The sequence below is a fragment of the Cibotium barometz genome, chromosome 11 (genome assembly GCF_041138505.1).
Source record: "Cibotium barometz isolate CiBa-2024 chromosome 11, ASM4113850v1, whole genome shotgun sequence".
NCBI classification, from domain to species: domain Eukaryota; kingdom Viridiplantae; phylum Streptophyta; class Polypodiopsida; order Cyatheales; family Cibotiaceae; genus Cibotium; species Cibotium barometz.
This window is the reverse complement of record NC_141056.1, coordinates 21,205,259-21,349,437: the sequence shown is the minus strand read 5'-3', so window position 1 is coordinate 21,349,437 and position 144,179 is coordinate 21,205,259. Positions and strand designations below refer to the sequence as shown.

The 144,179-nt window shown below is 43.1% G+C and overlaps 2 protein-coding genes and 1 long non-coding RNA gene across 11 annotated transcripts in view; 2 read left to right on the top strand and 1 right to left on the bottom strand.

Moving 5' to 3' along the window:
- Window positions 1–769, top strand: part of LOC147633895 (chlorophyll a-b binding protein CP26, chloroplastic-like) — a 1,857-nt gene extending 1,088 nt beyond the window's left edge. The window contains exons 5-6 of the mRNA XM_086804960.1: window positions 123–257; window positions 378–769. Of these exons, the coding sequence (XP_086661086.1) occupies window positions 123–257; window positions 378–635 (393 nt within the window). The 3' untranslated portion in view covers window positions 636–769. The remainder of the gene's footprint in view (window positions 1–122; window positions 258–377) is intronic.
- Window positions 770–34,216: 33,447 nt separating this feature from the next.
- Window positions 34,217–93,961, top strand: LOC147633893 (GRF-interacting factor 1-like). Of its 9 annotated transcripts, none has more exons than XM_086804509.1 (5): window positions 34,217–34,651; window positions 77,769–77,845; window positions 92,879–92,963; window positions 93,062–93,248; window positions 93,375–93,961. In XM_086804509.1, exons 1-5 carry the CDS (start codon window positions 34,571–34,573, stop codon window positions 93,515–93,517), a joined length of 573 nt encoding a protein of 190 aa, XP_086660635.1. In that variant the 5' UTR covers window positions 34,217–34,570; the 3' UTR covers window positions 93,518–93,961. The 9 variants fall into 9 exon arrangements, with proteins under 9 accessions (XP_086660635.1, XP_086660634.1, XP_086660633.1 ...); XM_086804512.1 differs by adding an exon at window positions 92,031–92,086 and having other exon boundaries at window positions 34,636–34,651; window positions 93,062–93,961; XM_086804514.1 differs by lacking the exon at window positions 34,217–34,651 and adding exons at window positions 77,227–77,589; window positions 92,031–92,086 and having other exon boundaries at window positions 93,068–93,961.
- On the bottom strand, window positions 82,909–84,373 carry LOC147633894 (uncharacterized). The gene is made up of 2 exons (XR_015266865.1): window positions 83,795–84,373; window positions 82,909–83,680 (listed from the first exon to the last, which is right to left on the bottom strand). It is a non-coding gene; the product is annotated as an uncharacterized LOC147633894 (long non-coding RNA).
- Window positions 93,962–144,179: the final 50,218 nt, after the last annotated feature.

Here is a 144,179-nt window from a genome sequence, read left to right as displayed (position 1 = left end):
TGATATTTCACCAACTCGCCCACGAAGCCGCCGACTAGTATCTTTGACTGTGTGTGGTAGTGACTGCTCTTTGATACTGTCACTCGTAGCCAACTCTCACAGTCGCTCCGTGATGTGATCAGACTGGCGCCCTCCTCCTCGATGGCGGATCGATTGAGTATTTCGGTGCAACTGTGCCCATCAACCTGGCTGTTGCAGTGATTGCAGAGGTGATCCTTGTCGGTGGAGCTGAGTACTACCGAGCCTCCAATCTGCAGGTATGCCTGGCAACCCCCTAAAGATGCGTGTTCATGCAGTTGTATGCCTGGAAAACCATAGAAGGCTTTCTGTTGATGCAGTGAGCATAGTGCAGTTAAGGCAGCGTGTTGCTTGTGTAGGGTTTCGACCGTCTCCACCCTGGTGGGCCATTCGACCCACTGGGCCTGGCCAAGGATCCTGACCAGTTTGCCCTCCTCAAAGTGAAGGAGATCAAGAACGGCAGGCTGGCTATGTTCTCCATGCTCGGCTTCTTCTTGCAGGCATATGTGACCGGTGAAGGCCCCGTTGAGAACCTTGCTGCCCACCTGAGCGACCCTTTTGGCAACAATCTTCTCACCGTCCTTCAGGGCTCTGCTGAAAGAGTCCCTACCTTGTAACTCAATTGTGAAAGAGTCCGCCACAAGGCTTGTCAGTTTCTTGCGAACTGTAAATGCCTTGTCCTTGTGTAACGCCATACTTGAGTCCTTTTAAGTTCTTTCTTTACAACGAGAGTTCTGTTTCCATCTACAAAGCGCCCTTTCTTCTAAGGTCTCTCTCTCTCTCTCTCTCTCTCTCTCTCACACACACACACACACACTCTCTCTCACTGTCTCTCAAGTTGTGAATGGCAATTTTTTTTTCTTTTCCCTTCTCGAGAGAAACAACGTAAAGGTTACCCAATTTAATCTTTTTACCTAAGAAGTTTTATTTCTCAAATTTTTCTCTCGTTCATCCCCATGGTTCTAGCCCTTTTTAATCCCTTTGCTTGTGAAATTTGTTTTTCTTAGTCGCCATGGTTTTACTGTAATGTCTTCAAAAATAGAACCAATCAATATGCAATGTGTAGTTACAAGAACTCACTTCTAGTTGAGAACTTCATTTTGAAAAGATTTCAAATAAACTTGAACATGATTGATTAAGCTAATTTATTATTGTGCGAAGCTTAAACATCATATTTGGTTAAATCTTTATTGTTGGTACCTCAGTGTTTTCAAATACAAAAGTTTCAAAATTGTAACATTGACAATGTGTCTAAAGAAGTAACAAATTAATACTCACATGCCTTTATGCGTAGGTTCTTTTTTTTTTTCACGTAAAGAGCAAATTTTTTATATAGTTATGAAGCAAATTAATGGACACACGATTGCTAAGATACATCTAAATTAACTTGGACACATAGAGAAAGTTGAGATAAGTGTAAGTGATATGATTTCATTGCTTGAAATGGCTCCCTTTTATATAAGGAGGTACATGTGAGGCTTGGGATTTCTATCCGGTCTCACATGATGTTCTTGAGGTATGCTTGGGTGTCCCGAATTCTTTGCTTTTATATGTGCACCTAGAGGTGGAGTAATGTGGCCTAGCTCGACCTTTCCTACCTACGTTTAGATACAAGATGGCTTGTGGGCAAGGGATCCCGTGCCTCGGACAGCCATAAGTCTTATCTCTCATCACATTTGTGATCCCCGTGCTATTGTAATTTCGTCGCTTGTCGCATTGAATCAATCTAGTACTCAAAACGGTCGGTTCGTCGCCCTCTTCGAGATGAGCTATAGGTCTTTGTGTGTAGCATTCTGCAAGTACATTCTATTTTCAGTTTTGTCTTGGATTTTCTAGTCCCGTGCGGGAACTTAGAACCGGAACACGTCCCAAGATCACCAATCCGTGACACTTGGTATTAGAGCAGGACGCACCGCATTCACGACGGTGAGTTGAATCAATATATATGCCAAAGGAAAAAACCACAGAAGTTAAGATGGTCACCTTAACGCGGAAGAAGCTACGAGAGGATGGAGGAAGAAGCCAAACAAGAAAGGGAAACAGAAATTGACGTCGAGGTAGCGGCATGGATTCAGTAAGAACGACATAACAGACGCTTTGAGTCAAGAACATGTGCTACTCAACAAGATCAAATGGATGATCCAAGGGATCCAGGGCCAAGTTGGTAGGATTACCAAGATGATAGATTGAACCGACTCGAAGGCATGTTGGCCTCATTAGTCGGCGAACAATTGCATAAGAAGCATAGTAGCCGACCTTGATCACGGTCGAGGGCTCCTCCCTGGCGTCACCACAGAAGACAGGATGAAAGAGGAGACTCAGACTCATTAGACGAGGGATACGAGAAGTACAACCGTTACCTCCGGAGAAATACACTGGGCACTTGTTGTGACAAGGTGGATCCAAGAGACGGAGGATAAACTCACCATGAATAAAGTGGCTCACAAACACTGGATCTGAGTGGCGTCTCGACTATTATCAGGGAATGCATACACTTGGTTTTTGGTAGGTGATGCGAAGAGGACGTGGACAAGATGGGGTGACTTCACTAAGGACTTGTTGGATTATTTTGTGCCACAGAATAAAGTATTCAGGGTACACGATGATTGGCATAACCTTAAACACATAGATGGAAAACTGTGTGAGTACATCAATAAGTATAGGCAACTTATGCTGCAGATCATGGATATGCATGCTACAGATAGATTGCATGGGTTCTTGTTTGGATTGCGTGACTGGACCTGCAGAGAGATTGAAAAGTAAGAGCTTGAAAACTATGAGGCGGCACTTACAATGGTAGAAAGGTTATCAGATATACTGAGAGCAAGAAATGGCAAAACAAAACAAACACCGCAGGGATAGGAGGATGGAATGGTGCCAAGCCTCAGAATAGGAATGACAATCCCTCTAGTGAAACCCGAGGATAAACTCTTGGGACAAGTTCAAGCGGGTCAAGGTCGAGTGGACCTCTTGTACCCCGTACCTGTTTAGAAGCAACTAAGTTAATAGAAGCTTTGTGCTGGGGAGGGGGACATCCCAATCAACTAATACAGGGGGATTCTCCAATGTTGCAAGGCACGCTCTCCCGCTCCCTACATGGCCATGCAGACATTGCACAAGCAATCATTTTGACAGGCGAATGCCCTCATCGACCCGCTCAAAGTCAAGTTACCACCGTTCAAGCCCAAGGGCAAGATGATAACTATGAGCAAATGGACCGATTGAGGATCATGGAGATCGAGGATGCAGAAACCTCATCTCGCTGAGGAGACAGTCCACCACCAAGGGTAGGAGCCGTGCTGTAGGTAGTACCGAAATGCATGGTAGCACAGCTATCAGCAGTGCAGAATGTGTACTTGGAAGCCAGAGTGAATGTTCATGAACAGAACATTATGTTGGATATGGGAGCCACACATAACTTGATCACCCCCAGACTATGCCAAGAAACTAGAAGTGAGGGTGTGTGATTCCAACAAGCTGTCAGTGTCTTTTGCACAAGGGCAGGATAACAATGTAAAAATGGCATATAATGTATTGGTGCAGGCGGGCGCATGGAAAGCCCGATTGGATTTTATAGTCATGCCCATGGATGCCTTCGAAGTGATTGTAGAGCTTGCTTGAGTAGATAGATACCTCATTGCCTTTATGGGAAAAGGCGTGAACACAATGATATTGGATATGCAGGGAGCAGGAGTCAGTGTGCCACGCATTCATCCTCAAATGGGAGGCAAGTCAATGAAGGCCAACAATGGAAGCAAAATCCAGAACACCCCGATGTATGCAGCAGGGTCTAGTAAGGCCCATGAAGCAACAGCTCTAAGTCGCGAAAAAATGCCACAATGGTGTAGTGCTAAGCAAGTAGAAAGGGCAACCAAGCAAGGTTGTCAAATACACTTATCCGTGATGAAAGTCAGTGATGCATAGCAAACAAAATGCAAGATTGGGGAAGCAGAGATACAAAAAGTTTTACATGAATCCTAGGATGTATTGCCTAAGAAGCTGCCCCATCAGGGTTACTGCCTCCTAAACGTTCGGTGGTGGACCATAAGATTGAACTCATGCCAGGGCACAGCCCTTCGGCTAAAGCTCCTTACAGGATGGATGCTACAAAGCTCAAGGAGCTCAAGGTGCAATTGAGTGAACTGGGCGAGAATGGAATGATCCGATCCAGCAAGTCGCCCTATGGTGCACCCGTGTTGTTTGTCACAAAGAAGGATGGGTCAGCTAGGTTATGCGCTGATTATAGGGCTCTCAACAAGATCACCACATCAAAAATCGCTACCCAGTACCAGTTATGGAAGAACTATTGGACCAACTGGTGGGAGCGAAATACTTCAGTCGGATCGACTTACGATTTGGGCATCATCAAATAAGAATTGCCGAAGAAACACTATATTCGTGAGTTTGGGAATTTCCCAACTCCCATTTTTTGAATACTAAAAAGGTGGGACAGGGATAACATGCCTATAAGTTTTCCAAAACCATATCATGTGACCTATTGTTGGAAAGTGCTTAGAAAATGGAATCTAGTGAGCTATAGAGCGCTCAATTTGGAGTAACGGTGTTCAAGTGATTAATCCAAAGATTTGACCACATGTCCCAAACTTATGGAAAATTCCCATATTCCCCAATATGGTGTTAAGAGCACATTGAGAAAACAACATTTCACACGAGATATGGAAGCTACGAATGGCTAATGTTGCCGTTTAGGTTAACTAATGCCTCGGCAACCTTTTGCACTATGATGAATGACATATTTAAGGACTACTTAGATGAGTTTCTAATCATATACATTGATGACTTGCTCATATATAGCAAGACTTTGTGAGTGATCATAAGGAGCACTTAAGAAAGGTATTTCAGTTATTTTATGTCAGCACAAATTGTATGCCAAACCAGAGAAGTGTGAGTTCGCAGTAACAGAAGTAGACTTCTTTGGATTTGTGGTCAACCAGAAAGCAGTGCAGGTAGACCCTAAGAAGATTGAGGCAATGGTGAAATGGAGTGCACCACCCTGAACTGTGCAAGAAGTTCGTGAGTTTGTGGGATTCACGCAATTCTGTCGCAAATTTGTCAAAGATTTTAGTAAAATTGTCGCCCCACTCACTGACATAACTAAAGGAATCAAGCCCTTCCGATGGACAGATATAGAAAGCAGTGCATTTGAAAAGATGAAAGTGGCAATGTGTTGTTCACCGGTGCTTAAGCTTCTAGAGTTCAACAAGGAGTTTGAAATTCACACACGGATGCATCAGACAGGGCCCTTGGAGAAGAGTATTATTACAAGACAGGCACCCCGTCTTGCATATGAGTCATGCAAATTTAGTGACGCCGATGGACCACGCATGAAAAGGAAATGCAAGCGGTGGTTCACTGCCTTAGGAAAGTGGCGTCACTATGTGCGGGACAAGCTTTTCCTACAGAAAGATGCGCTGCTTCTATAGTAGACAGACTACACTCACAGTTCCTTCACCTATGCTTATTGTCATTTTAATCACCATGTATTTTTGTGATGCTGAGCTGCCTCTCTTTAACACAGGTTGAGCTCTTGTTTGTTTGCTGCCTAAACTTGTCATAGGCCTTTTTGATGTGCTAGCTGCATACTCTTTCCACTTCTCTCTCTCATGTCTATTTGAACACTTAAACAATCTAATGGCTATGCTACTTAAACCTCTATTTCTCTCTATGCCCTCACGAACCTCTCTTTCTCTCTCTCAAAGGCTTATATGCTAATCCCAAAATAAAAGACACTAAGCTAGCAAAAAAGATATGATCTAGCTAAATAACCTTTAATCTAATACTTAAACACTCTCTAATCTCAAGATAATCACTTCTTAAAAAAATGTAACTAAGCTAAGCTAGGAGAGTTAGACTTAGGCTTTGATACTATGTTAAAACTATGGATCAAACTTTACTAATGACAAGACATCTACCTAGTCATAAGTTAATTTTACTCTAACAACAACATAATTAAAATAGCTAACCTAAGGTGGATGATGCCTAAGTGAACTCATGATGATAAGTGTGTGCTAATTAAGTTGTACTCAAGTTAATTAGATTCTAATATAGATTAACTTAGACACATAGAGAAACCTGAGAGATAAGTGCAAATGATATGATTTCATTGCTTGAAATGGTTATATGAGGAGGTACACCCTTTGGCTTGTACATCAATGTAGGATAATCCCCTTTGTTGATGTGGCTTCATGCCAAGCTTTGTACTTTCTTAGCTACTCATTCTCACTCCCTTCCTCTTCCATATGCTCCTTGGCACCACATTTCTCAACAATTATGGCCATGTGAGATCTTTTCTTTAATAGCTAACACAGCTTAACCATGCTTAGAAGTGGGCTTAAAGGTTGCTTTTTGATGAGCATCAAGACCGATTTTGGGTATTTGTTTACATGTTTATATCCATTTTTTAAATTCAATTGTCAACCTTGAAAGACAAACAAAAATGAGATACTGTCACTATAATGTGCAAAGAAAACAAACAACTGTCAATAGAATTGAGCTCTATAATTTTGTTATTTTATAATTTTTAAACCTCAATAAATTATACATACTTGTCTCAAGTGAATTCATAAGCATTGTCTTAAGTGAATTCAATGCTTATGATGAGTAAAAATCATTTTTTCTAAATCCTTTAAATTTTTAGCTAAATCTCCTTTTAATTTCATGTAGGCTAGGCTAGTTTATGGGCAAGTGCCAACGCGCACTAGACATTAGATAGTAAAGCCTAAACTCAAAACTTTAGAAGTTAGACTCTAGAGACGAGGTTAAAACTCAAGAGTCAAAGTATTAATTTTACTTTTTAAATCAATCTTGATGGCTTGTGTAGTTGCTCTGCCATTACAAGCCTGCAGGCTGCAACTTACAAGCGTTCACTCACTCCTAAAGGCTAGAAGTTCCAAGCCTACAGGTTGCAACTTACAAGCAGTCATTCCTAGAGGCTAGAAGTTCCAAGTGATTTCGACTCTCGAGTAGAGGATGGTGGACCAAATCACAGGCCTAGTGCCCATAGATGTTGGAATTAGGGTTGCAGGAATGCACACACAACTTCAAGAAGATGAGGAAGCTTGAGCACAACACAGTAGTGTATTATGAGTGCCAAAAATGAAAGATAACCAGCCCTAGAAGATAATGGGCGTATATACAATGCACGGGGGAAAAAACCTCCTAGTGAGGGAAAAAGTGCCCCGGCGGTCCTAAGTGTGTTCACACACATCACTACTATAATATGGTAACAAATCCCCCCTGGAGTGATGCGGTGAACAAGAGCTAGCACTCATGTATAGGGAAGTGTCTAGCTATGTGGACGAATCCACAAAAGGGAGTAAGCCCAAAGCTTTGCGAAAAGCTTCGAACTTCTCACGAGGCAGAGCCTTTGTGAAAAGGTCTGCAAGGTTATCCTGTGTTGGCACATAAGCCAAACTGATCTCTCCTGCAGAGAGTCTCTCCCTGACATAATGGTAGTGCACCTCAATGTGCTTCGTACGAGCATGGAACACTGGGTTCCGCGCAACTGCCAATGCGCTCTGACTGTCAGTGAAGATGGTGGTGGCAGATGGCTGCCCAACACCCAAATCAGCCATAAGGCGTCTGAGCCACACACACTCAACCGTAGCTGTGAAAGCTGCCCTGTACTCAGCTTCACAACTAGAAGTGGCCACAGTAGGCTGCTTCTTGCTCAACCATGATATGCATGAGCTTCCAAGCATGAAGCAAAAACCACTCGTGGACACGCGTGTGTCATAACAACCAGCCCAGTCAGAATCTGAAAAAGCATGTAAATCTGGCGGCAATGATCCCCCCTTGGGATAAAACAACCCAAGATGCCGAGTACCACTCAAATAGCGAAAGATACGCTTCACTGCCTGCCAATGCTTAATGCCTGGGCTATGCATAAATCTGCTCACCTGTGAGACTGCAAACTGAATGTCTGGCCTCGTAATGCATACATAAATGAGGCAACCAACAGCTGTCTGATAGAGTGTGACATCAAAGTGATCTCCAGCATCATGAAGACTCAACTTCAAACCTGTCTCCATTGGAGTAGCAATAGGCTTGTAGTCTTCAAGGCCAAATCTCCGCAACAATGTTTCAATATACTTTGTCTGACACAAAGCAATACCTCCATCACACTGCTTAAATTGTATCCCCAAATAATGATGCAAATGCCCCAAATCTGACATTTCAAAAGAGGCATTCAAATCAGCCTTAAAATCAGCAATATGACTCTCATTTGGTCCTGTGAGCAGCATGTCATCGACATAGAGAGCAATGATTAGATGTACACCATCCACACGTTTAACATACAAAGTGCTTTCTGTTGGACTATTCTGAAACCCATGTGCAGTCAAATATGCATGTATTTTTTCATACCAAGCTCGTGGAGCTTGCTTTAAACCATATAAAGCCTTTTTTAACCTGCACACTTTGTTTTCCTGCCCTCTTTGAACAAAACCACGAGGCTGCGATACATACACCTCCTCATGCAAATCTCCATTTAAGAACGCAGTCTTTATGTCCAACTGATGTACATTCCAACCATTATGAGCTGCTAATGCACAGATGCTACGAACAGTGGTCATACGACATGTGGGAGCAAAAGTCTCATCAAAATCAATGCCCTTCTCTTGAGCATAACCTTTTGCAACAAGCCTAGCCTTATGGCGATCTACTGTGCCATCAGGCTTACGCTTCAATTTGTATACCCACTTAGTGCCAATGGCCTTCTTGCCAGGGGGCAAGTCACATAAAGACCATGTACCATTCTTCATAATAGCATCGTATTCTGCTTGCATAGTAGCCATCCAATTTTCTGAACTTTGTGCCTCATCAAATGAAACAGGCTCACTTTCATCGCACATACTAGAAACAGCCAATGCATAACAATCTGACGCATAAGAGGCACCATGAGAGCTAGAACGAGTGCGACTAGACAAAGGGGCATCCAACTTGCTGTCACGCAAAGTCTGCACCAGCCATCTAGGCATATTCCTAGAGCCCTCAATCTCTTGTCTCTCATCCTCAAGTGCATCATGCACATCTGCATCAGATATAGGCTGATCTGTGCCATCATTTAAAACCTGCATAGGCTGAAAAACTGCCTCATGAGGTATTGCACTTGACTGTGCACCACTGAAAAGAGGCAACAATGTATCATAGACATCACGTGAGCTGATATCTGTCTCCTTAGTACATGAAACCAAGGGCTGAACTGCATCTTCCACAAATACAACATCACGGCTAACCAAAATGCGCTTTGTCTGTGGATGATACAAACGATAGCCTTTGCTCTCAGCACTATATCCAACAAAAATACATTTGACAGCTTTGTCATCCAATTTTCTGCGATGTTGCACAGGCACTAATGCATATGCCAGGCAACCAAAAACACGTAAATGGCCAACAGATGGCTTGCGGCTATGCCAAGCCTCATATGGAGTGACAACCTGTAATGCTTTGGTGGGACACCTGTTTAGTACATAAGTGGCACACATGACAGCCTCAAGCCAAAAACTATGTGGTAGACTTTGACTCTTAACCATACATCTTGCCATTTCCATGAGAGACCTGTTTTTTCTCTCAGCCACACCATTTTGCTGTGGTGTATACGGCACTGTACATTGGTGTTTTATCCCACGCTCAGCCAGAAATGCATTAAATTCTGAAGACATATACTCCCCCTCTCGATCTGAACGGAGGGTGCCCATCTTACTTTCTGACACATTTTCAGCCATAACCAAAAACTGTTTGAAGCACAAAAACACTTCGGACTTTGCCTTCAAAGGATATACCCATGCATGCCTGGTAAAATCATCAATGAAAGTCACGAAGTAAAGGTAGTTTCCAAATGATGGAGTTTGCATGGGACCACAAACATCACTGTGAACAAGCTGCAATCTGCGTTCAGCTCTCACTGATCCATCTTTGGGAAAGGAAGCACGCTGCATTTTACCCAATATGCAGCCCTCACAAACATGCTTGACAGGTGCCTCAAGCTTAGGCAAAGAAGACACCATTTCAGATTTCTGCAGGCGCAGCAAACTTGCAAAATTCAGATGACCAAAACGTGCATGCCACAGTTTTGCATCTGAAATAGCCTGCGTATCCATAATAGCACATGCTGAATCCTCTACATATTTGCCATCCATATTGAGCTTATACAGCCCTCGACATAGTGAACCAGATGCTACAATGATGTCAGCACAAGAGAGATCATGAACAGTACATCTGTCATCCACAAATTTTACAACCAAACCTGTTTTGGCAAATGCGGAGACTGACAGCAGATTCTTTTTGATCCCTGGCACATACAATGCCTCAAAGAGTGTAAAGGTGTTGCCATTTGCAACATTCAGCACAATCTGTCCAACTCCTGCAACGGGATAAGAGGAGTTATTGGCACAAGTGACAGTATTCCCTGTGGGAGCAGACTCAAGGAAAGTGAATAAACTGCGCTGCGAGGTGATATGCTTAGTGGCACCACTGTCAAAGTACCATACATCTGAATCTACTGCAGACATACATGTGTCATGCAAAGATGGGTCATAACTGCACTGCGCATTGAATGCCCATTCTGTATCTAGCACAACATTAGCAGATTCATTGTTAGAAGGAGAGGCATCTGCACAACAGCCATACCAGCCTCTTTCTTCTTAGCCTCTTTCGCAGCCAGCTTAGGACACGCTTTGATGACATGATCATTTCCCTTACAGTACTTGCAAAATGTCTTCTGTTTGTCACCCTTCTTCTCATCTTTGTCTTCCTTCTTTGGTTGCGCAGCATTTGCAGATTTCTGCTTACTAGAAGAAAAGCCAGCTTTACCTTTCCCGCTTCTCTGACTAGCAACGAAAGCTTGATCTGCGACACGCATAATATTCCTGTTTTGCCTTGACTGGTCTTCTTGCAGCAAAACAGAAACTAACTCCTCAAATGATAAGGCATTGGGATTGCCTTTCATCATCAAGCGAAGAGTGGAAGCAAAACCCTGATAAGAATCTGGTAGACCATTCAAAACAGTCTGCACAAGTGAACTGTCTGACAGGATTTCATCTGCAGAAATGAGCTGCTCTTTGAAATCCTTGATCTTTGTCAAAAAGCTATCCATAGAATCACCTTCGTTCATATGCTCACTCTCCAACTGTTTTCGGAGATAAGCAACACGAGCCTCATTTCTTGCCTGATACAATGTGGCAAGTACATCCCAAGCATCCTTAGAAGTCCTGCAGGAGCGAATATGTGGGATAATGGTACGTTTGACAGACAGCGCAATCAAGGCATGAGCCTGCGCATCTCTACCATCCCAACGAATCTGCTCTGCTGAAAGTGGTGGTTCTCGAACAGCTGCTATAGCACTTGTGCCTGCACCATCATCAACAGTACCTGTTTCTGATGTGTTTGCAGCATTCCCAGCCACAATAGGACGTGCATCAATACCCTGCACAATGTTCCATAACCCCTTTGCTACCAATACATGTCGCATCATATATGCCCACAATGGATAGTTGGTGCCATCCAACTTATCCTCAGCAGCCAACATGCGGAATACATCATTGTTGTCAGCCATGGCCAATGACTGTACTACTAGATGTAAATGCTGTCTGTAAGAGGTAAACCTGTATAAAATCGACCTGTGCTATGTAGCACAGCCCAAAACAGACGAATGGGCACCTGTCCTGCAGATTTTAATCTTGACAGAAAATCTGCACAGTAGGACGATTTTGCCTGCGCAGTACTTGGAATGCAAAAACGGAGGGCGAAATGACTTCAGATCAAAATTCTGAAACGAACAAGCCCTACGGGCTGACCCACGGCATATACTAACCTGCAGACGCTCGTGAAACCTCGTTGCAATCGGAGGAGATGAAGCGGCAGGTGCCGGTGATGCTGCCCGGGAGGAGGAAGCCTGCTCTGATACCAATTGTTGGAATTAGGGTTGCAGGAATGCACACACAACTTCAAGAAGATGAGGAAGCTTGAGCACAACACAGTAGTGTATTATGAGTGCCAAAAATGCAAGATAACCAGCCCTAGAAGATAATGGGCGTATATACAATGCACGGGGGAAAAAACCTCCTAGTGAGGGAAAAAGTGCCCCGGCGGTCCTAAGTGTGTTCACACACATCACTACTATAATATGGTAACAATAGACTGTAGGTGCTACTTGCATTCCAAGAGTTTGGTTTAATAATCTTGGACAACGCTAAGAGAGGTGGGTCTTAAACCTTAGGCAATAGCCTAAGGAAGGTTGTTAATCTTGCTTAAAGGCTTCAAGTCTCAACCTTGCTTTTCTCGAAGTAAAGGTGTAGTTGGCTAATTTTCCCTTTAAGGTTTGGAGTTTGGACACCATTTATTTTTGTTATGCCTTTATCCTCCTACCTTGAAAGTTGGAGGTTTGAGAAAAATTTCAAGGTAATAAAAATAAAAAATTTAGAAGCTATTAACGTTTCAAACTCTATCTTTGTGAACGAAAGAGAAACCATATTTTATTGAAACTTTATTCAAATTTTGTATTTCTTAGATATTCTTCATCATTATGATACAATGGAGTTTTCAATAATATTACACTAGGAAACTCCAAGGTTCAACAAGTTGTCGTCAACAAGTTGCTTGTTTTTCTAACTAAGCTCGATGCATATGAATCATGATAGATTTTCTTCCTTTTTCTCTTAAACAATCAATGAGTAAAATCAAAATCTTTCTCATAAGTTTAATGTACCAATGAAAAATATCTTATAATTAGTGATTAGATACATAAAAGAAAATTTTACAAATGTACCTTAATAAAAACAAGTCACTAGTGCTTTAAAGTTGAAGGAAACTAAGGAATGGCTCCTAGAAAAAGGAAGCAACACACAATTTCTGCTATGTTTAATTGGAATGCGCTTACAAACAATGCTTTGCATTTTGATTTGAATGAGGATACCAACATGTTTAGGGTTGATTTGAATAACCCAAAATCACATAGAGAGGATAGCTCTCAAAACCCTCAAAAAGAGGGATCTAAATGAAAGTTTAAAGACTAATGGAAATACAAGTTTTCTTGGTTGAGATGCATTGTGCAAGGTGATAGAACTATTATGAAATGGTCATATTGTGAAAAGTACCAATCTCATTGTTTAAGCCAAGAGCTTATCTTGAAGCATATGTCATTGGGTCTTGCCTTTGAGCTGCAAATGCAACTTCTCATTGTAGTTACGCTAGCTCGTCCATTGCATCCTCACTCCATTGTCACACCGGAATGCTTCTTTTGTGAAAGGGGTGAAGGGAGAGCTCTCAATGCCTAGATGGAGGCAAGAAGGGATGGTCCTTCGTGATGGTTCTCTCTCACAAAAGGCAGTGGATGTCGTACTTTCCTTAGCGAGCTAGGGTACTTTAGTTTGTACCCATTTTGGCCTCTCTGAAGGGTTGTCGACGTTCAGGTACTGAGGGTGGCCTCATCTTCACTGGTGAGGTTTAGGATCTCCATAATGTTTTGAGGGGGCAGCCAATGTGGCAAGGAATGTTGTGTAGTGTTGGAGATTTATCTAAGGGGGTGCTAGCTTGTAAGTGGAGGATGAGGCTTGGGATGTCAATAAGTTCGCGATGTGCCCTTATCCACTAGGGGTATGGTAACCATTACAAAGGGGAGATTGAGCATTGACATCCTTTTTTGCCAACTAACAATGCAATTCGTTGGTCGTAATCCATCCCCTTTTGAAGATGTTGATCTCTTTCAATGTACTTGTGGGAATCACATATAAAACTTGCATGATGTAGGTTTAGATCCATAAAAAACTCCACTTCAAAACAATCAATGGCCATAGATTAGAAATTATTTACCATGGTAATGGTTTTTTTGGCTCTTGATGGCTTCTCACCTGTGAACACTTCTTCATATCCACGTATAGACATAGGTATGAGTTGATCAACAAATGGACTCCAACCCTTACAAAGGCCTTTTGATCCTTGGTGGGGGCACCAAAACAATGTGTGGACTCCGGGTGACGGCCTCTATACACCACTAGCAGGTACACAAGGAAGAAAAGTAATGGGATCAAAACTGGGAACACTAGGAACCCTACCCCAAGGGCTCCAACTAGACTTGCTATTGTCCTTAGTAGCTCCTGTTAACTCACTTGACCCTTCAAAACCCTCCTAACCTCCCTTTCTAGTCCAGTCAGCAGTTCTAATTGTCCTCTTCAGTTTTAGCACACACCTCCAACACCTTTGGTTATTCTCCTCATAGCCCCTCACTCTCCCCCCTCTCTCTTTTTCTCTCTCCTATATCTTTCTCTTTTCTCACTTTCTATATCTACCCCATCCCTATCTGTATCCTCCCTCTCCCTCTCTCTATCCTTCTCTTTTCCCTTATCCTCCTCCTCCTCTCTCTCTCTATCCATCTCTTTTCTCGCTCTCTATATCCCCCCCCTCTCTATCCTTCTCTTCGCTCACTCACTCTATCCTCTCTCCCTCTCCCTCTCTCTCTCTCTCTCTCTCTCTCTCTCTCTCTCTCTCTCTCTCTCTCTCTCTCTCTATCCTTCTCTTTGCTCTCTCTCTCTCTCTCTCTCTCTCTCTCTCTCTCTCTCTCTCTCTCTCTCTCTCTCTCTCTCTCTTGTCTCTCTCTCTCTCTCTCTCTCTCTCTCTCTCTCTCTCTCTCTCTCTCTCTCTCTCTCTCTCTATCCTTCTCTCTCTCTCTCTCTCTCTCTCTCTCTCTCTCTCTCTCTCTCTCTCTCTCTCTCTCTCTCTATATATATATATATATATATATAGCCTCATCTCTCTTTCTGTCCTTTTTTCCTCTCTCTCTTTCTATCCAAATGCCTCTGGATTGTACACCGCACATTCACAAGGGTGTCTAAGGAGAAGCCACATTGCTCTCGACCTGCGCTATAATGGTTGTCACTTTATTCATAGTACCAATGAAAATAAGAGAGCCATTGTCATCTAGGATGGTCTCACAAATCTGAACCTCCATCTATGTGGCATAGACATAAAACATGAGAATTTGCACCCCAAAGTATAAACAATAACACTTAAGGTCTATAAAGTCCGTATTAGATAATTCGGGAAAATCCCAATTCCTAGAATGGCAGTGTTTAGGGATTTTATGATCAATTTTCCTCAAAACATAGGTTTTATGGCATAAATAACTACATGTTTGGACATTAAAGCATGCAAATTAGTTAATTTATGATGTAAAATCTAATCAAATTTTCCCAATATAAAGAAAGAAAGCTACATGCACACACATAACCGTACTCCTCTCATGGGGAATGAAGATATTATACTTGAGTCATTGAGATTTATAGTCCCAAAATGACACCATTGGCATTTATCAAGGGACTAAAAAAATAAAATGGTTTTTTACACCTGTTTTTTGAATTAAGGGAGAATGGCAGTGGTGCCATTCTTCCTCAATTTTGGTAAAGGACTTAGAAAATACAAAATGGTTTCTAGCAATTGTTCTTGAAACTATGTACAATCCTTATTAGAAAATTGGTTTAGGTACACCCACTATGAAATGCAATTTTCAGCAGCATGAGCCGTCATCATCTTAAGAGTCTTTATGGTGTTCATAAACACCATCAAAATATTAGATCTAAGAAGTGTTGTTCTACAATTGTCACATTCAAATAGTTTAATAAATGGTCATGGTGCAATTTTCAGTAGCATGAGCAGTCATCATCTTAAGAGTCTTTGTGGTGTTCATAAACACCATCAAAATATTAGATCTAAGAAGTGTTGTTCTACAATTGTCACATTCAAATAGTTTAATAAATGGTCATGGTGCTGTTCACCTCATTGGATGACCTTATTGTTGTTAAGGGTTGGATAACATTATATAAAACATACAAATTTAAAATGTATAGACTTGTATGTCCAGTGTCATACTAGGGAAGACTGGTAGGGTGTTGTTCTCCCATCCTTAACTTAGTTTGGAGAGATATTGTCATTCTCCACTTTTTCCCACTAGAATGGAAGGACCCTCTATCATTGACGTGGTGCTATTCTCCAATGTGCTTAGAAAATTTGATTTTGGTGGTCGAAGATGGATTTGGTACCATTCTCACCTCAATAGGGAGGTGGTAGCCCCATTACTTAGGGAAAACAAGGCATTGTGTCATTCTCTCCTTGAAAATTTTGGTTTGAGATGAGAAAATTAAAGGGAGAATGGCAGTGCTCCTATTATCCCCTCCTCCCTAATTTGATAGGAGGATTGCACCACTGCAATGATGGAGGATTGCACCACTGCAATTCTCCCTCTTGTATAAAATGGAGAAAGAATGGCAATGATGCCATCCTTCTTTAATAATTAAACGTTCCAAGGGAGAATGAAAGTTCCGCCATTCTCCTTACTTTGATTATAATGAAAGCGTGGTTTTGTTTGGTTTAGTGCATTATCATTTTGGCGAGAATAGTAGTGTTGACATTCTACCCCCAATCACAATGTCATCTTAGCTAGACTTTTCCAAACTCGTGCCTCATTGAATATTTGGTTTGAGAAGAGAAAGGCAATGGTGCCATCCTCCCTCTTATTAGATTTTGGCTTGGTTTGGTGCATTATCATTGGGGAGAATGGCAGTGGTACCATTCTCCTCCGAAACAAAATGCCAAAACACTACCATCCCCTTCTTGGAAAATTAGATGTAGAAGATGGTAATGGAGGAGGAAAGAGTGGTGCTATTTAAGAATGAAAATGGGGAGGAATGATTCATTATCACATTCATATAGATTTTCCTATCCATTGGTAAAACGTTGGTAAAATAATCATGTCTTTTGTAATACACAAATAAAAAGGACACAAAGTAGAAACAAACTAGATATTTATTGGAATATTACTTACATATCTCAAATTTAAAAAGACATTTATGAATGGAGTCTTATTATACTTCACTGTCTCAAATTAAACATAACAAAGATTCACATGTCTTCAATTGTAACATTAAAAGACATCAAAGGATTTATATAGAGATATGAATTTGCAAAAGTCAAAGTTGTCATTAGGGCCAAAAACGTCTCAAAATGGGCTGTGTAAGGAATTTCGCTAACTTGCTAATTAGTAGAATGTTGACGGTCAAAACGGCTCCAAATTTAGCCGTTTTGGATATTTAAAGCGTATCTATCTGATTGAACACGTATCTAAGTACATATTTTAAAATCTAAAAAAATATATCGTTTTCATGCTACTCTTTAATGGCTCGTCTCGAAATTTGTCCTCTTTTAGTGACTTCGCGGCAAAATGACCATTCCCTCCAAACGCGCTCTCATCCATTCTCCAAAAAAATTTCACTCCTCTGCTTCTCTAAGAATTTCACAAGCTACATCTCATTCTCATTCTTCTGTGTCTCTCATGTTCTAATAGCTCTGCTTATATTTTTAGCTCTGTTAGTAATGAGTGATACATCTAACCGTAAGTTTCATTTGAATATCAAGCTCAACCAAGAGTATGCAACTACACGGAGTGTTCAACATCTTCGCAACGAAGGAAAGAAGCATATTGACCTATGGATAGATGGAAGTCTATATCCACCGGATCCCAAAACAGGAAGGTATCCTTCTTTTCATACACCACATGATTTGATTAGATTTGTTGGTGATGGGGTGGATGGCTTACTTGGTTATAGTTCAAGACTATCTCAATCACATATTAATTATGCAATCAATAAAATGTGGCAAAAGGAGTTTGCTAACAGCTTCCTTTTGGTCTACACTACCATCCCACAGCCAGCAAGGCCTGTTGATTCTAGAACCAAAAAAGCTTTGCCGCTCCAGCGTGTAGAGCACACAATAAAAAGTTGGCACTTGTAGAAAAAGAAGCCAAAAGGCTAGTCGATGAAGAAAGTGCTAAAGCCGAAGAGACCAGATGGATGCCTAAACATTTCAAGATCTTCCAGATGGCCGACCGATTTGTCGAATATGATTTGGCCCAAAGGTCTGACAGTAGGAAACCAAGGACCTCTTATATGATGGTCCACCAACCAGCCAAGGTCAAGGAGATAAATCTCGCAAGCCCGAGTGAAGACCTGAGGTTGGTATATATTGGAGAAGACCTCTCTATAAAGGAAGAGACCGAGCTCACCGCTCAGAATTCTAGGATTGCTTCACCTGGAAGTACACGAACATGAAAGGTGTACCACCTCGAGAAGTAGTCCATCACACCATCCCAATGGTTGATGGAGCTAGGCCAGTCAAACAGCGGGCTTATTCGATGAACCCTAAATACTCCAAGATGGTCCAAGAAGAGATCAACAGACTCATTGATACCGGATTCATCTATGAAATCAAGCATACAGAATGGGTATCACCCACCATTGTGATAGTGCCCAAGAAGAATGGAAAAGTCAGAGTGTTCCTAGACCTCAAAAAGATCAAGGGATCATTATCCCTTACCTTTCAGAGAACATGTGCTAGAACGAGTAGCAAAGTGTCAACTCATCTTGGAAAACCTTGCATGTTTGCGCAGTGTTAGAAGGTCTAGAATCTAGAGGCTTCCAGCGTCAGTTTGATCCAATTTGGACAAGTTTTGGACCAATTAGGCCCACTTTTCTGATCTAGTTTGAAAGAGGTGAGAGGAGAGATGAAATATCTCATTTTTTTAATTAAAAAATTGGTGGAATCAGGCGCCTCCTTCATGAGCTCCGCTCACCCTCCTAAGGTGTCAAAATTCTATTTTTTTACTAATAAATCTCCATTTTTTTACTATAAAGTTCTGTACTAGTCAACTCTTCATCTTATGTGAGAATTTACTCCTTTTTGGGGGATTTTCTTTTATTCTTGCATTTTTCTCATTCCAAAACTTGGATTAACCCTATTGGCCCTTTAGAACACTCTTTGGACCTTAATCCATAATTTTTTGAAAATGTGGATCCTTAGGCTAAGGTGTCTAATGCACATATTCAATTAATTTCTAATGCATATTAGAAAACTCTTTTTGAACTTCTGTTTCAGGGGAATTCATCTTAAATAAAAGGGATAACTTTATATCTCAAAATTGTATTGCCTCTCTCTAGACCAAAAACAAGGAAAAAAATGTTTTCTTGCATTTTGAAATAGGGGATGATTATAGGGGACTGAGAGGAGAACTTATACATATTTTTGGGGCTGAGAAGGAACGTCAAATCCATTTAGAAGGGAAAAATGATTACAAGAGACTGAAGGGAATGTTCTTATATCTTTACATCTCAAAAGTTGGGAGAGAGGAATCTTACATCAAATGTGCCCAAAACCAACCCTCCCAGTGGATCCCCAAACATCTCCTACAAGCCTAACACTTCTACAAGGGCAATAATCAACCCCAACTTCCACCCCGTGTCGCTTAGCAGTCCCCTATCTTTCAATGGAAACCCAAGGTGGCCTCCGCCACACAAAGAATGCCCAAGAAAAAGGGAAGCAGAAGCTTCACAATGACACTCTAACCCCCATTCTATCGCCAACAAAGCTGACTAATAATATACCCTCAATGTTAGAAACTCCTCCACCCGTCATTGTAAGGCTGTAATGGAGTACTACAATGCCATTATCAACTCCTTCAGTCTCAGGTACTTCCTCACTAGGCTTTGAACTCCTCAAGGAAGTAACAATCCCCACCTTGCAATCACCAAATTGGAATCGATTTCTAACCTTGGTGAGATGGGCACACGGTCCATATAAAACCCGCAATTGGGTGTTGGCATCATAGCCCATGGGTACAAAACCTGATTTTGGGTGCCCAACAAAATAAATAAATAAATGCCATAGCCGTGTCACAACTGCCACGATTGTACCAGCCTACTTTTGCCAACGGCTGCACTCTTTAGAAGTTTAGATTTTCCACAGCCTCACCACGATTGTTCCAAGCCCTGGCCATTCCTTCCTCAACCATCTACGAGCGTTCAGAATTTACCGCAGCCACACCAACTGTTAATCAAAAGGCCATGCCCGTTCCCTTCTCAACCCGTTCGGTATGCATGTTCCAACCAATGCCACACCCATACCAAAACCAAAACAGGATGCCACGGTTGTTCTCACTAGAAATGTTGTGCCCATTCACTTTACTTTTCCACATGCCACAGCTATTCATTCTAACTGTCATGCCTGTTTGATCTCGATGTCACGCCCGTTCATTTTAGTTACCACGTCCATTCACTGGTGATGCCACGACCGTACCCTTCTGAAAAAATATAAATATGGGCCCCACCCCCTCATTTCCTCACTTTCAACTCTCCTTGTAGCCAGACTCTTGCAAAATTTTCTCTTGAGCTTTCATATCCTCTCACCATTTATGCGCCATGAGTGACACCTCGGACTGCTCTAGGGAGGTCCTCCACCATACCTCTATCAGGAGAAAGCACTCGTGATGGCAGGGGGCAGATTTGAGGAGTATGCTCGCCCCACAAAGTTGTCTCATTTGGGGGAGGCCCTGATGAAGCAGGTGAATGGCCACACCATGTACTCCTTAATGAAGAATAACCACAAGGTGGAGCACAAGCTCCTCTATTTCACAAGACCATGCTACACAGGGTAGTAGCACCAACCCCGCTGTTGTATCAAAGCTAGAGCACCTGGGCTTGGGGAGATTACCCACTCTGGAGCCATGGGGGGCCGATCTCTATAACAGTTTATACTTCACAGAAACCTATGACGCCAACCTGTACACAAGGGAGGTTTTGGACAATGACAACCAAGACACAGGGTACAGCTCAGCATCATAGAGCTCATCAAAGACACATTTGCAGCTCCCCAACATGGGCCAGCCCTATGTTAGGCTCACCAATGCCCCCAAGCTAACAAGGGGCATATACAGAGGAAACCCAAACAAAGATGAGGTGGAGTGGACGAACATCACCCAAGAGGATTTGATCATGCCAGCCCGTGCCCTGTAGTTTTTACTCACCACACGCTAGATGGACAGGTTTAGCAGGTGCAGCATGACTACATTAGCCCCTGTGCACCAAGTGTTAAACGATCCTAAAATGGGATTGATCATGGTGAGAGACATAGATTAAGCAACATAATTAAGGTGGATTAAACCACATGACAAACTCCATAAGAGAGAGAGAGAGAGAGAGAGAGAGAGAGAGAGAGAGATTGCACACTCAACACTCAATTCTATTACATATCCAAAGTGAACCATACAATGATAGGACCCCCACCACACCCAGTCTAGGCCCTACATAGGAGCAGCTGGCAGCTACATAAGTAAGCAGAAAGGCCACATAGGAGGAGAAGCATAAGGAAGATTTCTTCCAACAAAACCTCTATGAGACACCACCCCCAAACCACTTTACAAAGTTTCCATCTTTTAAGAGGCTAGACCATCCTCCCCCAATGCTTCCCAGCAAAATATGATACACACCCTCCGCTGGGGGCACGATCAGGTAGCTTCCGATCTAGCTAGGCCTACGTTGAGAGCGTCCATGCAGCCCATGGCAACATGCCCCTCCCTCTCCACCACCCGGTTCCTCTCCCCCAAATACCACAACCCCCACGATCCCCACCCCCCTCTAGCACATCCACCCTTCCACTCTTCCATTCCCAAACTTCTTCTCCCCCCATTTATTTTCCCACACCACCTTCCTCACCAACCCCACCCACACCACCCTTTTTATCATTATAGCTAGGCATGCACACTGCCTTCCATGACATCTTGTCCATTTCAACAAAAACCCCACCCCTCTTTGACGCAAACCTCACCACGAGAGCCTCAACCTCCACCACCCCTCCACCCCCACTGACACCACAACCCTCCCAACATCACCTCGAAGAGGAAGAGATTTTACCGCCACCATCACTGGAGCGTGAGGAGGTCAACCCTCCAATAAACCCACTTAACTGGTGGGACCTCGTCGATCGCATGGAGTTTGAGCCATCCTACTTGGGTGACAGCTCGAGGCAGCACCCATCACCCGCTTAACGGACCGCATGGACATACATGTCCTGCATCCTTTACTTGAAGCTAAGCATCGCTGGTTGCAGGGAACACCCACCAAGGGAGCACGGAGGATACCACTAGCCACCCGCCACACTGTTGCTCACCCCATCTTGTTCGAACTCATGGGCAAGTAGCCAGCCTAGAGGCCCCCATTCCTCCTCAAACCATTCATTTGGGAAACCTATTGCAACATGCCCCACACGCTCTGCATTAGCCTGAACTAGCTTCCTATACAAAGACGGTGGGTGTGGAATGTTTTCTAAACGAGGATCAGAAGAAGAACCCAAAGCTATAGTTCAACTTTCCTTGGTTTGCTCCTCCGCCGATGATGCAACAGCCACCATGTACCAAAGATATAATGATTCGGCACTTCAACAAATTCATCCGCCACGATCAAGTCTCAGACCCAGCCGTGATCACAACAATCAGATTTTTCCACTTGATCATCACGTTGCTGGAGTCATTTCTAGATTGGGACCACTAATGTTAACTAGAGTGGATAACCTACCTCCTCCTTAATGCAGGTTCGTCCTTGTAAAAGCTGGCCGGATCTATATGTAGTAGATCTAGTAGGTGCAAATGAAGTCGCGATGCGAGGTTGGGGTAGGGGGGCTCGATGTGGAAGACTTTGTATCTGGTCCATAAGGTCATCTCCATCATGTCTTTTAATCTCTCTAGGTGCCAGGTGGGCATCCACATGATTCGCTTGTAAATAGCCAAAAATCTACTTGAGGGTTGGGCCTTTATTGATGTCAAAGGCCAAACCCTACATGCCTTCATAGTACCTTTAGCGTGCCTTCATAGTACCTTTATTGATGTCAAAGGCCAAACCCTACATGCCTTCATAGTACCTTTAGCGTGGCTACACTCTTTGTAATCTATCTTTTATACCTACTCAGTACGCTTATTATATAAGAGACTTGGGATGACCGAGCTTACAGCTTATGTAATGCTAGTCATGTGAGGAATAGTTGTATATAGAGCTAGAAAGACTAGGAAGACTAGTTTTGGACCCCCCAATTGTAAATGGGCGGTCAGCCATTGTAACTATGAGCTCTTGTATATAAGTTATTTTATTGAATATGAATAGGGACGATCCCATTAGTCTCATTTGAGCTTGCCTCTTCTCTCTCTCTCTCTCTCTCTCTCTCTCTCTCTCTCTCTCTCTCTCTCTCTCTCATTTGAGCTTGTGGATGTATGTTAGCTTGTGTTTTTGCTTCGTGCGACCTGCCACCATGTATGGGAGTCCTTTCTGGGCCTGCGACCTCGGATTGGACGACTAGAGAGCTATCGAGAGGGTACAGGTTCTATTGTTTTCCAGGCTCATCAGAGTCAAGCCTTCGGTACCCCACCACATTTTACTGGTAGAGTTTGGAGCCTCACCATTAGTCCTCGATGCAGCCTTCGAGACTATCATATACCTCCAGCGGATCCTCAGATTTGGAGACACAGTACAGGGTCGCACCCAACTTCCATGGCTTACTTTGACTTCATCCTAGGCTCTGGCAGATGCAGGTACTCAGAGATGCTGGTTCCATAGACTTCGTACATGGTTTCACTCGCTTGGCCTAGACCTAGATAGGTTTCCGCCATTTAGATACAGTCTCAACGCTCCTCACTTATACTTATCACGACACCAAATCAGTCAGGTCATTCGTGCAAACCTGCTCCAGCTCTACACATTCCGTACATGGATCCTCCCCACACGTTTGCGTATGAAGATGGTTGCATACCGCAGTCATTTTCTCAGGATCTCGGACGAGGGTTTCATTGAGCCTCTAGGGTACATGGGGATACATCTCTCGCGTGCACTCAGGATCTCTTTGGACAGCTTAGAGTTTCATCCCACAGATTGGAGATTGAGGCAAGTAGGATGAGATGGACGAGGATAGGTAGGAGAGGCAGCAGACAGAACCGGACATGCTCCATATGTGACATGGGCGAGGTTGAGACAGAGGAACACTTCTTATGCAGATGCCCAGTGTACTATGAGATCCGAGGGAGGTTTCACTGTCTCTTTAGAGATGGCTTTGGCGCTATTTCCAGGGTCATTGACTATGAGGATCAGAGATGCCTAGCTGTATTCGCCAGAGAGGCTTTCACTTTCAGAGACAGCAGACTTAGACAGATGTAGGGCCACCAGACTCACGATGCGCGAGAGACCCAGGAGCCAGATAGCCCACTAGACCACACTGAGACTCACAAGGAGGATCTGAAGATTCCGGACCCGACATGGCTGCAGAGACCATTGTTGTACCCACGAGGATGCACATATGAGATGATTGAGCAGAGACGCATAGAGAACCTACATAGAGGCCACTACAGGAGACTCATCTCACGACGCCAGACGATAGTACGGGCATTCAGACAGAGACACCTCGGGGGGGCCCTCCATTGTCGTCTACAGATCGCGGGCTCTCGAGGGACCAGATTATCCACTTGATCCAAGGAGGAGAGGTGGAGGGGCACGACTTCTTCTACTATTATGGTGCACCTGACGAGGGGGCCCAGCCCTCATGAGTACCTATATGGCATGACATGCTTCTCATGATGTACACTTATAGCATGCTGCATAGCTTTTTGATTTTCATTTTAGTTTTAGTTCTAGTTTCACACATTTCAGTTTCATTATGCTTTCCGATGAGGCTCCCGAGCGCATCGACTTATGTATTCATGTATGTTCGACATGTGTCTCATGGACCCGTTATGGTTCTTCGAAGACAATAATAAAATCTCAAAATTTCTCTCTCTCTCTCTCTCTCTCTCTCTCTCTCTCTCTCTCTCTCTCTCTCTCTCTCTCTCTCTCTCTCTCTCTCTCTCTCTCTCTCTCTCTCTCTCTCTCTGTGTGCTCGCCTCTGCCCGCCTCACTGTGCTCGCCTCTGCCCGCCTCTCTGCTTGCCTCTTCCCGCCTCTCTGCTTTGTGCGCACCCACCTGTGCACCTCTACTCGGCTCTCTATGCTTTATGCACACCCACTTGCGCCCGTAGCGTGCTTGCCTACTCTGTGTGTAGGCAGTTGCCTGTCTGTTCTGTTCTATGCACGCCTCTTTGCATAGGAAGTCGCCCCCCCTTTTTCTCACCCACCCTTACTCAGGCCCCCAAGGCAACAACTAGGGGAAAACATGTCTCAATCCCAGGATGGAGCACAGGATGGTGAAACAATCTTTCACACCCCCACGAAGGCACCAAATGCCTACCGCATAAGACTGAGGGAAGGGATCATGTCCCCTAGCTCACGAAGGCTTGCAAAGATGGCACGACGAGATGAGGCCCTTTATGAGGAGATACAACTGCACATAAGGACAACGATAAGCACCATGCGACAGGAGCTTAAAAAAGAATGGACTGAGCAGATGTATGCCCAAAAGAAAGTGATATACAAAACACTGAAGGAAGAGATATATGCCTAATTGAAGGGAGAAATGCAAGCCCAAGTATGGGTTGAGATGGAATTAGCCCAAGCCTTGATACACACAGAAATGAAAAAAGAGATGCAGAAATGGAAAGATGACATGCTCTTGGGAGTTGGCACAATGGTTGCATTCTACGAAGGCACCTTGAAGACATGTATGGCTGACTACAAAAAAGACATCACAGAAATGCAAAACACTTTGGAATCATGTAAGGCAAAAGTGGTGCGGGTGCCATAAAGAAACAAATTGAGGAAGTCAGCCCATGGATTAAAGTAGTAAAAAAGCATAAGGATACACCAGTCAATAAAGTAGAGGTGATGAATGCTACATTGGAAGAGGAAGAGCCAAGAGATGGGCACGTACCTTACATGTACGCGTACTTGGTTGGGAAGATAAGGGAAATCCCCAAGAGGATGCAAAAGCTCTTGCAACAAAAATTGGAGCCACTAATAAACCCATTATTGGAGCATGGCGAGTCGGTAGAAATGAAACTCGGGCGAAGATATTGATCATCAGGTTTGGTGACTTGGAGAAGAAGAAGGCCTTCCTCTCCAAAAGGATGGCCCTTAAGGGGGAAAAGATTTATTTGGATGAGGACCTTACACCGGCACAAATAGCACACCGGAAGGAACACATGCCACATGTGCTTCAGGCAAGGAAAGAGGGAAAATGGGCGGTATACAAAGATGGCCGAGTCATCATTACGGAGAGGAGGCCCACTTGATGGTGCACGGCCTATGAGACCTTGTCATTCACGGTGTGGAATTGCAATGGAGCCCTTAGAACAGATGCAGGATACTTTGAGGATACTTTTTGACACAATATGTATACGGAGACCCATCAGTGCACAAACAAGAGGCTTCTTGACATCGTGCGGGGTTATAGATGGGAATCAATGTTCCGCCCTCAGCCATTCACAGTGGGAGGTACCATAGGATCTGAACGAGTGGAAATACTTTTTAGGGAGGAGATTCATGACACAATACGTGGTACATAGAGATGCAGGTGCAAGGTACATGTGGTCCAAGTATGCAGAGAAGGGCTCCATGAGCTATATGTGGTGGTATGCCACTTTCCCCTATAGGTTTGCACCATCAGGAGAGTCACCCTATACACTACTATATGATGATATCTATCATTGAGGTTTGCCACCAGCATGGGAGACATATTACTATTGGGAGTCTTTAATGCACGTACATGCATAGAGTAGACAGAGCCATATGATACTCAAGAGGCTATGTACCGGGAGATCATGATAGAGGATGTAGGGTTGCAGAGATCAGCACAGGATGAGGGAGAGAGTACAGATTATGGCAAGCATTTTCTCACAAACTTGAGAGTGCACATGGGTTGGTTATATATAATGTTCTATCGAGATAGCAGGGATCAGATGCTCTCACAAACTGGAACTCTAAAGGGGGAGCGAGCACAGCGGACTACTTGATGGGATCTCCTTCATTGATACCTGATGTGTGGGGTTTCATGATTTCCAATCGGCCCATTAGCATAGTAGTCCATACCTGAGTTTCACACTAGTAGGTAGACCCCCAAGAGCCCCGAGAGATGGGCCAACCACTCATCTACCTAGGTACCCGAGATACCACTCATCTACCTAGGTACCCGAGATATCAGTTTACACTTGAGACAGGTGGGGTTTACTGAGATGCAGTATCTGATGGCTTGTTTGCTTTAGACCCGCATAGCCCTCTAGACGAGGTTACGAGAGGATTGTCAAGTGTACTACATCCGCCTGAGATGCGTTTCGCTGCACTATGATCCCTTCCACCTCCTCTTGCAACACTGCCCCACAAAATAGTTGGTATGATGATAAGTGTCATGAGACATGGGCACAACTACAACATGAGATTGCCATTGGGACTCGCATGCATAGACAGGCCAGGATGATATTTCGGCACTTTGTGCAGAGGAAGCAACGAGCCTACCTGGCTAGGTTAGAGAAGGAGATCTACCAACTCTTCCTGGGGAAGGACATCAAGAGGGCATGGAAGATGTTATAGGAGAGACAGCCTGGTACTCCGATTATTGCACCTGAGGCATTGCATACTTATGCTAGAGAGCTATATGATCACCAGGACATCCCCCAACCGCCCCTCCACTAGGAGCTAGACTGACTAGCAGCACCTTTTTTACTATACGGATGGTGTTAAATGCGATAGATAGGTTACAAAATGGAAAGGTACAGGATCATGATGGGCTAGTTGGAGAGCACTTCACATATGTGTGCGATACTTTGGCTTCGTTGATCATACATGTATTTAATCGTGCCATTTGTGTGAGGGTTTCCCGGCAAGCTAGACAAAGCATATCATTGTACCACTCTGTAAGAGTGGGGGCCCCATGGTACTAGGCAACTATAGGACGATCATGATTGGTCATTACTTGGCCAAACTATATGGCTCTATATTGGAGTCAGAGTTGAGCCGCTGGGCCCAGAGAGGCATGGTCATCGAGCACAGGGACAGGCTAGCTTCAGGAGAGGATTTACTACCTTGGATCACATACTCACACTTTGGGCACTTATTGAAGAGGGCAGGGCATAGAAGGGAAGGATATACTGCTACTTTGTGGACTTTCGCAAAGCCTTCGATACCGTACCACGTGCCAGGCTTATGCACATATTGCACGACGTTGAGGTACCCGAGGATATGTAGTGGGGAATATATGCTTTGTATGGGTCTGTGCAGGCAGAGTCCGAGCTCCAGGAAGACTATCCGATATGGTTTCCAGCACGATAGGGGTGAAGCAGGGATGTCCACTATCACCCACCCTCTTTGGACTGTACAATGTAGACAAATTGGGAGGCCCATGGGGGCATGCCTCGGAGGGGTGTTGATACCCATCTTGTTATATGCTCATGATATTGTTCTAATCTCAGACTCTCCGAAGGGATTACAGAGACATCTGGATGCATTACAGGCATTCTGTGCGGATAGAGATTTGACAGTGAACCTTGGGAAAACCAAGGTTATGGTGTTTAACACCACATAGGCATGGGTGACGAGATTAGAGCCTCAGTTCACTTTCCGAGGGGATCCGGTTGAGTACGTTAAGTCATATGTCTACTTGGGGTTTACTTTACTTTCACAGGACCACCTTGAAGGAGGCAACATCAGTTAGATTAGCTAGAGGGCATGCAACCTTGGGGGCACTTGAGAGGCAGTCTGCACACATACAATTTCAGGAGCTGCATACCAAATTGTGGCTATTTGATACACTTGTCACATTGGCCCTCCTGTACAGAGCTCCAATTTGGCGGCCTAGCATACATCACAGATCTCAGAGACGGACGGGTGAGGGATGGAGGCAAATGGAGAGACCATTGATTATGATGATTGCCCGCATGATTTGGAGTAAATCATCAGTACCACACATGAGATTGTTCGGGCTGAGCTGGGTGTCGCACCACTAGTGACCGAGGCCCTATTCCAGGCAGTTACCTTTTTACAGTGGCTACTGGGAGCTCCCTCAGCAAAGGTACTCCCGATTGGCATTGACCTCATCCATACAGTTGGCAGAGGATGGAGATACTCATTGCTGGTATGCTCATATGAGATCATGGTTTGACCTACATGGTTTGCGAATGGAGGCACTACCACCCTTTCAGTACAACCTGGATTGTCCATTTTTGGATCTCACCCGCTCAGAGTAGAACCGTGTGATTAGGATGGATATCATCAGAGTGGACATAGAGAGGACATGGACTAGTCCCCTTGAGCCCTTAGGCATGAAAATGGCTCATTACAAGAGCCATTTTCTACACCTCTCACTAGATGATTTTATCACCTGCTCGGCGTACGTGGATGTACACCTATCACATGGGATACATTGTGCCATCGGATAGATCCAAACCTCATCACACCAGCCTGCAGATTGAGACAGGGCGATATGTGCATCAGATCTCGGATGACCGCATTTGTAAGCTATGCTACCAGGAGGCAAAGATAGAGGAGCACTACAATTGCAGATGTATAGTATATTATGAGATCCGAGGGAGAGATCACTGCCTCTTCCGAGAGGGTTTTTGGCCATTACATAGGGTCATGGAGTTTGAGGATCTGAGATGCCTGGGATTGTTCCTACTTGAGCTCAGGAGACACAGAGAGACCCTCTTAGTAGTCAGGAGACTGAGCCATGATGTACCTAAGCAGAGGATCATGACAAATTTCTTCGGCACCAGCACCAGTAGCCCCACCCACACACCTCCTGATACCTCCTCCCTCAGGGCACCAGCCATGCTCCCAGGGAGTCACCATTGATAGAGCAGTCGTCTCATATCGTGCTCGTCAACCACGTCCACCAGGACCCTGATCATGACATCCTCACCATTGCCAGATGAGAGCCATTATTGCTTGGCATCAGAGGTGCCTACCTCGCTTATACGACCTCTCCACTCTAGATAGCCCTATGGTGGATATATTTGATCTGAGGATAGGGAAACACTTCAACTTCCAGTATTTTCTACTCAGTATCATCTAGGAGTCTTACTTATAGTTCTTATAATTGTAAGACAATCAGTTTATTGTACTTTTCAATTTCATTTGGTTATTCTCTTTGATGGGACACAAACTTCAGATGTACTCTCAGTTTTGGTCTCATAGGCCATTATGGCCTCTTAGAGACGTTAATATATCATTTCATTTCATTTCTCTTCCTCTAACCCTTGTACTTCATTACCATGGTTTAACGTCCGTCTCTACTTCCTCTTAAGCCTCATCTCTCTCTCATACTTAAGCTATTCTATTGCTTCTCTCTCTCTCTCTCTAACCTTTATACTTCATTACCATGGTTTGAGGTCCATCTCCTCTTCCCCTCAAGCCTTATCTCTTGCTTACACACATCTTAAGCCTCATCTCTTGCTTACACACATCTTAAGCCTCATCTCTTGCTTACACACATCTTTGTCAACATAAAGATTTTCCATCCTCCATAGCTTTTTCATAGCCCTGGGATGCCCTAATTCCAACATGGTATGAGAGCATGGGGAACTCCCTATCCATTCAGCCTTGCATTTTTTTCTGATATGATCGAACCAATACCCGTGGTATGATGAAGCCACCCAGGAGATGCGAAGTCCCCTTGTAGAACGCCAGTGGAGAAGATGTGCCACCTCTTTCAAAGTAGAAAACAGAGAGGTAGCCTTAGAAGATATAACACCTTGATGAAGACACAATCACCTCGTGGAGAACCATCAAGTCACCTAGCGTTCTCTCTCTCTCTTTTTGTTCCTTGTGTTATCACTTATGTGAATGAGGGCATCATCATCTTAGCGTTAGCTGCTGCTTACTGGCGTGTAAACTTTTTTGTGATTTTGCCTAGTCATAACCAGCATAAGTCACTGAGTGCTTTTAGCATATCCGCCACCCAACAAAAAGGGTCTGCTTTTGCTTTTTCCACCACTGTTCTTTGATTTGAGCCGCCATTATCATCATCTGCGTTTTTTGGCATGTGAAGGTTGCCCATCGCTCCTACATTATGTGCATCTCCTTGGTAACCCCTTATAGCCTAGTCCTTCCTATGTTGGTGGTGTTGCATTTTGGCCTCTCCTTCACGAGCGTCCAGACGTAGCTTCTCATCTTCATAGATTGCTACATCCCTTGCACAACTCAAGTGTAGGTTGTACCTCTTGTTTAGTACCCCACAACCGTTCCTTTCCTATTCTATTTGGTGGATTTCTCCAACATCAACCATCATGTTTATTTGAAGCATCATCCAAACGCAAAAACTAATTACATTATCATCATCATCATAGTGTGCATTATCATCATAGTGTGCATTCACCTTCATGTGATCTTCTGCCAAGAATCTTAAATGGATCTATATCTTTTTATAGAATTTTGTTTCCTTCAAGGGGAGACATAGTCTACACCAATGGGTGTTTAGTTAGTATTGTAGGACCATTGATCATATCTATTAGCTATATGGTACCACATGGTCTACATCCTCCTATGCTCTATCCATGGAGTGATGGGATCTTTCTACATTTATGTCTCTCTCAAGGCATGTGTGTTCGATATCAATATTCACATCTTCATTGAGCACATCCACTTCTAGGTACTTTGCCTTGGCCCATGTGCCTAAAATGATGGCCCAATCATTGATAGCTTAGAAACAACATTGAGCAAGGGTCTTCATTGGCATCGAAGGGGATTCTTCCTCAAATCTTAGTTTCTATTTTATGATGAGTCATGGGTTCTCTGTCTTGGTAGTCCCCCAAAATCTAAGTTATGTATTTTGGATCCTTTTGGATTTTGTAATGCCTTGTTTCTATAAAAGGCTCCTCTTCATTACTCCCTTCTTTACCCTGCTTAGAGTTGGGGGGGAGGAGGTTGCTTTGGTATGTTGATGTAGGCTATTCGAGGCAAGACTTCACCTTTAAGTCTTTCACAAAGACCATACTTGTTAAGCCTCTGGGCCATGCTTGTTGAGCCTTTGAGCCTTTTGAGCCATGGTCACTGGCCTCTGAGCCATGATTACTAGCCTTTGAGTTTAAATTGGGGACCATATCTTGTTTCTTTACTTGTGTTAGTGTACAAGACTATTGAAGGTTATGCATGCAACTCCACCATCACTCTAAAGGGGGGTTTGTTGGGTATTTTCAGAGTCTAGAGTCTAGTTAAGTGTCCTTAGTGGTGTGAATACCCTCTTATTTAGGGTTGGAGCGCATGTACTTGGGTCCTTCATTTGTATATTATAAGTACCGTTCAAGTTGTACAATCTTTCTCTCATACTTGAGTTCTACTAAATCTCTCTCTCTCTCTCTAACCCTTGTACTTCATTACCATGGCTTAAGGTTCATCTCCTTTTCCCCTCAAGCCTCATCTCCTACTCACACACATCTTCAACATCATGAAGATCTTCCATAGCCTTGGGATGTCATGATTCCAACAACCTAATGGACCTTAATACTTATGTTTTCACAGTGCATTCCACTTTCCACTTTTGATCACAATTATGAATCTATTCCTTGGCTTAATACCCTATGGACTTCAAAATCATGTAAAGGAACAAGGAAATAATGATTTTTTCCTTCCAAGAAAGATATGAAACTAGAAGGCCCTAATTTAAATAAACTTCAAAACAAAATAAAAAATAACAACCTAAAGCATATTCTTTTCATAGTATGACCTTCTAATCAACACCGATAAATAATGGGTGATCTTGATAGCTTAGAATGAATGGATGAATAGAGTTGATAAGCCCTAGGCTAGTCCCTAACATCAGCAGTGCCAAATATGTTCAAGTCAAAAGCTTACCTTAGTCTTGTTGAATCATGTGTCATTGGGCCTTGCCTTTAAGCCAAAATTTAACTCCCCGATGTGGGTGCGCTACTTGTTTATTATGTCCTTACTGCCTTATCACATCGAAATAATCATTTTGCTAAGCGGGGTGAAGAAAGAGCTCTCGTTGCCAATATGGAGGCAGATATAGATTCATCTTCTCGTGGTGGTTCTCTCTCATAAAACGACAAGTGAAGAAGAAGAAGCCAATGCAAGAGAAACCTACAAATAAACCTATCTAGCATGTATCCATTAAACAAGCAAGATTCCATAGCATACATGCAAGCAATAATAGAGAAGAGAAGACCTCACAAGTATTCTATTGCAAGGAAATGGATGTGTATTGCTTACTGTCAAAAATGACTTATATACAAGTGACTAGTTTCTACACTAGGGTGGTCAAACTTTAAAATGGTATGTCCACTATTACTAGTCTTAAACAAGTATATACATGAAGTCCTTAGACTTGCTATATGTGATATTAAGCTTAGGGTAAGGGTGCTCATTGCTGTCTTACAAAAGTTAGGTGCTCGTTCGCAAAGGTAAGATGGCAAAGCGCCTTACGATAGGTCAAGCAGCATGTGAAACCATGTCAACCTATGAAGTGGTTAACAAAGCCCTTTGAAGAGAAGTTTATGGGGCTTACATAGGAGATAGTAGGTCATGCATTTTTAGATGTTGATTAAAGTAATGGCATCACTTGTGCATTCCCTTAGTGTCCCAAATGTAAGAACATTGTAGGTTACCCATAACATTCCATTTAGGGATGTATAGAGCCTAAAGAGTATGACTTCAAATGGCTTAACTTCCTCCGTGATAAAGAGGCTTCCCTTCAATTACATGGCCTTTAATGGCTTAAGAAGTCTTGCTAAGACAATGATGGATACACCCCCCATAATGTGCAAATTCAAAGACAATGATTACAAAAATGTTAATGCAAAGATAAAAGTACGGATTTAACTTTTCAAGTTAGGGTTATAAACATTTTAAAAGTAGGGATTTAGCTTTTTTTGGTTAGGGTTATAAACATTTTAATAGTGTTTCAAAATAAATATGCATGGATTGTGCATGTTGTTCCTGGCCTTTATGCTTTATTTCTGAATAGAGTACTATATTATTTTAATAAAGTTGAAATCAAAGTAGATCAAGAGATAGGGTAGAGAGGGGCTTCCTTAGATTGAGTTAAGGAAGGATTTCTTTTGGGTGAGGCTTGTAGTATGGCTATAGAAACTTAGCGTCAGATGAGGGATATCTCCTTGTTTTTTTGGGGAGATTTCGCTCGGATATTAATACACAAAAAAAGGGTAGGCACATCCTTCTAAGTTAGTATTAGAACGTGTTTGAGATGGCCACTCTTTGACAACCATAGTTTGAGGAGGTCATGCAAGGGCCTAGGTGTGAAGGTTGATGAAGCATTCAAGGCATGGAAAATTTGTGTTTGAAGAGGTCAAATCCCAAACGCCCTAGGTGTGAAGGCTGATGAAGCATTCACACCCTTTCAACGCACGCAAAATTTTAAAAATAGAGAGAATGCATGCACTGCATGAAGTTGAAACTGGCCATTTATAGAAGAGGGTACCATAGTGTTAAAGGGTAGGAGGGGACGAGGAACGGGCAGGCAATGTAGAAAAGACCTAGTTGATTCGACAGGAACCGAAGGTTGTGCCACGATGAGCTGCAGGGGAGGTGGTGGTGGTGGTGATGATCAGAACCTTTTGCTGCTTGTGCTCTGCCACCCACTTCTTCATTTCCCACCATCTGTTAGCAGTAGCCAGTTTCCCTCGTGGGCAGCTGCGTGAGTGTGTTTTTACATTGTGGGTAGCTGCTTTGCTTTGTGTGCAGCCGCTTAGTTGCGCTTTTGCCTTGTGGGCTGCTGTGCTTCCCTCAAAGCACAGAAATTGAAGCAGACTTCTGGAAGATCAGCTGAGCCCCCCATACAATATGCAGCAGCATCCTATTCAGAGCTTTGTAGAGGGTGGTCACCCCTCCATTGCCTCTGCCACTACTGAGCTTGTCCAAAAGGTGGGCTGTTTTTCTTTCCCTCCTTATTTTTAAAGTTTTCAAACCTTTTTTGCCCATGCTAGATTTGATCTGTGAGGTGCAATGACTAAGCGAAATGTATGCCTCTGTTCATATTGGGTGCATTATGTATAGAGCTGTACATCAGAACTATGCTTGCGAGTTCTATAGCATGCCAGAACTTCACATCATCATCCTCAAGTATGTCTGGGATGCTTATGCTATCTCTCAAAAGCAATGAGCTCAAAGCAAGACTAATACACACGCTTAATCTATAAACTGATGAGAATCTGATCACACACTTAATCACACAAAGTAATTAAAGTAGGCTTAGAGAGAGAGAGTGCTCTCAAGCTGTAGGCAAGTGGACTTTCCACAAAGCTATCACTCAGTTACATTAACAAGAAGAAGGTGCATGCTTATATAGATTCTCAAAGGGAATCTCTCCACCTCCTCACAATAGATGAGAAAGGTGCTAACCATCTTCTAGAATCTACCCAAGGTAGATTTGCAACTCCTATTAATTCCCACTTAAACACTGCCCTTCTTCTAATGTACACCGACTTGTACAAGGACATCTCAGAGACCACAATCATCCCCCACATCATCCCACGGATAGGATTCATGGAGCCATGTCCACCAACCAAAGGAGACCAAAGAGAGGGCATTATGAACATGTTCTTCAGACGCATGGAGAGCTCACGATATCATAACTCAGAAGATGAAGTTCTGAGTTGTATGGCTCGAACAAATGCTCCATGCATCTCCTATCAAAGATTGTAAACATATTTGTAACTCACGATATCATAACTCAGAAGATGAAGTTCTGAGTTGTATGGCTCGAACAAATGCTCCATGCATCTCCTATCAAAGATTGTAAACATATTTGTAACTTCTTGGTCTCATGCCATTTTGACCTGTTGCAAACCTTAATAAATCTCTCTCTCCCTCCCCCACCCCACCCATACACATTGCAAATCATCCCTCTGTACAGTAAGCTGAGAGAAGACAGAGGACAACCAACTACTTGACAAAGCCAGTACCACAGTATGCCATTGTATACTAGTTGCCTTTCGACTGGGTTCTCATCACTTCAGATGGAAGATTGTACTTTGGCGTGAGGGATCAAAGTCACATAGAACTTACCAGATGTGCCCACTTGGGGTGTATGAGACAAATGCAGCACACTCATGCTCTGCCTATGACTCCATCCAAGCACGCTTCCCTCAATCTTTGAGCAAGAGGAGGTCATGCACGCCTTCCCCTTCCAAACAGGAAAAATGTTCACCACGTCTACTTTCATTAACAAAGTGCTCCATTGTCGGGAAGCACTTATGGACCATTTCCCCCCCTGCCCATGCAAGGTATTAGTACGTAGTCATCTCTCTCTCTCTCAATTATAAGGGTTTGAGTCGAGACCTGACAAACCAAAGTATTATTCCATAAGCATTATGGCAACATGTGGCAAGAAGGATTTTTGTGGGTTATGGTTTCTCTTGTTCTTATTCTGTGTGAGTGATCTATGAAAGAGGAGAGTGAGGAACTTCAATTCCATATTTTCAACATAGAGAAAGACAGAGGCTAGTGTGTGAGTGTTTGTGCAAGAGAGAGAGAGAGAGAGAGAGAGAGAGAGAGAGAGAGAGAGAGAGAGAGTTGTATTGAACGTCTTCAAAAGATCCAATTTGACTGAGAGAGACCAAAAGTGATACTGAGCCATGGAAAAATTTAAAAATCCTCATACAAGGAAGAGATTACCTATATGTCTATCCCCTAATCATCATGTGAGTACATGTGGGAGTGCATATCCATATGTAAGTACACGGGAGAGTGCATGTCCATGTGGGAGTATGTAAGTACATGTAAGAGTACATATTCATGTGTGAATACACAGGAGAGTACATATCCATGTGTGAATACATGTAAGAGTACATATTCATGTGTGAATACACAGGAGAGTACATATCCATATCAGTGCCAGACAGCATAAAAGCTCATATGGGTGTGATAATCCTCAGCCATCTGGAATGTCCAACATAAGAGAGTCGATATCCATATCAGTGCTAGACAGCATAAAAGCTCATATGGGTGTGATAATCCTCAGCCATCTGGGTGTAATAATACTCAGCCATCTGGAATGTCCAATATAAGAGAGTCGATGACTATCATGAGGCTCGTCATGTTCGCTGCTGTTTGCCGCCCGCGGGGGGGGGGGGGGGGGGGGGGGGGGGGGGGTTGGCACCGGAGGATCTCCCGAATCTGGAGCTGCCATGTGGAGGGTTATCGTGGACCATTGTCTAGATGAGGCCTAGTCCCAGCTCCTCAAGGAGGCTTCAGCTTTTGGTCTTGAAGTAGAGGTATGATGGGAAGTTTTACTGAAAGGATTGGTGTTATTGACAGTTTGTTCAGAAGCAATGCCAAACCCATTAACAAGAAAAGCAGTAGGGGGTATTGCTGACACCCGTTGTACTAGGGTGCCAAATGAACACACTTGTTCAGAGTACGCCGTCAAGTTACCGTATGGATGAGCAGTGAGCATGTTGCAAGCCCTAGTCTAGGAACAAGTTGCCCCTGAATCCCCATTCTCTGAGCAACCCATTCCTGATGCATATTCATATCAAATAGGATGTGTTGTTTTTTGCATATATGGTCCCTTAACCCATCTTGGAGGACATTCTTTGTGCTCATCCTTCATACCACTTGTACCCTGTGTTTTGTCATCAGCTTGAGCTGTGTCGTCCTCTTCATTGTGACCTCTGTTGAGTGTGCACGGTACATTGAAGGACATGTATCAGTGTTCTTTGAGTAGTGCAAGTGTTCTCGTTCCTTCCGCAATCTCGTCTCTTCTTGTGTTGTGTTCCGCTACATAGTGTCTTGTGTGTTGCGCCATGAGCATCGAGGACTCTGGACATACTATCTAGAGAAGAGCCACCACGTAGTGTGCCGGGCAACCAGCCTTGCTATAGGTACACTAAAATTTAGCATGCTTAGTGGGTTTCTCGAAAGTGGGAGCACTGATAGCTCACCCTTTCCTCTGCGTTGTGTCCTCTTTCTGTGTTGCGTCCTCTCTGCATGCCCAATACACGCTCCCGTGGTAGTCTGGTTAGCCCATCCAAAAATCCTCTTAATACGTTGCTACAGTGGGAAGAGGTTCAGCTACGTGCCACCCAGGGAGCCTCCTCCACCTCTTCCTATGGCGGCTAAACTTGGTAATCCCACCCTTGGCAACGCGGGAGGCCAAGCCATCTCTCCTGGTCCAACCAATCCTATGGCAGCACAAAACCCCTATCCATGGTGCTGGGCCGAGTTAACGTCAAGCTTCCCACCTTCAAAGGATCATCCACTGAGGATGTGGATGACCACATCTGACGGTTCATCTCCATCTGTAAGAGCCAAGGTCTTGAGCGGGAGGATGCCTTCTTGGTGCTCTTTCCATCGACTCTCCAAGGTTCTGCAGACAAGTAGTAGTAGTTAAGTCAACTTCCAATCGACCACTTTGCAGATTGGACCACTCTAAAGAACACCTTCCTCTGGACCCTCTGTCTTGGTAACTATGAGACTGCATTCTCCAAGAGCTAGGGAAGCTCCCATTACTACTCATGACATGGACCACAGTGCTAGTGGCCCGCTTATCGACTTACCCCGGTGACTTCATGGTGCGTCAGTGGGTGACACAAGCCTTACCCAGGTCCACCCAACAGAAGATTCGGGAGAGTTGATCCACACCAACAACATTGCTGGAATTACAGGAGCTAGCCTCCTAACTTGAAAATGCACGACTCATGTTTGAGCGTGATGTTGGCTCTGTACATCCAATAGTGACACAATCAGATGACCCGGTGGCTCTGTTGAAGCGGGAGCTAGAGGTACTCAAAGTGAGCCAGAAACCTCCTAGCGAGGAAAGTACCTTGCTCCAACTCAAAAGGGAGATCGAAGAATTGAAGACCCAGCATGAAGCCAAGAAGGGGTTGTGGTGTGCTATATGTCATGTGCATGAAAGATGCCATGGACATTCTCAGGTGGTGGTCCAGAAGAGGCAGCCAGATAAAGAGTATGAACCAGATAGAGCTAGGACTTGGAGCACAAGGAGCAGAGTTGGACTCGAGAATGGACTTGGATCCCTGTCGGCTGTACCAGAACTAGAATAGGAGCTGTCGGCTGAGACCAGAAAGGGCTGTCGGCTGAATCAGAAAAAGGGCAGCTACAGGCGCATCATTTGTATGATTTTATGTCCAGTCAGCTGGCCGACAGCAGTGTAACGTGCGAAAGCTCTGGGAGTCTTCTTTCAGCCCTAAACACTCTTGGAAACCATCTGATGCAAAACGCAGATATAGAGAGAGAGTAGAGAGAGAGAGATGTGCTGGAAATTCAGTATATTCATATGGTACAAAAAGGTACCCTAATCTACAGCCATAGGCTGCCTTACATAAAAGGTGGAACACACCAAAATCTCCTAGTCTAGACCCACACCCAAAGTGGGAGTGAATGGTTACAACAAGGAGCACTTGTGCCTATTTATAGGCCCTTTGGACCATAGGAGTGCTGGCCAACTGGTCATAAATGCCTATATGATGATGCGCCTGCAGCTGCCTCCAACTTGGTTCAGCCGACACACCTCTGGGACAGCTGACTCCCTTGTGTGCAGCCGACAGCCCCCGTCCTGCAGCCGACAGCCCCCTTTGGTACAGCCGACAGGCCATCCTTATCCTCTTCATGTGCTTTCTCCTAGTCCACTAATGCCATATCAGCACGCTATGCTCAAAGTCCTGGTTCTAATGCTCCTTTTCTAGCTGCCCCTTCTGGACGATTGGCTCCAGGGGGAATGTCCATGGCAATTCTTGCACATGACAAGCAGTCGGCCAGCTCTCCATTAAGGTTAAGAGACTATAAATAGCAAAGTGTGCTCATAGTTTTATTCATTCACCCCTTTATGGAGTGGATCCTTAGGGTCCCAGTTAGGGACAGATTTTGGTGATGTTCACCTTTTCCAAGAGGGCAGCCAAGGGCTGTAGATTAGGAGTACCTTTTTGTACTATATGAATAAACTGAATTTTCCAGCATCTCTCTCTCTCTCTACTCTCTCTTCATTTTTGCGTTTTGCAATAGCATGTTTCCAGGAGTGTTTAGGGCTGAAAGAAGACCCCCAGAGTTTCCCTGTGCTATATGCTAGTCACTTGGACACACTGTCTAGGAAATGCCCAAAAAAGAAGTACTGCTCCTTTTATGAAAAAAGACACGAAGGTAAAGATTGCTATTACCTCAAGGGGTTTCGTCAACTCCATCAACCACACACTCCTCATTTCGCCTTGGCAGTCCCCAACCTTGTCCATTACGCTACAACTGCCATGTTGCCATCCCGCAACCCTTCCATGTTGCTACACCTCCTCCTTGCCCACCTACTCCCCAGGTGACCTATCTTCTACCACTCATCCCTAATCCTCCTGCAGCACCAACCATCATGGCAACAGCCCTCGTGAACCGCCCTATTCGCCCTCCGCAACCTAGCAATCGTCTCGTCCTTTGCTGTAGATGGTGGGGAATACGATCATTACCAAAGCCGTTAACCCCCTTCCTGAAGGTGCTCCGCCTTGCCAGCATTGTCCGGAATCCAAGGATCATTATACTCGGGATTGCCCCAAGCAAAGGGCATTCACATCCTATGACTTCACATTTCCAACCCCAACCACCCACTATCCTCCGTCCACTTGCCAACCTCCCTCTCCCACTCTTGGAGTGTCTGTCACATCCCCAACACCTACCCATGAAGATCCGCCATCCACCACAATGGTCGCCAGATCACAAAGGAAGGCCATGCCTAAAGAGAAACAAGGGGATGAGCCAGATGATAAGCTCTGCTTGCCCCCCCGCACAGTCATAGATCAATCCTTCTTGCAAGCCTTCAAGGACCTCCATGACCAACCAACCACCACCTACTCCCTCTCTTCCACATTCCCAACCACAATTTACACACCTCTCTGTGGAGGATCTACTCAAGGGAACCATGTCAGTGAACCTCTTTGATCTGCTCCAGATTAGCCCAAACGTGGGCGGGCAGCCAACTTGAACACAGTAAATTTTTTTCTATGTGTTGATGCAGGCAAAAAATCGGGAGAAGTAGGAGGAGGGGCTTATATGTGGAGTTGAGGTAAGGGAGAAGAAGGCAAGAGGCAGAGAAGGTGGGCAAACATAGAATAGGGGGGGGGGGGGGGGGTTGTGAATGGCGGGCAGGAGGGAAATGCGCAGATAAGAGGGGTATAACGGGCAGAAGGAGATGCAGGTAATGGGGTGAATGGCGGGCAGGAGGGAAATGCACAGAAAAGATGGGGAATGGCGGGCAGAAGGAGAAGGGGAAGAGTGGCGGGCAGCCGCTAGTGCGCCCACCACCAGCCACTAGTGGCCTATGCATGCATAGCTCCCTATTGGTGGTCAGAGCAGTCATCACTCTTTGCCTTCATTGGTCTGACCACCAGGTGATGAACCATCTTGAAAGAACTTCCAGCAAACAATCCTACAGTCCTACCAAAATCAGCTCACAGTGTATTCATTGTAGTCCCATCATCACTATTTGGCCTCCAATTGCGAAGAAATACTTGTGGTCTTAATTGACACTACCAGTGTTTGAAAATCTGACATATTGGCTTGTGTGTGCACAGGCCAAAATGGAAGAAGAAAGTGACAAGAAAGAGAAGAACAGGGGAAGAAGAATGGAGGAGAAGTGGGCTGAAAAGGGGTTGAAGCAGAGGTGGAGGAGATTCTGGGCTGCAATAGAGAGGAGAAAAGTGCAATGAAAACAGAAAAAAGGCGAGTGGAAAAGTTGTGCATCCAAACATTTAAAGAGAAAAAGGCTTGAAAATTTAAAATCTCAAAACTGGGTTAGAGGTGCTTTAGAGTTTTAGAAAGGTGCTATTTTTTAAAAATTAGAGGTGCTTTAGAATTTCTTTTTTCCGAAAAAAAGATCCTTCTATTAGTTAGCAAGAAAACAGCCAAAATGGCTAAGTACAAATTCGTCTCCAAAGGGAAACGCTAGTCAAGATGATCAAAGGGGGAGGATGCACTTCTCCTTCGGCTGGCCGCTCTAGGAGGAGATACAATGGTGAGGGGAGAGAATAACCACACATGTGGTTTGTAATGCCAAGTGGGCTCGCCACCTCTATCTGTAAGAAAGGGACCGTGTCGCCAGATCTTGAGGAAGTTTTCCCGATGCTTCCTCATGCGGTCTGAGCTGCCTTGAAGCTGCCCCCACTGAGCACGGAGGGTATGAATGATATCGAGCCAGAAGCTCCGTACCTTTCTCCCAATCCCAACAGTTCCCATGTTCTCCCATACAATCCCAACTCTGATCAACAAGCATGGTGTGGAAACAAGGAAACACTCACTCCACAATCGCAACATGAATCCACGTGTATGGAGTGTTCATTGAATTGCCCTCTCACAATCCCAACATGAATCCACATGTATGGTGAGATGAACAATGAACCTCTTGGTCTCTGTATGGGAGATAGTGATTCTAATATGGCTTAAAAAATAAATAAATCCATGTCCTAAATAAATGGGCAAGACAAAACAGTCTCATAAGTCCTCATGTCCCAAGTAAATGGGTGAGACAAATCAGTCCCGTAAGTCCAGATATCATAATCCATGTCCCAAGTAAATGGGCGAGACAAAATAAGTCTCATGAGACCGGCCTTTAGAAACTTGACGGGCGGTGAAACAAACACTCGCACACAAAACACTTCAACACCTTTGAGGACTTGAAAAGGAAAACAAACAGGCGAAGCTAGCGTGCTCCTGCAAAAAGTACACGGACACCGGTTGGCCCCAAATCGCAGTGGTGCCCCTTGCGGTATTTCTTTAATTTAATCAAATTTGAGTACAAAGTACAACTTGTAGAATCCTCCACCAACAGGATCCCTTGTAGTTTCACCCAAGTCTTCCAAATGAGTGCTTAGCAAGCCTTACTCCATGTCTTCTTTATCAAGAGCCCTTCTCAAAGCCTTAACCCTTGATCTTTGTCTTCAAAAGCCTTCAAGTTAAGTGCTCGAGGGCCTCGTACACACACTCAAGGCTCAAGACTCGCTAGCAGGCACCTCTCATGGCGCTCTTGCTCTCTTGCAAGTCTGCCTTGGATGTTTCCCATGATCCAAGTCCTACCACTTGCTAGCCAAGGCACTTTTCATAGTACCCTTGCTCACACAGGGTTGGCACTAGAGAGCACTTCTAACCCACCCAAAACATTGTGACCCAAGACAAAGAGATAGCAGCCCAAGATACAAACTGATCTGTAGCTTTTTCCTTCCAGGAGTGTACACTTTCATGTTTGGGAATCATAGCCTCATGCTCCCACTCTTGCCATAGCGGCTCATGCCTTTGAAACAATCCCAAAAACTCTTCTTTCCAAGCTTCATGTCACTAGAGCTTTCTTGATGCAGCTTTCTTGCTCTCAGCCACAATCTCCTTCGTCACAGCCTCCATCGTGGCCTTCCCATGGAGTGTCTTCTGAACCAAACACTGAAGCACTCCCGACGAACACGTTTTCTTCTCCATAAAGGCTCGCGCCCTGCAGTCCTCTGTGCGCCTGTAGGCCAACCTGCTTGTGTGCCAAGCGAGGAGGTGGAGAGAGAGAGAGAGAGAGAGAGAGAGAGAGAGAGAGAAACCGTGCCTGCAGCTCTGTGCGCCACCCTTTGCAGTAGCCTGCAACTCACCTTCTCCCAAGAGAGAGAAAGAGAGCGCGCTCGAGGAAACCTGCTCAGCACACGTGTGCGCTTTTGCGTTGCCAATCCGCCTCCTGCAAACGAGTCGGTCTTCTGCAGCCGTCGGCTTGCCCCTGTAGACCTGCGCAACCTTTCATTGTAGACTAGCCCACGTGTGTGCTTGTTGCTCCTGTTCGCATGTGTGTATTGCAGGGCAGGCCGCCAACTAGCCTCCTTCCAAAAGCGAGAGAGAGAGAGAGAGACTCAGTCTGCGCCTGTGCTCTCTGGCGACCAACCTTCCAAGGAGAAGCGCCACACACACACCGTGGACTCCACCACCCTTCCCCTTAATAAGGAGGCGCCTCAGCCTGCTTTTCTCAAAAAGCAAAAACTAAAAGCAATAGCTAAAAAGCGCAGCCTCCCAAAGAGATTATTATTTTAAATCATCAAAGGTTATAAAACCTTATAAACTTAAAACCTTTTGTCCCAAAGGTTATAAAACCTTTATACTTTAATTTTTTTTGTTCCCTTCACACTTGGGGCTGTCCACACATGGGTTTCCAACTTTCCTTCTTAATTCCAAACTGATGCCATTCACACTGTTCATTCTGTCCTCGTGCCCACTTGCATATTGTCTAGAGAAAACACAGGGTCGTAACATCTCCTGCCACCAATAAGACATCGGTCCACATGACCCTTGGCATAGACATAAGTCCCGTGCTAACCAGGCGTCATGTCCACTTTACCACTTGCACTCCGTGTTGGTACTCTGACCACACACCCTGGATGAGAGGTGGGCTCAAGTAACAAGATAAAACAATCACTTGCAGGCATAGATGGCCTAGTGTTCCGTAAGCATTTCTGCTACACATAGTTTATAGGCATTTCGGCCACCAATAGTTTGTAGGCATTTTGGCCACCAACGCACACTACTCTCTCAAGTGTCCATGTTCCCTTCCATCTGCTCTCTATTATTCCACCCACACATGGTAGAAACAATCTTCAAGAGAGCACGTAGGACAAGAGAACACTACACACGGTATGTTGTGCTCGACACTACCCTCTGAAGGTGCCCATGTTCCCTTCCATCTGCTCTCTATTGTTCCACCCACACATGGTAGAAACAATCTTCGAGAGAGCACGTAGGACAAGAGAACACTACACAGGGTATGTGAACAATGAGTTTCATAAGTCCAATGCATCCCAAATAAATGAAGCCAAAAAGAATAATCCATAAACCTGAGGATGAATCCAAATCCCTAGAAAAGAAGTCCAGGAATCCATAGACCTGTATACCATAACTCTTACCACATGTTCCATGCTGACGACACACCTTGGAGTAGAGGTGGACTTTTATCCATAAAAGCATCATATCCATGAGATATCCAAATATTTCTTCTCTATAAACTAGGATAGATTCGTCCATAGAAATTGCTTGTGAAGCCCAATATCTATATAAACCTCATGCAAGAAAGAAATCTCCATAGATATAATCCATCCTAATAAAGGGAGCCATAAACAATGTTTCCCTGAAACCATCTCAAGGCAAACAACACCACCTTTCTCCATGCATGGCTATACAAGGATTATTGAACATCAAAAACACTTCATAGTAAATAGCAAAAGCAACAACTTTGTAAACGCAAAGTATACTTAGCTTTTCTTTGCCAGGTTGGTCATGAAGCCAAAAGACATATCTTGTCACCATATCCTTAAGATATCCTGAGATATATCTCCATATAGCGTGCTTGTAAGCTTGATAATATAATCCACAATATCCATATGGAAAGAGTGCTAAACGTGTGCACATAAATACTTCCAAGATAAATTTTGTGAAGTCATAAATCCTTAGATCAAGCTATCTATTGCTCATGCTCTTGCTTCATAGACTATGAAGCGGCTGGCCATGCTTAACAGCAATGATGGTAAGTGTGGTCCCCACTTGAGATCTTTTCTCTTCCTTATTGATAGAAGGAAGCCTCCGCTTCCAAGGAAACCTATGCTCTAATACCAATGTAACTCACAGTGGTGCCCAGGGGACTAGGGCCTTTGACACACTTGTTGATACCATCAATGCATATTAAAACATTTAAACATTGCCACAGCCTTAACACATATCCATTATCACTTTGCATGAAACATAAAAGCTGGACAAAATGTCCACAAATGCTGAAAATGGAGCTTCCACATGTGACACCGTAATTTTTTCAACGTTACGTTGGCCTTTCTCTGATTGGTGGAGAGGGATTTTTTGTTTTGGGAAAAAAGCCCCAAAATGAGGCCGAAATGGGCCGACCCCCCCTTGGAGTATTTTATTACCCAAGGAGAATAATATCATGTACAAGCTTTGGGGGCCTTACTCTCCCCACGGGAGATGCCAGATTATCCATATACAAATGCCATAACACAGCCCAACACGAGGCTACCAAGCCGGAACACAGGATGTAGAAATGCCAAACCAACAATATAATCCATATACCTCCGTGTGGGTATTGGTTCTTCCCCAAAAACCATGGGTCTTCATGCAATAGAGCTGATACATCAAGTACAACTCTCCATTCAGTCGGTACAAGTACAGTGATTGGTACAATAGGTATAGTGGCTAGTACAGTCGGTACAAGTACTGGTACATCAGGTACAATAGTTGGTACAGTAGTTACAATGGTTGGTACGGCAGGTACAAGGGTTGGTACAACCAGTACAGTGGTTGGTACAACAGGTACAGAAAGTATAAGGGTTGGTACAACAAGTACAATGGCTAGAAATCATAATAAAATGATTAAATACCCTTGCCTCAAGTATTTCTTCGCGATGGAAGCCTCCAAAACAGTCCCCAACCACCGGTATTCTTCATGGGCAGCCTTCGAGAAGAAAGAAAGAAAGAAAGAAAGAAAGCTGTATTAACGTCTACTAGAGGCCGAACTTGACCTATGAGACAAATCAATGTACAACTGTCAATGTCTTCTGGATGTGCAGAAAAAAAACGAGAGAGAGAGAAAGAGAGTAGCCATCATTAGGGCAGCCTGTAACGGTGGTAGAGGCTAGTGTGCAGCAAGAGAGCCTCCGTTAATAAAGAAAGAGGGCTCCAATTTATAGATTTGGGGCTCCCATGAGTGAAAATGGAAAGAGAAGGCTATGATGACAAGTGGAGAGCCACACAATAGCTGGAGTGACGAGTGTGAGGCCACTTGTCTCACTTTGATCCACTTTCTTGCCACATGTCCCAATCTAAGAGATGGCTTCTCCCATAATCTTTAACTCTAAAAATATCCCAACTAGTAGACATTCTATCATAAGCACTTTGCCAACTCTTGGTATCTGCTCAATTCCAGATGTAATGATGCGAATAGAATTTCCATCGGAGTCGAGCCAAAAATAGCATCTCTCCTAAATTTTAGGAGTGTGGTCCTTTGTATTCTAGGATAATCCCCCATTCCCAAATCTTGTACTTTCCAAATATTTAGACATCCTGGAGTCCACCAGAACCCTTTCATACTGGGAAATGTCCAGGCTGGTGACACTGGCTGTAAATCTGTCCTCAAATGTTGGGCTAAAGCCACGTGTTCGCATCTCTGTGAAGATCAATTTCGTGCTTTGAGGTCAAGGGCTGTAATATGCGGAAGCTTCGGAGAAGGATCGGTACTTCAAAACTCAGAAATCAGCACTCTTTTCGCGACGGAATTAACGCACAAACTGAAAGACGATGTGCAGAAAATAGAGAGAGAAGGGGGAGATGGAGAGGACACAGTATTGGGTCCCAATTACCCTCTGTAGGGCCCCCACCACGGATGGTGTATTTGCTTTATTAGAATGATGTAAATCTGAAAACAAATACAGAAACTTGACCTTTTCTTGGCTGGAAAACTTGCCCTTGACCTTCAGTCCTTCACCCCTTTGCGTTAGCAACCTCTTGGCTGTCCTGGCCCTTGTTTGCTTGATGCACTTGGTGAATTATGAGATGATCTCACTGATTTCTTGGCTGGGCTTTTATACCCCCTTTTGCATCCAGTCGGCCTGCTTCATGAAGCCCCACGACTAGGTCCCATTCAATAAAATGCTTTCACACTTTATTAAATGCTGGCCACTCTACGCCTGCCTGCTGGACAGTTTCCAGACTGCTGGGCACCATGCGCAGAGGTGTGGGACTGCCCCCTACACCTGGCCGACTTGCTGGGTAGGGTATTAGCCCTGTCGGCTGCCTGTCCAGCAGCTTGAAAGCTGGCCGACAGCCCCTTCCAGCCCATGCCATGGCTGGTGGGCACAGCCTGGGTCCTCCTGGCCCCTTGGGGGTGGTTCTACACCTCCCCCATGCCCACACTAAGAGTGCAAGTGCAAATCTTCGCACTGGGGTAGCCCTATGGGCTGGCCCCATCTCTACATGCAAACCTACATGCCTACATAGGCCTGGCATCCAGTTGCAAACCAGATACACAGAACATCTGACATCATTCCAGAGGGAGACTCACAGCGCGGACTGGCACTGATTCATGTACAGGACAGTGCACACCTGACCTTGGACTCATGTGCAGGACAATGCACACCTGACCTTGGACGACTGAGATGGATCCCTGGCTGACTCGTCCCGGACTGGGCTCACATGGGACCAGTTCACCATCCCAGGTCCTGCACCTTCTGTACAGAAATGTCTACGTGGCATCCAAGTGCGGGATGCACGTGACATCCCCTTCTGCTTAACTTGACGGAAGCTGCATAGCCTCCAAATAATCCGTCAATAATGCCGGATAGTCTTCGAAAAATTCTTTGTCGAGCCATACCGCTTCATGAGTTCCTCGGTCCTGAAACTTCGTGAGAAACTGTCGTAGTCTTCGGCCGGAGCCATGCTTGAAACGGTGCAGAAGGATCTGTTCTGGAACCATTACTTCTGCTTCATCAATAATGTCTGGTTTCGCTTCGTCTTTGACCTCTTAAGGGGGTGGACCTGCATATGGCTTTAACCAACTGACATGAAATACATCGTGCATAGTTCAACTCGGAGGTAGCTTTAACTGCATAGACACCTCATTAATCTTTTTCCGGATGGGAAATGGTCCGAAGCTCTTGAAAGACAACTTTGGGCATCGCTTGCCCACCTGCTTCAATCTTTGCTTCATAATCCGAAGATACACCCAATCCCCTTCCGAAAACTTCATGTCCCTTCGGTCTTTATTGGCCTGTCGAGTGTAGGCCTCTTGCGCTTTAGCCAATCTGTCTTTAACGGACTCTAGGATCTCCTGGTAAGACTCCGTTACTCTGTTCGCCTCCGGTACTGAAGACGAAGTCCTGGTTAACAACGACTGGAAAGGCCTTTCAAACGCTGCCTCATATGGAGTCCTGCCAATAGCTGAAGAAAAAGAGTTATTCAAAACAGCTTGAACTAAAGGCAAAAACGATTCCCACTTACCTTGCTGATCGTGGACATAACACTTCAGCACATCAAAGGCCAACTGGTTGTATATCTCTGTCTGGCCATCTGTCTGTGGGTGGAATGCACTGGAAAAATTCAACTTAGTACCAAAATTATCAAACAATGCCCTCCAAAAATGACTGGTAAACTTGGCATCTCGGTCTGACACTATGGTCCTAGGAATCCCACCAATCGGGTACCAATGCCGAATGAATAGCTGGGCAACATCCTCGGCGGTCACATTGGCCCTGCAAGGAATAAGCATAACAAATTTGCTGAACCTATCAACAATAGTTAAACACTGCGTATTACGCTTACTCGGATTGGGAGGCAGATTTGTGACAAAGTCCATCGAAATGTCCTGGAAAGGACCCTCAGGAATTGGCAAAGGCTGTAACAACCCTATCTTCTTTCCACGAGGAGCTTTCACCTTTTGACAAATGTCACAACGTTGTACATATGTAAACACATCACGCCTCATCTTTGGCCAATAGTATTGCCGTTCTAATTTCTCCAGAGTCGAATTCATGCCCCTATGACCACCTGTAATGGCGTCATGGGCATCATGGAGAACAGCTGCCCGGAATGACTTCATGACACATAGTCGGCCTTTGTAGAAAAGCCAACCATCGCGTATCAGAAAATAGCATGGTCCTGTGGCATCCAATGCCTGTTCCCACTGTGTACCGAATTCCTCGGAATCCGCGTACGTGTGCTTCATGTCTTCTAGTCCTGTACCAACAAGGTCAAGTCTAGTGGTCTGAATCGCAGATACTTGTCCCTTCCTGCTCCTGCTCAAAGCATCGGCCACTGGATTGGCCTTTCTTGGAAGGTACTCAATCATGCCACCGAACTGCTGGAATATCTGACTCCAGCGGTGTTGTCGATCACTCCACTGTGCACTTGGCATCGTCTGAATCCAGCGCAATGCCTGATGGTCAGTGCGAACCTCAAAGTCACGGCCATACAGGAAATGTTTCCAATGTTTCAAGGCCTGTATAACTGCTAGGAGTTCACAATCGTAGACTGAGTAGTTCTTTTCGGCGGGCAGTAACTTACGAGACATGTAAGCTACTGGATGACCATTCTGTTGCAATACACCTCCAATTGCGATGTTACTCGCATCGGTGATCACCTGAAATGGTTCGTCCCATGAGGCAAGGGCTAAACAAGGCGCTTCTGACAAAGCCACCTTGAGGTTCTGGAATGCCTCCAACGCTCGTGGAGTCATTCGAATCTTTTGCCTTCTTGTTTTCACTCCCTTTAGCAGATCGGTGAGGTCTGCCGAGAGATCAGAAAACTTGTCAATGTGGGTGGAATATGCCTGGCATACACCCACAAATGATCTAATGTCATAAGCGGTCTGAGGTACTTCCCAGTTAACAATCTCGGCCACTTTAGCCGGATCAAGTTGAATGCCTTCGGCACTAATTATATATCCCAAGTAATGTACTTGGAACAGATAAAATTTTGACTTCTTTTCATTGACATAGAGCTCGTTGCTTTCCAGCAACTTAAGGACTTTCTCCACATCAATGTCATGCTGCTCAACTGTAGCTGAAAATATGAGTATGTCGTCCAGAAATATGAACACACACACTCCAATCAACTCCCGGAAAATACGCATCATCATGCGGTTAAATGTAGCTGGGGCGTTCGTCAATCCAAATGGCATAACCACAAATTCATAGTGGGCCCGTTCTGTACGGAAGGCTGTCTTGGGGATGTCCCCCTCTACAATCCGTACCTGGTGGTACCCACTCTTTAAATCCAATTTAGAGAACACCTTAGCTCCATTCAGCCTCTCGAGAATATAGTCAATTCGAGGCATCGGGAATCTGCTCTTGATAGTCAGCTTGTTGAGTGCACGATAATCGACACACAACCGAGAAGACCCATCTTTCTTCTTGACAAACAAGATCGGTGCTGCAAATGGCGACACGCTGGGGCGGATGAAGCCAGCTTGCAACAATTCTTGGAGTTGGCGGTCCAACTCCGATTCCATTGCCTTAGAAAGGCGATACGGAAACTTGCTCGGGGGTTCCGAGCCTGGGAGGAGGTCAATCTTGTGATCCTCCGGTCTGGACGGGGGGAGCTGGGAGGGAGACTGTCCCGAAGAAAAATCTTCTGGAACTTTGAGAACCGAGTACTTCTCGGAAGCACTGGCCACCGTCTGGGCTGTCTGGATGTAAATCATCGCACACTGTGCGCCTTTCCTGACTGCTCGCTTAGCCTGCAAGTGGCTTATGAGCGGAAAGTTTGGAATACCTGGCTCACACTTAATGGTCACCGGGGTGTTTGACACATTCCGATTGATCTGGAACGTGTGCTTGTTCCACTTGACATCAGGAAGAAACTTGTGAAACCACTGGATACCCAAAATTATGTCTGCTCCTACAAGAGGGGCAACCATAAAGTCACGCACAAACTCTATGCCCTGAATCACTAACTTAGCACCTAGAGCTTCATACTTGATGCTCGTTGTCATACCTGTGCTAAAACCCTCAACTTGTTTGTCCACCGGAGTCAGCTCAAAACGGGCCCGCCTAGCGGCCTCTTCCGTGATCACATCCTCCGTGCTGCCGCCGCTGTCAAACAAGACAACGACTCTCTGGCCACCTATGTAGCCAAAGGACTTGAGCAATTCGTTGCGCTCATACTCCTGGTCATGGGTGCCCTTCTGCTTATCTTCGAGCTCCCGGCTAATAATTGCTCCAACTGAAGCACCGGGGGTTGAAGAACTAGGGGTAGCCGCTGGGGTCTATGTGGGAGCTGTGCTCACCACGGAAGCTGTGGAGGCGACGGCGGCCTTTGGAGGCTTCTTCGGACAATCCCGAGAAGTATGTCCTTTTGTGTGACAAAAGAAACATCTACCCTCCTTCCTGTACTGAGCAAGCTCCTCAGCACTCAACTTGCCACCTGTCTTGCCTGCCTCTGCTTTCTGGTCTGGAGTAAGCTTAGACGCATTGTTCGAGTTCTTGGAGCCAGAGGCTCCCGGGCTCTGTCCTGGGGAAGACCCCGTCTGGTTCTGGCTTTTGCCCCCTGAGGCGTTAGCCTTGGGAGAAGCCGGCTGGGAAGTCTTGGGCTTGCCACCATTGTGTTTCATTTCTGCACTCTGCGCAAGCGAGAGTGCGTCCTCAAAGGTGGCTGGCCTAAACATACGCACCTCCCATTGGATTTGCGTGTCCAGGCCATACAAAAACTGCCCTTTCTTGTCCGTATCAGATAAGCCTAATTGCAGACACAAGGTCGAAATTTTATTGGCAAACTGAAGGACTGGTTGCGCGTTCTGACGCGCTCCCCTGAACTCGTCTTCGAGTCGCTCAAGGTAGTGGGGCGGTAGAAACCGCTGCTTAAGGTCGCGGACGAACTCGTCCCACACATAAACTGCCATACCTGTTCTGGTGTGGGCATGAGCCCACTGAGTCCACCAAGGGATGGCCTCACCTTCCAAGTACCAACTAGCTAAGATCACTTTTTCAATATGTGTTTTCCTAACTGCGGCAAAGTAAGCTTCAAATTGATGTAACCGTGAATACAGAGTAGTGGGATCGAGTTTACCATTATACTTACTGAAATTCATTTTCTCGGGAAAATGATTCGAGGGCGCTGCCGGTGTCAATCTGGCGTCCAAAGCTCTGAGGTAACGCTCGTGTTCCACTCGTCGCATGGTGTCGTCTTCTCGTTGTCAAATCTCCAATGGACGCATCTGCATCTCAAGCAAGGAGATTGGCTGCGGCTATGACCCCGCGAGAGGGTCCCTGTGATGAGGATCTGGTATCTGGGATACGGAAGGAGAGGGAGAGGAGGAGATGGAAAACGCGATGCTGGAGAGCGAGAATGCTCCTCCAGAGCCAAAATCTGCGCCTTCTGCTCATCAAACTTGGTTGTCTAGTTTGCGATTGCTCGCATCATCTGTTGGAACATGTCTGTGACACTCAAGCCGGGTGCCCTAGCTGGGCTGCCTGGTGCACTCTGGTCCCATGGTTCAGGTTCTCTCTCGTCGCCGAAACTCGCCATAGCGGGAAAATGCAATTCCTTTCCGGAACGCAATCTGACCATCCACTATCTGTGTGGGAGACTTCCGGAGGCTTCCGGAGGCTAAAAACCAACCGTCCTTCGAGGGACAGGAGTCACTCCGAAAGGGGTAGTCCACCGGCGTCTAAAAACCAATCACACGAGCGAAAAAATTTTCTGGTTTTCTTTGCTCAATCTTTGTCCTTGAAGTGAGCTCTGATACCACTGTAATATGCGGAAGCTTCGGAGAAGGATCGGTACTTCAAAACTCAGAAATCAGCACTCTTTTCGCGACGGAATTAACGCACAAACTGAAAGACGATGTGCAGAAAATAGAGAGAGAAGGGGGAGATGGAGAGGACACAGTATTGGGTCCCAATTACCCTCTGTAGGGCCCCCACCACGGATGGTGTATTTGCTTTATTAGAATGATGTAAATCTGAAAACAAATATAGAAACTTGACCTTTTCTTGGCTGGAAAACCTGCCCTTGACCTTCAGTCCTTCACCCCTTTGCGTTAGCAACCTCTTGGCTGTCCTAGCCCTTGTTTGCTTGATGCACTTGGTGAATTATGAGATGGTCTCACTGATTTCTTGGCTGGGCTTTTATACCCCCTTTTGCATCCAGTCGGCTTGCTTCATGAAGCCCCACGACTAGGTCCCATTCAATAAAATGCTTTCACACTTTATTTAATGCTTCTACGCCTGCCTGCTGGACAGTTTCCAGACTACTGGGCACCATGCGCAGAGGTGTGGGATTGTCCCCTACACCTGGCCGACTTGCTGGGTAGGGTATTAGCCCTGTCGGCTGCCTGTCCAGCAGCTTGAAAGCTGGCCGACAGCCCCTTCCAGCCCATGCCATGGCTGGTGGGCACAGCCTAGGCCCTCTTGGCCCCTTGGGGGTGGTTCTACACCTCCCCCATGCCCACACTAAGAGTGCAAGTGCAAATCTTCGCACTGGGGTAGCCCTATGGGCTGGCCCCATCTCTACATGCAAACCTACATGCCTACAGAAGCCTGGCATCCAGTTGCAAACCAGATACACAGAACATCTGACATCATTCCAGAGGGAGACTCACAGCGTGGACTGGCACCGATTCATGTGCAGGACAGTGCACACCTGACCTTGGACTCATGTGCAGGACAATGCACACCTGACCTTGCACGATTGAGATGGATCCTTGGCTGACTCGTCCCGGATTGGGCTCACATGGGACCAGTTCACCATCCCAGGTCCTGCACCTTCTGTACAGAAATGTCTACGTGGCATCCAAGTGCGGGATGCACGTGACAAGGGTCTCCTGAGGTCGGAGTGCGAGTGGAGATCCTAGTCAGGAGGAAGTCCTTAGAAGGCTTACTTCCCGTAAGAAGACCACGAACAATCAACTTGGCCAATAGAGCACGGCTCTAAATGGAGGGGTTGATGATGCCCAGGCCCCCCCTGCATTGCTTGGCTAAATGATCACTCTCCAGGCCACCTTGGCTTTGTCTGGTCTCCCATCACTGCCAGCCAAACGTTGGACCTAACCAATACATGCCCGGGAGAAACACCAGCAGGGGGAGGTAATGTATCACATGGTGGCAAGAAGAACCTGGTTCGACACCACTACCCAGCTAGCTAGGAAAAGCCTGGCCAAACTCCAGTATAATATAGCTTCTTCCAAATGTTCATAAGAAGAGGGGCGAGCTACTGCCCAGGGGAGATGTCGATGCCAACCTAGCATCCCAGATAGCGAACTAGGGTTCTCCTCGAGACCCACTGAAAAGTCTCAACTAGATGCCAAGTCGGGGCAGGCGATGAGCCAACCCAAAATCCACACGACTCGTGCCAGTTGATCTGTGGTTGCATTGTCATTGGTGGCGAACTCAGAGTTGAGCAGATGGGGAGTAGTCCCTGGAGTCTAGTCTCTTGGGCGAATAGAAAAATGCTAATGGCCTCGACGCGACAAGCAAGACTAAGCATGAAAGCGGAAATCTGTCACTCATGGCACCCTGAATAAGAAACTAGCTTTGAGAAGTTGAGTAAACCCACTCCTCTAGAAAACCCATCCTGCACATCGTGCCCTCTAGAAATCCCCAATCTACTTTGTCATAGGCTTTCTTGAAATCGAGAAGGAGCACGATCAGATCCTGCTGCCGCATCCTAGCCGACACGGTCGCCTCCTAGAAGGTCAAGATGTTGTTGAGAGTACTTTGATCTTGAATGAAACATGTCTGTGTACCATGAATCAAGTTGGGGAGAAAGGGCTGCAATCTCCGACTAATGGCCGTGGCTAGAATTTTATAGGACACATGCTCTTGCGCATCCATCACCTGTGCAGAAATGGGGGCACCAGTGAGAAGAATGCTGAAGAAATATGTGGCGATGGCTCACATGTGGGGGGGTCTGTAACAATGGAACCATCTCTAGGCCTCCCAACCTGCGGATACCCTCTCTCTGTCTATGTGGGCCTGCAAACTCGAAGAAATCTGGAGTGACCCTGTCTCCTGCTTGCGTCCAAATAGAGGCTCAGGTATGGTATGTGTACTCCACCCTCCGCTCCTCAATGGATTTGAGCTCCGTACGGGCAACATCCAGCTGACTCTCAATCCATGGCCTATGTGATGCACTCTCCTAAAGCCGTTGTAGAGAGGCAAGACCCCTGTGAATACTCCTCTCTTGCTCTCGGAAGCTAGCCAATCTACTCTGCGATGCCTCCTTTAATAGACTGGTCGTTGGCGAGTAATCACTGTCAGTCCTGGGGTGAAGCCATGCCAGATGGGCACGTACCCTGGCCTCCATGTGGACCCTCTTTGTTGGAGCCCTCAAGTATGCATACTCCGGACTCGAGCTGTCACAGTGCAGGTATTTGCCATTGCTCCTCATTGAAGGCCAAACACAATCGGAAAACAAATGCACAAATTTTAGATCACTTAACCTTGACTATTAATGTACAGCACAATCCTCTGCAAAATTTGAAAAATAACAAAACACAACTGGACACCACCACTGGGCTGGAAAGGGCCGACCCCATTACAAGTTTCACGGGCTTTTGAGCTAGGTTCCTCCATACATGGAGTGAATACAAATGAATCAAATACCATAGATGTTGTCGGTGACGAAACCATTAATTGATGAAGACTGTGTCACAGGCAGTCCCCCACCTTCACTAGGCTAAGCACCCGCACTACATTGGTCTTCCTGGACCGTGCACCAGTAGGCAGGCTTGTACTAACACCTGGCAGGTAATTCACCGTAGAGGGAAGAAAAGATGAACTCCAAAATGAAGCTCTACTCCCAAAGTCCCATGCCCATTGATTTTCACTGGCTCTCAAAACTTGAGAGCATGGTCAGGGTAAGCACAGGGACAATAAAATCTCATAGAGTCCCGGTGAGAGAGATAGTAAGTATTCTATTCACAGTTCAAGGAAGGAAAAAAAAATAAAATCTGCTGTATCAAACTGTATGCAACCCTTACCTTGTAGGAGGATGTCATGACCAGAAGTTTCCCTCACCTCTACGACACAACCTTCAGTTCAGTCCACCGAGAGAGAGATAGATAAAGAGTCGGTAGCTTTCACTACGACACAACCTTCAGTTCAGTCCACCGAGAGAGAGATAGATAAAGAGTCGGTAGCTTTCACTACAAAGCACTGGAGAGGGGAAACGAATCGGATGTTTCATTCCACTTGAAAAGAGAAAGAGAATCGGGGTTTTGCTGTAGTCTACGTTTCAGTCCACCGGATAAGAGAGTCGGGGTGCTTCCATACGCCGGTGAGAGAGAAGAGTAGTGTTGGTGCTTCCGTTTCAGTCCACCGGGGTAAGACAGTCGGGATGCTTCCATACGCAGGTGAGAGAGAGAAGAGTAGTTTTGTTTCAGCACGCCGGAGAGAGTCGGGTTGGCAAGGTCTCTCACCTCCACGTACAAGCCTTACGTTATTGAGGCTAATTGTTGTGTGCTCTTAATGGCAAATACGCAGCTTACTTCAAATGGTTTTGGGCACCCACATTTATTGTTGCCCATGGCCAATAATTTTAATGAATGTGAATACATAACCTTATACATACAAAGGTTAGAAGAACACATTAAAATAAATGAATACACTATACTTACCACCTGTTCACATGCAACAAAACATGTTAGAAAATAGGGCAAGCTTCACGGCTCACTGGCAGGGTGTCCCCGCTCAGTAAGTGGCACATCATAACATGCAGATACACAAATACAAGTCACACGAAAACAGTTTTAGACATGCAAAGATGAATGCACGTGCACATGTAATGGACGGAATCTCCCTTGCATGAAACTTATACAAAACATTCTAGTCAGGCACAAATCTGGCGTGACAAAATGTGAAAACCATGGCCTTCCGGAGTAACAGTCCCATAGGCAAGACGCAATACAAACTCGGGTCCTTCCATGGAGTGATAATCCCATGGACAAAATACTGTCCGAGTCATACATACGTGGCATGATACAAGCTCCCGTCCATATGGCACGATCTTGGTCACACACGGGTGGCACAAAACTGGTTCTTGTCCATGTGACTCGCCCTTTCACATGAGACACCGACCTGGCCTCATTTGAACATGACAGATTTGGCCGCTCCATGGAGTGACAGTCCCATAGAAGTGGCACCAGCAATGGAGATGGACCAAATGGGTGGCCAAATGGTGACATCCTCTCCGACTTCTAAACAATTGATCTTAACTGAGAAGCCTCAAGATACGCCTGCAAAAGTTGCGGGTAATTAGCAAAGTAATCCTTATCTACCCACTTTGCATCAATGGGTAAATACTTCACAAGGTATCTCCTGGAAAGCTTTCCAGCTGGTAGCTTTCTCTCCTTGTGAAATACAATCTGCTCTGGTTGGAGGATCTTCTCAAGCTCATCAACCTCTGACGGATCTTCTGTGACAGGTTCGTCAGTATCTGGCCCCATATACTTCCGCAAAAGACTCACATGAAAGGCATTGTGAATCTTCCAATGACTGGGTAAAGCAAGCTTGTAAGCCACTTCATTGATCTTCCCAGTCACCTTGAAGGGTCCATAATACTGAGTAGAAAGCTTAAGGTATGATCCCTCTCGTCCTGGCCTCTTTCGAAGCCTAGCTTTCTCAAATTTCAGCGATACCCAATCACCTTCCTTGACTTTCATGTCTCTTCTATGCTTGTCGACAATCCTCTTATGCTTGTCTTGGGACCATGCAATGGCTGTCCGCACCTGAGCAAAGGCGACATCCAAATCACGCACATACTTATTAGTTGCAAAAATCTCATCTTTTGTGCGAAGGATGGGTGGCAAGATCACTCTGCCATAAATAATCTCAAACGGGGCTTTGCCTGTGGAGGCATGTATCGTGTTATTATAGGCAAACTCTACAAGTGGAAGATACTTCTCCCATGCACTCTTTTGATATGCCACATAACACTTTAACAAATCCAACACAGCTGAATTTGCAGCCTCACTTTGACCATCCGTTTGTGGGTGATAGGCGGATGAGAACTCAAGCTTAGTGTCCATGTTGTCAAATAAAGCCCTCCAAAAGAGGCTTGTAGTCTTGGAATCTCTATTTCCAATGATACCATGATGCTTAAATATTTGAGCAAGGAAAAGCTTCACCATATGATCGGCTTTAATGGTTTTCTTGACCAGCAAGAAGTGAGCTTGCTCGCTAAACTTGCCAACAATGGTCCAAATAGCATCATTCCCATGCGGGGATCTAGGCAAGTCCATAGTAATGCTTTCCCATGGCTGCGAGAGAATAGGCAAAGGCTGAAGCAAACTTGGAGGTTTTTGCCTATCAAATTTTACCTTCTGGCAAGTAATAAATGCGCGTATATAAGTTTCAATGTCTTTACGCATGCTTGGCCAAAAGAAATATCTCTCTATCATGCGTGTCATAGGTAAAATACCTCTATGACGAGCATAAGGTGGAGCGTGACATTTCTCCATAACCTTTGGACGTATACTAAGCGGTTGTCCTTCATGAGATAATCCTGTTTGATCACATAAGTGGCATGTGTGTGACTAGCCATCAAATCAGTCCAAATATGACAAAAATCAGCATGTGTGTGACTAGCCATCAAATCAGTCCAAATATGACAAAAATCAGCATCCAAATGGTATAAATCACGCATGGCAGTCAAGTCTCCATGTGAGGCCACTGAAACGGCAGTCACATATGGCCTCCTGGACAAGGTATTTGCCACTACATTCTTCTTTCTTGGAGTATGTACAATCTGAAAATGGAGCATAGAAAGGAAATTTGCCATTCTCATGTGCTTCTCCCAAAGCTTTGTTTGAGATAAAAAGTACCTCAAACTTTGGTGATTAGTGTTGACTATAAATTCAGTCCCAAGAAGATAATGCTTCCATATTTTCAAGGCATGAACTATAGCCAGAGCTCTTTTTCATAAATGTCCATATGGGTCTCTGCATCATGTAATCTACGGCTTTCATAGGCCATTGCATGACCCTCTTGATTTAGGACAGCCCCTATGCAATTCCTACAAGCATCACATTCCACCATGAATGGTTTTTGCAAGTCTGGAATAATCAATACAGGCCCACATATGATAGCATCCTTGAGGGCATCCTGCTCATCCTGGGTCCATTTGAAAGTGGCTTTCTTCTTTGTAAGCTCATGTAATGGAGCGGCAATCTTGGCAAAATGCCTTATGAACCTCTTGTAATATGAGCATAATCCAAGGAAGCTACGGACCTCATGCACAGTATGTAACTCTGGCCAATTCCGAATGGTTTCAACCTTAGTAGGATCCATTCTCACACCCTCTTTGGATTCAATGTGCTCCTAATAGTGTATCTCTGAGAGAAAGAACTCACTTTTCTTAGCATTTATGAAGAGTTTATGCTTTCGCAACTCCTCAAACACTGTGGCCAAGTGAATCCTATGCTCTTGCTCATTCTTGGAGAAAACTAAGATGTCATCAAAGAATACACTTATGAATTTACGATGGGCTCGAAATATCTTGTCCATCATACGGTTAAATGTTGCAGGGGCATTGGTAAGACCAAAAGGCACCACCAAAAAGTCATACAATCCAAAAGCTGTCCTAAATGCAGTCTTATGGACATCCTGGGGTACCACACGAATCTAGTGATAACTACTCTTCAAATCAATACGGCTAAAACAAGCCGAACCATCAAGTTCATCCAAGATATCATCTATGTGTGGAATCGAGAACCGATTCTTGATGGTGAGCTTGTTTAGAGCTCGGTAATCTACGCACATATGGAATGATCTATCTTTCTTTTGTACAAGAAGCACGGGAGAGCAGAAGGGTGCGGAGCTTGGTTGAACCAAACCCTTCTCCAAAAGCTCATTAACCTGCTTCATGATTTCCTCTTGTTGTGCGGCACTCACACGGTATGTGGGTTTGTTAGGTAGGGAACTACTTGGCACTAGATCTATGCGATGATCCTCGGGCCACTCAGGAGGTAGCTCTCCTGGCAATGCATCGGCAAAACAATCTCTATATGCATTAAGAAAATTCAGTCTATCTTGAGTCAATACATCCACATTCACATATTACTTTGTTCAATCTTATCATGAACAAAAACCAAGTACGCGGAAAGATTCTTTTTCACTGCCTTATTAATCTGGATGTGTGATACAACTGGGATGGAATCCCCTTCTTTGCTAGCATCAATGACATGTATGCAGTCTTTATGCATAAAAGTAATTTTGTTTGTTTTGTACTCTTTGAGGGGCTCAAGTCTATGATGCCAAGGCTTACCAAGCAATACATGACATCCATTAAGAGGAGCAATCAAGAATTGCTCATGATCGAGATAACCCTGTATATGTATACGCAACTTTCCAATAAGAGGAGTAACCTACACCTCTTTGCCAACAAAAGCAGCCTCTGCCTCAATCTAGGTTCCCATGTCCCCAATCTCTGTGTCCTAGGTGGCTGCCATCTCTGTAGAGATGAAGTTATCCATCGCACAATCATCAAACAGAAACAAGGCGGGCCAATCCTTGATTTGCCCTCAAGCTGCATACCACCCTCTCTTTGCCATCATGCTTAGTGCTACCTTGCACATCGGGCACGACATTGCCTAAACATGTGCTCTTTACTACCACAAGAAAAGCATTTCCCCTCTTTTGCATATTGCTTCCTTTGCTCGGGAGTCAAGCCAAACTTGTTCTTCTTTGGTCCATTGTCCTTAGATGAGGTATTTTTTGCTTTACCTCCCTTTTGGGCTTCCCGAAAGTTCTTTTTAGGTGGTTGTTCACCTTTTTGTAGGTTTGGGACAGACCTCTCTTTGCCCTTAGAACCCCCATTATCTTGCTTAATTTTAAGCACCAATTGCTCCGTAGCAAGAGCAGATGCTATGAGCTGCTGAAGGGTGTGTTTTGGGTGCAATTCGATGTCCGAACGGTAGGTTGGTTGCAACCCGGAGCGAAACTTCCTTTTCCTCTCATCTTCAGAGAGATGCATAAAGGGAGTAACCTCAAGCAAGACCTTCCAGAACTTGTTTACATATTGTTGCACACTCTCATTGTCTTTTTGCTCAAGTCTATCCCACTTTTGTGTGAGAGTTTACTCTACATTTGGAGGCAAAAACTGAGCATAAAATCTGTCCTTGAACTCTTTCCAAGTGCAAATGGGGTCTTTGGTGGTCTTTTCGGTGATCCACCAATGTGCGGCTGTCCCCTTCAAGAACATGCTTGCATGGTGGACTTTAGACTTCTCAGTGTGAAGTCCTCATCACTAAAAGCAATGTCAAATCGTGCCACAAATGCTAGCACTTTAGATGCATCATATTTTCCATGAAAGACATCAAACTTGACAGATTTATCACCTGTCTTAAACTCCTTGAGCTTTTTGGCATGTGACTCATGTTCTGCCCTCTTTCTCTTCCCCTTGTCCAACGAGACAACCCTCTCTGGATGAGCTTCATGAGCAACCAAAGGTGTTTCATGAGGCATGGTGGCATGTGACCTCCCTGAATGATGCAATGTCCCACCACGAGAACTCAATGGGCAAAGTTTTTCGGCTTGCATGCTAACCACTCTCACCATGAAATACATGCTTTGAATCCACTAGGCCATCAGGCCATCATGCCTTCCACTAGCTTCAACATGCACAAATTTGTTTCCTCCTGTCCCATATGGAGTAGATGCATGGCGAGAAGTGACCGACACCTCTTTCTTGTGCACATAAGACCTCAACTGTTGAGATGTTGGGTCTTCGTGCTTCAAATGAGGTGGATTCTTGAACATTAACTCCCCATCTGTCATGTGCACAGTGTGTATCTACCGTGTGCTACACACACACAAGACTAGCTTCGAGGTTTGGGGAAGCTTGGAGCTAGGCAGACTGATTGGCGAGCTGAGTTAGGGATAGACTAACGGGCGGGCATCCAAGTATGGACGGGCGGACGCCCAAGTGTGGACGCCTGATGAGCGGCCAAGAGCCTATAAAAGGGTGGCCAAGGTTAGTCATACAGAGTCTCGCGTGATTTGTGAGAGCTCTATGGTCTGGAGCCTGGATCTAGTGCAGACGTGCACCTGCTTTACGCAGCCGAGGCAGGCAGCAATCTCGAGGCCCGCGAGGGTAGCTTCGTGGCGGTATGGGACGTCGTGAGGTAGAGATTGGTCGGTACGTCAACCTAGTTAGCTCAGCTCGTGGTTCGGTGGGGACAGCCAAGTCTATGGGCTTGCCCACGGCTGTCGAGGTTGGGAGGTGAGTTGGGCCTGCACCCCCTTCTTGTTTATTTGTTTGTTTGCAGGTTTTGAGTCTCGAACCAGGAGCGTTCTACGAGAAGATCCGGTGGGGTTTTGACAGTGGTATCAGAGCATGATCGTCAGTTATTGTACTTTCTCGCCCTAGTACATGTTCTGATAGTTTGTTCAACTCTAAAGTTTTTGGCTTGCATGATCTTCTCCGAGTTTATGGAGAAGTGAATGGCAATAGAATCCACATTCTTCTAGACCCTGGCAGCTCACACAACTTTGTTAACTACAAACTTGTGTAGAAATTGAGTCTTGATACGTCACCCAGCGATCATACCTATGAGGTACGCCTACCTGCGGGATGGTAAGTATGGGACCGAAAGGTGGAGATGCTTCCAATCCAGATTCAGGACTACAAAGATACTCTAGAATGCTATATTATGTACCTAGAACATGTAGACTTGTTATTAGGGATTGAGTGGTTTAAGACTCTTCAAGTCCAGATAGATTGGTCTACTCATATTTTTTCTTTTCAGCATAGGAACACCTAGTATAGTATTTTAGGTGATTGTATACATCCCTCTCAGGGACCTCTTGTAAATACAGTTGATTTTGGAAATATAATGGATTCTTCTTTGTATACCACTTTCCATTGTGTATTGATTTCACTTTTTTCATTTCTCATACCTTCCATGGATGTCAATGAATTAAGTGTATTTGAAAGCAAAGAATTACAGAAGATACTTGAGTCGTTTCAAGATGTATTTCCTAAGGAACTGCCATCGGGTTTACCACTTGAAAGGGTAGTAGATCATCGTATTGACTTGATCCCTGGTGCTCATCCTGTCAGTATTCCACCTTACAGGATGAGCCAAGCTGAGGAAGATGAGTTGGCTAAACAACTCGAAGATTATTTGAGGATGGGCCAGATCCATCCAAGTAAATCACCTTGGGGTGCACCTGTGTTGCTTAGGAGAAAGAAGTACCACACTTGGAGAATGTGTATAGATTACAAGAGATTGAACAATCTGACAATTAAGAACCGTTATCCTCTCCCTAGATCAGATGACTTGATTGACCGGTTAGCAGGAGCAAAATATTTCACGAAGTTAGATTTACATATTGGCTATCACCAGATACGTATTCATGAAAGGCATGTCGAAAGAACCACCTTTCGGACTAGGTATGGCCATTACGAGTTTCTCGTATTACCGTTTGGATTAACCAATGCTCTAGCCACTTTCCAGCAAATGATGAACGATCTTTTTCGTGAACATTTGGAAAAATTTGTGGTGGTGTTCCTGGATGATATTTTGATATATAGTCGTACTCTTGAGGATCATGTTAGACACCTCATGATTGTCTTATCTATTTTAAGACAGAATCGACTATATGCTAAATTAAGTAAATGTGAGTTTTTTATGACAGAAATCATTTACTTGGGACACAAGATCACTAGAGATGGATTGAGCATTGACTATGACCGAGTTCAGAAGGTTCTGGACTTACCTATATCGCGAATAGTGAAACAACTTCGTTCTTTTCTTGGTTTTGTTGTTTTTCTTCGGAAATCCGTGCGGAAGTACTCTCAGCTCACACTACTGATGACTGACTTATTGAAAGGTCGTGGACATAAGTCAAATCAGCCTATCACTTGGAATAACGATTTGGATATGGCCTTCAGACTTTTGAAAGATAAAGTCAAGGAAGCACCTATCTTGGCATTACCCGATCCTAGTCGGCCTTATGTTCTTGAAACTGATGCTAGTGACTATGTCATCAGGGCTGCTCTATTTTAAGATGGTAGACCGGTTGCCTTTGAAAGTAAAAAGCTAGACGACACTCAATCTCGTTGGCCAACCCTTGAGAAGAAGCTTTATGCTGTGATTCATGCTCTCAAGGTTTGGAGACATTATTTATATGGCTCCAAGTTTGTGGTATTGACTGATCATCACTCAATCAAGTATGTGTGTGATGCGGATGATTTGAGAAGAAGGAAAGCTCGTTGGGCTGAGTTAATGCAAGATTTTGATTTTGAGATTCGTTATCGGAAAGGGTCCTTGAATAGTGTTGCAGATGCAGTTAGTCGAATTAGAGAGGTGAATACTTTGTCGTTCACCGAGATTTCTACTGACTTATTTCAGTCATTAAGAGGGCTTTGTAGGACTGATAGTTATTTTGGTCCATTTTGAAAAGATGCAGGGGGGAAGAGAGCTTGAGCTCTTGCAAGCACACACACACTCTCACAAAACCCTAATAGAGAACACACAAGGCGAGAGGCTGAAAATCTTCTTCTTCTCTACTCAACACTCAACACTCCATATACAAGATAAGAGTACACATAATATGAAAGGTACTCAACCAATACATACACGGGTTCTCTATAGTGTGAACCCGACTAAATGAGCTGGCGCTATAACTATGCAAGTCTCTAGAATGGCTGTCACACATAGCCTGTCATCCCACTAGCCGCATATCTCCCATGATCTCACCAACCATGCCAGTGGTGTAAGTGTGGGGCCTATCCCCCAGGTGGGTCATCAGTGTCCACCGCCTCACTAGACGAGCTCGATATCTCAACACTCCCCCTCGAGCTCAACTCCATCTCATGTACACCAAGTGAAGCCCTGAATCTGCGGAGCTTCTCTGTACCCAATGCTTTGGTGAAGATGTCAGCTACCTGATCCTCTGTGCTAACATAAACAAGATCAAGGTCTCCTGCCAAGACCTTCTCTCTGACGAAGTGGTAGTGGACCTCTATGTGCTTCGTACGAGCATGAAAAACTGGGTTCCTGGCCAACTGTATACTGCTAATGTTGTCACAGAAAATGACAACTTGTCTATCCACTGATAGACCCAAATCTGCAAGTAGCTTTCTCAACCAAGCTACCTCAAATGCTGCCATAGCAGCTCCTCTGTACTCGGCCTCTGTACTGGATAGAGCAATCGTAGGCTGCTTCTTGCTGCTCCAAGTCACAGCAGCACTCCCCAAAGAAAACATGAATCCACTGGTAGATCTTCTATCTGAGATACTACCAGCCCAATCAGCATCTGTGTATCCATGTACACATATCTCTGTCCCAGTCTCATAGAATAGTCCACAATGCAAAGTAGACTTCACATACCTCAGTATGCGTCTCACTGCATCCAAATGCGGTTTCCGTGGAACTTGCATAAACTGACTCACCAACCCAACAGCATAGCTCAAATCTGGTCTGGTGATCGTCATGTAGATCAAACTTCCTACTATGCTCCTGTACATAGTAGGATCCTCCAAGATCTCTCCTGAATCTGCACTCAACTTGCCATTTTGATCCAATGGCACAGAAATAGGCTTACAACTTATCATACCATACTTGGACAACATGTCCAAGCCATATTGTCTCTGCAGTAATCCAATACCATGTGGTGACCTAATCACCTCAATGCCCAAGAAATATATGAGCTTCCCCAGATCCTTCATCTCGAACTTCTGTCTAAGCAGGATCTTTACATCAAAGATCTCTGCATCATGGTCCCCCGTAATGATCAAGTCATCTACATAGATGACAACAAGCACAACTCCTCTATCACCATGTCTCACATACAGCGAGAAATCTGCATTGGCTACATGAAAGCCAATAGCGACAAGATATTCAGAAATCTTGTCAGACCATGCTCTTGGTGCTTGCTTTAAGCCATACAAGGCTTTCTTCAACCTGCAAACATACTCGGGGTGACCCACATCCTCATAACCAGGTGGCTGCAACATATACACCTCTTCTTGCAAATCCCCATGCAAGAATGCATTCTTTACATCCATCTGATGTAAAGACCATTGCTTTGACGCAGCCACTGCTATTACAACTCTCACCGTTGCCATCTTGGCAACTGGGCTGAAAGTTTCCTCATAATCAATCCCATATGTCTGTGCATATCCTTTGGCTACCAATCTAGCCTTGTACCTGTTTATGCTTCCATCACTGTTATGTTTTACTTTGTACACCCACTTGCATCCAATGGCTTTCTTGCCTTCTGGCAATTGCACTAAGTCCCAAGTTTCATTTCTATATAGTGCATCCATCTCCTCATCCATAGCTTTCTCCCAACACACATTTCCAACAGCCTCATCAATGCATGTGGGCTCAACAACCTGCACAACCTTTGCCATATATGCATAGTGATGTGCCACATAACCATCATATGTAAATCTCTGCACAGGGTTCTTCACTCTCCCTGATCTTCGCAGCTTTTCATTCATGGCCTCCATAGCCTTCTTTACACCAGGTGTTCTCATAGCTGGGATCCCAAGCTCCTCATCAAGGCTCATATCTGAGCCACTAGACTCTCCATCAACATGAGAATGCCCTGCAGAAATGTCAGGCATACCAAGGGACTCAACCACTTTCTCTTTTCCTTTATGTGATGTACTAATCACATTTGCAGGACTGGTATTATGACGCAGTCTGCCACTCCATGGTCTATCAATAGACCCACTAGATGAGGACTCTCCTGGTCTACTCAAAGACTGTGATTGCTGACCTGCATTCTGTGCAACCACACTTCCACTCACATCAGCCCCAACAGCTTCTTTTTCAGCAACATACCAGCTGCTCATCTCATCAAACACAACATCCCTGCTTACCCTCAACTTACGTGTAGCAGGGTTATAACACCTGTATCCCTTTTGCTCAAGGGAATATCCAATAAACACACATTTTTCAGCTTTCGGGTCCAGCTTAGTTCTCAGCTCATCTGGCACATGCACATATGCAATGCATCCAAAGACTTTCAGATGAGACAAATCTGGTTTTCTGCCAGTAAACCTCTCCTCTGGAGTTACATCATGTATGGCTGCAGTTGGAGTCCTGTTCATGATGTATACTGCTGTAGAAACAGCCTCAGCCCAATAGCAATGCGTCATATTCTTCTCTTTCATCAATGCTCGCGCAATCTTAGCAATGTGCCTGTTTTTCCACTCAGCAACTCCATTTTGCTGCGGAGTGTATCTGCATGTATACTGTCTCCGAATACCATTCTTCTTCAAATATTCAGAAAACTCATTGGAGAAGTACTCTCCCCCTCCATCTGACCTTAGGCACTTTACATATTTCCCTGTTTGCTTTTCAACCAAAACTCTGAAATTCTGAAAGTGAGTGAACACCTCACTCTTCTCCTTCATGAAATATACCCACACTTTCCTTGTGTGGTCATCAATGAAAGTCACATAATACCTGCAACCTCCCATAGATATGGTCTTCGTAGGACCCCATACATCTGAATGCACAACATCTAGTGCATTTCTGCTCACATATCTATTACGTGGAAACACATGCTTTGTTTGCTTCCCAAATTGGCATGCTTCACAGATTTTATGCATACCTTCCACTTTAAATTTCGGCATCCCTGTCACAATTCCTTTGTCTGCATAGACTTCAATCTCTGCACATTCACATGTCCAATTCTTTTATGCCATATGTCTGTGTCTGCAACAACTCCTGAACCATTTGCAAACATCGCAGCACTCATTTCAGGCATGTCTACATTCAATGTAAACATTCTGCCCACTCTGTTGCCTTTTGCAACCAACCTGCACTTGTCTTTAAAATCTTCAACATAACACCCATCAGGGTTAAACCGAACCTGTAAACCCTGCTCAATCATCTGGCCAACTGAAACCAGATTCTTTGTTATGTTCGGTACATGAAGTACATCTGCAAGGTACTTCACTTTGCCATCCTGCATAGACAATGGCACATCTCCAATGTGGGCAATTGGATGAGCAGTGTCATCCCCTGTTTCCACAAAACCTGGTCTTTCCGGGTTTTTCATCTCCTTGAACCACTCCCCATGACTCGTCATGTGGTTCGAAGCGCCTGAATCCACATACCATACATTATCTTTTTGTGCTGCATCAACATTTTCAGACATGGCATTCACAACATGCTGCATAACAAACAACCTTTCATTATCCTCATTATTTCTGCTTGAGGATGCATAGTTGTTTTGCTGCACTTTCCCATTTTGCATCTCAGCCTGCTTCTTATAACATTCTGCCTGCACATGTCCAGGCTTACCACAATAATAGCATTCACGTGCATCATTATATTGCCTTTGCCAATTTCCACGGCCTCTTTGACTCCCCCTGCCTCTGAATTTGCCTCTTCCACCTGCGTGTTGTTGTTGTTGTTGATTCTGGGACTGTTGTTGTTGCTGCTGCTGCTGGCCATAATTCTGATTACCTGTTCGGCCACCTCCTTGACCGTGTCCACGGCCTCCTCTACCTCGTCCTCTTCCTGAACTCGTGTAGAAGGCCTGTTGCTCTGAACTATTTTTGTTTTGTGAAGACTGTTGGTTTTCACCCAAGTTCTTCTCTTCGATAATCAGCATAGACACCAAATCTGTAAAGTTGGGAATGTTTTCCCGAGTCTGAATAGACGTCTTGAACGCCTTGTATTGTGGCCCAAGACCACGTAGACAGACTTCCACCTTGTCATCATCATCTACTGACACACCAATAGATGCAAGGGATTCCACAATACCCTTTATCTTCAACGCATGATCATTCACAGACATACTCTTTTTCTCCACAGTATGAAGTTCATTCTTCAACTGTATCTTACGTGCCTTGGTATTTGTTTCATAGAGCTTTACCAAGGTGTCCCATGCCTCCTTTGGGGACTTGGCATCCTGAATGTGTCCAATCATGGTGTCCTGTATACTAATGGAGAGCCAATACATAACCTTCCTGGCTCCTTGGTTCCAGTCTTTAAACTCTTTCACATCTGCAACAGTCGGATTTATATCCGGTATCTCCGGTGCCTCTTTATGCTCACCTTCTATGTAGTCCCAATAGCCTTTTCCCATCAGGAAATTCGTCAACCTGAACCTCCAAGCATGGAAGTTATTCTTATCCAGCTTCTCAGCCACAATCTGTGTTATGCCATCATTAGACATCTTGCCAAACACACAATTTTACCAGAAACTGCACTCTGGTTTTTCCTGCACAAATGCTGTATTTTCTGCACAGCGGTACTGTAGTACTCTCAAATGTCACAACCAGTGACTTCAATGTGCATACATACACCCAATGGCAACTGTAGACCTCTTTGCAGCACCCACAGTGTCTGCACAGTCAATCTGTCTTCCTGCCGTTCTTAAAATAGAGTTCTGCAGAGAATCGATGACTTACCCGCAGTGCTCGAAATCGCCTGCTTTCTGAAAAACGGAGGTCCAGACGCGCCCGAAACGCGTTTTCGGCCCGGAAATTTTTTAGTCCGAAGGACTGTATAGTTGCCCTATAGCTTTACTCCCGCGAAGAAAGCTCCTCAATCAGAGATCGTTTGCCGGTGCCTCCCGTAGAGCTCCCGACAAGGGTGTGGTCACCAACACAATAGGGAAGAGTAGTTGAAGCTCTTACCCTCGTACCGCTTCCTGTGGTTCTCTTGCTTGCAGCTCAGCCCTTAGCACAAACCAGGCTCTGATACCATGAAAAGATGCAGGGGGGAAGAGAGCTTGAGCTCTTGTAAGCACACACACACACTCACAAAACCCTAATAGAGAACACACAAGGCGAGAGGCTGAAAATCTTCTTCTTCTCTACTCAACACTCAACACTCCATATACAAGATAAGAGTACACATAATATGAAAGGTACTCAACCAATACATACACGGGTTCTCTATAGTGTGAACCCGACTAAATGAGCTGGCGCTATAACTATGCCAGTCTCTAGAATGGCTGTCACACAGCCTGTCATCCCACTGGCCGCATATCTCCCATGATCTCACCAACCATGCCAGTGGTGTAAGTGTGGGGCCTATCCCCCAGGCGGGTCATCCCTCACTAGACGAGCTCGATATCTCAACACATTTTGGCAGAAGATCTAGGACGGGAGCTCATTGATTGATCAAGACTCAATGATTGAGCAGTCTACCATTCAGGTTGCAGGAGGCCAATGGATGATTCGGAATGGTTTACTATTTTGTAATGACAAAATTTTTGTCCCATAGATCCCGGACATTAGGTCCAAGATTCTTAAGGAGTGTCACGACGCCCCTTCTGCTGGACACCCTGGGGTACACAGGACGCTATCGTTAGTTAAACACACTTTTTATTGGCTAAAGATGAAAGGGTATGTAGAAGATTATGTTCTCAAGTGTCAAATTTGTCAAGCAAATAAAGCTGAACGCTTTAGACAGGCTGGATTGTTGCATCCTTTGCAAATCCTAGATAATAAATGGGAAAGTATTTCCATGGATTTTATTACCGGATTGCCAAGAACACATCAAGGTCATGATTCTATTTGGGTTGTGGTAGATCGCTTGACAAAAATGGCTAGATTTTTACCTACCCGGAAGACTATTACAGCTACGCAATTAGCACGGCAGTTTATCGAGCAATTGTTTAGACTGTATGGGTTACCGCAGGACATAGTTAGTGATAGGGACTCTAAGTTTATGAGTGATTTTTTGAAACTTGTTTTTGAGAAGTTGGAAACAACTTTGAATTTGAGTTCCTCAGATCATTCTCAATCTGATGGCCATACAAAAAGAGTGAATCAGATTTTGGAGGATATGCTTCGTACATATGTATCCAAAAGACAGAGTTCATGGGAGGATTATCTTCCTATGTTAGAATTTGCATATAACAGTACTAAGCATATGAGTACAGGTTTTAGTCCTTTCATGCTTATGTATGGTTTTCAACCTAGATCACCTGTTACAGTAGGATTCTCAGGACTTCAGCATGATGCAGCACGTAATTTTTTACAAGATATGCAAGAAATGTTACAAGTTGCGAAGGAATCTATTAGAAGTGCTCAAGACCGAGACAGATTTTATTCTAATAGACATCGTTCAGAGTTCTCTGAAGGAACGATGGTATATTTGCGAGCTCCGAAAGATTCCGAGACTTTACGGACAGGTCGATCTCCGAAATTATCCCCGGATACTGTGGACCATTTCGTATTACACGAAGGATTGGTTCAGTTGCATATGAATTGGATTTGTCTTCTCATGTGAAAGTTCATCCCGTATTTCATGTCAGTAGACTTAAGGAAGTACTGGGTGGAACAGACCAGTTAGTTACTCCTCAAGAAATCATAAATGTCGAGGACATGACATTTGTTTCACACGAACCTGAAAAGATTCTTGGATTTCATGAAAGAAGATTGCGTAATACGCTTATCACGGAATACAATATCAAGTGGAAGGATCGTGTTGAGGAGGACGCTACATGGGAGACATTGACTACTCTGCAGAGAGATTACCCTGGCTTTTTAGTGAGCTCAGGAGTGAGCTCTTAGAGGAAGGGGAGTATATCATGTTGTGCACAGTGTGTATCTACTGTGTGCTGAACACACACAAGACTAGCTTCGAGCACACAAGACTAGCTTTGAGGTTTGGGGAAGCTTGGAGCTAGGCACGCTGATTGGTGAGCTGAGTTAGGGATAGACTAATGGGTGGGCACCCAAGTATGAATGGACGGGTGTCCAAGTGTGGACGCTCGATGACCGGCCAAGAGCCTATAAAAGGGTGGCCAAGGTTAGTCATTAGTCATATAGAGTCTCGCGTGATTTGTGAGAGCTCTATGGTCTGGAGCCTGGATCTAGTGCAGACGTGCACCTGCTTTACGCAGCTGAGGCCGGTAGCAATCTTGAGGCCCGCGAGGGTAGCTTTGTGGCGGTATGGTACGTCGCGAGGTAGAGATTGGTCAGTACGTCAACCTAGTTAGCTCAGCTCCTGGCTCGGTGGGGACAGCCAAGTCTGTGGGCTTGCCCCCACGGCTGTCGAGGTTGGGAAGTGAGGCAGGCCTGCACCCCCTTCTTGTTTATTTGTTTGTTTGCAGGTTTCGAGTCTCGAACCAGGAGCGTTCTACGAGGAGATCCGGTGGGGTTTTGACACCATCCTCTCTCTTTTTGAGATCACCCTTTCGGATGAGATAGGAGAGTGCCAACTCCCTTGGCTTTTTGCCCACTTCACGAGCCATGGACTAAAAGGTCATATCCACCATAGCATCAGCTTTCTTTGCTTCAGTGACACTTTGTATATGAAGATTTTCGTGCCAAAATTTTAGCTCTTGCTTCTTTGTCTAGAAAAGCTTCTTCATGTGTTTCAATTGAGCCCTCAATGCATCGGACTCATCCTCATGCATAGACTCTTTTCCATGGGATGGTTGTCCCATCAAAGCACTGTCATAAACCCTCTCAAGGGGCTTGTGCCTTCCCTACAATGCATCAGAATCTCGAGAGGCGCTTGATTGACCCCTTGAATTTGGCACTTCCAAAGGATTGCCCGATTGCCTTGGCTGTCCATTGAGTGAAGTGTCTGTGTTTACTTCTGATTTCAAAACATCGTTCCCCTCTTGAGAAAGAGAGACGACCGGGCTCTAATACCAATGCAATTGCTCCTCATTGGAGACCAAACACAATCGAAAAACAAATGCACAAATTTTAGATCACTTAACCTTGACTAGTAATGTACAGCACAATCCTCCACAAAATCTGAAAATAACAAAACACAACTTGACACCACCACTGGGGCCGTAAAGGGCTGCCCCTCCTCCCCCCCTCCCCCCTCAATACAAATTGTATTTCTTGGAGTATTTGATGATTACAAGTTTCACGGGCTTGAGTTAGGTTCCTCCATACATGGAGTGAATACAAATGAATCAAATACCATAGATATTGTCGGTGACGAAACCATTAGTTGATGAAGACCGTGTTCACTTGGCTAAGCACCCACACTACACTGGTCTTCCGGGACCGTGCACCAACACGCACACCCATACTAACACCTAGTAGGGCGATTCACCGCGGAGGGAGAAAAACCTGGTACTCCAAAAGGAAGCTTTACTTCCAAAGTCCCATGCCCATTGACCTTCACTGGCTCTCAAAACTTGAGAGCACGGTCAGGACAAGCACAGGGACAATAAAATCTAGTAGAGTCCCAATGAGAGATAGCAGGTATTCTATTCACAATTCAAGGAAGAAAAATAATAATAATAATTTGCTGTATCAAACTGTACGCGGCCCTTAGCTTGTGGGAAAGATAGGATGTCATGACTAGAAGTTTCTCTCTCCTCTAGGACACAACCTTCAGTTCAGTCCACCGAGAGAGAGAGAGATAGATAAAGAGTCGGTAGCTTTCACTACATCCCACTAGAGAGGGGAAACGAATCGGATGCTTCATTCCACCTGAAAAGAGAAAGAGAATCGGGCTTTTGCTCCAGTCCACGTTTCAGTCCACCGGATAAGAGAGTCGGGGTGCTTTCATATGCTGGTGAGAGAGAGAAGAGTAGTGTTGGTGTTTCCGTTTCAGTCCACCGGGGTAAGAGAGTTAGGATGCTTCCATACGCCGGTGAGAGAGAGTAGTAGTTTCATTTCAGCACGTCGACAGCATGGGAGAAAGTCAGGTTGGCAAGGTCTCTCACCTCCACGTCGTTAGAGCCTAATTAGCGTGTGCTCTTAATGGCAAATGCACAACTTACTTCAGATGGTTTTTGGGCACCCATATTTATTGTTGCCCATGGCCAATAATTTTAATGAATGTGAATTCATAACCTTATAAATACAAAGATTAGAATAACACATTAAAATAAATGAATACACTATACTTACCACCTGCTCACATGCTACAAAACATGTCAAAAAACAAGGCAAGATTCACGGCTCATTGACAAGCATCCCCGCTCAGTAAGTGGCACATCATAACAAGCAAATACACAAATACAAGTCATGCAAAAACAATTTCAGACATGCAAAGATGAATGCACGTGCACATATAATGGACGGAATCTCCCTTACATGAAACTTGTACAAAACATTCTAGTCGGGCACAAATCTAGCGTGACAGAATGTGAAAACACTGGCTATCCTATGGAGTAACAGTCCCATAGGCAAGATGCACTTCAAACACGGGTCCTTCCATGGAGTGACAATTCCATGTACAAGATATCGTCCCAATCATATACCGGTGACACGATACAGGCTCCCGTCCATATGGCACGATCCTGGTCACACACGGGTGGCACGAAACTCGTTCCCGTCCATGTGATACAAAGTGACTCGCCCTTTCACATGAGACATTGGCTTGGCCTCATGTGAACATGGCATAAATCTGGCCGCTCTATGGAGTGACAGGTCCATAGAAGTGGCACCAGCAATGAAGATGGAACAAATGGGTGGCCAAATGGTGACAGTATCTATAGGATAGGGGAAGAGGTATTGCCACAAAAACATGAAGGAAAACAAAGAGCAGCACCTCCAGGCTGAAGGACACCATCTCTCTTGCCTAATCCCTGAGTTCGGAGCTGTCCAACTCCATTTGAGCCAAGGGCCAGGGGTGGGTAAGCACATCTGTGATGTGTAGATCGTGCAGATGATGCGATAGCTCTATGGCTTGCCCCTGTATAGTTGTGGATACTGACTCTGTACTCCAGTCCGTTCCTTGTGCTGCATACGAGAGGAAGGAGAACATCATCACTCCACTCTCTGGGGTGGACGGCCCTGAGTGGTATAACAAGACACAAATGCGAATGGGAGCCATCGTCTCTTCAAACATGCTAGCGCCATCAATTGGGAGGCACTTGAAAAACTGTAGTCGACTGGTTGTCCCAACACCTTGGGGGGGCCACTTGGCGACTTTGGAGGGAGAGCCCAGACTGGAAAGGTAGCAATGGTCATCTCTACCGGCTCCAAAAAATGGGGAATCAATCGGTGGATAGAGCTGGTAGACTGTCACCACTCCGGATTTGGCGCAAGCGGAGGGGGACGAGAGTGCTCTGGAAAGGCCAAGGGGGGATTTGGAACAACCGAAGCAGAGGAAGTAGGAGGGGGGAGAGTGGAGGTAGACTTCGAGGGGGGGGAGTTGGCTGTGAGGCCCAAGCAAGGCCAATTGTAGGCAATGAAGGGACAGTGATCTCCACTAACTGAAAACCTGGAGGGGGCTCTTGACGAGGTAACGGTCTCCAAAATGGGGGGCCTAGGGGCGGGTTTCCACGAGGGAATTACAAGGGGGCCCCATCACCGTCAGGGGATTGTTGAGATAAATGCTCAAATTGGTTTTCTGACAAAACCGTATCCCCCTTGGTCGTGCCAGCCTGGCGTGCCTTTTGATGCCACTTGGCTCTCAATGTCGTCTAGTGGTCGCACCTTGGGCCAACGGTTAGCCACTCTCCAACATCAGCCTCAGTCGGGCTTGGTGCTTTGGTACATGGCAGCTTGTGTCCCACCCACCCCCTGAGGAGGTTCTGAACTGGTGGGGTGGGGAGAGACAACTAGAGGTGCCCTCTTGGACTACCGGCGAGGTCAAACTCTAGCGTGGTGTCCCATCTAGCGAGAGATGAAACATTGGCCTAGGAGGCTAGAGTACTCCACTCTTTGCAAAATCGGGTCCCCCCGGCAGACTAGGAAGCAAAATGATGTGAGGCACTGAGTCTGGGGAGGCGACATAGATGTGAAGGGATGGAATCCTAGCTGTTCGTGCAAGAACCCAAGCGGCAGTGGGGGGGCGGGGGATTTCATCACCCTTCGATAGCACCACCTATTGCCAGAAGGAGGGGAAGGTATTCCTTCCTAAGACCTAGAAAGCAGACTATCACAAGAAAGCCCGAGACACTAGCCAGAGGATCGGATGCCGGGTCGAAGCCATATTGCCACCTCGCAAAGAAGGCCTGGGCCGTACGTAGTGCGATGGGGCTCAGCTGCATGACTCTGTTTGAAGCTGCAAGCAAATCGAACTCAATGTGGTAGTAGCCATGCCCAAGAGGATGAATGTGTGTGATCTTTCTAGGCGCGCCGAGAAGGCTTGCTTGTAAAAGATCCCTGAACTGTCCGCGCACCTGGCACCAGGGTGGAGGCCTCCAAAGAGGCAACAGTTGAAGCGAGAATCTGGAGATTTTCTTCGGAAAAGGAAAGGCAAGGGATAGTGGCCTTGGTTAGGGATGATGGAGCAGCTCCCATGGAGTCCTCCTAGGGGTATAAGACCAGAGAATGCTGAAACTTGCCACCGATAAACTAACCCCAAAAGCTGTAAGCACCAAACCCAGGGAGGGGGGGGGGGGTGGGCGAGGAAGGGGGCGTGGGGCGGAAAAGGAGCAGGCGAGGGGAGGGCTGCCTCGAAGCAGGAATAGGTAGTGACGCTGAAAGAATGGGGGCTAAGGGAGCTGGGCGGCGCATGGACAGGTGGAGGAGGTGGCATTGGGGAAGGCGAGAGGGCGGACAGGAGGGCAAGGTGGCGTGCGAAGGAAGAAAGGGGAGAGCACAGGTGGGAGGTGCCATAGGGGAAGGCAAAGGGCAAGGCAGAGGCGGAGAGCTCAGGCAGGCACCACAGGGGGAGACAGAAAGGAGGACGGGGGTGAGGGCTGCAGGCAGAGGGGGAAGCAGTCGGGTGGCAGCAGGAGAGGCAGGAGAGAGCAAAGGAGGGCTGCCTCGAAGCAGAGGAATAGGTAGTGGCGCTGAAAGAATGGGGGCTAAGGGAGCTGGGCGGCGCATGGACAGGAGGAGGTGGCGGCGTTGGGGAAGGCGAGGGGGCGGACAGGAGGGCAAGGTGGCGTGAGAAGGAAGAAAGGGGAGAGCACAGGTGGGAGGTGCCATAGGGGAAGGCGGAGGCGGAGAGCTCAGGCAGGCACCACAGGGGGAGGCAGAAAGGAGGACGGGGGTGAGGGCTGCAGGCAGAGGGGGAAGCAGTCAGGTGGCAGCAGGAGAGGCAGGAGAAAGCAAAGGGGGGGCTGCGCACAGGCGTAAGGGGGAAGAGGCAAAGAGGGGGGGGGGGGGGGGCGGGGGAAGAGGCGATGGCAAAGTGGGGTGCTAGGGGTGCAGGGGGGGAGAGCTCCAGCTTCAGCTCATCGATTCTTGCTATGGGTGCTTTAGAATTTTAGTTTTCAGAGGTTTTCAAACCCAGAGATAGTTTTTGAAGGAAAAAAACTATGCTAATCAGTGAGGCCCTTTTAGTGGATGGCAATGTTTCTTCCTATGAGAGTATTGGGACAATGAGGGAATATTACTATGTTGTCCCCCCATCCACACATTTTTCTTGGAGACTCTGGATGTTTAGTGGCTGCCTTATCAGAGATTTGGAGCTTTGGCAGGAACGGAAAGTTTACAGTTTTCCTTTTGGTTGATATCACCTGTTGAAATTCCTGTTAATCAAAGGAGATTAGTCACAGGTTTACCCCTTGAGTGTCTGAGATAGCAATTTCTTTGTTATTTTTTCTTGTCATCTTCCAATTTCAGTAAACTATAATTGTAAAGCAGTTTTGTTTTTTGATCATTAGTTGCTATATTTTACAAATTATTTCATATGCAACTTTGGTACTTTATTTTGTTCTATGCAATTCTTGTGCAGTATCTTGATGAAAATAAGCAATTGATTCTCGCGATCTTGGACAACCAAAATCATGGCAACCTAAACGAATGTATAGTGTAAGTCTTCCGTTCCTTATGTTCTCACATTCCATCTCTGAGTGGGCTACCTATATCTAAGATATATTGGTTTGTATGTCCTTAGTTTGGTCTATTTTTGTGAAATGCTATCACTTTAATAGTAGGAAACCCATGTGATATTGCAAGATAAAGAAGAAAACATGGTGAAAATTGAAAAAGAGATTAGTTGTGGGGGGTAAAAGCATAGTTACCACGGAACGTCGTTCCGCCTTCTTGGAACGCCGGAACGCCGTTCCGGGCGAAGGCACGTTCCCGGAACGTCGGGACGTTCCGGATTTATTTTTTATTTTTTATTTTTGCTTGCAGAAATGTATGTTCATGTCTTGGGGGAGCAAATATTATGAAGCATATTTGGCTATCCGTATACAAAAAGTTACATTTTTTTGTGTCATATGCTGACATGTCATATGACGTGGCGTTCCGCAACGTTCCCGATCTGCTCCCGTTCCCGTTCCCATTCCCGCTCCCGTTCTAGCATCCGACGTTCCCGGAACGTTCCCGTTCCGTGGTAACTATGGGTAAAAGTGAAATCTAGATTTTGGACATTGACCAATAATTTAGGAATTATTGTACATCACCCTTATACCCAAATCTTTTTGTATGTATATGCACATGTGCATGTGTGTGTCTTTGTCTCAATACTCACTATTTCTCTCTTGGGTGGGATATTGGGCTCTTTGGACAATCTTGAGTGAGCATAATTTGGCATACTTGGGTCGGCAGATTCACAAGTCATATGAATCTTTCCGAGCCTCATTGCGGCAATCCTTATATGATGCCTGCCATGAGGGTGATATGGATGCTTCTTGCATAGAGCTTTTCTTTTTATGTTTCTAATCTTAGGGATACTCTCCATTTCGGAGACCTCCCATCATGTAAATTTATGAGCATATAAATATACTGCACTGGATATTACCAAAAAAAAAAGTGTGTGTGTGTGTTATATTTCGACTATTATGTTTCAACAACCTTCTTTGGATGCTTACGCTTTCTTTTGTGCCAATCTTCTCGAGTCCCTACATGATTGTCGACATCTGGGGGCTATTGATATCTCACAGTTTGAAGTCTTTTCTATTGTTTCTAGCTTTCTTCCTTGGGTGATTTCTCTGAAAAGTACATCCTCCCTATGTATATTGTTTCTTGGTAATAGAACACTGGTTTTTACTTTAAAAAAAAAGTGTGCTATGTTTCGACAACCTTCTCTTGATTCTTATGCTTTCTTTCGTGCCAATCTTCGCCAGTCCCTACATGACTGTCGACAGTTGGAGGCTATTAATATCTCACAATTTGAAGTCTTTTTCTGTTGTTTCTAGCTTTCTTCCTTGGGTGACTTCTCTCTGAAGTACATCCTCCCCATGTATATTGTTTCTTGGTAATAGAACATTGGTTTTTTTAAAAATGACTTCTCTCTGAAGTACATCCTCCCCATGTATATTGTTTCTTGGTAATAGAACATTGGTTTTTACTTTAAAAAATGTAAGAGTGTGTGTGTGTGTGTGTGGTTCGTGGCTCGCCTGCGCCTACGTCCTGTCTGGTAGCTGATCGCCTGTGCCTACGAACTATGTGATAGCTGCTTGCTTGCGACCTGTGTGAAGACTAAGCGTGCTGCTCGTGCTGCTTTTGAACTCTTTGCAGAATCTGCTGCCTACTTTGTATATTGCATCCTCTCTGTGTTTTCTCTTGTCTATTGCTCGTGTGTGTGTGTGTGTGTGGGGGGGGGGGGGGGGGGGGGGGGGGGCGGGGAGGTTTCAAGTCATGGAAATTCAGCAATATAAGAGAGGTGATCTCAAGCGTCGTCAGGTCGTTATTGATGAAGCATAGGACCGTTGTGCTAATCCTAAGCTGTAGCCCTTTGCTGTACTTTGCACGAGGGTTTTTCTGAGATCAATCACGCATGAGGAGATGAGCCTGTGCCCGTGTTTCGTGTTTCTGTTCCAGGGCAAGTGTTGTATGCAGTTGTTATGAGTTTGGCTCAGCGAGCTGTTGTATTATTCTTCCTCGGACGCATGCCTGATGCTGGAGATGTTGCACAATGGCTGAAATCTTTGCTTAAAGGCTGTGTTGTTGCGGGATGCTACAAGGCGGCCAAAGGCTTCTATGAGGTTGTGTTTACGGATGCTCGACGTTGGCAACAGCTTTTGGAAAAATCCCCTTTGTTTTTTGGGACTCAATTGGTGCATGTATATCCTTGGTTGCCTACCAAGGACTATCAAAGTCTTATACACCACAAATGTCCTGTTTGGGTTGAGGCAGTTGATCTACCATTATATTGCAGGCCTGCATTGCTGTATCTAGCAGAAGCCCTTGGAAAAGTGGTTTGCCCGCCACATTCTACTGGAAATGTTAATCGTTTTTGTGTGTTGTGGGGGACAAACAAACCCACTCCCCCACATGTGGCTTATGGATGCCAGAAATGTATTCCTTGGGCAGGTCCAACCCATTTTATCTTTGGATGAGGCACATGATTTTGAGCTGTCATTTACAGAGGATGAGTTGTTTGCTGCATTGGCACGATTGGGATGCTCTAAATCTCCTGGATGGGATGGTTTGACAGTAGAATTCTTTGCTGAATTTTGGGATCAATTGTGCCCTGTTTTTGCTGCATATGATCAATCATGCATGGATATTTGGTTCTTTGCCCTCTTTGTGGAAACAAGGTTTGTTGCGATTGATCCCCAAAAAACAGTTATGTGCACGATTGTCAGATTGGCGCCCGATTACACTAATGCGTGTGGTGTATAAGTTGGTTTCGAAGATGCTGGCTATTAGATTGTCACATCTTCTCCGTCGTGGGTTGCATCCAGCTCAGTATGGGTTTGTCCCACGTAGGCAGATCATGGATAATATTGCCAATGCTTTTATAGGCATTGAATATGCCAAATACATAGATCAGGATGTTCTCATTATGCAAGTGGATATTGAAAAGGCTTTTGACAATGTTCGTTGGGACTTCATTGCTGCAATCATGGCTCAATTGGGGTCTGGGCCGAAAATGCAGAATGTGGTTTATTGGCTCTATGAGGATGGCACTGCGCGTTGAGGCAAGGCTGTCCATTGAGTGTTTTGTTATATGCTATTGCCACTCATCCCCTGCTATTACACATGGATGCCATGGCTTCAGCGCAACATTTACATGGCATTAACATTCCTGGAGTTCTCATTTTGTTAGTCAAGCATATGCGGATGACGCTTTTTCTTTTTACAAAACTCTGTATTAGATCTTCAACAGATTATGCATGTCCTTGACCTGGATGGTCTGGCAGTGGGTTTAAAAGTAAATTTTGACAAATCCAAGCTCTTGGCCTTGAAGGAGCGTGATTGGCCGGGTCTTTTGATTCCTCCAGATTAGGTGGTGCGGCATTTGGGGTACCCCATTGGATGGCATATTTCTTTGGCACAAGAAAGGCGGTGGGTAGCTTTATCATAAACTTGATTATTGGAAACTTTCTACTTGGCGGTTCATGTTCGCCTTTGGATTGTTCAATCTATCATTATGGTGTATGTCTAGTTCCATTTGCCTCTCATTCATTGGTCCTCTATAGATATTGATCGATTCATGTCCAAAGCGATGGAATTTCTCTGGCGCACTGAAACGGACCGTAAAGTGGTTCGTCTACTCCGGTATAATTATGTATGTATGTCAAAAATGCATGGGGGCTTGAACATTCTTAATATTCATTTTCATGTATTAGCGAGAAAGACAACACTCTTATTGACAGTTGTGGAGCAGCAGAAACCTTGGACACTTATGCTTTCTAGTATGTTAGTGCTTTTGGGCATTGGACCCTTGGTATACAGGATGTCATATTTGGGTATTTTTAGGGACGCATTCTTGGTTGTCCCTTTCTACTCGTCTGTTTCATGACTGGCAACAATTACTCTCTTATTTAAAATGGTCGGGCCGCCCTCCGGATCCTGGCAACACCCTTTGCCAGCAAAGCATACATTGGAGCCGTGTTTTTGATTGCCCATTAGCCCTTTCTTAACCATGAAAGGCTTATTTTCTTCATTGCAGGGGAATTTGTACTGTAGCTGATGTGATCGATGAAAGGGGCTGCACACCCTCTTTCCCTCAGGCCAGGAGGCGTCATCATTTGGGTATGCACCATAGGCCTGTTTGGCATGCTATTATTACTATGCTGCAGACGTTTCACCTAGTTTCGCCATTGTTCTCTACTCTGCCACTCCTAGATTGGAGGTTTGATCGTGGGCTCCCAAGTTATTCCTCCTCCTCCTTTGTGGATCTGATAGCTAAAAATGCCTATCGCATTCTTCTCTTGCAGCCATGGATTCAGGAGCATGGTAATCGGCTATGGTGCTTGGACAAGTCTCTTGCATGCTGGAAGACTTGCCTTCATCACATCTGGAAAAGTAAACTTCCTTTGAAACAATGGGTTTTCCTTTGGCGGTGTTTGGTGGGTGCACTCCCAGTGGGTTCTCTGTTGGCGGTCAGGCGGATTGCTTCATCAGTTTGTCCAACTTGTTCGCATCCACGTGACACTGTGCTGCATCTTTTATGGGCCTGTCATACTGTTCGTGATTTTTTTTTGCTCGTTTTACAGCTCTTCTCCATGCTCGTTTTCCTAGCCTCACTTTTGGCAGGCATTTCTGGCTCTTTGGTAGATTTGCTTCCCACCCTGATTATGCTCAGTTCTTCTCTTGGTATTGGGCTCTGTGCACCGTATATCATGCACGGAACACACAGTTATTTCAGCATACCTCGGTGGATGTTTATGCTTATTTTTGTTGTTCTTTGCTTCAGTCTCTTCAAGATGCTCATTTCCTTGGACAGCTTTCCTTGCCTCAGCTAGAAGTGTTTTATCACTGTTTTTAGCTTTTTGATACTGGCTATCCCACTCTGGGACAGCCATGCATGTACATTTTAATTATAATGAAACAGTGGATTTCACCAAAAAAAAAAAGTGTGTGTGAAAGAGAGAGCAATATTAACGTCCTCAAAAGACCCAATGGTCTATGAGACCAAAAAGCAGTACAATGAATCCATGAGAATACTGAATTGTGGAAAATTGAAAAGAAAAGAATTTAAAACTAGCCATCTATGCCTTGATAACATGTGAATACAAGGTACTGATACATCATGGGCTCATGTGGCTACAATAAGAGATAGCAAATACATTATGGGCTCATGTGGGTTCAATGAGGATAACAGTAGGGAGATATCATCATCATTCATCAAGAATGTCCAAGATGGGTGAATGTAGGACCTGGAACGGGATCCCGAGGGGGACATCTCTGTGTCATCGTAGAATCTCCTGGATCTGAAGCTGTTGTATGGAGGTTTGCCTTGGGCCAGAGTGCCCCGGATGTCTAGCCTTGTGCTGCAGCTGATGGTCTCTATGTAGGGTGACTTCTAAAAGCTGTGATGGTGCAAGCCCTAGCTATATGTGTTGTCTGTTCCTCCTGAGGAGATCCTCGGACTCCAATGCCCCTTAGGATTGTTGTCTGGTGGAGCCCTCACATCACTTGGAAGAACCTCGTGATGGGTGGTTGCTGGAACCTGGGCTCTGCTTTTTTGCAAAAAGGAGGCTCTCATATAGAGCCCTAGGCAGCGCTGATCGGGAAAGTCAATTGTCCTGGATAGTGAGCCAAATCTTTCCCAAAAAAGAGAATGGAGTCTCCCTCGGATCTCGTAATATGCTGGGCATCTATAGATATAGTACTCCTCCATAGTGCAGAGCCAGCAGATCCGGTTCTCCCTCACAATGCCCTCTGCTCGCCCCATCTCCACTTTGAGGCGGTGAGACGAGACTTGAATTTTCTCAATCACCATTTGCAGAGCATTTGTGACAGCATCTTCGGGGTATTTTTGGAGACACAAATCATGTCATATGAGTATGCAGGCCAAGGAGGTCAGAGAGGATAATATGGTTAACATCTGAGAGACTCTTGCAAACCAAGAGAAGGTACCTTGGAGGTTTTTCTGGTGGCTTGGAGGGTTTCCCCTTGTCTTTGGCTGGCCACAAGGTGCCTGTGGAGAAGAGAAGATTTGTTTGGACACTCTGGTTTTTCAACCACGTGCACGCGTATGGGCATCTACCACTTGGTCCTGGCTCTAGCGTGCTTTGCTCAGAGGCTAGTGGAGGGTAGCTTGCATATGGTGTGACGCTAGAGCTTGGATAACGTGGCGTGCTCCTTGGAGGTGGAATTCGAGTCGACATCGATACAAATCCATTATTTGGTACCTGTTTTCATTTTATACTTGTATGCATCATTATTTTTCAGTTGTGTTTATTTTCTTTGTGCTGTCCCATATCTTATCTTGCTTGTGACAAGATTGTGCTCAACCTTGGACGGGGGAATTAAACTCACTATCCATCAGACTCAGGATTATCAGACGAGCTCATACCTTAGCCTTGTGTCCAATTTCTTGAACACCTCATGCCACTTAGTCATCACGATCAATGACAACTTCAACTAGCAAGCCATAAATGCTAAACAACTTCTTAACAATAATTGAGCAAGTTGTAGACCTAAAATTTTCTCTCAATGATACCCAAATAGCATTATTCCCTCTCAAATTCTTTGGTAATCCAACCACAAAGTCCATAGAAATACTTTTTAGGTATTTCCAATGGATACAATAAGTCACCAACGACTTGGCATTCTCGACAATTTTGAATATGTTGTTTGACATCAACTTTCAGTTTTATCTCTTCTTACCAAATACTCAACCCTAAGTACCACAAGATGCCCAACAGAGGGCATGTCATGACACTCAAATAAGATGCAACTCCTTGCACCATCCACATTGGGTACATAGAAATTCACTTTTCGGAAAAGCAAACCGTTTGGAATATAATATTCTCTCAAACGAACACTGATAGGGGACATCCTAGCCTGGACAATATCTGAGATTCTACCCAAAGATTCTGTCTGTCTGTTAGACGAGTCATAAAGGTCAGAGTGAATGTCTATAAATGAAAGCCGATTTACTTGTCCAATTCTACTCAAGGCCTGTGACACCTTCTTTTGGTAGATTTTTTCCAATAACCAATCTCAAAGTCAAACTCTTGCATAATCTCAAATCGTCGTGAGTTTCTTTCCCTCAATTCAAAGGAACGACAAGAGTACTTAAGAGAAGAGTTATCCACATAGGCCACAAAAGTAGAGCCACATCTTTTCAGCACATAGATCAGAGCATACAGCTCCTTCTCATGTGTAGGCCATTTAAATTGCGGGTCAGTCCTGGTCTATCATTCTAGATTAGAGATGCTTTAATAGTGTAATCATTGGCATCACAAATGGCTTACTCGGGATCCACTATTTGGAGCATATAGGAGTCATGTTTCAACTCTTTGAAACACTTGTCTGGATCCTCAATCCATTCCACAACCTTATACTTATTGTACTTGCCTTTCTCCACCCCTTTAGAAAGATTTAAAAGAGGCAATGCAACCATTCCATAGTTCGAGATAAAGGTCTGGAAGGAATTCACAAATCCAAGAATGGATTTGACTTGGGTGATGGTCTTCAAAAATTGGCCATTCAAATACTTTTCTTATTTTCTCGTATTCAATCTGGACACACTAATGTGTCCAAGATACAAAAGCTCATATTCCTCTAAGGTCTAAGAAGACTCACAAACTTTCCCAGATATATATGAAAGATATCATTCATTATCTGGTAGAAAGTAGTTGAGGCATTAGTGACCCCAAATCATAAAACCAAGAGCTCAAATTCCTATCTCTAGTTGTAAAGCTGATTTCACTAGGCAAAGCAGCAGTGGTAGAGTAACCTCGAGCTTTCCCCCTCCCCCCGCCCTTGTGCTTTCTGCCCGACTGTGCCCCTGCCCCTCTCCTTTTCGTGTTGCCCTCTGCCTTCTCCCCGCTGCCCCAACACCCCCCCCCCCCCCCCCCCCCCCTGTTTTCTCTCTGCCTTGTTGTTCCGCCTTCGCACATCCCTCCCTCTGGCATCCCCTCTTCTTCCCAGCTTGCGCCCCTCCCTCTCCCCTCCGCCCGCTCCCCTCCTGCCTCTCCGCCTGAGCTTATCCCCCCCTCTCCTTGCTCTGCCCCCCCTCTAGTCCCCTCCATCTTGTTTTCTCCTTAGTCCGCCCGTTCTGTTGCTCTCCCCCGCCTTCAGCTCCCCCCCCCCTTCCCCTTGTAGCATCTCCTCCGTCCCCTCATCCCCTCCGTCACCTGCAGGCAGTCCTCTCAGCTTTGGGGTTCTTTCTGCTTCGGCAAGTCTCAGCTTCATTCTGGTCTTCACCCTCTAGAGGACTCCATGGCAGCCACTCTGTCATCCTCGACTTTACAGTCTGCGTTTCAGTCCAGCATCAGTTCTACAACAGTATTCTGCCTTCTATGCATCATCCATACATGCAACAGTCATCTGGTGAAGGTGATATATCATTCATAAGCATTTACAGCATAGTTACATAGCTTAGAACAGAGTCCTTTCTCAGCCTCATGTGTGCAGTCCTTCCCCATGCCCTTGGGAAGAGTGCATAGGCTCGAGATCAGTTCATTGAGGTGTTTCGACAGTACAGCTCAGCGGTTTTTGATCCTTTGAGATCTTATGTTTGGCTTATCTACAGTCCACAGTCATTCTCTCTAAAGTAATAAAGCAAATACTATCTCGTTATCGGGATAGGGGGCCCTTCAGTGGGTAATTCGGGACCCAATCTGGTGTACAGTTCTCATCTCTCTCTCTCTCGTCTCTTTAAAGTTTGAAGTATTAAAGTGGATTGCTAAACTCACGAAACTCAGGATACAGAAGACAGTGTGAGCATTTGTGTGACAGGATCTTCCAATACAAAGACTTCCGTTGCATATTACAGAGGCGCACCCACCAATGACAAAACAACTCATGGCCTTGGTGACAAAAAAGGGGGTGGACCTGCATATGGCTTTAACCAACTGACATGAAATACATCGTGCATAGTCCAACTCGGAGGTAGATTTAACTGCATAGACACCTCATTAATCTTTTTCCAGATGGGAAAAGATCCGAAGCTCCTGAAAGACAACTTTGGGCATCGCTTGCCCACCTGCGTCAATCTTTGCTTCATTATCCGAAGATAAACCCAATCTCCTTCCGAAAACGTCATATCCCTTCGGTCTTTATTGGCCTGTCGAGTGTAGGCCTCTTGTGCTTTAGCCAATCTATCCTTTACTGACTCTAAAATCTCCTGGTAAAACTCCGTCACTCTGTTCGCCTCCGGTACTGAAGACGACGTCCTGGTTAACAATGACTGGAAAGGTCTTCCAAACGCTGCCTCATATAGAGTCCTGCCAATAGCTGAAGAAAAAGAGTCATTCTAAACAGCTTGAACTAAAGGCAAAAACGATTCCCACTTACTTTGCTGATCGTGGACATAACACTTCAGCACATCAAAGGCCAACTGGTTGTATATCTCTGTCTGGCCGTCTGTCTGTGGGTGGAATGCACTGAAAAAATTCAGCTTAGTACCAAAATTATCAAACAATACCCTCCAAAAATGACTGGTAAACTTGGCATCTCGGTTTGACACTATGATTCTAGGAATCCCGCCAATCGGGTACCAATGCCGAATGAATAGCTGGGCAACATCCTCGGCGGTCACATTGGCCCTGCACAGAATAAGCATAACAAATTTGCTAAACCTATCAACAATAGTTAAGCACTGCGTATTACGCTTACTCGGGCTAGGAGGCAGATTTGTGACAAAGTCCATGGAAATGTCTTGGAAAGGACCCTCAGGAATTGGTAAGGACTGTAACAACCCTATCTTCTTTCCACGAGGAGCTTTCACCTTTTGATAAATGTCACAGCGTTGTACATATGTAAACACATCACGCCTCATCTTTGGCCAATAATATTGCCGTTCTAATTTCTCCAGAGTCGAATTCATGCCCCTATGACCACCTATAATGGTGTCATGGGCATAATGGCGAAGAGCTGCCCGGAATGACTTCATGACACATAGTCGGCCTTTGTAGAAAAGCCAACCATCGCGTATCAGAAAATGGCATGGTCCTGTGGCATCCAATGCTTGTTCCCGCTGAGTACCAAATTTCTCGGAATCCGCGTACGTGTGCTTCATGTCCTCTAGTCCTGTACCAACAAGGTCAAGTCTAGTGGTCTGAATTGTAGACACTTGTCCCTTCCTGCTCAAAGCATCGGCCACTAGATTGGCCTTTCCTGGAAGGTACTCAATCATACCACTGAACTGCTGGAATATCTGACTCCAGCGGTGTTGTCGATCACTCCACTGTGCACTTGGCATCGTCTGAATCCAGCGCAATGCTTGATGGTCAGTGCGAACCTCGAAGTCACGGCCATATAGGAAATGTTTCCAATGTTTCAAGGCCTGTATCACTGCTAGGAGTTCACGATCATAGACTGAATAGTTCTTTTCGGCGGGCAGTAACTTACGAGACATGTAAGCTACTGGATGACCATTCTGTTGCAATACCCCTCAAATTGCGATGTTACTCGCATCGGTGATCACTTGAAATGGTTCGTCCCAGGAGGCAAGGGCTAAACAAGGCGCTTCTGATAAAGCCACCTTGAGGTTCTGGAATGCCTCCAATGCTCGTGGAGTCATTTGAATCTTTTGCCTTCTTGTTTTCACTCCCTTTAGCAGATCGGTGAGATCTGCCGAGAGGTTAGAAAACTTCTCGATGTGGATGGAATATGCCTGGCATATACCCACAAATGATCTAATGTCATAGGCCGTCTGAGGTACTTCCCAGTTAACAATCTCGGCCACTTTAGCCGGATCAAGTCGAATGCCTTCAGCACTAATTATATATCCCAAGTAATGCACCTGAAACAGATAAAATTCTGACTTCTTTTCATTGACGTAGAGCTCGTTGCTTTCCAACAACTTAAGGACTTTCTCCACATCAATGTCATGCTACTCAACTGTAGCTGAAAATATGAGTATGTCGTCCAGAAATATGAACACACACTTTCCAATCAACTCTCGGAAAACACGCATCATCATGCGGTTAAATGTAGCTGGGGAGTTCGTCAAACCAAATGGCATGACCACAAATTCATAGTGGGCCCGTTCTGTACGGAAGGCTGTCTTGGAGATGTCCCCCTCTACAATCCGTACCTGGTGGTACCCACTCTTTAAATCTAGTTTTGAGAACACCTTTGCTCCATTCAGCCTCTCGAGAATATAGTCAATTCGAGGCATTGGGAATCTGCTCTTGATAGTTAGCTTGTTGAGTGCACGATAATCGACACACAATCGGGAAGACCCATCTTTCTTCTTGACAAACAAGATCGGTGCTGCAAATGGCGACACGCTGGGGCGGATGAAGCCAGCTTGCAACAATTCTTGGAGTTGGCGGTCCAACTCCAATTCCATTGCCTTAGAAAGGCGATACAGAAACTTGCTCGGTGGTTCCGAGCCTGGGAGGAGGTCAATCCTGTGATCCTCCGGTTTGGACGGGGGGAGCTGGGGAGGGAGGCTGTCCCGAAGAAAAATCTTCTGGAACTTTTCATGGAGTACTTCTCGGAAGCATTGGCCACTGTCTGGGCTGTTTGGATGTAAATCATCGCACACTGTGCGCCTTTCCTGACTGCTCGCTTAGCCTGCAAAGTGGCTTATGAGCGGAAAGTTTGAAATACCTGACTCACACTTAATGGTCATCGGGGTGTTTGACACATTCTGATTGATCTAGAACGTGTGCTTGTCCCACTTGACATCAGGAAGAAACTTGTGAAACCACTGGATATCCAAAATTATGTCTGTTCCTACAAGAGGGGCAACCATAAAGTCACGCACAAACTCTATGCCCTGAATCGCTAACTTAGCACCTAGAGCTTCATACTTGACGCTCGTTGTCATACCTGTGCTAAAACCCTCAACCTGTTTGTCCACCGGAGTCAGCTCAAAACGGGCACGCCTAGCGGCTTGTTCCATGACCACATCCTCTGTGCTGTCGCTGTCAAACAAGACAACGACTCTCTGGCCACCTATGTAGCCAAAGGACTTGAGCAATTCGTTGCGCTCATACTCCTGTTCATGGGTGCCCTTCTGCTTATCTTCGAGCTCCCAGCTAATAATTGCTCAACTGAAGCACCGGGGTTTGAAGAACTAGGGTTAGCCACTGGGGTCTGTGTGGGAGCTGAGCTCACCACCACGGAAGCTGTGGAGGCGGCGGCGGCCTTTGGAGGCTTCTTCGGACAATCCCGAGAAATATGTCCTTTTGTATGACAAAAGAAACATCTATCCTCCTTGTACTTAGAAAGCTCCTCAGCACTCAACTTGCCACCTGTCTTGCTTGCCTCCGCTTTCTGGTCTGGAGTAAGCTTAGACGCATTGTTCGAGTTCTTGGAGCCAGAGGCTCCCAGGCTCTGTCCTGGGGAAGACCCCCTCTGGTTCTGGCTTTTGCTCCCCGAGGCGTTAGCCCTGGGAGAAGCCTACTGGGAAGTCTTGGGCTTGCCACCATTGTGTTTCATTTCTGCACTCTACGCAAGCGAGAGTGCGTCCTCAAAGGTGGCTGGCCTAAACATACGCACCTCCCATTGGATTTGCGTGTCCAGGCCATACAAAAACTGCCCTTTCTTGTCTGTATCAGATAAGTCTAATTACCACACTCAGATCCGGGGTAGCCCTATGGGCTGGCTCCTTGTCCTAACCACTATCTACTCAGTGATCTGGCATCCGGTACCATACCAGATACATAGAACCACTGACATCATTCTAGAGGGAGACTCACAGCGCGGACTAGCACTGTTTCATGTGCAGGACAGTGCACACCTGACCTTGGACTCATGTGCAGGACAATGCACACCTGACATCGGACGACTGAGATGGATCCTTGGCTGACTCGTTCCGGACTGGGCTCACATGGGACCAGTTCACCATCCTAGGTCCTGCACCTTCTGTACAGAAATGTCTACGTGGCATCCAAGTGCGGGATGCACGTGACAAGAGAGGCTCGAGTATAGGGGCATTGCTATGGCGACATGTGAGATAGCTTAGTTGCAAAAGCTACTTCCAGATATGAGTGAGCCCATGGATAGGGCAGTTATTGTGATAGCATGAGCAGCAAACAGTTGGTCAGTAACCTAGTTTATCATGTTGAGACAAAGCACGTTGAGGTGCATTATCATTTTGTGAGGGAGAAGGTTCAAGCAGGCGATGCAATTTTGGTGTCAAATCCCCACGGATCTCCTCGTAGAGCAATCCTGAAACACGACTCGAAACTTGCAAAACAAAGCCAAACAACGTGAAGGGGGTGTAGGCTTGACTCACCACCCAGCCATGACAGTCGTGGGCAAAGCCCACAAGTCTTGGCTGTCCCCACCGAGCCACGAGCTGAGCTAACTAGCAAGACGCACCGACCAATCTCTTCCCCGTGACGTCCCATACCGCCACGGAGCTACCCTCACGGGCCTCAAGAGTCGAGACTGCTGCCGGCCTCAGTTGCATGAAGCAGGTGCACGTCTGCACTAGATCCAGGCTCCTGACCGTAGAGCTCTCGCAAAGACTCGCGAGACTCTATGACCAATTGACTAACCTTGGCCACCCTTTTATAGGCTCTTGGTCGGTCACTGGGCGTCCACACTTGGGTGCTCGCCCGTCAGTCCCCATCCCTAGCCCAGCTCGCCAATCAACCTACCTAGCTCTACGCTTCCCTAAGCCTCGTCACGATTCTCCTCTTGATACTTGATAGCTTCTTTTTTTCCACTTAAGGATTCCATGGGGAGCCTGTCGATGCCTAACAGGTGGAGGGTGAGTATGTTAAAAAGGTTGGTTTTGGCCAGTTGATAAGGGAGATGTGACGCTTACAGTGGGTAATCCCGGATCTCTAGCTAAACAATTCGGACTTGAGTTCTCCTATTTACCTAGGCCTATATGAAGGGATGATTTAGTGGAGAAGATCCAAGAGCTTGTGAACTCTTGGTTGAGATGGGGTGATGCACTTTGTGTTCCATCTATCTTTGATATTTGACAGATTGTCGTTTGTTATTTGGATGACTGTTATTTTAATCTGGACGACTTGGATGGACCCGAGAGCCTTCTTTGGGTAGGTCTTGCCTAAGAGTTTTTTGATGAATGCTTGGACTTTGAGATGTGGGATGTGTGGTATCTTCAGATACTTCGTGATCCGTGCAGTACAGGGTGTAACCAACATTCTTTTTATGTGGATCCTTGTGATTGTAACCAACATTCTTTTTATGTGGATCCTTGTGATTGTAGGCTACTTGGTGTGTACTAGGAAATGATGTGAAGGAACGATAGCTTGACTTTGGATGGTAACTTTCACTTTCCAGACTTTTGTTGGCACAATTGTCATGATTGTTACACAATGATTCCTTCCTACACCTTTAGATTCAGGGATATAACATTAGTTAATCTTGGATAGATTGTCTATGACCGTGTTAGATGTGCCAATCCCAAAACATTGATGAAGGAATTTTATCAAGGTTGTTACTTCAATTGCAATCAAGATGTGTCATAGCCGAGTGTTGGTGAGTATTGAGAAGTGAACTATTCATAGCTGCTATTACTTTCCTAAACGACATTGATCTTTCCTGTTTTGAAATTACTGATTGTAACCTTAGTTCCACAAGCTAATTTCCACGGTCGCGTCTGTTGTATAGTGGGATCATGGAGGTGATTGGGCACATTTTTGTTGAGTGCACACTCATGGTCGTAAGGGTGTAAAGTTTTAGACAACCTTTGATAGAGTTTACAGCTTTATGTTGGGTTTTTAGTGTGGCTTCAGCTTGCTTGGTTATTTCGTGACTCCAGTGAGTCCAATGCTTTGTTACTCATCAAATAGAAAGAGGCAGATGCTCTGTGTCATGTTGCTACAATGGTTTTGCCTTAAAGGTACAGCTCTCAAAGAGAAGCACAAGAAAAAGATGGTTGTTCTGCATGATGCTCAGCAAGTGGAGCCATGAATGGGACTAGTTGAGAATTGGACCTGCTATAGTTGATTTGCATCTATGCTTGACATTTGCATTCCATGCATGAATGCTGCATACCAGAGAGGAAGTGGTCAGCCTAATGGTTTTCTGGTGGTGTTTAACTTTGTGATGCAGTTTCCAGCAAAAGCTGCAGTCCAATCTAATGTTTCTGGCTGCTGTGGCAGACTCCCAAACAGAGCAACCCCCTGTACTTACCCAGGTAAGGTAGCTCATCTTCTTGGTGTGAAGAATAATTGCAGTAGGCAAGTGACCTGTTGCTTGATGTGCTTGTTGATTGATTTTTTGGGATCATGTTAGGTACAGCCACCAACTCTCTTGCCACTAGGAGTGCAGTATATAACGCAGCCACAAGCCCAGCAGCAAATGACACCACCATCCATGATGGCTCCAAGAAACTCTCTCCAATTTGCCCCACATGAAATAGCAGCATTACAGCAAGCCCAGCTACAGCATCAGCAAGCAGGGCATGGACAGCATGGAGCAGGTAGCAATAGCTTCGCAAGGAACCCTATGGAGTCATCTATGACAGTTAATAACTTGATGGCTTTAAGGGGTTACTTTGTTGGTGGGATTCCAGAAGGCATGCAGTTGAATAGGGCGTTGGGTGCAGACATGCAGATGGGAAACAGGTTGGATATGGTGGTAGTTTCCGACATGGGCAGGCATCCGGTGTCTGCTGATGGAAATGCAGGGTCCGGGATGGGGAAGGTTGCAGATGAGTCGTGGTCACCTTATTCAAAGGCAGAAAACTAAAGGTTGATTTTATGATGATTAAGGTCAGTTGTGGGTGCTGAGATTAATTACTGGAGTTGATGAGTTTATGAAATTTTTAGTCAATGTTTACCCTCAGTGTGCTCCCCCTAATGGCTCTTTTTTCTTACACTAAAGTCATAGATGCTCAAGCAATGCTCTGATTTCTATCAAATCAGTTTGAACATGAAGAGAAAATCCAAATGAAATTCCTATCGTTAAGGACAATGAGGAGGACGGGAAGAAAAGGAGCAATTTGGGCAAGCCCGGGAAAGCGAGACAGCTCAAAGAGAGTGAGGGGGGGAGAGAGAAATCCCATGTGTGTATCAAGAGAGAAGAAGAAAGAGAGAGAGCTCAAAGAAAGAGAAAAAGGGGTAGAGATGTGTGTCAAGAAATCTCCTCTATATTTGTTGATGCTTGTTTGAGAAGATTCACTATTTTTAACTATGAGTGTTTTTTGAAATGCGTTTACCTCTGTCTCCTCCAAAATTATTCTCTACTTTTTAATGGATTTCATCTACAATAATGGTTGTTAAACCTCATAATTACTAGATGTAGCTTATCAGGTAGAGCACTACCTTGCCGCCATGTAGTGGGTATGCGATGTGAACTAAAGAAAAGCTTATATTTTTAAGGCTTTTACGAGTTGTTCAAGTCAAGAGCTTACCTTAGTCTTGCCGTAGTGGGCCTTGTTGCCTTCAAGCCGTAAATGCAACTTCGCTATATGGGTGTGTGAGCTCATCCACTATGCCCTTCATTCCGTTGTCACACTGGAGTGCTCCTTGTTGATGGGGTGAAGGGAAAGCTCTCTTCGCTTAGATGGAAGCAAATACAGATGGTCCTTCGCAATGGTTCTGTCTCACAAAAGGCGTTTGGAGGTACTTGCAAGGTCAAGGGTTCTCCAGGCGATGGATTGTACCATGGGCCAAGCTTGTGTGTGTCATAATTCTCCATCCAAAGATGTATCTGGAGGGTTGGCATTGACGAGGTTAGTTATAGGTGCATGTGTTTGTGTATTGTGAGATGCGAGATATGAACAAAAAATATGATGCCGGTAGTGAAATACACACGTGACGTGCATGGACAATGGGTGGAAGGTGTGCCCTTGTGTGTGCTACTCCAATATAACCACTTTCTTCAGTTGTCTTTGTTGCTTTCTTTAACGTTTTCTTGAAATTTTCTTTTTTTGCAAAGTCAAGACCATTAGATTATTGATGCATAGAGTTGGCTTTGTCCATAGTTGCAAAATGAAACTAGCCTCTATGGCTCGAGGGATTTGTTATTAGTGAGCACTAGGGATAGAGGCAATGTGGATCAATGGGTGGTGGGTTTGAAGACGAGGCCATGGAAGGTTCCTGCTCATTTGAGGAATGGGTCGCACCATGGGCTAGGCTTGTGTCTACCACCATGGTCTTCCAATTCAAAAATGTACCTGGACGGCTATCGATGATGAGGCTTACTGTAGGTGCTTGAGATATCGGTGCTTGTTGAGATGTCTCTACTAAATGTACCTGGACGGCTATCGATGATGAAGCTTACTGTAGGTGCTTGAGATATCGGTGCTTGTTGAGATGTCTCTACTAAATGCTAAGCTCGTGTATATTGTAGGTGTTGTACATGGGTAATGGGAAAAGGTGGACTCATGTAGAAGCTTTTTTTGGTGAAAACTCTAACAGATTGTTTTCTTTGACATTTAATTGTTTGCTTTCTTGGACTCATATACATGGTTTGAGACAAGAAATTAATTGTTGATGTCTAACGAGGATGGTCGATAAGGCTTGGTTGTTCATGAGAATGGAAGAATTTAGAACACCCAGTATGTGGCATGTACGTTACAAGGGATGGGTGGCTTGTCGTATAATGTTGACTGTGGGATGTGGCTTTGCATTTGGCATCTCCCCCTTGCTTGATTGGCATGGTTTTGGGCATGTTTTGCGCCTTGCGGAAAGAGCTGGAGCTCGGGCTTTTATTGGCTTCAGTTGTGCTCCTCGTTTATGTTTGCTTCTTGATTCTCTTCTCGGGGGATGTTTTTATGCTCTCTCTCTCTCTCTCTCTCTCTCTCTCTCTTTGCCTTTACTTTTTTCTCTTTCTTTGTTTCTTACTCTGTTCTCTTTCTCTCTTTCTCTCTTTCTCTCCTCTTTACATGCGCGTGCGCGCGCGCGCACACACACACACACACAAATAATTTTAGAAAGTAAATTTTGACACATGAGCATACATTGCAATGTAGCACACGTGAGCTAAGTTTTTTTTAAAATGTCTTGTGAGCTTTCGTCATCATGTAGAAAGATGTGTGTAAACTTGGTGCCACATGGTAACATAGGTCCATGTTGCCACTTGGCACATGCAACACTTTTTTTAAAGTTATTTTTTCAGGTGTTGTGTGGCACCCGATGCCACGTGGCAATGTGGGCCTGCATTTCCATGTGGCGTATGCGATAATATTTTTTTGTGAAGATTCATGTGTACGCGCATGTGAAAATTTTCTCCAAGAGGGGGTGTTTCAAAAATTTAAGGGGAGGAAATTTAAAGGATCTATGTAGGTAGTTTTTTAAGAGAGGCGAGGAGGTTGGTTTTTAGTGGGAGATTGTGTGTGCTTCCATGTCTACATGCATATATATGCATATGTTATCATGTGTAGAGTGCATCTGCGAGCATTGGTGTGTGCATGTAGGTGTATGTGCTTGATTTTAATTTTTGATTGTTTTTTGTTTTGTTTTGGATATATGTACAATTAATAGGAAGTGCTATGTTATATGTGTACAATGGGGTTTTAAGGTTTTGTCTTACTATGTGGCTTCAGTGATGACTGAAGCCAAGAGTCGCTTGCCATCCCCACGACAAAAGACTTGATCTCACTATTGTCTTTGGTAGCTTTACTAGTGCGTTTGATTGAGCTTTGTCTTTCTAGTTTCAACTAGTGAGTTGGTGTTGCGGCATGGCACACAGGTGTTGTGGGGTCATGGTAATCTTTTTGAGCCATGATGGTTTCTCGATAATGCCATGGAATTGTGTTCACGAGACTCTTTGGAGTTTGGCACCATGTGTGGCTCTTCTTTCATGAAAATAGGGTGGTGGTAAGGCCACCAGTCCACATGGGCTAGGCACTACCTCTTGCTGCTTGGTGTTCATGGACTCCTCCGACTTCTCTGGAGGAGGTCTCGTCATATGAGTCGAGGTGGAACCCACTGCTCTCCATTCATGCTTAAGAATTTGGGTTGATGTTAGAGGCATGCCTTTTAGTGTCCACTCCATCTTTGGTTGGTTGGCATTTGATGGCGTGGTTGTTGAGGCTTATGGTATGAGTTTTCTTGACTTTGGAACCCATATATAGGGGTTCTGTTGGTAGTAGCCTTGCACTTCTAGCAGCTTAGTTGGAACCCAAGGGAATGTCGACTAATGGTGGGCTCAAATTGGTGTTCGAGGCCGCCATTTAACTCTCTTTGGTTTAGGAGATTAGGTAGCGGTCGTCTCGTGAGGTTTTCAGGATCCAAATGGAGTTAGGAGCCTTGAGTTTCTTACATCTTGATAGGGATCAATCGTCGTAGCTTGGGGTTGGGTAAAAATCTATTGCATGGGACTTCTTCTTGGCTTCTTGGCAAATCTTCACTCATGGGTAGGCTTTAGACTATGGGAACTGCTAGGGCTTTGCATCGATATCATGCTTTTCTTGGCTAGCTAAGGGTACTCTTAGGTATCCACTTCATCTTGGTGACCTCCTTAAGGGATTATTGAGGTTGAGATTTGGGGGGTGGTCTTCGTCTTTGTTTATTGGCAAGGTTTTGGATCTCCATAATGGTTTGCGGGAGGAGTGGGTCGACGTGGCGACACGATGAGAAGAAAGAGAGAGAGGAGGTGGATTATTTTAATTACTTTTGTGTAAGAGGAACATCACCCTCTTGTAAGTGGTAATTAGAGCCAAGGACAAGTCAAAATCTTGAAGCAGTAAAAGGCCAATGGACAAGGAGGCGAAAAAATTGAAGGGAGAAAGGCCAAATCAAAGGTTTTAATTAAGTCTTGAAAGCTAGAGGTAAATTTATACATTGGTTATCATTCATAAGATGTGGGAAAACATTTATGTCACTTCTCCTGAATTTTTGAGATTTCATGAATGTATCAAATTTATGATACCATTCTCTTGGTGCCTGTTTGAGCCCATAAAGACTCTTTTTCAGCTTGCATACAAGCTTCTCCTTTCCACTCACTGCATAACCCTCTGGCTGCTGCATATATATCTCCTCATGGAGATCACCGTGAAGAAAAGCAGTCTTCACATCCATCTGAATCAAGTCCAGATCATCATGCGCAACCAAAGCTAACACAGCTCTAAGTGTGGTCATTTTGACCACTGGAGAGAAGATCTCATCAAAGTCCACACCATATTCCTGCTTGAAGCCCTTAGCCACTAACCTGGCTTTGTATCTTGGCTTTGCATCTGGTGCAACTTTGAGCCTGTAAACCCACTTGCATGGCAAAACCTTCTTGCCTGTAGGCAAATGCACCAATTTCCATGTTCCATTTTTGTGTAGAGAATCCATCTTTGACTTCATGGCACGCTCCCAAAGAGCCTTGTCTGCCCTCTGTAAAGCCTCCTTATAACATGAGGGCTCCCCACAGTCAGTAAGCATCAAGTAGTCAACCCCTGGAACAAACCTGTCAGGGGCTCTAGAGGGTCTTGTGGACCTCCGTACCCAATGACCATCATTTGCAGGTTGCTGTCCAGCCTGCATATCACCCATTGGTGGCTCCTGTTCCATGCCATAAGGCTGAAAAATCATGCCCGGTATCTCCTCTAACTGTGGTATATCCATAGGGATATCTTCTGCCATCTCTGGCTGTCCATTTGGACCATTTTCAGCACCATTTAAGGGTTGGTTTTCCTGCTGTAATGGCTGATTAACAGCCCTTGGTTGTTGTCCATGATGTCCATCATCATCAAAGATGACTCTGCCAGGCTCCTGTTGCCTTGCAGGTTCCTTATACATGCATGTTTCATCAAAAATGACATCATTGCTGCGTATAATCTTTCTATTCACGGGATCCCAAAGTCTATACCCCATTTCACCTCTGTCACCATATCCTAGGAATATGCATTTGTGAGACTTAGGATCAAGTTTGGTGCGCATTTCCCTGCGTATGTGCACGTACGCAACGTAACCAAACACTCTCAAGTGCTTGTATGACGGAGGCTTCCCTATCCATACTTCCTCTGGCACTTTCCCACCAAGCCTCGTGTTAGGTGACCTGTTTATAAGGTGAATGGCTGTCATAACAGCTTCAGCCCAAAAACCATGAGGTAATGCAGCATGTGACAACATAGAACGGACCTTCTCCTGTATGGTTCTGTTCATCCTCTCTGCTGTCCTGTTTTGTGGAGGATCATAAGGAGTAGAGAGCTCCCTCCTGATGCCTTTAGCATCACAAAAGTCCTGAAACTGTTTGGACATGTACTCTCCACCATTGTCGGAACGCAAAGCTTTCAGTGTTTTACCAGTTTGATTCTCAACAAGAGCAACAAACTTCTGAAACACTGAGAATGTATCACTCTTCAAACGAAGAGGATAGACCCACACCTTGCGTGTGGCATCATCAATAAAAGACACAATATATTTTGCCCCTCCCAAAGAAAGCTGAGGCATCTCACATACATCTGTATGCACAAGCTCTAACTGAGCATCTTTCTGTCCAAGAGCTTTCTTGTGGGGGCACTGCAGTTGCCTACCATATATACAATGCTCACAAAACTGAAAACTTGAAAACTTTAGAGAAGGCAAGTAACCCAAATGAGACAATTGCTCCATTCCCTTGACACTCATGTGTCCCAACCGGCTATGCCACATAGAAATTTCCGGCAGCTCGGTTGCATTTACATTAGCATGGTGACAAACACCTGCATGCATAAAGTAAAGAGTGTCCACCTTAGAGCCTCTGGCAACAACCAGTGAGCCCTTACTAATCTTCCACTTTCCACGACCAAATGTGGTAACATAATCAGCATCATCAAGCTGTCCAGTAGAAAGCAAATTCTTCTTGATCTCAGGCACATGCCTGACATCATGGAGCATAAGCTGTGAGCCATCTGAAAACACAAGCCTCACATCACCTCTGCCAAGAATCTTGCATGCATGGTTATCACCCAAATAAACCACTCCTTCATTGCTAGCAGTATACCTGACAAACAAGTCTCTGCAACCTGTGACATGAAAGGAGGCACCTGAATCAATGATCCATGAGTGCATACCATGACCACCTGTAAGAAGTGAATGGGCATCAAGTGAAGACGTAAATAGGACCTCATCCTCACTGCCACCTGCATGTGACACATTGATTTCTTCAATCTTAACTCCACTTTTGCCCTTTGGCTTTACATCTTTGGCTTCATCTTTCTCTTTGTCTTTGCCTTTTTCCTTTTCCTTTTGATCATTTTTCCATTTGTAGCATTGCTTTTTAATGTGTCCCTTCTTGCCACAATAATGGCATTCCAAATTCTTTTTGGAGCGAGACTTGCTCCTTCCCCGTTCTTGGCTTTTTCCCCTTTGTTGGGATCTCCCACGTGCATTCATTGCATTGGACTTTCCAACAGAGTTGTTTTTCCTGTTCATCTCTTCTTGAAGAAGAGCACCCTCAACATCTGCATATGACAGCATAGCATGCGAATTGCTAGTGGCTGTCCTGAATGTGTCCCAACTCTCTGGCAAAGTGCATAACAGAAAAGTGGCTTTGAACTCATCGTCCATTGCCAATTTTTGATTAATGACCTTGCTGACAATACCATTAAACTCATTTAGATGGGCTGTCATAGACGCCCCTTCCTTCATCTGAAGACCTATGAGTTTCTTCAACCAATACACTTTGCTTGAGGCACTGTTGGGCATACAAGTCCTGCAATCTCTGCCACATTCCCCAAGCTGTCTTCTCTTCACGAATGCTAAAAAGTAATGAGTCTGACACAGACAACATGATAGTAGATCTTGCCAGCTCATCCATATCTTCCCACTCTTCAGCAGTAAGAGAAGCGGGCATTACACCCCTTTCTTTGATAGGCTTGTGCTGCTTTTTCTGGAGCAACACATTATAGCATTGGGTTTGCCAAATATCATAGTTATGTGAGCCTTCAAGCTTCTTGATGTGAAGCAATGAAGAGCTCTCACCTGTGGTTGCCATAGCAATATGCAACCTGTCAATGCCTGACTCCCTGCAAAATGTGCAAACACTGCACCAAAAGCACACAAAGTGCTCACAGTTGTTCTCCCAAGCTTTATCTCCCATTGCGGAAGCACAAATGCAACTTTTCTCCCACTGTATGTGATGAAAACACCAAAATCTGGTTGCTGCAAATTTAGGACAGCACCTTAAATGTGCTTTGTTGCCCTTCCAAAGTACTGTACAGCAGTACTAAGTGCTCACCAATAATGTACCAAACCTGTACCGGCAAGTACAGCAGCTGTAAATGAACCTTTTCCCCACTCAAATCAATGTGCAGCCATGGCAAAACTTGTACAAAGCTGTACCAAATCTGTACCAGCGGGTACAGTAGCAATAAATGCTCTCCTGGCTGTCCAAATGAGTGAAAATCAGACTTTTACAGTCCCAAACAGTGCATACAACAGTCTTGAACAGAAATTGGGCAAAAGCCCCTTGACTGCAAGCTGATTTCTGAGGATTCAAGGCGTAAATGTCTTGCCTGCTGCTTTGCCGAGCTCAACAAGTATAAAATCTTGAAAAGCCCCTTGATTTAAGATCAATTGCTGATCATACATGGTACATTGACGCACATGAAGGCATCCAAAGTCTTCACGGTGCTTCCCCCTGGCCACGTATACATCCAATACATGAAAGCCCCTTGATTTATAGGCACATTGAGTGCTTGTAAGGTATCAACACATTATCCACAGCATCAAATGCGATTGCTTGCATGCAAATCAATCCAATCGGCACAAAAGCCCCTTGATTTGCACTGTAATTTGTTGCAAATTTTGCAAATCAATACAATTGACACAAAAGCCCCTTGATTTGCACTGCAATTTGCTGTAATTTTGTCCAAATGTGCGATTTCTCACATCATACAGCATGTATGAGTGCTTAATTGCACAATTACATCAAAAGCCCCAAATTTCGACATCCAATTTCCTGCAAATTGATCCTGATTGTGACCAATGTCACCCAATTTTGCCAATTTTGCTCAAAATTGAGCAATTCGGCACTTGTACCTGCTCAATTGATGATTGTACTTGCTCAATTGCAAATCCCAAAAAAAATTGAAGCAGAATACCTTGTAATTTCTGATTTTTGTTGCAGGAAAGGGGGGGTGTGCTGAATTTGGTGCTGCTCTGCAGAAATCTGATGCTGTTGGAGGGCTCTTCAGGCGTGCTGCAGAATTCGTGGAGACACAAGCTGTTGGTGATGTTTGCTGTAGCTGTAGCTGATGCAGGAAAGGGGGGGTGTGCTGAATTTGGTGCTGCTCTGCAGAAATCTGATGCTGTTGGAGGGCTCTTCAGGCGTGCTGCAGAATTCGTGGAGACACAAGCTGTTGGTGATGTTTGCTGTAGCTGTAGCTGATGCTCAGATGGCTGGCTGCTATGAAGCTCTCCTCAGCAGGCAGCGCAGTAGACGTCTCCTCGCTTAGTGTGGGCTACATGCCTTGTGGCCAGGCGTCTGCCTAGCGCTGGTAGCCAACTAGCCGGGACAGTCGCCAACGAGGAGACGCCAACTCTCCCACGACAACACAACTAGCCGTTCGCCTGTATCGCCTATTTGTTGGCTACGCGGCCAGTTGACGGGCGCCGAGAGTTGTGCGCGCTGGCCTCCGACTTCGCCTAGTCGCCAGCGCCGTGTAGCGCTACACGCTTCCCAACGTCGAATCCAGGTACCACGCCGATGCCCCCTTGGATTCGCCCTTCACGATTACACGCCTGCCTTCGCCTAGCGGCGCAGGTAGCCAACCATCACGTCGCCACTTCGCCTTCTTCTCCACCTGCGCTTGCCCTTCTACGTGCCCGAGCTACCACCTCTCGCGACTGCTGCCTTGTGGCTAAAGCTACACGTAGCTCTACCACATCAACTACTAGTCGACCTGATTCAGCTCTGCAGCCTGCGTAAGTTGCAGAGAGAGAGAGAGAGAGAGCTACGCTTTCCTACGTTCAACACAGACAGTTGTAGGCGCCTAGCTCCACCATCATGTTGGAAGTATACTGCACATGCAGAGAGCTGCAGACTGGCTCTGATACCAGTTGAATGGGAGAGTTTAAGGGTTAGAGTTCATGTGGGAGACATACACAGAGAGAACAAGGGGGGGAGAGAGAGAGAGTTGTGGGGATAAGTCAACTCATGATATGAGTGTGTGACTCCCCTATCACACATATATATTGCACTAGTACACATAGTGCACTTAGTACATTAAAAGTACTAAGTGTACTATGTACTATAACTTATGGGCTTGTACACACTATAAGGGTGGGCATTATGCCTTTACCCCAACAACATAGGAGGCTTCAAATATGCTTAAACATGATCAAAAGCTTTAATTTCACCCTCTCCAATAATCAATGGTTGTAGGCGACTTCAAATAGACTCCCTTATTTTCCACAAATTTGTTTATGTGAAAAACTATAATTTTGAATCTTGCAAAATACAAGCTTACAAGCTTGAAAAGTCCACATTTCTTTAAAAAGTTGTTTCTTCCAAATCGCATTGAAAAATTTCGTAGCTTTCTTGAGGGTTTCAAAATTTTATCCATATTTAAAAAAATCCAACCTTATTATCTTTTTCAAAAAATCATTTTAGCCCAAAACCCTCGAAAAATATAAAATATCTTAGAAAAATGTTTAAAAAATCCTTAAAAATCTCAAAAAATCTTTAAAATCCCAAAAATGTTTCTCAACTTCTCCATTATTTTTGAGCTCAACTCATGTGCAAACTTGTTTACAAGGCTTACAATCAATATTTCTATGAGTGTCGATTCCTTCATTATCAATTCCATAATCTGGTAAATCCTTGGGCATTCTCTATGCCGCATATAAATCTTTATTTTGTGGTGCTCAAACCACATGTTGAAGCAACTTGGTCTTGGTGGCAATATTATCTTTTTTCTTTGACTTATACAAAGCAAGGCGAATCTCTACCTACATTTGGCACACGCCATTATTTTGATCAACTCGATCATGATTTGCATTGTACAAACGAGGTAACAAATCTCCAATTTCGTCCAGTAAAATTCACAATGAATCCTTCTTCAAGTGAAGATGATTCACATATCGACAATACTCATGGCTTTACCAACTCCCCACTTCCTAAGCTGACATTCGAGCAAAAGCTTTCTTTAATCCAAGCTCAATTAGAGGATGAGCAATGACAATGCATGCATTCGGAATCCTTATTGGAGCATGAGAACCTTGCTCGAGCCAAGGATTTTCAAGAGGTTAACTGCATTACCAAAATTCTCAAAGCACCAAGGAATCCAAGATAAGTCGTCGCTCTTTTACTTTTGCAAAGTTTGATGGTAAAAAGGATGGCCACTCTATTCTTTCATGGTTAAGCTAATTTCCATACAATCGGTAATCATCTTTTGTGGGTAATAATCATCCATTCAGGCAATCTTTTCAATCCAATTCTTTTAATTTCAAATCGAACTAGTAATTTTCAAAACTCACATGCACCCATAATTCCTCCTAAAAATGTATTTAATGGGACAATTTCAAAGCTAAATCTTGTAAATTTAAACCCCAAGCCTAGTCACAATAGCACCCACAATGCTTAACCAAAACCCCCTAGACCTAGTATTATTTATCACCATTTGTAAAAAATCGGGCCACATTGCAGGTGAATTGCTACTCCAAGTTACCACCTCCAAAGAAACCAATTGCTATAATTCATTACATCAAAGAAGAAGATTGTGAGGCCAATTGGGACATCGCAGTAGATTGAACCAAGGATACTCTTCATGTGATGAGGTTATAATCAAGAATCAACTGACCTTCTAGGTAATCCCTAATCTTTTCATTCATTATTATGCATGAAAGGATCCATCAATGGTAGTCAAGTTTATGTTTTACCTACATGACGATGGAAGATCGTATGATTTCATTTCTAAAAAGCTTGTTTAAAAATTATAATTGCACACCTCTCCTTCTACATATAAAGTCAAATCTTCATTTCAAGGAACTTGTTTTAATGGTACACGTGACATTAAAAGTCTTAAAATTCATATAGGTCCATACAAAGAGCATCGTAATTTCTTGATTGCACCATTGCATTCCACGGATATTATTATTGGCATGCCATTCTAACATAATCCTAGCATTGACTACCACACTTATACTATGCAATTCACATATAATGGTGCACTCATTGATTACACACTTAAGAAAAAAGAGCACTTCAAAAGGAAAACAATGTATACATGATTCATGTGATAGATAAAGTTAATCAAACGCTCACTACACACACCAACAATGTTTCTTGATTCTTTTCATGATTGTTTTGCTAATGATTTTCCTCTCACCTCGAGGATCACAAAATAGAACTCATACCAAGTAGTCAATGACCACATCATGCACCTTATAGACAAAATCCTTTATAAACAACAAGAAATTCATCATCAAATTAAAGAATTGTTAGATAATGGTTTAATTTGATCTAGTAGTTCACCATTTGGAGTCCCTATCTTTTAGTCCAAAATAAAAACAAGATCTATCGAACGTGTGTAGATTATCGTACATTATATAAAGTGATTGTCAGAAATTGTTACTCTATTCCTAGAGTTGATGATTTTCTTAACAAGTTAAAAGGTGCTAGTGTCTTTAGTAAAATAGATTTCAAATCAAGATATCGCATATGGATTCTCTTGACATTTATAAAACTGCTTTTTGTACTCAATTTGGTATGAATTTCTAGTAATGTTCTTTGGTCTTATGAATGTACTAGCTATATTTGTTCGCATGATGAATAGAATCTTCTTAAATCACCAAGATTTTGTAATTATCTTTTTTTATAACATTCTTGCTTTTAGTCACTCTGAAAATGAACACGAGGAAGTGTTTTCTTACTTGTAAAAGAGAACCAACTATATGCAAACCTTGACAAAAGTTCTTTCTTTCAAACTAAAATTGAATATCTTAGATATAGTGTTCCTCTGTAGTGGCATCCATATTGACCCTAAGAAGATAAAAACTATTAAAGACTAGCCCATTCCTAAAAAATGTCCATGATGTGAGATCTTTTCTAGGACTCTTTAGCTTTTATAGAAAATTTATGTAGAAAATTTTCCTCATTGCCTTAATTTTGACTTTATTACTCAAAAAGAAAATTGTTTTCCATTGGGGAGACAACCAAAAAAGGTCTTTTGATCGTCTTAAAACATCTTTTAACTCATGCCCTAGTCTTACATGTATCTAATTTTTCTAGACCCTTTTTCGTAGTTGTCACTGCCGCTCTGGATCCCCGGTATAGGAGCTATTTTGATGCAAGATGACTATCCCTTGGCATTTGAGAGTATAAAGTTAAAACCCTTTTTGAGCTTAATTACAGTACCTATGATACGAGACTTTTGGCTGTAGTACATGCTCCTCACATGTGGAAAGACTACCTCATGGGATCATAATACTTAATAAAGACCGACCATAAGAGCATTAGACACCTTTTTAGTCATCTCTTGATCTCTGACCATCATATTAAATGGGACTCATTCATTCAAAGCTTTCACCCTATTATTCAGTATCAACTGGGTCGTGCTAATGTTGTTGTTGATGCTTTGAGTCGCAGACCAACACATTTTTGTTGTTTTTGCATTCAATCTTTTAATGCTATGTGTGACACTTATGTATATGATCTTGATTTTTCAAATTCTTGAAATGCACTTATGCATAACAACTACTTGCCTTTCAATAGTTACTTTTGTGTTGATGGTTTTTAATTCTTTGAAAAAAGGTTATGTATTACTGCACCCTTTAGAAAACTTATTTTACAAGAAATGCATGCACCACCTAATATAGGACATCGTGGCATACTCTTTACTTTGACTACTTGTAAAGAAAACTTCTATTTGCCTAATATGAAAAAGGATGTAGAAAATTTTGTTTTCGATTGCACTATTTGTCAATGTGTTAAGCATCATCATGGAAAACCATATGATCTTTTAATACCCTTGCTAATTCCAAATGGTTCATGGGAAGAAAATTCAATGGATTTCATTATGGGATTGTCTACTATGTCATCACATAATGATATGATTTGGACCATAGTAGATAGATTCGACAAACAAGCATATTTTATTCCATGTAAGAAAACATTGATTTCTCCACTTGCTGCTAAGTTGTTTATTAAAATAGTTTATACTTATCATGGCTTTCCTAGACTCGTTGCTTCTAACAAAGACTCATTGTTTTTGAAAAAGACTCCTGCTTTTACAATCATTTTTGGATACTTTATTCTCTAATTTAGGTACTAAATTAGAAATGGATTTCAAGTTTTGCTTTCCTAAACTCATTGTTTCTGACAAAGACTCCCACTTTTCCAATCATTTTATATAGATTTATTCTCTAATTTAGGTACTAAAATGGTTTTCCTAGACTCATTGTTTTTGACAAAGACTCCTGCTTTTGTAATCATTTTTGGATAGCTTTAGTCTCTAGTTTAGGTACTAAAATGGTCTTCAATTCTTCTTTCCATCCTCAGAGCAACAGCGGCCAAATCGAGGCTACTAATAGCCCTACCATGGATCTTCTGTGATCTTATACTATTACTTCACCCTCTAATTGGGATGAGCATTTGCATATCTTGCAATTTACTTATAACAATACTCCCCATTCTACCACAGTCAAAGTCCCTTTTGAAATCATCTATGGTAAAAAGTTACCTATCCTAGCCTCTAGGATTGGAACACAGGTTCCAGCTGTGCTGCTAGTAGCTGATAAACTTACTTGTGACTATACCTAGATCTTGGCCAAAGTCATTCAATTTATTCAAAAAGCTCAAGAAAAATATACCGAGCAAGTTAACAAGAAGAGAACACATGCAATTTCAAGAAAATGATTGTCTGGTTACGAATTGAGAAACGCAGACTGAAAAGCATTAAAAAGCACCCCAAACTTAAACTCACTCCATGATTTTATGGGCTAGTTAAAATTCTTGAAAAAATTAATGACAATGCCTTCCGATTAGAAATTCCCTCTCATTAGTGTATACACAACTCTTTTCATATTAGTTTACTATGCCCATTTAAGGGAACTCTTCTAGTTTACCCTGTTCTAGATGACCCGCCCCTTTACAACAAGAAGACTCTAAAATCTTAGTCCCCAAATCAGTCTCACTGACCATAACCAGACCCCAACCCATACTTGTACTATTTATCATTGCTGCTTGATTAAATACAAAAATCACTCTATTGAGGAAGCACAATGGCTCCCACAACCATCATTGTCTGTCTACTATCGTGCCCTGATTACTACTTATCATTCACAGTTACCCCTTGATTCTAGTTTCAAGTGTATAGACTCGCCGATTGTGGCGACGAACACTATGTACATAGACTCGTCGATGGAGGTAATTTATAGATATCCACTTGTGTGTAGACTCGCCTCCAATTGTGACATCATATCATCAGGTCTGTTGTTTGCAGACTCGCTGATTATGGTAGCACGTGATCAGATTTGTTTTGTGCAGACTCACCAATTGAAGTAACATGTGTTATGGGAAGAAGACTCGTGATTGAGGTATCTTCCTAAGTTTATGATCAACTGAGGACAGATGCATTTCAACCCCAGGGCATGTTATGAAAATGGAAATTATTGAAATTATTGAAGTGGTATTTTTGTGATGTGTTTCATTTATCATGGATATTTATTTTTGATTTATTTATTGAATTTATTGAAGTGGCTGATTATTTGCTTCATGGTTAGTGACTTCATTTATTTGTCGCAAGATAGTGATCGTACCGTATTGGGTAGATAGTCACTTGATATAATATTTGGCATGTGTTTTTGATAGCAGATCAGTGTGGCACAGCTAGTGTGGGTGACTTGATGAGGGTTGCACATGTGTGCACATTTTTGTGACATTATATTTTTATAGCAGACTTGGTAAATGACCTACAAGATAAGGATGTAGAAGTCTTCCACATCACCACCGAAACTAAGAGATAGGGGTGCATCGTCCAAAGCCTCATCATTAGCCAAGGATGCCCCACCAACACTAGCTAGAGTCTTAGTTAAGGACATAAGGATGGACAAGTTGGCGAAGAATGTGCTAAACTATTAGGCTCCCTTTAGGCTAGCAATGGGGCAAAGTCATCCCCGCCTGAGGGTAACCCCAAGGTCAGCCCCCCAGCAACTAACACCTCAAGTAGGACACCCACATCTATTCCCATTAAGTGATGTGATTTGGTGAACAAGATTTGCCATCAAAATCATACAAGTATGGAGTGTCCAATGATGTAGCCTAGAAAACAACAGTTTTATGCTCATTGCCAGTATCATGGGAACCATGACACTGCTCATTGTTGCTATAATGAAACTCAACACCCTAACATATGCTCTTAGTGAATGCTTCTCAACTAGAGCATAGTTCAGCACCCATTCATTAGAACCCTATATTAAGAGGGATGTATAGATCGTGCCACCAATGCCATGCCCATCTCTGGTATTACCACCCCAAGTTACAATAGTACTCAATGACTTTGCCAACAAGGACTCAAGGAGTCCAAAACAAGAGAGCTATGAGTCATATGAGCAATATGATTTATATAGATATCTAGAGCAACCTCCAGCCGCCATAGACTATACCTCTCTGTTCGAGGCCATGGTGCAACAAAGAGCAAGAGACCTCAACAATATGGCATGCAAGCCATTGGTTTAATGTTTCCGTTTACAAGGGCCCACACCGTGTTACTCCGTGTCCTCATAGAACCATCGCACCTAGTATCCCATCTCCATCTTCATCTCCAAATTCAGTGCCAAATCCCAATGTCATTCCATACAGAGGCAAATGTTACAAGTGTGGATTTGAACACGCTTTCAAAGATTATCCCAACAGAGTGACAATCACCTTAGTGGCTTGAGCATTAGTCACTTTGATGATAAGTTAACTTGTAGCATACAAGGATGACTTATTCATATAGCCCCCCTTAATGCTATCACAAGACCAAGTCAAGGGTAACATCCAAGGCAACAAAAAAGAAAAAATCTCAAGCTTCGACCTCAAAACCAATGAGTGTGTTTTTTGAGGGATCTTTGTAAGATTCCTCCCCAGCCTCTCAAAATGTCCAGCATCTTCTCGTATAATCAATCCCTCTTCAGAAATATAAAAGACTTGTTTCTAACTGTTTTAACCTAGAGAGAGAAAATATTCTAGAGAGAGAATATTCAGATTTTGAATATTTTTGGATAGAAAAATATCTCTTCTAATTCAGATGAGTTCCCCTGAAACAGAAATTCAAAAAGAATTTTCCAATGTGCAATTGGAATTAATTGAAAATAGGTATAAAGAACCTTAGCCTAAGGGTCTAGATTTTCAGAAATCTTTAGACTATGGTCCAATTAAGGTTCCTATGGACCAATAGCATCAATCCATGTGTAGGGAGGAGATAAATTCAACTTGTAAAAAGAAAATACCCAAAAATGAGTAAATGCTCACATGAGGTGAAGAGTTGAAAATGTACAAGGTTTATTAGTAAAAAACTATGTGCAATATTAAAAATATGAGATATTTTGGATATAATGATTTTATTATGACACATATGTAAGGAAGGGGAGTCCCTTAAATGCTCACATAAGATGAAGAGTTGAAAATGTACAAGGTTTATTAATAAAAAACTATGAGCAATATTAAAATGATTCCATTATGACACATATGTAAGGAAGGGGAGTTCTTTAAAGGAGGTGCATATTTCACATAAGATGAAGAGTTGAAAATGTACAAGGTTTATTAGTAAAAAAATTATGAGCAATATTAAAAGTATGACATATGTAAGGAAGGGGAGTTCTTTAAAGGAGGTGCATATTTCACATAAGATGAAGAGTTGAAAATGTACAAGGTTTATTAGTAAAAAACTATGAGCAATATTAAAAATATGACATATGTAAGGAAGGGGAGTTCTTTAAAGGAGGTGCATATTTCACATGCTTGAATGAGTTTTAAACTCATAAAAATTGAGATATTTCATCTCTCCTCTCTCCTCATTCAAGTCTAGTTCCAAAAAGTTAGCTTAACTGACCTAAAAATGGTCAAATATTGACCAAACTGATTTTGAAAATTCTAGGGATAAATTGGAAGATCGTGATCAGTGGTACTATGGTTTCATTAAAGGATTGTTTTAAAGTTAGCTGATGCTAAGAAAAGGCAATTTTCATATTGGGTGTGTAAGTGGTGTGGCTAGTTTTATGTTTGCATGAACTTCCGGCTAGGGGGCCTTGGAACTCTTTTCCTTGGTACCCGGGACAAAACCTAACCAAATTCCAAATTGGATCCCATCACTACAGTGGTTGGGTGGTTGGCTAACCCATGGGATCGGATGGGGTTAGGCTGGACTGATGGATCCATAAATCGAGATTTAATTTCTATTATTACGATAGATGAAGTAAATCCCAGATAGGAATTGTTCTATGGATAGGAATCAACGGCTGTGCCTCTTGATGGGGAAAAAAGCGTTGATCCCAATGATCCAAGTGCAAGTTTCTTCCTTGATTTGACCAAGTAGCATTAAAGGTGCAGTCAGATCAGTTGATTCGTAATGATCTTGACTACATTAGAGTAAAGAGTTATCCTGGTGGAATAGCCCATGCTTTTCGGGTAAAGGAAGTTTTTCCGGTTTCGGTTTTGGACAAATTCCTTCTGAACATTCCTCTACGGGAATTTTAGTTAAGCTAGATCTCAATTTGTCATCCCTTAACTTGATCTACCGGTCAAGTGTTAACAGTAGCAATCTGACAGCACAATCCACTAATCTCATAGTGATTTGCTGAAATCATTATCATCATTCCAGTTATGAATATCATCATTGGGAGTCGTCCCATTAATCCTCATTGTGGTTTTGTTCGGATTTTTATATTTCAACTAATTTCAGAAATCATCATTTTTCAATCAGAATTTTCAATCAGAATCCAATTCAATTCATCAATTCTCAAACAGAATTAAAAATCATATCAACCACATTCAAATTCATCATCTGGATAACATTAACGCTTATAATTTCAAGTCTTAGATTTACTCGTATATACTGTCAGTAAAGAGCTGCAGTATACTCTCGGTATATACGGGTAGTCACGGCCCTTGGAATTATAAAGTAAATACCATCATGTCTAGGCCTCAAGCAAGTCACGAATTCTATATAATTGCGGTACTTCCATCTGAAGACCCAATTACCAAATTAAGAATTTCAGTTTGAATATCAAATTGTATGAATTATATCACACAATTACAACCTTTTTTATTCTTGAAATTTTTTTTGATATATTTGGCTTCTCGATTGATCCTCATTTAACCAAAATGCTCTGATACCAACTGTAAGATCCCTATTCCCACCGAGCAACGGATTCACGATACTGGCAACGGAAGTAGCAATTCTCGCGTGGGACAGGGGTCCCACATTCGGGGCCTCGCCCACGGATATCCGGACAAGAGACTAATCCGTCGGTTTGTCCAAAACCGAAACCGGAAAAACTTCCTTTACCCGGAAAGCATGGGCTATTCCACCAGGATAACTCTTTACTCTAACGTAGTCAAGATCATTACGAATCAACTGATTTGACTGCACCTTTAATGCTACTTGGTCAAATCAAGGAAGAAACTTGCACTTGGATCATTGGGATCAACGCTTTTTTCCCCATCAAGAGGCACAGCCGTTGATTCCTATCCATAGAACAATTCCTATCCGGGATTTACTTCATCTATCGTAATAATAGAAATTAAATCTCGATTTATGGATCCATCAGTCCAGCCTAACCCCATCCGATCCCATGGGTTAGCCAACCACCCAACCACTGTAGTGATGGGATCCAATTTGGAATTTGGTTAGGTTTTGTCCCGGGTACCAAGGAAAAGAGTTCCAAGGCCCCCTAGCCGGAAGTTCATGCAAACATAAAACTAGCCACACCACTTACACACCCAATATGAAAATTGCCTTTTCTTAGCATCAGCTAACTTTAAAACAATCCTTTAATGAAACCATAGTACCACTGATCACGATCTTCCAATTTATCCAGTTGATTCATAATTTTCCATCATTCCTTCATCAGAGTATTTATGGCATCATTGGCAACTAGAACGCTCACCACCTGTCCACACAGGGGCCGTTTCAATAGTTCCTAGCCCATAATACTCAACAATATAATCACTTATAAAAATCAAGATGGACTCTCGTTGAAGATCAGCAAGATCAACCAACAGATCCATATAAAGAGCCATGGACTCATCCATTGAAGACCAGCAAGGTCAATCAACCAGATCCATGCCCGGTTTCACAAAACAACTCTTACTCCTTGTTCCAATATCTTCCTCGACGCACGCGTGGGTATCCTAGGCGACCCAGAGCCCGAGCACCGTATGGTCAGCACCCTCTAGGATCCTTCGCAGGTGACCTAGCGCTTCACTCATAGGCCGCTTCCTTGGTCCCTCATCCACCGTACCGGAAGCTCACCATTTTAATCGAACCGAGGCTGGTCAAGACCTCGGCCGACCTTGCTACATGAGACGTCCTCCATTGACTCTCCGTCAGCAGTTGGAACTGTATCAGTTAGGTCTCCACGACCTTAATCACAAGACAGTCAAAATGCTTTCCCAGCATTCTTGACATAAAACAGCCATTTACAAACAGCATTTACAAACACAATTTCTATGTTAACTCTCATTTTTTCACATTATCCCTCATACAATCCACATTACTTATTCCACATTTCATTTATATGTGTACTCATCCAATCACATCATTTTCCATCTCTTCACTTCAGACTCCTTCACGTCACATATCATATATTCACATCCATACATCCACATCCACATCCACATTCACATCCATACATCCACATCTACATGCTTATCTCCATTTTCACATTCTCATTTATACATCCACATCCCATATCCACATTCATACATACACATCCATATCCACATCCATATCCGCATTCATACATACACATCCATATCCACATCCACATGCATACATTCATTATCACGTCCTCATTCATACATCCACATCCACATACATACATACATCCACATTCACATTCCCATTCACATCTATACATCCATATCTACATGCACATTCACATCCATACATCCACGTCTATATCCTCATTCACATCCATACATCCACATTCATGTATCCACATCTACATGCATACATCCATACATACACATCCACATTTACATCCATGCATCCACATCCACATCCTCATTCACATCCATACATCCACATTCATACATCCACATCCACATCCACATTCACATCCATACATCCACATCTACATGCTTATCTCCATTTTCACATCCTCATTTATACATCCACATCCCATATCCACATTCATACATACACATCCATATCCACATCCACATGCATACATACATCCACATCCACATTCCCATTCACATATATACATCCATATCTACATGCACATTCACATCCATACATCCACATCTATATCCTCATTCACATCCATACATCCACATTCATGCATCCACATCTACATGCTTATCTCCATTTTCACATCCTCATTTATATATCTACATCCCATATCCACATTCATACATACACATCCATATCCACATCCACATGCATACATACATCCACATCCACATTCCCATTGACATATATACATCCATATCTACATGCACATTCACATCCATACATCCACATCTATATGCTCATTCACATCCATACATCCACATTCATGCATCCACATCTACATGCATACAGCCATACATCCACATCCACATTTACATCCATGCATCCACATCTACATCCTCATTCACATCCATACATCCACATTCATACATCCATACATCCACATTCATACATCCACATCCACATCCACATTCACATCCATACATCCACATTCACATCCATACATCCACATCTACATGCTTATCTCCATTTTCACATCCTCATTTATACATCCACATCCCATATCCACATTCATACATACACATCCATATCCATATCCACATGCATCTTATCATATCTTATCACTTCCCATATCTTTTATGCATACCTCTATGCATGAAATTCAATTATACTAAAAGTAACACTTTTATAATAAAATATTCAACTTTTATGCATACCTCTATGCATGAAATCCAATATGATAAAAGTAACACTTTTGATATAAAAAAAATTATCCTTTATGCATACTTCTATGCATGAAAATTAAAAATGATAAAAGTAACACTTTTGATATAAAAATTTTTCTTTATGCATACTTCTATGCATGAAAATTAAAAATGATAAAAGTAGCACTTTTAATATAAAAAAATTATCCTTTATGCATACTTCTATGCATGAAAATTAAAAATGATAAAAGTAACACTTTTGATATAAATTTTTTTTCCTTTATGCATACTTCTATGCATGAAAATTAAAAATGATAAAAGTAACACTTTTGATATAAAAAAATTATCCTTTATGCATGATATTAAAATTCAATTTCTCCATGATTATAATGAAATTCTTTCAATTAATCTAGGATGATAATTCCTAGAATATGGTAGGAAGTCCTCTTTTTATGCTTTGAATGAAATTATTTTATGCATATTTTTTTATAAAAATTTTGCCATAGCTCCGCTGCTATGACTGATAAATCTCAATTTTTTCTAAGGGATAAAGCTTATCATTAAGAAAATAATTAAAATGATCTCTAATTGGATCATTAATCTATAATGGATTGAATCATCAATATGCATAAACTATAAGCATATGAAAAAGCCATTAATTTGGCCTCAAGCATAGCTTAATCTTGGATTAAGGAAAAGCTTTATGAAAAGCTTCATGTGGATTGAGAATGGGTCATGAGTATGACCATTTCTTGAGTGAGAGAGAGAAATTATATAAAAACCATTAGAGTTTAAACATAAATAAAAATTAACTTCAATAGCATTTATTAAATTATGTAACTCTTCACTACTATTCACCAATTAACTTTAATAGCATTTAAAAAACCATACCAATTAAGCTTCTTAAGCTTGAGAGGGGTTGAGAAGAGAGAAACATTGAGAAATTATAGAAAAGAGCAATATTCACTAATTACCTTACAAATTGCTTGATTCTTTGTTCACGGTAGAGGCCCCCAACCAATCAATTGGTTAAGTATGTTGATGGAGCCACTAATGGGGATTGAAGAAAGAGGGAAGCTCCAAAAACTAGTGAATTATTAAATGAATTCACAGTTCTTGGCTTAAGTGGAGTAGAGTAACGATGCATAAACACTATATATTTTTCAACAAGGGGGAGGCTTCTATTTATAGGAAAAATTGAGCTCCTAACCAAACAAACTGATTCTAGAATTTTCTAAATCAGTTTGGTCAATATTTGACCATTTTTAGGTCAGTTAAGCTAACTTTTTGGAACTAGACTTGAATGAGGAGAGAGGAGAGATGAAATATCTCAATTTTTATGAGTTTAAAACTCATTCAAGCATGTGAAATATGCACCTCCTTTAAAGAACTCCCCTTCCTTACATATGTCATATTTTTAATATTGCTCATAGTTTTTTACTAATAAACCTTGTACATTTTCAACTCTTCATCTTATGTGAAATATGCACCTCCTTTAAAGAACTCCCCTTCCTTACATATGTCATACTTTTAATATTGCTCATAATTTTTTTACTAATAAACCTTGTACATTTTCAACTCTTCATCTTATGTGAAATATGCACCTCCTTTAAAGAACTCCCCTTCCTTACATATGTGTCATAATGGAATCATTTTAATATTGCTCATAGTTTTTTATTAATAAACCTTGTACATTTTCAACTCTTCATCTTATGTGAGCATTTAAGGGACTCCCCTTCCTTACATATGTGTCATAATAAAATCATTATACCCAAAATATCTCATATTTTTAATATTGCACATAGTTTTTTACTAATAAACCTTGTACATTTTCAACTCTTCACCTCATGTGAGCATTTACTCATTTTTGGGTATTTTCTTTTTACAAGTTGAATTTATCTCCTCCCTACACATGGATTGATGCTATTGGTCCATAGGAACCTTAATTGGACCATAGTCTAAAGATTTCTGAAAATCTAGACCCTTAGGCTAAGGTTCTTTATACCTATTTTCAATTAATTCCAATTGCACATTGGAAAATTCTTTTTGAATTTCTGTTTCAGGGGAACTCATCTGAATTAGAAGAGATATTTTTCTATCCAAAAATATTCAAAATCTGAATATTATCTCTCTAGAATATTTTCTCTCTCTAGGTTAAAACAGTTAGAAACAAGTCTTTTATATTTCTGAAGAGGGATTGATTATACGAGAAGATGCTGGACATTTTGAGAGGCTGGGGAGGAATCTTACAATCTTGGTGGAGGGAACTTTTATAGGCCTTAAAAATTTGGATATTCTCTCTCTAGTTCCTCCACCACCACCTCTAGCCCAACCCTTCACTACCTCCTACAACCTCCACCACACTCTCAACCCAGCCCACTTTCTCCCCTCGAGCCTAACTTAGCTCCTCCCTTCTCTCTATCTCCCAATCTCCCACCCTATTCCCTCTCTATGCCTCTTCCCCCTCTCACTCTTTCTCCCTTATCCAGCCTCCCTCTCACTCTCTGTCCTTCTGTCTCTCCTTTCCTCTATCTCTCTCCCAAACTCTTGCCTTTCTTTCTTCCTCTCTCTCTCTCCTTCTCCCTCTCCCTCTCTCTCTCTCCCTCTCTCTCTCTCTCTCTCTCTCTCTCTCTCTCGGTCTCCCTCCCTATGCATAATCTCTCCTCTTCTCTTCCCTCCGTCTCTCCCTCTCCCTATGCATAATATCTCCTTCTCTCTTTATCTCTCTCTCTCCCTCCCTCCCTCTCTCCCTCTCCTTCCCTATGCATAATCTCTCCTCTTCTCTCTTCCATCTATCTCTCCCTCTCCCTATGCATATTCTCTCCTTCCCTCTCTCTCTCTCTCTCTCTCTCTCTCTCTCTCTCTCTCTCTCTCTCTCTCTCTCTCTATGCATAATCTCTCCTTTCCACTTCCCTCTGTCTCTCCCTCTCCCTATGTAATCTCTCATTCCCTCTCTCGCTCTCTCACTCTCCCTCTCTATGCAGCATAATATCTCCTCTCTCCCTCTCCCACCATATTTTCCCTCTCACTCTTTCTCTCTCTATCTCCCTCCCACTCGCCCTCTCAATCTCTCTTCTTCCCTCTATCTCTCTCTCTCTCTCCTAACCTCATCCCTCGAGTCTCTCTCTCTCTCTCTCTCTCTCTCTCTCTCTCTCTCTCTCTCTCTCTCTCTCTCTCTCTCTCTCTCTCTCTCCCCCTACACCTATGCTCTTTTATTGGCTACTCTATTCTTTAACTCCTTTGGAGGGAATCCTCCTTCTTTGGAGGTCTTTAACCATCTACAAGACCCCCTCCCAAGTTCTTTCTAAATAAAAAATGCATCATGGTAGTTCCTTTATATAAAGGGAACTCTGATTATACCAAACACCCTGCTTTTTTTAAAAGATATATTATGCCAAAGTTTGAACCTTGGACCTGCATACCAAAAAGCCAATGGTTACCAAAGTAGGGCGGCTAAAGCCTTGCTGGCCTTTGTTTAGGCAATGCAAAATATTCAAATTTGTAAAAACCAGCCAAGACTTAGAGCTGCTAAAGAATACTTGAGCCTAAAAATCCTTCCTTGTGCAGAGAAATCCTCACAGTAGCCAATGCGTGCAAAGAAGCACATGACATGACATAAAACCAAGATCTTAAAAAAAAACACTCTAGAAGCACGCAAAAAATCCACAAAGAGGAGGGGAAGAAACAGTGCACCTAAGAGCGAATGCATTTTTTGTTTATAGATAACTCCAAATTTTGACTTATATTATTTGGTATACAAAGCCTAGCTCAGATTGCAAGTGTAATTCTTTGATAAAGTAAGAGATTCCAAATTAAGCCTTAATTAAATCCAATAGTCCTAGTTATGTAGAGCCCTTTACACAATTACCATGCCCATCTTTGCTGTTAGCAATAGAGCTACAACGATTTCATAACAGGACTTAATGACACCAAGGAGAGCTTGTTCAAGTCTTTGGATGCAGGAGAGTCCGAGATCTCCCCCTCCACCCTCTACACGATGGCTTGCATTCAAGAGCACATCCCTTTCATCAAAACGGCAGTCCTTAGAATACCTTCGTCCTCCTTGGGCTTATCGACTATGCAATCTCTCTAACAACAGCCTCATTGGAGGAGACGATTTCAAAAATGGGCAAACTAAAGTCAATTCTTTACTTGTTGACTTCTTAGTTGGTGCGGGAATTAAGCCAACCTCCATCGTGCACTACAACCACACTTGGGCAACAACAACGGCATGAACTTGTCAACCCTGCAACAAACATAACTAACAGTGGGAAAAAGATGAAGATGGAAAGACCTTAGCTATACTAGGAAGGCTGTCCCCTTGGACGTGGGTGGGCATTGAGAAGGAAAAAGAGAAGGATGAAGAGAAAGAGAGAGCTGGTGAGAGGAGGATGGGCTGGAAATAGAGGAGGTGGCTTGAGGTGTTGTGAGATGCCCAGTATAGCCTTCATGATCCCCCAGAATAGCCTTTGTCAGAGGAGGCATAAACCTATCAAAATGAGCAAATTTCTACCTGACCACCAGTACGTAGTAGCAGCATCATGCATCAGGCACAAAATAGCGTGCACACATTGGTTCGATGTCTCACATGTTGGACTCTTCTTCAAGATTTTCAATACTTTGTTGGAGTAAAAGAAAGAGGGAAAATGTATAGGTGTTGATGAGGTGAAGGCTGTGCAGAGGAGGAGGAAGAGGAGGAAGAGGAGGAAGCGGAGGAAGAGGAGAAGCCATGGTTGCCCATAGGAGGAGTAAAAGAAACAGGGAAAATGCATAGGCGTTGACGAGGAGAAGGCTGTGCCTAGGAGAAGGAAGTGGAGGAAGAGGAGAAGCCACGGTCCCCTCACTAAGGGTGACATCGCCCTTAGTGAGGGATGAATACATAGGTTGTAGTTAGTAGGTGCTTATCGATCTTCTTCGTCTCATCTTATCACACACGGGTATTGTTGGGGATGGAGGAAGCTAGCCTATACACAAACACACACACAAGCTCAAGCACACAAAGAAAATGTGAGAGAGCTGGAAAGATGTACTCGTTGAATGAATAAAATGAAAGTATAAATGAGTATTAAAAATCCTAGGTCTAAGTGCCCACCAACCTTTGTCGTCACCCTTAGTGAGGGGGGTCATTGCCCTTGGTGAGGGGACCCCCTCACTAAGGGCGACTGCCTCTCTCTCTCTGTCTCTCTCTCTCTCGTGCAACCCCTCTTCCACCCTCCTCTCTTTCTCTCACGCCTCCCCTCTTCCCCCCTCCTCCTCTTTTCCCCCCTCCTTCTCTCTTTTGCCTCTCTCTCTCTCTCTCTCTCTCTCTCTCTCTCTCTCAAACGCTTCCCTCATCCCCTACTCTCTCCCTTCCTTCCCTCCCCTCTCTTTCTCTCTTCTTTTTTCCTTATTTTTTTTTCTTTTTCTTCTCACCTCTTTTGTATTTCTTGACTCTTTTTTTCTATTTTTAGACAAAATCCTAAAAAGTTGCTTCTTTTCTATTTTTATCTTTTTTTGCCCTTACAAAATGATGTAATGATAATGTAATGTAAATGTGTAGTGCATGCACTTACAAAATATATGCGTTGTAGGAGTGTCTCATCATATGCTCTTGACAGTAGTCCTCGGTGTTCCGAGCGTGTTGCAACATCAAAGTGTTAGTTCCTCTACTGTTATAGAAGCCTTAGCACTGACAAGTGTACTAATCAATTGTGAACACATGTATAATAATTGTAAATGTGTCTTTTATATTGTGTAATGACAATTAATGTTCTCAACATGGTGTAGTAGGAAAGATTTTCCAAAGGTGAGGGCATTTGTTGGGGATCCTTTGAAGATAGGCCATGCAATTCAGAACCAAGAGTGTCTAGAGAGGAACTAGTACGTCTTTTTGATATGTTGTAAGAGGGAAACCGGAACTTTAATATTAAAGGTGTCAATATAGAAGCACAATGTGTGATTGTATTGTAGCATGGTTGCCCTCCACAGGAGGTTCCATTTACTGATGACATTATCCCGCCCATGAAATCTGTGTACGCATGAGTGATCAAGAGGATTTCTTCACAATATAAAGACCATATTAGATAATTTGGGCGAATGGAGACATTTTGGGAATTTGAAATTGGATGAATTTCATTAAATTTGGGTAAATTTCTTCAACTTTGAGAGATTTAATGATCAAACAGTGGATGGTTTTCTTCACACCATTGATGAGGGGTACAGTGGATTTTAATACAAGTTGATAATCACACAAATGGGTGGTGTTTATAAACACCTTTTAATATATGTTCTCCCAGGGTTTTACAATGTTTTCCTCCACCAATAATAAAATCAAATGAAAGACCTTTTTTCAAAATATGTACTAAAAATTATGTAGAATTTGAGAAATGTAAATGTAAGAACACATTACCAAATACGTCATTCGATTTGCAAGTCTCCATTTTAAGCAAACCTTTTGGGAATTTGAGATTGGATGAATTTCATTAAATTTGGGTGAAATTCTACAACTTTGGGAGATTGAATGATCAAACAACAGATCGTTTTCTTCACACCATTTAGGGGTACAATGGATTTTAATACAAGTTGATAATCACACAAATGGGTGGTGTTCATAAACACCATTTAATAAATGTTCTCCTAGGGGTTTACAATGCTTTTCTGCACTAATAATAAAATCAATTAAAGACCTTTTTTTTCAAAATGTGTACAAGAATTATGTAGAATTTGAGAAAAGTAAATGTAAGAACACATTACCAGATAAGTCATTCGATTTGCAAGTCTCCATTGCTAAGCAAGCCTTCTTGTGCTTTTGTACGCACATTCTGCAGAATCTTAATCCTCTTAGTATTTGTGACTTTTGACGTCCATGACCATACAATTGTATCAACACATTACCAAACTTGGGGCTCCTTATTCTCTACCCAAAACTTGTTCCAACAATCCTTATAGACTTCTCCATCACTTAGTCCTTTTTTCTTAGCACAAGGTACCCAATATTGAATTAGTAACTTATTGAAATCAGGTGATGTTTTATCTATCTCTATTTTTGATTGGGCAACACCAAGCCATATACGATAAATTGGATCAGATGGCCTCACCAAGACAAAGTTTCCTTTCTTAACATCTATCATTGGGATAAACTTTTCCCTTGGCTTACCACTTAAAAGACCGCAATAGTGATTGTTCCATTACTCATAGCCTATGAACTCATTATTGTGCCTATCAAAGTTATCCACATGATCTGGCAATTGTGTCATTGGCCAAAAATTTGAGTACACACTTGTCTCTGATAAAATTGGACGCTCAAGTTCCTCTAGCACATTTTTCTAGTAATATATGACTGGTGTAATATAGGTTTCATCCCAAAACCTCATGTAGTCCTTTATACCTGCCACCATTACTTGCAAGTGATCCCTTACAAATTCAGCCATTGTTGGTAGCATGTCTGGAAACCCTGTTGGAAGAAGTGGCCATCCATCAAAATCTTTTTTCAGGTGAATTGGGATGATGCACTTTGTATTGCATCATCGGTTTTTCTTCAAGCATGAAGAAACGAAATTGCAATGGTTTAGAATGACCCACAAGCATATCCTGCCCATCATTAAGATAACCGTCAACGAAACTCTTGAAGTTGGGGATCCTTTTAAGAAGAAATGGTGCTGGTTTGGATTTAGAATTGCATCTAAATGTATCCATTAGATTTGGAAACATGAATGTTTGATCCACTCTCAATTTCTTAGATAACTTGCTAAACATTGCATCAATGTCCTCATGTGTGTGCCCTACCATCAAGAAGCCTAATTGAATTGTCTTGAAGACACCCCTTGCAACAAGTAGAGAAAGGTATGCAAATAAGTACCGATTTTTGTTCTCTGATTGTACAATTATCTAGTTATAGCAGCAGCAAGTTTGCAATTTATGAAACGAGAAGGCAGTGCTTGTTATAGTATCTGTAGTAGAAGTCATGGCATTTATATCCCCTGAGTTTGCATTAGTGACACTTTCCTGTAGTAAACCTGTAGATCCACCACTCTGGAGAGGTTCCTTACCTTCTAAAGAATAATGACAATCCAAGGCACTTCTTGAGTTTAGAGCATTTAGTAATGGAACATTGTTGCTTTCTTGGACTCCATTAGTAGCTAGGTCCCCAATTACATGCATGTCCATCCTCTCCAAGTTGAGCAAACACAATGTAAGGGAGCCAACTGTGAGATTTGGATCTGAGAGCCACAAACCGTTTACAATGAAGTGTCCATAATGACCATGCCCATGCCCATGAGTAATCATTCCAATTAGAGACACTTGTAATTGCCAAGAAGAATCAGTGTCCTTTGACTTCACCCGACGTCTTGGGATTGTTGTTTTCTTTTGGTTCATCTTGTCATGAATTATGCATAAGTATTTAGCAGGATCCATTTCAGAGTACCTACGCCATGTATAATAAAGGTTCCTACAACTATGTTTAACTGTATCATATACTTAGTTCTTTCCTCTGTCAGTATATTATGCTCCTCTCGACACTTAGTGGTTGCCAGCTGTGCCTTTATCCCACTGCACATTCTTGAATTCTTCATTCCATATCCTGCCAAAAGAAGATTTGGACATATTTTCTAAACCCAAATGGAATAGGCATTTTTTTAAATCTCACGTTGGATATCTACCTTTTTATATACTTCAAGTATTACCAATTGAGTCTCTCTATAACCATCCAACATGGTTCTACTTTTGTGAGGCATACGCTTTGAGTTATTTTCCACGAACTCTTGCATAAGAGCCCTTCCCCCCCATACATATGTGCTCCCTAGTCCTCCTCACAATTTGTGTATTTCCATGCACATATTGTTGTGCACCATTCTCAAACTGCTTCCTATATCTGTAAAATGATGTTTTTGGTACTCTATGTATCTCGTACCATGCTCTACAGCAACATACCTCCACACCATTCACCCTAAATTTGTAGCTTGTCTTTCCATGCATCTCATGATGCAAAGCCATAGATAACATGTCATACACATAGTTTGTGCGAGATTCTAGAGAGTTGCCCCAAAAATTCTTTCGAATTTTCATTAACATATCTCGATCAACATGCTGATAACACTTGCACTCACAAAAATCAATCGAAGGAAACTCGTAGCACTAATTCCATTGACATTCTGAACATTGATGTTGGTGGCTCTCTTTGCTTGGGCTTTCTTTTAATGAAAGTGTACCTTCGTTTCCTTGAAGATGAAACATCTTTTACACAAATGCACCATTCACAACATTATGTATAATGTCATCATGTTCCATGGGCACATATCTCTGCAACAATGTGGTAATTTGGTTTATTGGCCACTTAACCAAGCTTACACTATCAATCTCTTGTGTAGTGCTTGTTGAGGTAGTCCTTAGGTTTTGGTTGTTTTTCTCTATTCCCACACCTAAACAATCCTCTCCCAATACAACAAAGTTTAGGGAAGCCTAGGAATAAACATATAAGATCGCACCCTTCCCAATGGTCTTTGTCATGCTCTCATTCCACAAGGCCACATTTTTATCTCTCGAGGACTCACAAATTTTGTTATCATTTTCCAATGATGAAATAGGCATTGCCTCAACATACAGGGGCATGGACTCACTTTCTATAGTCTCTTCACCCATGGCCTCATCCAAAGCTACACCAACACATTGGAGAGAGGTCGTAGGCCATTTGACAACACTCCAAATTGCTTCACCAAATTGTCGTTGCATCCATAATGGAGAAAGGTAATAGCACATCACAATTAATACCCTTTTCCATTATCACCAATACATTGTCTATCCCTATTTTCACACCACTGCAATAGCCCTTTGGGTTAGTTACACCACATATTGCACCAATTGCAACAACTTCATTACCCACTAGCATATTTATTTTGTCCCCACCTCTAAATGCCATGGTCCCTGTTTATTTTGTAAGGAAAACTAAAATTAGATAAAACACTCATATATCCCAAATAAATTCAATAAACATTCTCAAGACAAGAATTCATTAAATTAAAAGGGATAATGGAAGTGGTGCCATTCTCCACATAATTAAATTGTTGGTAAAGGGGGAGAGAGGCACCACTGCCATTTCCCTTGCATATATTTCTTGGAGGGTAGAATGGCACCACTATCTTGAGGAGAATGGGAGTAGTGCCACTCTCCCTTGATTGTAAGGGAGAATAGCAGTGGTGCCATTCCCAAGAAAGGGAGAATGGTAGTGGTGCCATTCCCAAGAAAGGGAGAATAGTAGTGGTGCCATTCTCCCCTTCAATCAAGGTGATGGGAGGCCTTGAGAATGACACCATTTCCATTATTCCTTGAATGTAGTACTGCCATTTTTTTGATGGGATGGAAGGCATTGAGAAGGGCAGTGGTGCCATTCTTCCTTCAATGTAAGGGAGAATGGCACCACTACCATTCTCCCCTTCAAGGTGATGGGAGGCCTTGCGATTGGTAGCACTGCCATTCTTCCTTGAACGTAAGGGGGAATTCTAGAGTTTCTCCCCTTTGAGGTGATGTGAGGGCCTGAGAACGACAGTGATGCCATTCTTCCTGGAATGTAAGGGAGAATGGTAGTGATGCCATTCTTCCTTGAATGTAAGGGAGAATGGTAGTGGTGCCATTCCGCCCTTAAAGGTGTTGGGATGACATGAGAATGGCACCAATACCATTCTTCTTTGAATGAAAGGGGGGAGAATGGCAGTGGTGCCATTCTACTTTACATACATCAAGCTAGTGGGAGAACTGCACCATTGGCATTCATTCTTGAATGTGATGGGAGCCCTTGAGAATGGCACCACTCAAATATATGCATTTTTCCCTTCAAGTTGATGGGATGGAAGGCATTGAGAATGGTAGTGGTGCCATTCTTCCTTCAATGTAAGGGAGATTGGCACCACTCCCATTCTCCCCTTCAAGGTGACGGGAGGCCTTGAGATTGGTAGCACTGCCATTCTTCCTTGAACATAAGGGAGAATTTCATAGTTTCCCTCGACCGTGTCAAGGTGATGGGATGGGAGGCCTTGAGAATGGCTTCAACCGCTTCTTCAAGGTGATGGGATGGGAGGCCTTGGCATTGGTGCCATTCTCCCCTTTAAGGTGATTCGAGGGCTTGAGAACAGTAGTGGTGCCATTCTTCCTTAAATGTAAGGGAGAATGGTAGTGGTGCCATTCTTCCTTAAATGTAAGGGAGAATGGCAATGGTGCCATTCCCCCCTTAAAGGTGATGGGATGACATGAGAATGGCACCACTACCATTCTTCTTTTAATGAAAGGGGGGAGAATGGTAGTGGTGCCATTCTACTTTACATACATCAAGCTGGTGGGAGAACTGCACCACTGCCATTCATTCTTGAATGTGATGGGAGCCCTTGAGAATGGCACCACTCAAATACATGCATTTGATTATGAGGAAAATGGCACTATTGCTATTCTACCATCCAAACAATGTAAGTACGAGGAATGGTAGCAGTGCCATTCAACCAGAGTAGAAAGACTAATGAGAGGGGAGAATGGTAGTGGTGTTATTCTTCTTATATTACTTGTTGTTGAAAGACACTGACATTCTCCCTTGCTTTCATTTCGATGTATTAGGGACAATAGCACAACTCCCATTCTCCCTATCAAATTTGAGGGAGAATGGTAGTGGTGCCATTCTGCTTCTCATAGATCAAGCTTGTGGGAGAATGCCACAATGTTAACCCTTAACCTCTAGCTTGAATCATGAAGGAGATAAAAGGCAAGAGACTATGTGAAAATTGAGGTTTCATGTAAAGAGAGGGAAGTGCAGTTTTTGTGGTCTAATACCCAAATTTCAACCGGTAATTACTCATCGCTCGGGTATTGGTTTCTAAAATTGATCATATGGCTAGGAAGCTCTTCATATGCTCTTTCCACTCATGTAACTAATTTCTTAATCCTTTACTTCATTGATGATCAGAATTTCTCCCAAAGTTGCTAACTTTTAGGTGAATTTTGACAGTTTTATAGTCTTGTAGTAAAATGCTCATAACTTCTCGTTCGGTTGCCCGTTTTCAAAAGTTTTTATATAGGTACGAAGCTCTCTTCAAGCTCTACATACCTATGTAATTCTCTTTTGTATAGTCTATATGGATTTAAAACTGCAATTATCTATGTATCTTTGTTTTTATAGACTTTTGGCCATTATTTCTTCTTGATAATGATTAATTTCTCTTAATCTCTTATCAAAAAGCAAATCCCATGTATCTTAATAGGAATAATTAATAATACTTAATTAATATATATATGTATAATTAAATATATCTAGTAATTAAATATATCTAATAAATAATATATATATAATTAATAGGAATAATTAAATATATATAATAATTAATACATAATTGAATATATCTAATAATTAAATATAATAAATATATCTAATAATTTATATATATAATTAATAAGAATAATTATATATATATATATATATAATTAAATATATCTATTATATCTAATAATTAATATATGTAATATATCTATTAGTTTAACTTATGTTAGTTAAACTAATTACGTTAGCTTAGCTTAGACCTAACCCTTTTTTTCTACGCTTTTTTTAATGCGCTTTTTTCCATTGCTACAATCTACCACTGTCGTGAGCTTTTGAGCCGTGCAAATTGGGAGGAGAACCGCATCGTTGGGCGTTGGGGCCGTGGGCGCACTCCAGAGAGAGAGAGAGAGAGAGAGAGCAGAAGCAAGAAGACTAACAACAACACGCTCTAGGTATGCAACGTTTTCTTTGAAGAATAATCCCTTTGCTCTCTTTCCTCTCTCTCAAACACCTACACACCCCTCTCTCTCTCTCAGACACACACAAACCCCCTCTCTCTAATTACACTAATTAGTTAAAAATCTAATCAATGTTTAGATTTTGATGTGTTTCTAATTATTGTTAATAACTTAATTAGTATTGATTAATTTAATTTAATTTATGCTTAATTAGTCTTTATAACCTAATTTTTATTGATTAGTTTAATTTAATTTATGATTAATTAGTCTTGTTTATAGTTAGCTAAGTTAAAAATTAGTAGATGGATACAAATTAAACCTAATTTTGTGGACTAGAAAAAAAAACAAACTACAAGAAAGTGCACCTTTGATTGTTGTGGCTTCACTATTGTCGATTGCGCACTCTTTCCACATTCAAAATGATGAAAATAAGGGGAGAGATTTGTTTGGGATATTAGATAGGCAACGCTTGAATTTCGGAGGGGAATTTTAAAACTAGGGTTTTTGGAATCCAAGGGGGGAAATTCAAAATTCAATGGATAGAAATTGGTGTCATACTCATATTCAAAACAAGGAGGGAGAGTGAGGATGATGGGGGTTAAAATTCAAATTCAAAATTGAGAATCGAAAATGGGGGAGAATGGCACTACTACCCTCCATAATGCCATGGGGGAGAATGGCAGTGGTGCCATTCTCCCCATGAAGGTGATGAGAGGCCTTGAGAATGGCACCTGAGAATGGCACCACTGCCATTCTTCCTCCTTGAATGTAAGGGAGAATGGCAGTGGTGCCATTCTCCTCTTCAAGGTGATGGGAGGCCTTGAGAATGGCACCACTGCTATTCTTCCTTGAGAATGATAGTAGTGCCATTCTCCCCTTCAAGGTGATGGGAGTTCTTAAGAATGGCACCACTGCCATTCTTCCTTGAATGTAAGGGAGAATGGCAGTGGTGCCATCCTCCCCTTCAAGGTGGCTACACACACCCCTCTCTCTCTCTCTCTCTCTCTCACACACACACACACACACAATAATTCTCTCTCTCTCACTCTCTAATTACTTTAATTATTTTAAAATTTAATTAGTATTTAGATTTTAGTTTATTTTTAATTAGTATTTAGAATCTAATTAGTATTTGATTAGATTAGTTTAATTAGTACATAATTCATATTTAATTAGTATTTATTATCTAATTAGTATTTGATTATCTAATACTAATTAGTTTAATTAGTACATAATTCATATTTAATTAGTATTTATTATCTAATTAGTATTTATGATCTGATTAGTATTTATGATCTAATTAGTATTTGTGATCTGATTAGTATTTATGATCTAATTAGTGCTTAATTAGTTTAGATTAGAGTTATCTAGTTTGAATTTGGGAGGTAAATTTTGAAACTAGGGTTTTTGAATCCAAGGAGGGAAATTTAAAATTCAATGGATAAACACTCGTGCCATACTAATATTTAAAACAAGGAGGGAGAGTTAGGATAATGGATATGAGAATTCAAATTCAAAGTCACATTCAAAAACCATGAATCTAAAAAATGGGGGAGAATGGCAGTGGTGCCATTCTCCCCATGAAGGTGATGGGAGGCCTTGAGAATGGCACCACTGCCATTCTTCCTTGAATGTAAGGGAGAATGGAAGTGGTGCCATTCTCCTCTTCGAGGTGATGGGAGGCCTTGAGAATGGCACCACTGCCATTCTTCCTTGATTGAGAATGGTAGTAGGGCCATTCTCCCTTCACAGTGATGGGAGTTCTTAAGAATGGCACCACTGCCATTTTTCCTTGAATGTAAGGGAGAATGGCAGTGGTGTCATTCTCCCCTTCAAGCTGGAGACACACATCCCTCTCTCTCTCTCTCTCTCTCTCTCTCTCTCTCTCTCTCTCTCTCTCTCTGTCTCTCTCTTAGACACACACACACACACACAAATAATTCTCTCTCTCTCTCACTCTCTAATTACTTTAATTAGTTTAAAATTCAATTAGTGTTTAGATTCTAGTCTATTTTTAATTAGTATTGAATCTAATTAGTATTTGATTAGTTTAATTTAATTAGTGCATAATTCATAATTAGTATTTAATTAGTTTAATTTAATTAGTACATAATTCATAATTAATTAGTATTTATGATTTAATTAGTATCTGATTAGTTTAGTTTAATTAGTTCTTAATTAGTTTAGATTAGAGTTATCTAGTTTGAATTTGGGAGGGAAATTTGGAAACTAGGGTTTCTGAATCTAAGGAGGGAAATTCAAAATTCAATGGATAAACACTAGTGCCATACTCATATTCAAAACAAGGAGGGAGAGTGAGGATAATGGGGATAAGAATTCAAATTTAAAGTCACATTCAGAAACCGTGAATCTAAAATGGGGGAGAATGGCAGTGGTGCCATTCTCCCCATAAAGGTGATGGGAGGCCTTGAGAATGGCACCATTGCTATTATTCATTGAGAATGGCAGTGGTGCCATTCTCCCCTTCAAGGTGATGGAAGTTCTTAAGAATGGCACCACTGCCATTCTCCCCTTCAAGGTGGTAGGAGGCCTTGAGAATAGCACCATTGTCATTCTTCCTTGAATGTAAGGGAGAATGGCAGTGGTGCCATTCACCCCTTCAAGGCGATTGGATGGGAGACCTTGAGAATTGCAGCCACTGCCATTCTTCTTTGAATGGAACCATTGGAATGGCAGTGGTGCCATTCTCTCCTTCAATCAAGTTTATGGGAGACCTTGAGAATTGCAGCCACTGCCATTCTTCTTTGAATGGAACCATTGGAATGGCAGTGGTGCCATTCTCTCCTTCAATCAAGTTTATGGGAGGCTTTAAGGATGGCATCACTCCCATTCTTCCTTGAATATAAGAGGGAATGGCACCACTACCGACCAGCCTTGAATGTAAGGGAAAATGGAAGTGGTGCCATTCCCCCCCTTCAAGGTGAGGGGATGCCTTGAGAATGGCACTAGTGCCATTATTCTTTGAATGAAAGGGGAGAATGGCAGTGGTGTCATTCTCCCCATGAAGTGATAGGAGGCCTTGAGAATGGCACCACTGCCATTCTTCCTAGAATGTAAGGGAGAATGGCACCATTGCCATTCCTTGAATCAAAGGTGATGAGGCCTTGATAATGGCACCGCTGCCATTCCTTGAATGTAAGGGAAAAGAGAGGGTGATTCTCCACCTATAAAAGGAGCCCTCCTCTCCCTTTCAAATCAATGAATGAAGCCTCCTCAATTGAAAATTTTGTGTCATTGCCATTCTCTTATCTTCAAACCCTTATTCAAACACTCTCTTTACATGTGAATGTCTCATTTAGCATTAGCTCCTCATGCTTAACCCAATTTTGGACCTCTTTGATGATTCATGATAACTGGGATAAGGAGTTATTATCTTAGTGGGCTTGTGACTTCTCAAGGTAGCCCTTGCCTTATTGCCACCCTCCTTTGGAGGTACCAATGGTTTTAGCAAAGTAATGAGCATGTGAAAAGACTTTGGAGACCATAGGTAAATCTTTACGATTTTTCGCTGAGTAATGTTAACCCTTAACCTCTAGCTTGAATCATGAAGGAGATAAAAGGCAAGAGACTATGTGAAAATTGAGGTTTCATGTAAAGAGAGGGAAGTGCAGTTTTTGTGGTCTAATACCCAAATTTCAACCTGTAATTACTCATTGCTCGGGTATTGGTTTCTAAAATTGATCATATGGCTAGGAAGCTCTTCATATGCTCTTTCCACTCATGTAACTAATTTCTTAATCCTTTACTTCATTGATGATAAGAATTTCTCCCAAAGTTGCTAACTTTTAGGTGAATTTTGACAGTTTTATAGTCTTGTAGTAAAATGCTCATAACTTCTCGCTCGGTTGCCCGTTTTCAAAAGTTTTTATATAGGTACGAAGCTCTCTTCAAGCTCTACGTACCTATGTAATTCTCTTTTGTATAGTCTATATGGATTTAAAACTGCAATTATCTATGTATCTTTGTTTTTATAGACTTTTGGCCATTATTTCTTCTTAATAATGATTAATTTCTCTTAATCTCTTATCAAAAAGCAAATCCCATGTATCTTATCCTCTTGTAAGTGATTGCTATATTCTTTTATACTTTAAGATGTTCTCTCCAAATCGCCCAATTCGAACGGATGAACCTTATCCCCACCAACATTCCCCGTATGTTTCTGTTCACATAATCCTGAGTCGGAAGATTTTCTTCCAACAAAGAATTGCCCTCTTGTTTGGAGCTACAAGACTGGTAGAAATTCTTGCTTCTCGTGAGCCTTTCATCTTTCCTTCCATGAATTATGATCTCACCTTTGATGTGTTTATCTTTATCTTAACCTAGGGAGAGAAAAGGAGATGAGGAGGCTATGAGGTTTCATACAAGTGTGTTTTGATTCTAAGAAGTGACTGAAGTCAAAACCCCAACTTTGTGTCACAGCACCATTGCCATTCTTCCTTGAATGCAAGGGAGAATGTTGCACCGTGCCATTCTTCTCTTCAAGGTGATGGGAGAACTTGAGAATGGTAACCACTACCATTCTTCCCTGAAAGTAAGGGGGAATGGGAGTAGTGCCATTCTACCTCTCAAGATGATGGGATGTGAGGCCTTGAGAATGGCACCCCTGCCATTCCTTGAATGTAAGGGAGAATGGCACCACTGCCATTCCTTGAATGTAAGGGAGAATGACACTGGTGCCATTCTCCCCATGAAGTGATAGGAGTTCTTGAGAATGGCACCACTGCCATTCTTCCTAGAATGTAAGGGAGAATTGCATTCTTCCTTGAATGTAAGGGAGAATGGCAGGACAATGCCATTCTCCCCTTCAAGGTGGTGGAGGGACTTGAGAATGGCAGACTTGAGAATGGCAGCCATTGCCATTTTTCCCTAAAAGTAAGGGGGAATGGCAATGGAACTTTTCTACCCCTCAAGATGATGGGATGTGAGACCTTGAGAATGGCACCACTGCCATTCCTTGAATGTAAGGGAGAATAGCACTGGTGCCGTTCTCCCCATGAAGTGATAGGAGGCCTTGTGAATAACACCATTGCCATTCTTTTCCTAGAATGTAAGGGAGAATGGCACCACTGCCATTTTTCCTTGAATGTAAGGGAGAATGGTATGTCGTGCCATTCTCCCCTTCAAGGTGATGGGAGGACTTGAGAACCGAAGCCACTATCTTTCTTCCATGAAAGTAAGGGGGAATGGCAGTGGTGTCATTCTACCTTTCAAGATGATGGGATGTGAGGTCTTGACAATGGCACAATTGCCATTCTTCCTTGCATTCAAGGAAGGATGGTAGTGGTGCCATTCTCCCCTTCAAGTTGAGTGATGGGAGGCCTTGAGAATGGCACCACTGTCATTCCTTGGGTGTAAGGGAGAAGGGAAGTGGTGCCATTCTTGATAATGGCACCACTACCATTCCTTGTGAATGGTAGTTGTGAGGGAGAATGGCACGTGCCATTCTCCCCATGAAGTGATAGGAGGCCTTGTGAATGGCACCATTGCCATTCTTCCTTGAATCCAAGGGAGAAATGGCAGTGGTGCCATTCTCCCCATGAAGTGATGGAGGCCTTGAGAATGGCAGCATTGCCATTCTTCCTAGAATGTAAGGGAGAATGACACCACTGCCATTCTTCCTTGAATGTAAGGGAGAATGACAGTGGTTTAAGGATGCCATTATCTTGCAGATTTTTTCACAATATGAAAAATCTTGCGTATTGTTACAAGCTCCTGGCTTCGAGACCGCATGGGTATGGAAGTCAATACCCATGGACTACCTACAATCCTAAATTCATAATTCTTAGCCCAATTGAAACCTGACTACTCTTGTCCACCCACCGTCTATGGTTGTATTGATTGTATTCGTTTGGGTATACACACTCAGAGAGGAGTACATTAAATCTAGGTAGGGGGAGGGACATCTTTTAGGTCTTCAGCCTACAAGTTTTTGACCACCACTTTCAAAAGAAATAAAGTGGAAAAAGGGCCATTGGAACTCGCCCCAAAAGGGGGATATTAATATTTTTAATCAACAGTTCCAGTGCTAACCGGAGGGGTATAGTGTAGTTCATAGGCAAACTTGAACACTGCATTGCATGACAAAAGTCTAAAATTATTCTTCCAATATAGGTAGGGTCAAGACATGAGAATGTCACCCACTACCATTTCTTGAATGTAAGGGAGAATGTCACCACTACCAATCCTTGAATGTAAGGGAGGATGGCAGTGGTTCCATTCTCCCCATGAAGTGATGGGAGACCTTGAGAATGGCACCACTGCCATTCGTCCTTGAATGTAAGGGGATAATGGCATGTCATGCCATTCTCTATACAAAGATCTTGTATTTTAATGTTTTTTAGTTTATAAGTGCTACAATGATCTTATTATTTTTATGTTTTCCATTTTTTGAATAGATATGTCGAGGGCAATGAAAGCAAAGAGAAAATCCATAGAAATTTCTTATCTCTTTCTTATGTGGATGGTGTCTCAGATTCGAAAGGGTGGTACCTTGACAATCACAACAGTTCTCTCCAAAAACTACACCGTATTCACTTATTTATGTATCAACATGGTGAGTATAGTGATGTGGGGCAAGTCAGTCAACTAGAAGAAGATGATGTTGTAGGAAAATCAGATATACATTACATAAATGTGTATGCACCAATAGGAATAGTATATCAGTTAGACCCTTCGTACTATGAAGATGCGAGGATGAACTCCTCCAAGGAAGATAGCATGACAAGTAGAGGGTGGTGTACATCAGCAGATACATACAACATTGATCAACTTCTAAAAAAAATTGAGACTGTAGTCAAGGGCAAGATATCAAAGAAGATACCAAAGAAGAATAAGAAGGATGGGGAGAAAGGTGGGGATGCTAGTGGGGACAAAGGTATGAAGGCAAGTGATGAGGAAAGTCAAAAGGCAGGGACAGGAGGAGATTCAACACCAGAAGAAGGAGGGGCAAGAAAAGAGCAAGAAGATATAAGGGTGGAGGAAGCAGGATCATCGCGTGCCATGGTTGTGTATGAACAACCATCATCTCACATGAAGTGGATTTAAAGCAATCCAGAAGAAGTTGGAGAAGAAGGATGTAGGCATGACAGGATTAATGGAGTATGGTCAATACTTTCCATTTGGCCTCGATTTACGAGGTGATGATTCTTGTATTTAATTGTTTCCAAGCTCCTAGTCAATATGTATACAGGACTTTGACAGTAAATTACGTAAATGAACTTGTCCAAAGCTTTGCAATGATGTCAAAAACACTGGGCACCTGTGCATAGCTCATGCCTTTCCATGAGGAAAAGGGATCAAAAACTCCTATGCTTAAGCATGAGGTGAAGAAGGAAAAACTAAAGGAATACAAATATTGGATTCTTACTGGGCAACATTCTATATCTGCTGCAAAAGGATTCTTGAAGAATTGTGGAGGGGAACAATGGGCTAAGCGAAGGGCATTTTATACAAGAAGAAAGGCTCACATTGTGGTGGATGCTCCTATGGAGGCAAGTTGCAAGATATCAGCCATGGCCAACATAGAATCACAAACTGTTATGAAGAATCAAGACTATATCGACATCTTGCAGCATCTTCAATCACAGTGGATGGCATTTGGAGGGCCACTAAAGCCACCACAAGGCTTAGTAAAAGGTCATAAAGATCGACTAAGTTGGGATGTAAGTAAAAACCTTTCTAAATCAATATTTTAATATCTTTTCTTTTTTGCAAAGTGATATCTTCTCCCTGCTAATGGAGAATGGCACCACTGCCATTCCCTTGCCTACATTGGTTTGATAGGAGAATGGCACCACTGCCATTGCCTACATTGGTTTGATAGGATAATGGCACCACTTCCATTCTCTCTTAGTTAGAATGGCATTCTCCCTTGGTAAGAATGGTATGAAGGGAGAATGGCAGTGGTGCCATTCTCTCATCAAACCATTCTTACCAATGGAGAATGGCACCAAACAATGTATGCAAGGGGAATGGTAGTGATGCCATTCTTCCCTCAAATCATTCTTACTAAGCAAGAATGATAGTGGTGTCTCTCCCCTCATGCCATTTTTACCAAGGGAGAATTGGATTCTTACTCTAAGAGAGAATGTCAAGGAGAATTGCACCACGGCCATTCTCTCTTAGTAAGGATACCATTACCCCTTGGTAAGAATGGTATGAGGGGAGAATGGCAATGGTGCCATTCCTTCTTGGCATGAATGGTTTGAGGAGAGAATGGTACCACTGCCATTCTACCTTCCAAGTAATGTAATGTGGAAGAGTGGCACCACTCCCATTCTTTCTTAGTAGTAAGGATGTCATTATCCCTTGGTAAGATTGTATGGTAGTGGTGTCATTCCTTCTTGATAAGAATGGTTAGAGGAGAGAATGGCACCACTACCATTCTACCTTCCAAACAATGTAATGTGGAAGAGTGGCACCACTACCACTCTTCCCTAAACTATTACCATGGGAAGGATAACAGTGGTGCCATTCTCTTCTCGTGCCATTGGGATTCATGCAAGTGTTTCAAATTTAGAGCATCAATTTTGAGGTCCGGGAGTCTACCATAATAGGCACTAGACTTGGTCTTTTTTCACATAGTTTTATCAAGAGAGGGACAATCATCCTTTATTATGGAGGGGATGAATACTCATATAAATATTGGAAAAAGATGTGTAAAGTCAATCCAAGGATAAAGAAGTATTCCATCTTAAAAGACCCTAAAGTCTCATCGAAAGAAGGAGATGGTGTACATTGTTGGTGATGTTAGAAATGGCAATGTGGTAGGTATATCAACAGTAGTAGAAGTTCAAGTATCAATCCCAATGTATGTTATGTATTTTCTCCTGAGTTATCACCTTGGTCCATTGCAGAATAAGGTTATAGTCATGTTGAAACCATAGATTATATTTGTATAGGATGAGCTATTCGCAGACTATGAGTTTGATTAATTACATAACACTATGAATACTTTTTCCTTTCATTACTAGATGTCATTTTTTGTGTGTTGTGTGCCAATGCAATCTTACACTTTGAATATAAATGCTTTTGTGTCTTTTCAACAAAATGTTTAATTGTGTGTGAGGAATACTTTGTTCATTGCAAACATTGAAGGTGCACACAAATAGTTCATTTTTTATCCTTCACGTTGTAATTTAGAAGTTATGGATTATATTTTTTGTTAATCATTAGGGCCAAAAACAGCTAGAAAAGGGCTGTTTGTTAATCTAAGGATTAAGAAATTGTCCAATTATGAATTGACACGTATACAAAAGTATGGCATTCTTGTCTCCTCTAAATGTTTTCTTAACGGTTCTATTTTAGTGGCAAACGGCTAAAACGGCTAAATTTAGATGTTTACGATGGCTAACATTAAAGTTTGGGTCCAAAATAGTGACATCTTGTTCCATTTTATATTTCAAAAAATCAAGTAGGAAGATACGAAATCCTCTTTTCAGGCCTTGAAAACAACGCTATTAATGACAAATCACCAAATTTTTTCAAACGTCTACTTTCCACCTTCCCTTCATTTTGGCATATGGTTTATTCTCCTTTCTTTGCTTTTTCAAAAGATTCACTATTTTTCTCTCATCTGTGAGCTTCTATGGCGTCCTCACGTCGTCCTTCTCATAATATAACTTCTTGTGATTTTCATAACACGAGAGAAGATGGTGTTTGGAAACCCATGTCTTTTCGTGTGAATGATTGGATAACAATGCTTCCCTCTTGCAAAGGTGCCCACAGGGTGAAAAGAACCAAGCGAAATGAAGTGAAATCCCATTGGAAAGGTCGTGTTCTTGCCTTCAAAGTGACCGACAATGGCTGGCTTGCAAAAGTTCAACATGTCTACATGGCCAAAGACATGGTGTTGAACTTGGATGAACATCCAATTCTCCATTCTTACTGTAATTCAACAAAACTTTATCTATTTGATACAACACAATATTTCTCCTTCTGATATATTTGTTGTTTGTTTAATTTCAGTTATCTTTCCGTCAACAGCTGTGGAGTGGCAGCCTGTTGAGAGCTTAAGTGGCACATTCAAAGCAATTCACAAGGGGATTGCAGATGTCATGTATGCAGACAAACCACCTTCATTTGTGACAAATCAGTGGATTTATTTGTGTATTTTGCAGAATACAGGGTTCCATCAAGAGAAGGTGTTCATGGAGAATTATATGACATACCTATTCCCACATTAATGTCACTGGAATGGGAAGTTCCTGATCCAAATACCATAACAAGCTTCAAATCCAAAATCAAAGATGATATTCTTAAAGCTATGTCTCCTAGAAGGATTTCAAGAAGGATAAAAATTCAATGGTTCTTGCCTATACATGTCTTTGTGGCATGTTTCAAAACAATGGAATTGGAGAGAACAAGAACGATGTGGCTTAATAGAAGACTATCTCTGACTGATCTGGACACTGTACTTGGAGAAGGATGGAGTACTAAGGAAACTTTTCATATGGGGGACAATATCAGTTGTAGAGTAAGCCCAAATTCTTTGTCTATCTCATACCAACTGTGTCGCCAATCCCTAGTTTTGGGCTATGACTATAGGAGATAGAAAAGCAAGCTTGGTAGTTGGGTCCCTTTGGATTCTGAAGAGAATTGTCCAGAGTTTGAATTTAACATCATAGTCCATCCATTCATAGATCCCAGGAAACTCATAGTAACATCAAACTGGCGACTACAACATGTAAGAGAGTCGCTTGAGTTTCTGGACGAAATATCACCTGAATATAGATTCAAAGTAGATGATATTGTTGTCAGTACAAGGATGGAGAGTGTAACCTCATGCATCACATGTCTCCCCCCAAAAAAAGTCGTATTTGAGCCACTTGCAAGGGCAAGTTTGTATAGTTGAAAAGGATTTCTCCAATAATGTAATCAATATATTCTGCTAAATTTCATCTTGACTTCTTCACAAAAATGGTTAACATATTGTTCGCAACACAGAACAAAGTTTAACAGTTGAATATCAAATTATGGATACTGAATTTAAGTACAAAATATTGTCCCAAAAAGGGTGTGTTCATATGGACAAAATGAACAAAACAAAAGCCAATTTGTGGAATCACTCAATAAAATCAACTTTCCTTTTGGCATGAGATGACCCTGCATCTTTAGAGAATCTTTCTCTCTTCTGTTTGCTTCGATCAAATTTTGCTGATTGAGGTTCAAGTTCTGGAGTTTTTAGCTCTTGAGGTGTTGGAGAGGAAGACTTTAGAGTGAATTCCTCAAATGGTGGTAAGTTGGGCTCTTCTCTGAGACCTTCAGGTGTTGGCGAGGGAGATTTGGCAGTGGGGTCTGGTTTTGGAGAAGGTTCTTTGGAGGTTGGCCTTGGAGACTTGGCAGTCTTCTTGGGGAACATGAAAAAGAAATTTAATGGAGAGCCAACATTTGCCCTCTTACTATCTTTGTTGGATAAACGACGCTTCTGAATTTTAAATTTCACTGGTGAGTGAAACGGAAGACCTTTAGTAGCACTCCTCTCTTTGACAAGGGTCTTCTCTTTGATAGGTGTCTTCTCTTGAGCTAGAGAAGAGCTCTTCTCTTTGGCAGGAGGACTAGGGATCTTCTGTTTGATAGGAGTCTTCCCTTGAGCTGGTGAAGAGCTCATCTCTTTGGCAGGAGGGCTAGGGCTCTTCTCTTTAGTAAGAGGGCTAGGGCTCTTCTCTTTAGCAGGAGGGCTAGGGCTCTTCTCTGTAGCCTGAGGGATCTTTCCTTTAGAATGGGTCCTCTCTTTAGAATGGCTCTTTTTCACCTTGGAAGATCTGCTCTTAGTAGGGCTCTTCTTTCTTTTCTTCTTCTCTTTGGTAGAGGTCTTTTCCTTTTTGGATGAGTCATCCTTAACATTGCTTTCCTTCTTCTCTCTTTTCCTTTTCTTTGAAGTTGTATCCTTGGCTCCTTTATTAGGTGGAAAGGGGGAATCAGGATCATATGGACTGATGGATCTGTTCAAAACCATGGACACTGCCTTCTCCCTTACCCAACTTATCCAAGAATCTGGATACTCATGCAACTAAGACAAAAGAAAATAAGAAAATAGGTCACTAAATGTATTCTCTAAATCAATCAATGGTTTTCAATCATGAACTTACAGTAAGTGTTGTCATTCTAAATCTTGACTCAAGATATCTCCAAGCATTAGCAAGCACCATCCATCCACAAGATGTTGAGTCTTTCTGCAAAGGAACTTCCTGATTGTAGTACTTAAAATCTTCAAGTTTGTAGTCTACATAGGTAGAACCTAGAAAACTCAAGATAAGTTTGGCAGCACTGCAAGCATAAAATATTGAGGGTCAACCAAATAATTGAAAACATACAAAAAATTATTCTGGAACATAAACCATGGAAAAGTTGATTCTTACATTTTACTTCTCCCATGAATGGATGCCAAAGAATTCATAAAGATCACATCTCTATCCAATAGATTGAAGATAATAAGACTCCAATGGCCTCTGTGATTAGATGAATACTGCAATTAGTTATGAAAATTGAAATGTCTATTATAGGCAAAAGATAATTGAGTATGAGTCTTACACTTCAACATAAGGGTATACAATGTAATTGCAGGTAAGCATATCAAAGTTTTTGAGAAAACTTGCAAGATCCCCTTGCCTATTGAAAAGACACTGTGTAACAAGGGGATCAAGAATGGTCACTTGCACAGCCATTGATTCATGAAGATCCCTCATAAGACATCTGAAGACATAAACAAAACATGTCAACAAAATATGGAGTCTGAGAAATTCATCAAGAAAGCAAAAGCAAATCCACACAAACCTCAGACAGATGAAGAGGACTGTGTCAGATATCTCAATATTGTGATTCACAAGCATACTTGTGTCTTCAGGGGCAATGTCACAATAAACCTCATCCTCTCCATGCATGGACACATCTACTATCATTTGACCTGTCACATTCTGATAAAGCTCTGAATTGGATGCATGGAGAATTTTAGCGTGCTGAGAAAGAATGGCATCCTCTGTAATCTTCTCCTGCTCTCTCTCTTTCTCAACTTCTTCTTTGATATCCTGAGCTTTTCTTGTACCATAAGTATGAGAAATATCTTCAATAACAACTGATTGTTTGGGTTGCCTTGCTGGAGGGATATTAAGAATTTCAAAAGCTCTCATATCTTGACTTGGAATGGGCTCCAAAGCTTTGTCAAACTTATATCTAAGTCTGGACACAAGCACAAAATCTTTGCTCATAAGAGTGATCCTATGAGCAAATGCAGCAGCAATGTATCCATCATTCATAAAGTCGATTAAAAAATCTTCAGCAGCCTCTTGAAGACACATAAGGGCCTGGGTCTCCCATCGCACTTTCTCAAGATTTGTGTTTCTCATTTTGCCAACTAACCTTTCTGATATATCCCTGACAACTCGAGTAAATGGTAGTCGAGGGATGAGAAGACTAGTAGATTTATGTGCTGCTCTTATCTCTCTTAAGGACTTCACCTGATAATTTAATCTCTTCCTTGCTGTCGCCCTCGCACGAGGCTTTGGAAGAGGCTTTTCTGGTTTGGAAGGTCCTGGTTTGTCCTCAGCTTTTTCAGTCTCCAAATGTGGGTACACTTTCCTTGCAGTCTGTTTTGTCCTTGCCATTGAAGCTTTAAAAAAGAGATCCGATGGAAGTGATTTGTATAATAAGATAAAAAAATAAAGTGGCCCGAACGAAGCGATAGAGCGAATCCAAAGGTGTTGGAAAGGGATAATCACGTGATTCAGGAAATTACAAATGAAGGAGTCCCAAACGAAGCGATGAGGCAAATCCAAAAATGTCAGATAAGCTTAATCGCTTGATTCGGGCAATGAAGAAAGAGACGGAACGAAGCGATTGCGGGAATCCAAATGTCGTGGAAAGGCGCAATCGCTTGATATGGGTAAGAAATGAAAAAGTAGGTTTGGGAAAATAAGGTGGACTGATCTCGCTTGATACAGTGTCGGTGACAAATAGAAATATTTTCAACAAAATTAACTTTTCATACCTTGAATCTGTCGTACAAAGGACCGTTGGATACACGTGTCATGTAATCATTTTTGTCACGTGGCATAAATGGTCACTATTTAAGGTGTTTTTATCACGCTTTTGCCCGCTTTTGGACCACTTATTTTCGTCAAATCAAGCTGTGCACCATAGTGTCTTCCTAGCCCTATTTTGCAAAACTCTACCTTTTTTTTGGGACCTTGGAATTGCCAAAGCCTGCACCAAGCGATAGAGGAATTCCAAAACTTTTGGACCTTTCATTTTCGCTTCGTTCGGGCTCATCAGAATTATTCCAGCATTTTTTTAAAATATCTCAATGAGTAAAAGTGTTGCGGGTCGACATGAACTTGTTGAAGAAAGCCCAAGTGAAAAACTCTTGAATGCTATTTTGCAAGATGGTCATGATATGAAGATATACGTAGATGCAGTGGAGATATTCAATCCAAGGTTTTCTCTTTCAGATGTTTTGTTGAAGCTTAAGGACATTCTTGAAGATGAGTACAAACAATTTGAAATGTCAATTAAAGCTCATTGTTTTCGTATCGGAGACCATGATTTTTGTCACCTTACAGATTTTACACAGCTGTCAGTGGAGAAAGCCAAAGTTACAAAGAGGTTCAGTAGATTTTCAAATAGAACCTCTTTCACATGCCCTTCATCCATTTCTTGTCCAATCCATAAAAAGCATTGCAACCTTGTCCAATCCATAAAAAGCATTGCAACCTTGTCCCCAAGGATGTCTCCTTTCTTTTCTTCCTATTGATGCAGAGAATGAGGAAGAAAACTTAAATGTCAACATAGTCTCAAAGTTAGAGAAAAGTGAGATTTTAGAAGAGGAAGAAATTGATGTTCAAGTTGAGGAGAGAGAAAGTGCCAATCTTGATGTTGCAGAATTTAGGGCTTTCACTATTACTGAAGAGCCCTCAGAGGAAGCAAGCATATCTGAATCCTCTGTTACTCTTCCAAGCCTTCCTTTCTTCTATATCAATGAGAAAGATTTTATTCCTCTGTCCTTTCTTCAATGTCTCTTCAATATCAGAGAAGACTACTGTATTGCAGCAATTTCAGAAGCTTGTGAAGTGGCCAAAGACTTTATTGATACAGAAGTAGAGTCAAAGGAAGAGTTTTTGGCACTTGATTTGCAAACATCTGACCAATCATTTATCCCTGCTCTACTGATGCACTTGCCTTGTGCCTTAAAAAAGTGGATGAGGGGAAACCTTCCCTTAGAGATGAGGATTTTGAGAACAGGCTAATTGAGTTAGGTATTGAGTCTTTTGGCAGAGATTTCAAGCTTCAGGCAGATTCTGATAAAGTGGAAAGGGTTGGCTCATGCAACTTGATGAAAGACAAAGTAGTAATTGAGGATGAGTTGCAGAAGGTAGCTTTCATTTAATCTTTTGTAAAATGTTATTGTGATTGTAATTTTTTTAATTTGAGGTTTTTGTCTTGCAGATTGAATTGCTTGACAAGGATGATTTTCTAGGAAGAGCTAGAGGCAGCAGAGTGAAATCTACAGACACTAGGTCAAGAAGGCCTTCATCTACTCTCATGCACTACTTGCCTACATTGGATAAGGTTGTGTTCTGTGCATTCCACATGAACTTCTCTGAAGATGCTGAGTTGCCAATATTTACCTTGAAGGTGTTGTCAAGGTTCATGGGATACACTCCCCTTCAAATAAATGCTAACAAGGTTTTGCTTCTAGAGAGAGATGCTGCTCTTAGAATCTTTGGATATGCTGCAAGTTTCAATGCCTCAAGAGCAGGATACTTTCTTTGCTACTCTAGCTATGCAGCTGCAGCTGAGGTGTCAGATATCAATCTTCTTGGAGGTTATAGAAGGAGAAAATTTTTGAGATACAGAGGTGACATGCCAAATAGTCCCAAGAGAATCAAAAACTAATGTACACAATATTTTGCAAGGACTGATTATATTTCAGCAAATATTTTGTAAGAGGTACAAATGTGTTAGTAATCATTAGTCTCTGTCTTGAGGTGTTTGTGTTGTTTTAGATTGCTGGGTCTTTGATCTCATCCTTTGTAATTGCCTCCTGTAGAACCAATTGAATAATTCTTTAAGTGCATTGCTTCTTCTTTGACCACCTCCTCTTCTCGTACATCTAAAAAAGGAAGTTCTCGCTTGATAATGAGACTTTTCCATTCCTTGTGTATTCCATGTTGCAAGGGGTCCTTCTGTAGCAAAATATGGTCCATGCAAGTAAAGAATATGCTACAAAGATAATTTTTTGTTAGTACATTTAAGAAATTACACTTATATTTTAACTGTTTTGATAAGTCTGAACACTCACCAAGTAATAAGTTATGTCTTTTTCTCCCCAGGCATCTATGATAGCTTTGATCAAAAGCTTTATTGCTTTTTTGAAATCATCTGCATAAGTATTTGAACCAACTTGTTGCCTAAGGACTTTGAAAAAATTGTCGAGTTTTTTCCAAACTTCCATACGTTTGTTGGCTACATCTGGTCTACTTTTGACATTTGTGGTGATGACACATAGCTGTTTCCAGCAGTTCCACATTGCATTGACTTGTTTGGTGTCATGGTTGCTCAAAAATCTTCTCGCTTTTGCTCCTCCCATCGAAACATCTTGCAGAACATCACCTGTACCTCCAAAAAGAACAGGATCTTTTTTAAGATGCACTTCCCTACCATG

Bases quoted from the DNA above. Each gene is read 5' to 3' on its own strand.
- LOC147633893 (XM_086804507.1), top strand. From the start codon at position 34,571: ATGCAGCAGCATCCTATTCAGAGCTTTGTAGAGGGTGGTCACCCCTCC. The intron at 34,652-77,768 runs GTGGGCTGTTTT...ATTCTTGTGCAG, and splicing joins CTACTGAGCTTGTCCAAAAG to TATCTTGATGAAAATAAGCA. The intron at 92,964-93,061 runs GTAAGGTAGCTC...GGATCATGTTAG, and splicing joins AACCCCCTGTACTTACCCAG to GTACAGCCACCAACTCTCTT.